The 138,134-nt window shown below is 46.2% G+C and overlaps 1 protein-coding gene across 2 annotated transcripts; it reads left to right on the plus strand.

Annotated features, from left to right (window-relative positions):
• The first annotated feature begins 17,100 nt into the window (after positions 1 to 17,100).
• LOC142584841 (hepatocyte growth factor receptor-like) lies at positions 17,101 to 121,198 on the plus strand. 2 transcript variants are annotated; one of them, XM_075695138.1, is made up of 20 exons: positions 17,101 to 17,235; positions 21,819 to 23,060; positions 39,583 to 39,759; positions 43,024 to 43,152; positions 49,088 to 49,258; positions 66,027 to 66,175; positions 69,647 to 69,785; positions 71,506 to 71,642; positions 84,163 to 84,354; positions 84,942 to 85,056; positions 87,505 to 87,774; positions 90,268 to 90,423; positions 93,865 to 94,117; positions 101,771 to 101,920; positions 102,835 to 102,921; positions 107,592 to 107,776; positions 117,176 to 117,285; positions 117,365 to 117,527; positions 119,945 to 120,081; positions 120,201 to 121,198. In XM_075695138.1, exons 2-20 carry the CDS (start codon positions 21,984 to 21,986, stop codon positions 120,388 to 120,390), a joined length of 3,987 nt encoding a protein of 1,328 aa, XP_075551253.1. In that variant the 5' UTR covers positions 17,101 to 17,235; positions 21,819 to 21,983; the 3' UTR covers positions 120,391 to 121,198. The 2 variants fall into 2 exon arrangements, with proteins under 2 accessions (XP_075551253.1, XP_075551254.1); XM_075695139.1 differs by lacking the exon at positions 43,024 to 43,152.
• The last annotated feature ends 16,936 nt before the right edge of the window (positions 121,199 to 138,134 follow it).

Here is a 138,134-nt window from a genome sequence, read left to right on the forward strand (position 1 = left end):
CAACACCAGACTCCTACTCGAAAAAGGGATCTGCGTGGCAAGAGGGCTTATTCAGCTGCGTGGTGGATGTGCCAACGTTTTCCTCACTAATTTTGGAAATGAGGTGCAACATGTCGCGAAGGGAACCGTTATTGCCAGCCTTAATAACTTCGTCCAAGTTACAGACCTGAGCATCCCAGAGATTTCAACATCGAAATTCCAAGATACGGATTCTGTCCTTGCAGCCATCGACATCGAACCAGGTCTATCGCCCAGACAGAAGGAGCAAATAGAAGCACTCGTAAGAGAGTTCGCCGAATGTTTTTCAATGTCATCCAAAGTCCGGCGGACATCTATTGCCAAACATCGGATAATTGTCGACGAATCAGTGAGGCCTATTTGCCAGCATCCCTACCGAGTGTCACCAAAAGAGAGAGAAGCTATAGGAAGTCAAGTTAAAGAAATGCTGGAAGACGATGTAATTCAGCCGTCGGCAAGTCCGTGGGCGTCGCCTGTGGTACTTGTATAGAAAAAGGACCAGACCTTGCGCTTCTGCATTGATTATCGGAAGCTGAACGCCGTCACAAAGCGGGATGTGTACCCACTTCCAAGAATCGACGACACTCTAGATAGACTACGAGATGCCAAATTCTTTTCCTCCCTGGACCTCAAAAGCGGCTACTGGCAGATAGAAGTGGACGAACGAGATCGTGAAAAGACGGCATTTGTGACGCCAGACGGACTATATGAGTTCAAAGTTCTTCCATTCGGCCTTTGTTCCGCACCTGCCACGTTTCAGCGGATGATGGACACTGTGCTCACCGGTCTGAAATGGCAAACCTGTCTCGTTTATCTTGATGATGTCGTGGTTTTTTCTACCACCTTCGAGCAGCATGTAGAACGACTGCGGGCTGTGATGAAAGCTATTAGATCAGCAGGTCTGACGATAAAACCGCAGAAATGTCATTTCGGCTTTCGCGAGCTTCTTTTCCTCGGCCATGTCGTCAGTTCAGAAGGCATTCGCCCGGACCCTGAGAAGACTGCGGCCGTGGAGAAATTTCCCAAACCAACTGATAAAAAGGCTGTTAGGCGATTCTTAGGACTTTGCGCCTACTACAGACGCTTCGTCAAAAATTTTTCAAGGATCGCCGAACCACTAACGCGGCTAACAAAGGAAGACGCGCCTTTCGTCTGGTTGAATGAGCAAGAGAATGCTTTCAATGAGCTCCGAAAGCGTCTTCAGAACCACCCAGTTCTTGCTCATTTCGACGAGAAAGCCGAAACTGATATTCACACAGACGCAAGCAATTTAGGACTCGGTGCCGTCCTCATTCAGTGGCAAAATGGAGAGGAACGAGTCATTGCGTATGCTAGTCGAACACTTTCGAAGGCTGAAGTGAACTACTCAGCGACAGAAAAAGAATGCCTCGCGGTGATATGGGCCATCAGCAAGTTTAGACCATACTTATATGGCCGACCCTTCCGAGCTATCAGCGACCACCATTCATTGTGCTGGCTGGCGAATCTCAAAGACCCATCTGGACGGCTAGCAAGATGGAGTCTACGGCTGCAGGAATACGATATAACTGTCGTATACAAGTCCGGTCGCAAGCACAGTGATGCTGATTGCTTGTCACGTGCACCGATTGAATACACGGAATCTACGCTTAGGGAAAATGAACAGGATTGCCCGTTCCTAGGAGCTGTGACAACATCGCAAATGGCTCAGCATCAGCGATCCGACGGGGATTTACGCCTGCTCATTGATTATCTAGAAGGACACCCTGTTGACATACCACGAGCTTTTGTCCGCAGCTTGTCGTCGTTCGTCCTGAGAAACAATGTCCTATACAAAAGAAATTTTGAACATAGTGCAGAGACTTTTCTGCTCGTCGTACCTTCAAAGTTAAGACTCGAGATATTGGAAGCATGCCACGACGACCCATCAGCAGGGCATTTAGGAGTGAGCAGAACATTCGCACGCATCCGCATGAAGTATTACTGGCCAAAGTTATTGAACTCTGTGCAAAACTACGTGAGAACCTGCCGGGACTGCCAAAGACGTAAAATACCACCATTCAAGCCAGCAGGCCTCCTACAACCGATACAGCCACCGGAAACTCCATTCGCACAAGTGGGAATGGACTTACTTGGCCCCTTTCCCACATCGTCATCGGGAAATCGTTGGATCGTAGTTGCAACTGACTACCTAACTCGATATGCCGAGACAGGGTCTCTTGCCAAAGGAACGGCCAGTGAAGTAGCAGAATTTTTCGTCACTAACATAGTACTACGGCATGGCGCTCCTAAAGTTCTCATCACGGACCGAGGAACCATTTTTACTGCCCATTTGACTCAGTCCATCATGAAATTGACGCACACCAGTCACCGAAAAACCACCCCATATCATCCGCAGACAAATGGACTGACTGAACGACTGAACAGAACGCTGACTGATATGTTGTCAATATACGTGGACATGGAGCACCGGACATGGGACAGGATACTACCGTACGTCACGTTTGCGTACAATACCGCTGTGCAAGAGACGACTCAAATGACACCTTTCCAACTCGTGTTTGGCCGGACCGTCACCACAACCCTAGATGCAATGCTACCAGTAGATGAGACCTTCGAAAATGACAATGACGTCAGCGACTTCACACAAAGAGCTGAAGAAGCACGGCAGCTGGCGCGACACCGCATTCAGCCGCAGCAACAAACCGACGCGGACCGATACAACTTGCGACGAAGAGACGTCCAGTATGCACCTGGAGACAAAGTATGGGTGTGGACTCCCGTACGGATGCGCGGCCTATCAGAGAAGCTTCTTCGTCGTTATTTTGGCCCGTATAGGATAATTCGCCGAATCAGTCTATTGAACTACGAAGTTGCTCCAGAAGGTCAAGTAACCTCATCACGACGGCGGCATCGAACAGAAATCGTTCATGTCGTCCGAATGAAACCGTACTACGACAGGCAATAACTGCTTCCGCCTACAAACATTGAGAATTCCTGACAGTCTACAAAACACCGCCTTCTGTATGCGCATCGGGACGATGCACTCTTGGAAGGGGGACAATGACGCAAGACGATTTCAAATTACGCGCCAGCCGCCTCCTGTGTCCGTCCAGCTTCTTACTGCTACCTGCGAAAGATAGCGGCAGTGAAGCGGGCAACACGGGCCCGCAAGGCACGCGCAATCGGAGCAACGTGCCATCAGCGCGGGACACAAAAAAAAAGAAGAGGAGCGGGTCCCTTGCGGAAAACGGCTGTGGACGTTCTAGTGAGGCTCTCGTTTAGCTGCTTGTCGGGCACAAGTTCGCCCAGGGTGAAGTGATTAAAGCACCGTCACGCAAACTGTGCGTTACAATATAGCCTCTAGTACAACTGCGGTTTTGAAATTGAACATGCCATATGTAAAAGATACTACTTATCTATGGTTTATGTAACCTTAGCCGCGCACCCAAATGTGGCGTCACGCACTCTGCCTTCCGTTCACGGGCCAATAGCGAGGACGAAAACCAAAGTACAGACTTTGTTCACGACAGTGGACGAAGTTTGTACCCAATGGTATACAGCCGAATAGTATACAAACGCAAACGTATAACATATATAGCACGCACAGCCACCTAGTTTTAACCACGCGGAGTCGCGCAGAGAACGGGACACTCGCATGTTGTTCACCGGTGCAACGTAGTTTCAGCGTGCCCAAACTTACGCATTCCTGTCAAAACATGCACAACAGTGCGCAATGCCCCGCTCAAAATTCCAACGTATACCTTTCAAGCTATAGAGCGTACTCGGAATAGTGAAAATTATTTACACTTGTCAGGAACAGCTGGTCCTCACGAAATATATGTGCAGCGCTTAAAATTCATAGCCTCAAACACTTGTTGATGCAGATGCTGGTTGACGGTAGCTCAACCAGGAGAAAAAATATCTGAACGAGAACCGAGAAAGGAACCCTTGCACAAGTCTACCCATGCCTAAGCTTAACTATGCCTGAGTGTCGTAGTCTGTGAAAAAAGAAAGAAAGCTCAGTTTGTACACTCTTGCACCTTCAGCACACTTAAAAGCAGTCCCTAGCATTTAAAAAAAGCATAGTTCTTCATACGCGGGTATCCAGGAAACTTACCCAAAACACATCAAATCCCTTTGCGAATGCTTCGCAGCAGCAGCTCGACGGCCAACTGTCATGGCGGCGACTGCATGATACGCGAAAAAAAAAAAGAAAATGGCGCAAAAAGATACCACGTGACGGTGCTCAACCAGTTGGGAGGCGCAGACGTTCTCTCCTGCCTCGTCTCATGCTCCTCGCCGCAGCTATGGCTCAAGATGTCGCTACCTTGTTTTATTCAAGGGGTTTAGGACGCTCACGTTTACGCTAAGACCTTTCATCACAACCTTAGTAGTATGGAGGGGCTTTGGCTTTCGCCTCCGCCCATCCGTCAAAAAGCCCAGCTCGCCTGCGGTTACCGGAATACCGGGCACGCTGGGCGCTGCGACAGAACGCTTGCAATGCACGCTGCTTGCGCAGCTCTCGCTGGGGATCGACGACCGGGCGGCTAGCGGAGAGGTTTGAAAGGCTTCTAGAGGGTGTGGGCTGGCTCCAAGACAACTGGAAGTAGATGACACGACGTTACATCATGACGAAGAGCCACTGAAGGCTGAGCTTAGCCCCGATTATTCGGCGAACGAGTTGAGGAGAAGAAGCATGGCCAGGGGGCGGGTAACTTGTAATTGTCCGTAGCTCTCTTTACATGAGGGGTTTCACTTAAATTGCAGCGCGAATGCTTTACTTTAGCTGTACCTCACGCGTCTACGAACTTTGTCCAAAGCATTTCAGAAGTCCTTTAACATCCCGTTGCTAGCTGTTCGCCAAAAGCAAGCTTGCATTTTTCTTTTCCTTAAGGCTGCTATCATATGCAGCTGCCCGTTTCCTCATGATCCATCCCTTCTCGCCATTTATGCCTGCTCTAAGGGAAATGGTATGGATAATTTTTAGGCGAAGTTGAAAGCGTGTGGAATAATTGATATGCAAGCACAGGCGTGAGCTCCAACACAAGCACACATTCACCATTACGCCGTCGCCCTGAATAATTTTTTCGTAGTGCGTAAATGTGAATAGACCCTCTCTCGGACATCCCGTGGGCGTCGCCATGTTTGATGACGTAATGGCGCGTCTATTGCTTGCCTCAGCTGCGTGTTCACAATGGATGTGCATGACGATGGTGCGGTTCAGCAAACATCTGTTCCGGCGGATATCTCAGATGGTGATTGGGTGGACGACTCGAAGCTTTGACTACAGCTTCAGAGGAGATGCAAGTGCTTTCGGAGCACAATACGCCTTGTCCAAACGGTGTGACCTGTGTACTGTGCTCCTACTAGAAAGGGGGATAGAAATATATTCCAAGCTGTCTAAACTTTCTGCTTTTGAGGGAAATCAGAATCAGTGTATTTTGCTCTTAGTTCTTGATTTGCCAACCACTTTGAAGCAGTGGCTTGTCACGTTTCTGGCTCAGTAACCTTACTCGGTGCGGTCAGTATCTGATTCTTTATTTTCTGCATAATCGCTCGCGGGTGTACTCAGTTGCGGTAAATTTGCTTTTCCCGCGCACAAGGCTTGAAGCGCACATGTTGTGTAATTTATAATAGCTTCTAGCAAGGACGTATTATCGATAGTCACTCACTTAGTTTGCGGACTTTCGCGAAACGTTGAATTTCGGACATTTGGGCGCTGTCTGTGCAGTCCGTCGCTCATGCTTCCGTGCATTGACTCAAGAGTGCACCTGTTGACGTATTTTTGTAGCGTGGGTGACAAAGCGGACATAAGATTGGATGCGAGTTGGAGTGGATATGTGTAGATAACGTACCAAATATTTACTACGGCGGAAAGTGGCGCCACTCTCTTCGCCACTGCGTAACGAGTGGTACTCACTCTTGCCGACGTTCCGGAGCTGAAGTCCTTTCCTTGGAGGTTAGCGATAAAACACTAGCGGAATGGCGGAATTGTTATTCTCGAGGAAGGTCATGCATCGCAAAGGGCCGGCAACACAGACAGTCCTTGCGTAGCAGCGGTCCGCGAGCTTGCATTCATGCATTCCACATGCATTCATTACATTCCTTAATTTGCCGGTCACTATTTTTTGTAGACAACTGCTGTACGTGTCTTCTGTTTACCGTTACACATTTGGCACCTTGAATGGAGCCCAAGGCCTTAGGTATCCGCTAGTTGAATTTCCGACAGCTGATCGCACGGCATCAGGTCAGAAGCGGTAATGGTTTCGCATTCGTGCGCTTTCGGCAGAGGCGACGCGTGGCGTGCGCCGAAATCGCCATGTCGTTCGCCTAGAGCGAAATACTCCATCGAAAGAGTATAGAGTACAGACCAGCATGGGATATAGTGCATCGCAACGTGGCCCCGTGAGCGAGCCAATAGACGCAAGCGTAGACGTGAGCTTCAACACAAAGGTACTTTTCTCGTAACGTGGTCGCAGTCATTACTTCGTCGTCAATTCGTCGCTTTTATTCCCACCATCTTCATTCCGTTGTCATCGTGCTGTTGACGTCATGCAGTTGACGTCATGCAGTTGACGTCATGCTGTTGAAGTCATGCCGTCGTTGTCATACAGTTATCACTAGTATAATGTCGTCATCGCATCGTCGTCATAACGTCGCCAACCCATTGTCGTCATGCTAGCGTCATCACACGGTCGTCGTCGTTACTTCAACGTCATGCATGCGTGGGATACCAGCGTCGTCATCCCGCTATCGCCACACCATTGTCGTCACTCCGGCGTCGCCATAAGGACACGGTCATTTCAACGCCGTCATTTCTTCGTCATTGATCTGCGATCGTCAATGACAACGTCATGCCATTTTCGTCGTGCTGTCGTCGCCAGTTGTCATCATTTCTTCGTATATCATAGAGGCATCGTTATGCCATCCTGCTTGTTCCACCATCGTAATTTTCTATTCGTGATTCCAATGCCAGCATGCCAGTGTCGCACTGCCGTCGTCGTTAACCCATCGTCGTCGTTCATGCGTGTCATGCCCACGATCGAGCGCCGCAAGTTAATTTTATCGACTGTGCATAATTTTTGGGCATCAAATTGGATTCCGTCTTAAAGTTTTCTTAACAACGCATTCATTAAGCAAAAGTGTACTTTCGGTGTTAGAGCATTAATTAAATCCAGAGCATAATTTACAGAAACGCGTTATTAACATTATACTTTGCTTTCGCAGTTCTATCAATTGCGGCATCGTTTCCTGGGGAAGTACAGATTACCGTCATATCTCGTCTATTCAGCACTTACAAAACTATAGCAATACGCATCATCACTAACAGCAGGTTTTTCGCGAATGCTACTCTGTTACTTCGTGAAAACAACATCCGTCTTGTTACGACCTTGTTCAGCTATCATCTTACAATTCTGTTTTATAAATTACTTACCGAACAGCGTTCACACCAGTTCATTGATTCCAGGTACCTCATTGGTCAGAATAATAGCAGTAGTTGCACGTAATTGCAATTTTCCACCCCCTATGGTTCATTCTATGAAAATAAAAATGACTTCGTCATTCCCGGCTATAAAACTATGGAATGGTTGTTCCCAACACAATTAAGTGCTCATCATCCTTTCAGGCATTTACCCATGCCCTTAAAAGCTTGTTCACATGTGTAACTAAGTTTGCATCGTTCGTTATGGTGCCTTTGCCATTTAGGATTGATAGTATTTTTATATATTATAGGACTGTACATTGGCTTATCTGAAGAATGAAATGAAATGAAATCTTTCATACATCTCTACATCGTTGTTATTAACGGAGGGTCCCGTTAAAGTATTTCACTTTGGGATCCTCGTCTATACACTATCTCTAACCCAGTCACTGTATTTAAAGAATTATAAACTCAATCTGAAACTGAAACTGAAGCGCGGGAGGTGGGGGCGGGGCGAGTAGAGTGTTTTCTTTGAAAATGTGGTCAATCTGTTCGTGTGCTGTATTTCAAAATTGTCTCTAACGAAGAACAGCGTTCGTCGCTACCACCAACGAACACATCGAATAAACCCACTGATTCCCGCAGCGCGTGAGATCCACAATTTTTATTAGTACTACTCTGTAGCGGTATTATTAAAGAACGGTCTCGCGATCAAGCGCCAAGGAGAAACTACCTGCGTGCGACAAAACGAGGGGTACAACAAAGATCCCTCGTGCCTGTTCTCGAAGGATAACTGAACAGTGGTCAGAAGAAGAGCATAACTGTTCGGCGAAGGGTTAGTTGCGTTTCGCTGCTTCGGGATAACGTTTCTTTTCATGTTTGGATCGCACTTCCGACTTCGACGTTGTAATCGTGACATATGCGAACAGCAGCATCATCACGCACGCATCTCCACCAATCACTCGAGCGGATTGGTAGCGGAGCACATATTTATCATAGCGGAGCACATATTATTGTACTATCATAGTATCGCATCGAGTGGAATGCGTTTTACAACGAAACTATAACTGCGACTCTGCGAATCAGAAAGCATTTTCCCCTATTTTTATTAGCCAAAATAAGGTACATACAGGTAATTACAAATATACGTACTATTCTAAGTACCTTACACTATTTCTTTTGGCGTAGTCCCCACATCGGTTCAGACATTTGTCCCATCGCAGCAATAAATTTGAGATACCCCTGTGCCATGTTGTTGTCAGTCAGCGACACAAGCGGCCTCTCCGATCGCTCATTGTCATCATTCACGGCCCGTTTGCGAACTCACAACACCACTACCTCACACTTCTCAAAGCGAGACACCTTTCCCCATACGCGTGTTGCTTTTCCCCGTGGATTTCGATGGGCGTTCGTCCCTTGCTCCAGAAAACGAATCACACTTCGCTGCTTATACGCCGTGAGCGTGTGAAACACAACCGCCACCTTCAACAACTGACAGCAACACCGCGCCGCGGAGCTATCGGGAGATAAGGCCGGGCTGGTCCAAGAAGCGTTGACCGCTGGGAATGGATATGTTGATTTCGCATTTACAGCCGTCATTTGGCAAAAAAAAGAAAGAAAAGTTAGAGGGGGGGGGGGGGGGGGCAAAAGCTTTCTGATTCGCCCTCGTGCCGGTTTTCATGCTTTGATGAAACTGGTACGAAAACGAAATCACTCACAAAGATTGTATTATAAGAAAATGTGGGAATTGTTCAGTACAATTAGAAAATAATCTTTTTAAATGTCTGTGTCAATTAGGAGTTAAATTACAGTTAAACTGTCGCTTATAGAAGCGTTATACGAAACGCTTAAATATTTTCTCTCGTCTGTGCGAGGACGATAAGCGGCAAAGGTTTCATATTTTGCTGAAATGAAGATCATTCTACGGGTGACGCGTGCCGGAAATTTTGAAGTTTCTAGAGTAATTGTGTGCTTTAAAACAATTGCTCAGTACCAGTCTTCGCCCATTTCCTATACCTTATACTTGGCATGTAGTTGCTGTTCCTAGCACTCATTGGTTAACCGTGCGATACCCACGGCTTATACTTTTTCTGCAGTAGGCAGTCTGTTGCGCGTGACAAATGATAAATGTTTCATCTTTGTAGCATGATTACAGCTTTTGTAGAAATTTGCTTATTGAAACGTTCCACAGTGCCACACTGCTGTTGTTTGCTACGTTTCCTGAAGTCTTAAAGCAACTGCGCAAGACAACATCTTCAAATTTCGCGAAAAGAGTGTTAATGCTATACCTAATGTTTGGCGAAACTTTCATGTTCGTGGTAAAAATAGGAGTCTTTCAAGCAATTACTGAACCCTTGTTTCCTTCTGTCATGTTATGGCTAGTGTGTGCGCAAAACTTGAAATATGGGGGTTAATTGCGAAATTTCCTAATAAATTGTGTATGTAGCTACTCCAGAGATTTATTAGTGTGTTTTAGGAGCAGCGCTAAATTTAGCCCACTGCCATGACATAGCTATACGTGTTCCAGCAAGATCAAACTAAGCACAAAAAGCGAGTGCGCTACATGAAACGCTTCAACAAGTTTGGTTTACCCTTACCGGGGCGCAGTTAGAAGGCAGGCGAGAGCTTGTGCGTACAAGGAACGCGCGGCTAACACAGCCTTCTGAGAGGGAAAGTGAGGGTGACGTGGCGTCGCGGCGACGCCCTCTCCCCTAATGCAACACCTGAGGCGCTATCGCGCCAGCAGGTGTTCCCTTCCGGCCGCTCAGCTCCGTCGAGGCGCGCTCTTGGCATGGCGCCGTAGCCAATAGAAAATTAGGTGCCGTTTCGCTCCTATAGAGGACAGACGCCGGCTTTTTCGCTCAATGATCCATTTGAAGCTTTCGCATCAATAGGTAGGTGTCGAAAGCAAATGTGTGCGCTAAGCTAAATGCGCGTGGATTGAACACAACTTTTGCGAAAAATTTCTTAAGCAAGCGCTCGCAAGTGTCGAGCTGCCGTTATCAGCTACCGTTCCCAATGCCCAGAAAGAACACTGTGTTACAGAATCTTCATATTTAACAGTAATCAGGGGCTCTTTGTATGTAATTCGTCTTAAACTTTAAGGTCACTGGTTTAATTGAGAAATTTACGAAAACCTAAGGAATCATCGTTTTTACTATATGTCCATGCGGAATACGATGTTCGCTCGCAGTCCCCAGAGAACTAAAGCAGATGCCTTGTTTCTATTTGGGTGATGTAGAGAATAGGTAATGGGCTATATGTAAGCATATATAGTTCAGAGTGGGTGGGTTTATCGCAACTTTAGAAATAAATCACTCGCGCAGGCACTCTGGAGCGCTGTGAGTGCATTTTACGAACTCGAAGAATTTAACCTATTTTCCTTGGAGAGCAACAAGTGCCAACAAGATCAACGTTAGCGAAAATGTGAGAAAGACAATGGCAAATCCTTATGCTAAGTTCAATGCACGTGAAAGAAATACGTCTTTTGCAAAAAATTTGAGCAAGTATTGGACAACATCACACTGCAGTTATCAGCTATGATTCCCAATAACCAGAGATAACTCTATATGACACCAAGTTTATGTTCGCTGGAAGCGGGTATTAGTGTTCAGTGCAACGTATGGCGAAACATTAACTTTCCTGGCCAGATTAGGATCGTTGTAAATAATTGCTGAATTATGCTTTCTTTCGTTTACTTTTCCATTAAACTATGTTTTAGTAAGTTTCTACAGTGTCCTCGAAAAACTACAAAAATCACATTGCTTATATTGGTTTAAACGTAGCGGCATATTGTAAATGGTGCGTAAACAAAGCTAAAAGTTCGAGGACTAATTAGAGGCCTTAGCAGTATATTGCGCATGCAGGCTGTCCGGAGTGTTGTAACTGTGGTTTAGAAAGTACACACAATTTAACATGCTGACATGAGGGAACTGTAAACAGCAGCAAGGTGACAGGTGGGGAACATGGGTGAATATTATGGCCAATATTCTCTCAAAGCGAAATGCTTGTGAATGATTTACTTCGTTTGTAAAATTTTATTACCAAGCGCCCGAATGAGAATTATGTGCTGGAAAGTTTCAAACGAACCTGTCATACAGGGGCCACGTTTTAAAGCGTGTTATTTAATTACAGACAAATGAAAACGTTATTGGAATTGCTCGATCAGAACGGCTTCGCTGGAAATTGGGTTTGGATTCTGCAGGGTTGCACCTGTCTGCAGTGTTTTTCTTTCTGTGAAAGCGCGCATCAACGCCATGGAAGCAGATGGGGCAGTTCTTGCAGCATTGACGAATGCGCCAATCGTGGCTCACTGAGGCGCGCTTTACCGCAACGCACAGAGCAAGAACGTTGAACCGAGAGAAGCGCGTATTCAGTTGTCCCACGTGCTTACGCCGGTCGTATCTGAACGTGAAACATCAAGAAAACAACGCGACACGTGGGAAGTACTTCAATAGAAGAACTGTAGGATCCGTTAGATGTATACCTGCCAAAACGTTGAAGCGATGCGTTCGACGTACCTTTAGCCTCATTCTTTTCTGGGGAGAATATCTTAGTTCACTTGTGGAGTTATAAGTTCTTGTTGATCCTCTGTTTGCTATTCTTTTTCATTAGATAGCACTAGTGGGTTCTTCTCTGCATATGACATGACCGAGCTCATCACAAGCGTTAGCATGGCAGACGACAACCATAAAACGATGTTGGCAAACTAGCACTGAAATTTATGAAATAATGCCTACACTTTCTCCTGTATTTTCTCTTCGTGATCATTGGCACAGTTTTCAAGCCCCATCAAACTATTTGGAGCCACATCCAACATGCTGTTTTAACGAACGTTACAAGATGGCGAGATATGGTGAAAACTGAACGTGGCGTTATTCAAATTGCGGGTGCTGTTAAGTGAAACTGACTGATCAGTGCTCTTCGGGGAAATATCCGGCCTTAAATGATTTCCTCAGTCTAGTTAATGCGTGCTTAAATACATGTTTGCCACTTAGAAGATGCAGAAAGGTAGATGTTGTTATCGTTCAACTTTACTGTGCGTGTCCTTTTAGCGCGGTAAATTTATTTTTGAGCCATTACTTTGGGTGTTCCTGAACTTACGAGGTTGGGAGAACTGATGAGGTACATTTCAGTGCCGACAAATTGCGCATTCTAAGCTATAGAGGCCATCCAGGTAAGAAATAATGACTGTATTTCTGCGGCTTAAGGACATAGCGACAAGGATCGATAAATTCTACTAGACCAACCGCAGGGTAAAAGCCGCCGTAATAAAGCTAAACAAGAGATATAAATAAATATAAGGTCAATGCATTATTGTTCAGATATGATGATGAAACGAATAAAGCATTTATTGAGGGTTGAATTCGAAGTGAAAGAGATCAAAGCTCAGTGAAGGGCAGTCAGATGACTTATTCTCGATCTACCCCATTCAGCTGACGCGTGACAAAAGCTACATATTCGTGGATAGATTGTAACCCTTTTATAGCAGCCACAGTGGGGTGTGTTTTCAACGAAAATGGCTAGTGACCCGTATGTGACTCCTCAACACAATGAAGTAGATCGCACTTCTGAAAGAAAGGCTGCTGAAGAATGCATCGCTAAACGGAATGATCACAGGAAGGCCGTCAATTGTAGGTATCATGGATGCGGCGTTCTCTGCTGTGAGATAGTGAAAAGTAATACTGCCATACAGAAGCGCACCAGAAGTAGTTTATAGTCTAGACAAAAATCCAGAAGCACCACGCTGTATGCTGCGAACACATTTCCTACGAACAACTAGTGGGAGACACTGATGCTGCAATTTAAGCGAAAGCATGTGGACAGTACGTTTCGTAAGGTCGATATCCTGCTCTTATTTCCGTTCTTGAGTTTTGCAAACGTATCCTCAGATGTAGCGAAGAACACGGGGCTAAACTCCGGGTTAACCTGACACATAAATGCTAATCCGTTGCCACCATACCCTCGAAGCTCAAGTAGCAGGCCCACCCTGAGCTCGAAAATTAGTTACATAGCGGCAGATCAGTACTATTCTATGACTATATAGCCGAAAGAATATTTTGAAATAGTGGAGTAATAGCAAAGTTATAAGCGTTTATTGAACGGTGACGTGGCCGCCCCTGCTTCTCCCTCTCCTTCGCTGCCCACCCCGCTCGCGCTCTCTCCACCTTGGCACATACGCTCGACATGCTTACGCAATGCAGCGAAAGCTACGGGTCATGTCTGCACGCCAGAAGAAAGGCTTCTCCATTGTCCGACCCAAGTGACCCTCGGTGTGAAGCTGACTCAGTAGAAGCTTCGTGATTTCATTGTGAACGTGGCCAGTGTCCTTGATATTACGTGAAACTAAAGTTTGTGCGATTAGAAGACAGCAGCGCATCTGTGCTCGCATTTCAATGTAAAAACGCACATAAGTGTTTTCTCCTTGATCAAAGATTCAGTTGGAAGTCAGCGCTGTCTGTGTCCTGGTCTCCTTTTTTTGTCCACGTGGAGCCTTGCGCTGTAAGCATAGCTAAGGATGATCCACCAACTAGCCCAAGCTTTTACATTGCTTCGTGAAATGTTCAGTCGCGCACAATGGACAAGCCCTTCTTCATTCTCCGAACACATGGACGGCTCTCGACATGTCGGCGCTGTCGTTCCTCGACAGCCGAACAATCGAGAGCTTTTACTACAGGTGACGTCACTCGGAGGACTCTGTTGACATCGCGATGCGCGAGCGAGGCGCGAAGGAGGCCAGGAGAGGAGCACGTGATTGTTTTTTTTTTTTTGAATTTGTGGCGTTCCTGATGTACGTGCGCTGCTGCATTTGCCAAAGATTACGGCCACGGGTCTCAAGGCATTCAATGTGTAATAGAAAGTGCCAGAGGTGGTCAAAGGCCCCATAACGAAGCTAACTCTAAAGAAAGTGTGGTTTTAGGTGCCAAAACTACGATATGATTATGAGGCACACCATAGTGGGGGACTCCGGATATGTTTTGACCATTTGGGGTTCTTGAGCGTGGACCCAAAGCAGGGTACAAGGGCGTCCTTGCATTTGGCCCCCAGCGGCTGCTTTAGCAGCGCAACGCCAAAGCCACTTCGCCAGCATGGTGGGTACGAATATAATCTCGTAGGCAGCCACCGGTATCGTCGGTAAGGCAGCAAGACAGAAAATAGACATACCGAGCCGCGCAAAGAAAAGTTACTAAAGAAAATTCACAGCATCAAGGTGTCCCACCAAAGAGACGATATCAAAGTGGTTTAACTGCCACTGTGCTATCGATACTGACAAAAAAAAACCAACGACAAAATACGTTAGAAATTATAACATGGAAAGATTGAGGAAGAAGTAAAGAATACGAAAACGATGTATTCAGCAAGAAGAAATTTGGCATTGGAAGAACAAGATGTATTTAAGAAGCTGGGCAATTTCATCATAACTTCTGACCATATGTTAAAGGCAGCGCAGGAATCATATACGTATTTATTCAATGCCCGACATAACTATGGAACGATGATCGAACGCAGCTATAGAGGAGGAGCTTCGAAACAAGATATTTTCAGGTGAAAAGTGGAGGCGGGAGAGAGAGAGGAAGGCAAAGGAAAGAGATGAAGGTTAACCAGATATTTTCTCCGGTTGGCTACCCTGTACTAGCGGAGGGGCAAGGGGAGGCGAGAAAGCGGGGTAACGGTCGACCTAATAAAATATCAAGGGTACATTGCACTCGAAAAATATTATGCAGATATAACGCACATCCTAGAGCCTGTGAGACGAAGCTTTAACTAAGCGCTTAAGTAAAAGCTATACGACTAACTGCAATGCATGTAAATGCGTTCTTTCATTATGAGTAACACAAAATCACGTTGAACGGTGACATTTCAACCTCAAAGGTCATAGCTTCTATGTTACTTGTGTCACATTGGTACACACATGAAAATACATTTAACACTTCTATGCTCCTTGTGTCACCGTGGGGCAGACATATTTTGGAGGATTGGAATGTGGTGAAAGGAGAGAGAGAGGAGGGCAACTTTAGTAGCAGAGAGGTGGAGAGGTCGGCTTGAGTGAAGTGTCTCTGGCCTGCTGCTTCCCGCTGGGAAAACGGTTTGGGAAAGCGACAAAGATACAATATAAAGATGAAAACATGTGGAGAAAGAGATGTTCAACAATCGATTACATGCACGTCATAAAACAGGTAATTGCGAGGTCTGTGAAATATACCCAATCTTTCCTTAAGGCATTCGTAGATTACCTAAAAGGTGTTCGATTCTTTAGAAATACCAACATATGTGGAGGTCACGGAGTAGATAATGCAGACGCGATTGACTTAAGCACCTTCACAGATACGTTACCTGCCAAATGTGTTCACAAGCCAAGCAGTATAATATCGGGCTTAAAAAGTATTCAACCTCTCACACTGGGAGAGATTATATCTAAGGATCAAAGGAGAGCATCTCAACAACCTGCGGTTTGCAGGTGGCATTGTCCTATATATCAACGCCGGCGATGGCTCACAATAAATGATTGACGGCCACAAAGGGTCACCCCAAGATTAGATCTGAGGCTGTATATGCAAAGCACGGATACAATATTCCGTAGGGCTTCAAGAGGGGAGTTCCTGATTGGTGATCAAGTAAGCGCTCCTATGTCGTGACTGCAGGGAGTTAGTGATTGCTATCCTCGAAATCAAGATCACGCAACCAATGCATTCCACCAGCCCTAACCTATCGTTTTGCCCCTTCGAGGACAACAAATGAGCTTTATAAGTATCATGGCTGCGCAATAATAGTACTTTGACAATATTTTCGACAGACGGTGGGAAATGTGGAAGTGTACACGTTTTAGCTATCCATATAGACGAGTCGAATATGACTGTGGCATTGTAGGGCATCTTCGTAACAAAGGTACTTCGCATAATTTAATTATATTTGTATCCACATTGTACCCTTGGCATCACGCTTAAGATGATATGCGTGAAGATATCCGCTATAAACGCGAAGCGGTTTTGCGTAGTATATCGTTGGTTTGCACTGCGCCCGTCCTCCGTATGCGTGACCTGTCTTAATTCGTGTCTTACGCGCCGCTTAGTTTAGTAGCCCTGTCTATAGTAACTCCAATATAATAAAGCGTAGCGTTTTCACTGTGTAACATGCTGCAGGGAACTGCGCCTGTACGCGTTCAGTTTCCTTTAGATCGCGCTGTTATGCGGTGCAACGCCAGGCGACGTGTACATAAATAGGTATACATTCGCGAACTATCACAAAACATGGAACGCAATGTTTAACGCCGGGGCGTTTCTGCAGGCCGTGCCAACTGTTGTTTGCCTTGCTGTGCAGAGGCAGTGGGACTTGAAACTAAACAATGTGCAACCAATTGGGTTACGTTTCACTAGTGGTGCCCACGTCAGACAAGTTACGTGCTGAGCGGTTGCAGTTGTGACGGTGGCTACAGGAAGTTACATTTTTCAGTTTTTGTAGGGGTATTTTTTTTCTTGTGAACTTCTTCCAGACTCGCGTCACGGCGTCCTTCCGGTGTGGCCCTCCTGGCGGCCGAGTTGGGCACAAAGTGTGTAGGAGGCAGCGACAGCCCTGAAAGGACCTTGCATTGCTTTTTCTGTTATGCGAGTGCTGTTAATTGTTTTGTTCCGCCATAGACCACGTTTCGTTCTTTTGTTCAAGCTTCCTGGCGCGCTTGTGTCGCTTTCTGCCTTCGCCCAAACGCCGGTTTCCTGTCGCGCATTAGTGCACCGTGTTGTGTCGCGGCGGCCTCTGGCTACGATGTCTACAGCGATCTCTACAGAATGAGTGTTGACTCGTAGAATGCCTGGAATGTGAGTAAACCATGCAGAATCTGAACATATTACATCAAATATTTTCATAAAAACGTGGGTAAATTTTCAAATAATGTTGCGTATAGCACTTTTTACCTCTTGTATACTCGATGGGACAATACTCATTATCAGGCATTCAGCGGGCGTTATATTTTTCATTTACCTGAAATACTATGATATCTTGTCTTGATTAAAGAGCTTTGCCCCCGAGTACAACTGTAAGGGTAATTACTCATGAGGCATATATTATAATGAAGGGAATGATAACTTCGAAACAATATTCGAAGGCACACAGAAGCGTGCTTTTGTGCGCCTCAGTTAAGCTACGAAGTTAAGCTACATCAGTTAAGCTACGAACACTATCAACTCTTGTTGCAGTGCGGGATTGTTGGTGTGTAATCGCGGAATTCTGGTGTAGCACGAACCAGAGGAATACACGAGATGTGCACATGAACACAGAGACACGGCGTTGTCTACGTGTTCAAGTGCATTTCGCGTGTACTCGTCTTGTTCGCGCAACAGTAGTGTTCCGAACTAACAAATCTGTGGTCTAGAGAAATACTGTTCAACATGATTCGTACTGGTACCAATCTGAAGGATGAGTACAGCACAGTTCGTATATGAAAATTTAAGTTTTACCTATGGTTGTGCGAATGTACAAATATTTGGAATTGCACGAAATATGCTGCGGCAATAGGGCACCGGTTTTCTGCTTTGAGCATTGAGAAACCTACCAAAACGCCAAATGATTCCTCTAAATGTTGCCTACAATATCAGGCACCCGCCTTTGCTTTTAATCCCTACTCTGACTTTTCTGTTATTTAGTCACGCCGTTCATTATCGGTTCCATCGCCTATTGCTTATTCATTACCTTTCTGTCATATTTGTTATGTTTCATGCTACCACCCAGCCGGCTAATGCTGGCAGTATGCGCAGGTTATATACACTTCTTTTCATGCATTTCATGCGGCTACCATTACTGACGGTCATTATTTGGTTGGGTTCGTGAATCATCATGCACTTGGAAAAAGCAGCTCTAATGGTGGGCACCGCAGGCAAGTAATGTAAAATACAGACAAAGCACTGACTCTCTGCTCAAACCAATGAAGAAACGCAAACGCATAAAAAACTCGCGGACATTACAGTAGCGTCACACAAAAGAAAAAAAACAGTGAAATCATTCCACCTGACTAAATGCACACACGCACGCTCACACGCGCACACACATGCATGTGGAAGCGTAAGAAGAGGATGCTAACATCACGAAAAAGAACGACTTGGGCGAAGTCCTGAAAAACTGGACAGGGCAATACGCGTTCAACAATACATCGAACACAACGAATATGCGAATGTGAAAAGTCAGGCACTCCTCTCCCATCGTAGGGATGTAAGAGTGGCATTTTGTATCTAATGCAGTTATCTTGAATGTACGTGAACCTAGGGCAGTCGGAAAGATATAATAATACTAAGGTAATGAAACTGAAGAGTTCAAGAACGCGCAATTCACACTGTCCATTATTCGACGCTGCAAGTCGTGTAGTGTGACGTGTGCACAGAGGTCGATCGATGGGGCAGATAACTAAGTCTTGCCACATTAGGAGGAAATGGCGCAATGGGGTTCAGTGACCCGATATTTACACTTTTACACTTAATTGGTTTCTGTATCACTATGGTAAATGATGCTATGTTTAGGTCACCATGCTCTGTTGTTAGATACTTTAGCACTTTGGACGCTATCATATGTGTCTGTATAAGTGGGCGAAAGGGTTTTACTGTACCTTGGTTTTGTCTGACGCTACTATCATGCAATGCGTATGAGCTAGCATATGTGTCTGTGTTTGTGTGTGTGTGTTTGAGGGGGGGGGGGTAGGTGGGTGTTTCTTCAATCAGAGCTCCAGTTGCGAGTCAGTACCGCATCTGTCTTTTGGCCTGCCTTTCTTGTGGTGCCGTCCAAGAGCGCTTATTTTTCTAATATGTCGTTAATGACCATGGAGTGCCTGCGGAACGGGTGGCATCCTAATTTTATTTGTTACGTTATTTCCTGCCACCTATGACACATTCTAGATCGCTCGTCAATTTGCGGAACACTTTTGAAAAGCCGTTCTTGAAACCTACCTTAAGAGTGTGCGCATCGAAATTGTCAGATATCTGTTGTATCGCTTCCAACGTTACTGAGACGTAAAATCGCGGCGCCAATGCAATGAATATCGGCGCCAATGCAATAGTACACAACTGGCAGGGATTCATGGTGGCCCCTTGAACTGCGCGGCTTCGTGCACTGTAATCCTCGTGCTGCGCTCTTACAACTCTTTCTTACAGTTATAATTATCATAAAAGCAAGAAAAGCACACCTTTAAAGATTCAAGACCGAACTTGTAGGAAATAAAATACTATTGTTCGTGCTGTGTTATGAGCCTACGACCGCTAAGAAAATGGTTTTCATCTTAGTTCCATTCAGTAATCTCAATGTTATAGAACAGGGACTTAGTGAGAACACTAATAGCTGGGTGTCAGAGGAAGCCCACAAACAAAGACACCAAGACCAACACAGAGGAAATTACTTGTACTTACTAATTGAATTAAAGAAATGATAAATTATTGGAAATGAAAGTGGATGAAAAAATTGGAGGCTTATCAAGGTTAAGCCCAGTTGATGCGAAGCATCCACTGGGCTTAACCTTAGCGTATCCTTAGCGTTTGGAGGCATCTTGACCGCATACACGCCCGGCGCAAAGACGCTGGCGCGGTTGCGGGCACAGAGACTGACGCGACGGCGGGCGCGCGTCGCTTCATCCCTGGCGTGACGTCACATATCACGTGATGCAGCGATGGTGGCGCCGCCGCCGCGTCGCGCGCGACGGCGCGAACCGAAGCGTGGAGGCCTCCGCCGGGCGACGTCCGACGGCGCGATATGAGGCCCCATCTGCAGCCGGTGTGACGTCATCACGTGACGTCACATAATGTGATCTCACTTCAGGGTCAATGGTGGCCACCGCCGGGAGGCGACGGACGGCGCGATATGAGGCCCCATCTGCAGCCGGTGTGACGTCATCACGTGACGTCATGTCACGTGACCTACTTGAAGGTCACTTGAAGGTCAATGGTGGCCACCGCCGGGAGGCGACCGACGGCGCAATATGAGGCCCCATCTGCAGCCTGTGTGACGTCATCACGTGACGTCATGTCACGTGACCCCACTTCAGGGTCAATGGTGGCCACCGCCGGGCGTCGCGCGAAGGCCCGAAACCTACGTTAATATGCTTCGCATAAAAACAACTTGCCGCAGATGGGGAACGATCCAACATCTTCACATTACGCGTGCGATGCTCTACCAATTGAGCGGCCGCGGCGCCGTTTTCCCATTCACTCCCTGGTGTATTTATGTGTTTGTACTAGAACTAACCCTGGGATTGTTAGCCATCGCCACCACTCACAAGCCTTGGCGGCGGATGTGGAACATCCTTTCTGCCGCAGGCGTCATGAGTATTTATTTATTTAATTAATTAATTTATTTATTTACAGATACTGCTGTCTCAATACATGAGACATAGCAGGAGTGGATACACCAGAGATTAGATCAAAGCAACATACAATGAATTTGAAACGTAATTACAAAATGTGGTTAGACAATTCTTTCAAAAACTTTTCATTATGTTTTTCTCGCAAGGAACCAGCTAGGTTTTTCCAAATTTCAACAGTGCTTGGAAAAAACGAATACTTAAAACAATTTACAGAAGACTGGAAAGGAACAATATTAAGTGGGTGTGAACGGCGCGTGGCACTCCCAGTGGGATGACTGAAGGAAATCGGGGCGTCAATGCAACTTTGGCCGTGTACAATCTTGTATAGCAAAGTGATACGTTCAAGTGTGCGTCGATGAGCCAAGGGTTCTATTGATAATGCGCATGCGTGAGATGAGGGAGAAAAGTTGCGGTCATATCGGCGAAAAATGAATTGTATTGCTTTCTTTTGTATGGCTTCAAGCTTACTAATGTCAAGTGCACTGTATGGTGCCCATACCACTGAGGCGTACTCTAGTAATGGTCTGACGAGGGATTTATAAGCTGTTAATTTGCAGTCCTTAGTTGACCATTTGAGGGTTCGCTTTAAATATCCCAGTTTCCTAAGTGCCCTAGCGCAAATTGTTTCAATATGAAGATGCCATTTTAAGTTTCGAGTGAAGGTAACTCCAAGATATTTGAAGGTATTCACAGAATTTAGGTAGTGCCCATTGCAGCTATACCTGAAATTGAACGGCTGCTTTTTATTAGTGAAAGTCATTTGTACGTGATTTTTTTCGGTGAAGTCAACTGGCCAATAAACCAACACGTACTACCTGAAGGCATAAATGGTGCCTCATTCGAGCTGCTCATGATGTAATGAACGAGAAGAAAGGGAGTTAACTTAGGGGCTCGATTTTTAGTGCCATATAGTGCCATATTTCGATATTTGGCGGGAGGAGACGTTTCCGTTTGTCGGTTCATAGGAAACTAGGATTCTAGTCATGGGCGAGAATTCACCTTGGGCAATTCGAAATGCGGCAGTGCGGCGCGCTGAGTGTACTTTTCTTGCTTTGTTTTCAGAAGTGGCCATGTCCTTGCGACCTTCTTCAGCTGCTGGCGTTCTGTGGACTAGGAAGGCGTTTTGTGATCAGAGACCGACCCTCCCAACTGAGCGTCAAGACACCGAGTGCTCTGCTGCCTTACTTATATTTGCGCTGGTCTGTGTTGCCGTGTCCATCGTGTGAAATGCAAGCCTTATTAGTATTAGCGTGTTTATCGATATCTTCCGCTCGTGTGCCAATGCGAGAGTTTTCCTCTTCCAAAAGTCCTCTGCAGAATGTCATATGCCTTAGATTGCCGGGAGCCGAGGACATTGTGGTAGTGGCTGGACGCAACGCACTCTACAAACTATCAGCGGAAAACTTATCCCTCCTGGCTGCTTACGCCACTGGTCCCCAAGATGACAATCGGCAGTGCCGCCCTTATCCTTACTACTGCAATTACACACGAATAAGAGCTGACAACGACAATCAAGTTCTCCTTCAGTTACCCTCTCCGCACGTGCTTGCATGCGGAACAATTTCTCAAGGCATGTGTGCCATTCATCGTCCTCTGGAGGGCCTTACCGTCGCCGAGCCCATGTACGTAGGCAGTACAATCAACTACGTCGCTTCAAGGGTCAGCACTGTCGCTTTCTTTGGCACCGGCAACAACAAGAACGTCTTGTTTGCGGCATCGACTTACGACGGTAGGCCTCCGGAGTACCACCCGTACGCCGTGTCCGCCAGAGTGCTCGACGAGCGTAATGTCTTCAGGCTGCGTTCTTCGGCGACACGAGGCTCCTCATTCGTGAACGTGATTGGCAGGTATAAGCAGAGACACAAGATTCGTTACTTGCACGGTTTCACCCACAAGGGCTTTGCATACTTTGTGACTGTGCAGAAAGCTCTGCAGACTCCCATGCACCCCGAAACACGAATAGCACGTGTCTGCGAGGACGACACGTCGTTCCGCACGTACACTGAGATTTTGATAACATGTGGAAACGGAAATAACCGGTACACTAACGCTTCCAGCGCGGTCTATGGACCGTACGAGACGGACCATGGTAGCAGCGGCAACGTTCTCCTCGTGGCTTTTTCACCGCACGGTGAGAATCTGACAAAAAACTCCCGCCCCAAGTTCGCACTGTGCCTTTTCCACATGAATCGCGTCGAAGAAGAGTTCCGCGAGACGATTAACAACTGCAACGACGGCAAGCAGGAGGCAGCCCGGTGGTCGCGTCTCTTCAACAACGGGGACGAGCTTACGTGCCAAGTTTACGTAAGTAGGTTTAACGGGATGCGCACAGGAAGTTATTTCGTGTCATACTTTTTTGCCATTGCGGTCAGAGAAGGCTAGTGACTGTTTTCTGGCGCTTTGACAATGGATAAAGGCTGCAGGGGCTTCATAATATGCCCTCCCTGCACCAGATGTACTAACCTAAACAAATAATATAATTTACCCAAACACTGCATCAAGCCTAGTTATGCATGCGAAAACGTGATTAAAATGTAGGCTGCTTCAATTGGTTTCGAAAGGCTAGAAGATCAAAGGTCTGATCTGGAACAGCGAAATGGACCACACTTAAGCCGAGAGGTTGTGAGTGTGACAGCGGCGCTAACATATTGTTCTCGCCGTCGACCAATTGTTGCGCGGTAGCTAACTGGGCGAGTCGGTACGCTTAATAATAATGAAGACCAGTTGTTGTTTCTTGCAGGAGTGCAAACCTTGCATTTAAAATATCTACCGAGTGCCTGAAAAGCGAAAGAATGCTCTAGAGGTTTTCTCACGCAATGCTCTTTTATCATTCATTGAGATTCTTAAAACATTCAATGTTTCATTTATTTATCAAATGAGTGCACCGTCTCCCGCGCCAGCGAAGTCGATTCTTGCAAGTTTTTTACTCAATTGACTTCATATAATCCTTTTGTGACGTCGACTGTTCTCGATATTTTCTGTGGCACCAGTCACGTGTCTGCAATAGAGCATCATTTATAGGCTGTATGGATTACATTAACTTACAAATTCAGTTTTTTCTTAAGAGGAAGCTTTAGCTTGGAGGCTGCTATCTGAATACATCAGAACGGAGAAATAGCGTTTATAGGGAACCACGGCACCGAGCGTGATGTATATTGTTGCATTTAAAGAATAAATTAGGATATCGACACATTATTTAGTAATTTTTTTTTACTTCTGTGTAAAGATTGTGCAAAAGTGAAAAATATCAACATACAAAACTATCGAGTTTACTACTAGATAACTCAGAAATAAAAGAAAATGTCACAATGCTGTAAACTTCACATGCTAATAAATCTAAAGCACTCGAACTTGAATTATCTCCGTAAAAGATATTGCTTATTGGAGACTGGGACTTGTGTAAAATCTTTTGTATTGCAAAAATTTTGCGTAAGCTACAAATTATACTTCACACTTGCGGCAGTTAGATGGTCTAACGTATATCCTTTACACAACTGTGGTATCTATGTTTCGAGCAGAGTTACGGATTTGTAAACTTCAGACTTCTATTTTTTTCACCGTTTTGTATGTACTTGAATAGGTGGAATCAGAGTTAGCGGTCGAGCTAAATATGTCTCGTACTCTCAACTAGAGTATTGTCGGTGTCGTCTAGCACCATGTACTTGTGTCTTAGCTCATCCGAAATGCCGTGTCTATTCACTGAACTCATATCATCTTCCGTTACATCACTCGCCGCGCAGTCCGTCGCTCCAAGTGAAATAGGAGGGTAGCTTCTTTTTATATTACTATGTGATAGCAAAGCGAGTGAGATACTGTTTAATGGGTACATTTCCAAAACTGAGCTCAGCAAGAGCGGGACATTATAGAGGCCAGTACTCAGGAGAAAGGCGCGTCATGTCTTTACATCCGTGGTTCCTATCTTTATCGAATGCCATGTAGCGTGGGACCTGATGGTGGCAGAAACGCCGCACCGGGGAATCTAAAGAGCAGCGACAGAAGGGTGGTAATGCTTGAATCTCGAAATATGGACGACGTGGCGAGTGAATGGGGTAGAATACGCAGTGGGACTGGCGACGAGGTCAGTCACGTGTCAAAGCACACGATATGGATGCGTGTTACGAAAAGTCTTTTCGGACAGTCCCGCGTGATGGGACAGTGACCGAGGTAGCACAAAGCAACTCCGAACCAAGCGCATGTTTCGGTGCCCACGGTTGTGAATGTCCTTCTGGGATGTATTGGAAAGCCACAAACCTACTAAGCGCAAGCAGACCAGCCTGGCCAGCCCGGGAAACGGCGTGGCGTGCATAGTCGCTGGTCGAGGTTGCACGGAATGTACGCAACAGTTTTTTTGGCTGGTATCCGAAAGAAAAGTAAAGTGGGTGTATCCTGCAGTATTAATGCGATAAGCATACTCAGTATATTTCACGCATTTTCCGGTGTATACCAATCTTCCTGCTAGTTTGTCTGTGCTAGGTTGTCTGGGCTAGTTTGTCTAAATCCCGCGTCTCTAACCATATTCTCGCCAAATTGTCTTGCTGGGTAGTCTATGATCTAATGGGCAGAGCACTGAGATGTCGTGCTGATGGGACACAATTTGAAACAAACCGTCAGACCAACTTGCGGTACTGCGCTGATGGGACACAATTTTAAACCAACCGTCAGACCAACTTGGGTCGCTGGGTAGTTCATGATCTTATGGCCAGAGCACTGCGATATTGTGCTGATGGCACCCAATTTGAAACCAACCGTCAGACAAAGTTGGGTCACTGGGTAGTCCATGATCTACTGGGCAGAGCCCTGTGCTATTGTGCTGATGGGACACAATTTGAAACCAACCGTCAGACCAATTTGGGTCACTGGGTAGTCCATGATCTCATGTGCAGAGCACTGCGCTATTGTACTGACGGGACACAATTTGAAACCAACCGTCAGGCCAACTTGGGTCACTGGGTAGTCCATGATATTGTCGCGTATACCCTGCTGGAGTATACAAGCTGAATCAAGATACAGGCGGTTGCACTTTACGAAAACGCAAGCGGCGACGCGCGATGTCGAGTCAAACCTCGTTCCCCATCTCTTCAGTCTCTTGCTGCGCCACGGCATGTGGCATTACCCCCTCTTCAAAAAAAAAAGAAAAGAAGAAGGAAAGCATACATAGGCTTGACCTGAGAGCGCCGAGATGGTCTAGGACGAGCACATAGGCTATAGTCAAAATCACTGTGGTGTGCGATATAGTCTCAAGGCACTGATGGACGAACAACCACAAAATTAACCGTAGCGGCTGAAAACGTCGATTATTAGGGGCTATAGTACGGTTTCAACCGCACAACGTGCATAATCTCAGATTGCGGTTCTCGACGTCGGGGAGGCTGACTTCCGTCAGGAAGGACTTCGTAGTGCACGTCACTAATTCGCTGCAACACTCTGTAAGGTCCGAAGAAGCGACTTAAAAGTTTCTCGGATAGTCCTTTTCGGCGCACGGAAGTCCAGAACAAAACTTGATCACCAGGTTGGAACTCGATATGTCGATGGCGGAGATTGTAACCGTGTGCATCGATGCTCTGTTGTTGCTTTATGTGCACTCGGGCAAGCTGATGGGCTTCTTCCGCGCGTTGCACGAGAAGTTCGGTATCTTGGGCGAGGTCGAGATGATCGACGTTGTCGCATAGCAGCATTGCTTCTAACATAGTCTGCAATACACGGGCGTAAACGAGGTAAAACGGCGTGAAGCGTGTTGTTTCTTGCGTAGCAGTATTATAGACAAACGTTACATAAGGGAGTATCTCGTCCCACGTCTTGTGCTGCACGTCTACGTACATAGACAGCATGTCAGTCATCGTTTTGTGCAGTCGTTCGGTCAAGCCGTTTGTCTGCGGATGATAGGCAGTTGTCCTTCGAAGGGTCGTGCAGCTGAGTTTAAAAACGTCTTCAATGAGCTGTCATCAACGCACGTAATCCACGTATGCCGTAGGACGATGCTCTGTATGAAAAACTGGGCAACTTCGGAAGCTGTGCCTCGAGGCAGCGCCCTTGTCTCAGCATATCGCGTTAAATATTCCGTGGCGACGATTATTCACCTGTTGCCAGAAGATGACAGCGGAAACGGGCCCAGAAGATCCATGCCGACCTGGTCGAAAGGTTTTCCAGGGGGTCAATCGGATTCAGCAATACCACAGGCTTCACAGCTGGCGACTTTTGGCGCTGGCATTCACGGCAGGCTTGGACGTACCGCTTGACACACTCGGCAAGTCTCGGCCAGTAGTAGGATTTGCGCACTCTATCAAGCGTTCGCGTAAAACCCAAATGGCCAGATGGAGGCTCGTCATGACAGGCCAACAAAACTTCGGCACGGAGGTCTGCTGGAACAACCAAAAGGTAGGTCTCGTTGGTGGCAGCGGAGTTCTTCTTGTATAAGACGCCATGTCGTAAACAAAAAGACGACAATCCTCGAGCGATATACCGGTGTATTGATGGGTTTTGGCCTTCCAGATGTTCGAATATAGGCCGTAGATCGTCGTCTGCGCGCTGCCGTGTGGACAAATCAGTAACGTTTGCGGCCCCAAGGAAAGCGCCTTCGTCCTCAATGTCGTGGTCGGTAGTGTCGATAGGGGCGCGCGAGAGTGCGTCAGCGTCTTTGTGTATACGGCCCCATTTGTACACGATGGTCACGTCGTACTCCTGCAAACGTAGACTCCACCGTGCCAATCGTCCAGAAGGGTCCCGGAGATTTGCAAGCCAGCATAACGAGTGATGATCAGTTACAACTTTGAATGGGTGGCCGTGAAGGTAAGGTCGAAATTTGGCCAGCGCACGTACGACGGCAAGGCACTCTTTCTCCGTGGTGGTGTAGTTGGTCTCTGCACGCGATAGTGTGCGACTTGCGTAGGCGATCACTCTTTCAATACCTTCCTGCCGTTGGACAAGCACCGCACCAAGACCAACGTTACTGGCGTCCGTATGAACTTCCGTGTCCGCCTCCACGTCAAAGTGCGCCAAAACTGGTGCTGACGCCAGACGCTGTCAATGCTCGGTGAAAGCAGTCTCTTGCTCTGAGGACCAGATGAACCATACATCGTCCCTCGTGAGGCAAGTCAGTGGCTCCGCCATCATCGAAAAATTTTCCATGAAACGCCGCTACTATGCGCAAAGGCCCAGGAAGCGTCGGACGCCTTTCTTGTCGGTCGGTGTTGGAAACGAGGTTACAGCGGCAGTTTTCGCGGGATCGGGGCTAACGCCTTCCGCGCTGACCACGTGTCTGAGAAACATCAGCTCCTTGTAGCCGAAATGACACTTCTGAGGCTTAAGGGTGAGGTTAGCCGAACGGATGGCTTCGATAACTACCCGCAGTCGTTTCAGGTGGTCGTAAAATGTCGCCGAAACAACCACGTCGTCAAGGTAGATGAGGCAGCTTTGCCACTTCAGACAAGCGAGAACGGTGTCCATCCTTCGCTGGAAAGTTGCTGGTGTCGAGCAGAGACCGAAAGGAAGTACTCTGAATTCGTAAAGACCATCTGGAGTGAAGAAAGCAGTTTTTTCGCGGTCTCGTTCATGGACCTCAATTTGCCAGTGACCGCTCTTTAGATCGAGAGACGAAAAATACTTAGCTCGCAGCAACCTGTCTAAAGAGTCATCGATGTGTGGTAGCGGGTCACGTCCTTCTTCGTAACATCGTTGAAGCGTCGATAATCAAAACAGAAACGAAGCGTTCTGTCTTTTTTTCTTGACTAGAACGACCGGGGAGGACCACGGACTGCGCGAAGGCTGAATGACACCATCATCTAGCATTTCCTTGACTTGGGCTTGAATTGCCTCACGTTCTTTCGGCGAGACACGATAAGGCTGTTGTTTGATGGGACGGGCGTCGTCGGATGTCGTTATTCGGTGCTTCGTGATTGGCGTTTGGCCCCCCTTAGTAGACCGAGCGAAGCACGCGCGGAATTCATTCAAGAGTTCCTGCAGTGTACTCTTTTGGTCGTCCGTAAGCTCGGAGTTTACATCAATGTCTTTGAGCGAAGCGTCATCTGTGTCCACCTCAGAAGCAAAGCACTCGACGATGTCCGTTGATGGTTCGGCGTAGTCGATGGCAGTGCCACGAAAAATGTACCGATGCTCAAAGGTTGAGTTGGTAACGAGGACCATTGTCTGGCTTTCACGAAGTTCCACAAGGCTTCGCGCTACACACATACCTTGTGCCAGCAACATAGAAATGTGGCCTTCCACAATGACTTCACCGTATTCGTCGGACTTGACCGGAACCATAACACTCGCACGCGGCGGTATCGTGATGCTCTCGTCCGAAACGCGAAGTGTGGATCTGTGTCCGATGGCGTCGGTCTGTGTTGCCCTTTGTGTCTAGCAAGTGATGCAGCGCTCGCGGAGGTCAATGATGGCGCCATATTCGCGGAGAAAGTCCATCCCAAAGATTAAATCGCGGGAACACTCGCGTAGAACCAGACAAGTGGCGAGAATAGCAGCACCGCGAATTTCTTCTCTGGCCGTGCATAGGCCAAGCGGTGGGACGACGTGGCCATCTGCCGAATTCGGCAGGTGGCCACGTCGAGTACCGCCGCCATCGTCGACGATGTGGCCACCTGCCGTGGCCACCTGCTGGTCTTGAGCGCGTCGAGTATCAGCGGCCTCGCCTCGGAAGGTCGCTGACGTCAGTTTTCCCGGCGTGGACTTGGTGATCGCCCTTGCGTCGTCCTCGAGGTGGTATCGCGAGCAGGGAAATATCGCCGCGGTGAGGGTGAGCGTGACTGCCGCTGCGATGTTCCCGGTCTGCGCTGCTGTTGGCCTTTGGCCGAGCCTAGGCAGAGGTGAATCGATAGAAAAACCCCGCAGTCCGAGTCGTCGGTAGGGGCACTCCCGATACACATGACGAGCTTCGCCGCAGTGGTAGCGCAGCGTTCGTCGATCGGGTGCTCGCCAAACCTGTGATTTCCTCGCGGGTGTTCGGCGGTCGTCGAAATACGGTAGCGGATTTGTCGGAGCGGCTTGTGCCGATTGTAACGCGACTGGCGGCGCCACAAAAGTAGGTGCGAAAGCTTGGACGGGGTTCAGTAATGTTTCTGCATACGTCTTGCGCCGGGATTCGTTTGGCAGAGGTGGTGCTTCACTGCTGGAAAGAGATGCCTGCAGTGCCTGCTGTACTTCGTTGTGTACGACGCTGGCGAGGGAGCTGACTGGAGGTGGCGACGTACCGTGGTGCTTCTACAGCTCGTCGCGAACCACTGAGCGAATCAGCTCGCAAAGCAAGACGACGTCGCACCTTAAGCCTACCGGTGTATCCGGAGTGCAGGCGGCATTTACTTGTCGGTTGTACAGGTTCGACCGTTGCTGATGGGCCTTCTCCATCGCGGTGGCTTCGGTGAGGAACTCCGCAACAGTCTTGGGCGTATTCCGAACCAGACCGCCAAAGAGATGCTCGTTTACGCCTCTCATCAGATGAAGCACCTTCTTCTCTTCCGACATGCTCGGATCAGCACGCTGAAAAAGACGCGTCATGTCCTTCCACGTACATCGTGACGCTCTCGTTGGGCTTTTGAACGCGTGAATGAAGGGCCCGCTCCGCTTTTTCTCGACCATCGGGGCTGCAGTAGGTCTCCAGCAGCTTGCGCTGGAAGTCAGACCAGGATGACAAGGCACTATCGCGGTTCATGAACCACGTGCGAGCAACATCCTGGAGGCTGAAGTAGACATTCCTGAGTTTGGCGGTGTTGTCCCACTCGTTAAACGCAGCCGCGTGCTCGAACTCCACCAGCCAGTCTTCCACGTCTTCAAATGTGTCGCCATGAAAAGCCGTCGGCACTTGGGGGTTCAGCAGCGTTAGATAAGTTGGTGTCACCCGTTCCGTAGAAGTCGCAGTGGTCTCAGTCATCACTTTTTCCTGGAGGTTTCCAAATTCTAGGGCTAGGCCTCGGATTCGCCGGCTTGTGCGGTGAACTGGAGTCAACTACAACTGTGGGGCGAGGTTCTTGCTGCCCAGTGGGGTCTCCTGCATGAGTTGAGCGTACCCAGCAAGCTCCACCAAATTGTCGCGTATACGCTGCTGGAGTATACAAGCTGAATAAAGTACAGGCGGTTGCACTTTACGAAAACGCAAGCGGCGACGCGTGATGCCGAGACGAACCTCGTTCTCCTCTTCTTCAGTCTCTTGCTGCGCCACGCCATGTGGCAATATCATGGACATAGCACTGCCATATTGTGCTGATGGGACACAATTTGAAACCAACCATCATCCCAACTTGGGTGACTGGGTAGTCCATGATCTAATGAGCAGAGCACTGCGCTATTGTACTGACGGGACACAATTTGAAACCAACCGTCATACCAACATGCGTCACTGGGTAGTCCATGATCTAATGGGCAGAGGACTGCGCTATTTTGCTGACGCGACACAATTATAAACCAACCGTCATGCCAACATGGGTCACTGGGTAGTCCATGATCTAATGGGCAGAGCACTGTGCTATTGTGCCGACTGGACACAATTATAAACCAACCGTCAGACCAACTTGGGTCACTGGGTAGTCCATGATCTAATGGGCAGAGCACTGTGGTATTGTGCTGATGGGACACAATTTGAAACCAACCGTCATACCACCATGGGTCGCTGGGTAGTCCATGATCTAATGGGTAGAGGACTGCGCTATTTTGCTGACGCGACACAATTATAAACCAACCGTCATACCAACATGGGTCACTGGGTAGTCCTAGATCTAATGGGCAGAGCACTGTGCAATTGTGCTGACTGGACACAATTATAAACCAACCGTCAGACCAACTTGGGTCACTGGGTAGTCCATGATCTAATGGGTAGAGCACTGTGGTATTGTGTTGATGGGACACAATTTGAAACCAACCGTCATACCAACCTGGGTCACTGGGTAGTCCATGATCTAATGGGCAGAGGACTGCGCTATTTTGCTGACGCGACACAATTATAAACCAACCGTCATACCAACATGGGTCACTGGGTAGTCCATGAACTAATGGGCAGAGCACTGTGCTATTGTGCTGACTGGACACAATTATAAACCAACCATCAGACCAACTTGGGTCACTGGGTAGTCCATGATCTAATGGGCAGAGCACTGTGGTATTGTGCTGACGGGACACAATTTGAAACCAACCGTCATACCAACATGGGTCACTGGGTAGTCCATGATCTAATGGGCAGATCACTGTAGTATTGTGCTGACGCGGCCTGTATTGGAGCGCAGGTCTATATGTATTTTCAGTTCGCGTGTCAGTATTTTGTACTCTGATTATATAGGTGCACGATTTATATAAGGAAGAGAACGCTGTGCGGTAGCATAGCTGGTGAGCACAATCTGTCTCGTGCCGCATATTGAAAAAGGAGCGAAGTGTGGCGTGACTGCCTCGCTAATCGGGAAATCGCGAGAGGCAGCGCGTAGGTGACGAGTGGGCGCGATTCACAGCAACCGTCGTAGACAGACCTCCCTTCGCTCATGCAGCGCTTCGTTTTCATACGGACGGCGCGCGCTACTCTGGCGCCATATCGCCGGCATCGTCGCGGCAAAGCCCGTCTTACGTAACACTATACTTTTCTTCTTACGCTTTCGTTCCACCAAGCGCGAGAGCGGCCTTTCCTCATTGGGAATCATGCCACCAGTGTCACCGGCGACAACACCCAGGAAGTGCGTCACATTGAGGCTTACTCGTAGCCGCTCGCCATCGCCCCTTGCAGGAGCAGTGATCCCCGTCACACACGCTGGTACCGCGGACTGACCTCAGCAGCTGACGCCGCGAACGAGCGTAGCCCTCCCCACCTCACGCAATCCCGCATCCCCCTCCCCTCTCGGAAGTGCAGATGAGATCGGCCACGCGGCTGCGGATGCCATGAATTCGGCACATGCGCAGGCCATCTCCCCTGCTCTCCTCCTTCGCTTTCTGCCTCAAGTCTTCACTGTAGCCTTATCCTCAACTTCCCTCCTCGCGCTTTCTTCTTTTATCTCCCGCTGCGCTCCGTGATGGCTTTCAACCATCGCTGTGCTCGTTCGCTCGGTTACGTGGTGCGACGCCGAACCACGCCGAGGCACGCCGAAGCTCAACGCAGGACCGGTTGCCAAAGAGCTGCGCTCTAAAGAAGGCGTTCTTTTAACGTGTTTCAAAGCAACTTTTCCTGGACCTGCTCAGCATAATTCATGGTACAGTGACACAGCAAATAACACATAAACGAGCTCTTTGTACAGTTTTTCACGTGACACCTCGCTCAAATATTGCAACAAAAACGCACCGATACGAAACGGAAAGATGAAACGACTTCTTTTAGATATCGCCGTACTCGTCATTGCACACGCACACCGAAGACCCCATAAATTCCGGTATAGCACTTTACCCAGCCTCAGTTGAATCATAGTTATGAGAAACATGTCGTCTTCATCTTGGAGAAAAACAAACCGACTGACGAGTTGTCTTACATGCAGACGCAATAAACTATGTCCACATCACCCACTCTTTTAAAAAGACTTGTTCGGCTCATTTTCCCCCATATAGATCTCCAAATGAAGACCGCCAACACTCACGTTTTTTTCATTTTTCGTGCACTTAAGCTGCTGCAATGTAAGATTTGTTTTTTATACCAAAGCTTGCTTACGAGAATTAAGTTGCAAGTCCTTCGTGGCCCATGCCAAAATCGACTTATCGCAGCCTTTCCAATTTTGTGCTTTCTAGCGTAACTGTTTTCCAATAATACACCTTGTCGCAGCAGTACTGCAGGGGCACTCCTAAGTATCTTGTTGGTGTTTCTTGCCATTTAATGTTCCTAAACACCCTGGGTGTAACGTCCCATTCCCCATGCCAAAGTCCAAGGAAATTGTCCCCGTTTAATTCAATACCGCGTGCTTGACGAAAGCTTTTTACAACACTCACAGCACAAACAAAACTGCAGTGTTGTCAGCGTAAGCAAAAAGGCTGACCTCGTCTTTTTATAAATTAAAACCTCTTATCAGATTGTTCCCGATTAGGCTTAGAAAAAAGCTTCAATATATAAAAAACAAATGGCGATAACGTGTCTGACTGAGAACTGCACTGGTATGCACTCACCTACTGATTTGTTTATTATCAGCTTCATCATACATCCGGCGTAAGCCATCCGCCCACCTTCGCTGATCACATTGCTCACATTCACATAATCATGGCATTTCCACTGTGCACAAGCTCTCAGCTCTGGCTCGAACCAATGCTCCCTTGTATCACCCTTTAACAACTCAAGTTTTTCCTTTATGCTTTTTATGTATTCTAAGAAGTAAGCTGGTTCTGTACTTTCCGCTTCCAATAATTGCTGCAGGCTCCATCGAAGACGGGACTCAAATTATTTTCCCCTGTGCATGAAAACGCCGGCCCTTTCAAGTTCATTTAATTGAACTGTTTGCTTACAAATTTTTCATTTGTGTCCCTAGGTATCTAAGTTTTGAGCTGTTTATCTATAGCCTTGAGAAACTGCTAACATAATTCATCTTTCGGGAAATTTGCATTACATTTCCTGAGATACGAAGAAAATTCTTTGTTATTCCTTCTTTATTTTTCAACGCTGAAACGAATCAAGCACTGATCACTATAGCGAACAGGTGTGACTCGGTAGTCATGATACACAGGAACTAGTTCAGCCGACACGCAGGCTATGTCAAGTCTAGCGTGGCTCGTACCCTGAAATTGGGTAAAAATGACTGCTTTTCCGCCGCACGTCTTCTAGATCCACGTCTTCTAGATCAGGTTCTGTGAGCTTATCTTTCAAAACAGCAGCACCTGCATCATTGTGTTGTTTACCACCGGTTTTGTCACGACCCACACGGACACAATTGAAATCACCCGCTCAAATTTTTCTATGCTCACATTTCAAAGTACGTCTCAATTAAAAAAAAATTCCGATCACTCATGAGTCATAGTTGGTGCGTACAGAAAAATTACACGCCAATTTTCCACTAAAAGCGAACATTAACATGCACTCAACCGGCCTGGCTCACAGTTGGTCACCGACTGCACTACAGCCCCAAGGATCTGCCGAATTAACAAAATGCACCCCGAAGACACACCCACTGCATGAGAAACACCCACATCATTGTGTCTCGCGAAAGGACGCACCATCCGCACTCTCTGGTCCTCGCTCTCCACTTTGGTCTCCTGAATGGCTACAATGTTGAGATAATGCAAGATCGTAAAGTTAGTTTTGCCGACTCTTGGCATTAAGCCCGCGGACATTAAGAGATGCAGCGTTTATCAATTTCTCTAAATGCTAAGTATTAGTGAGTGATACCAGACCGAGCCTACGGCATTCCCTCCATATACCTTGCCAAATAGCATCCCACTGCCCTGTCGACGGTCAGGACGTCGACTTGCCGTCGCCGCGCGTAAGCGACGCCGACCGCTGTTGGTTGGCCACACGAGGCTTCTTGGATCCAGGCACGTTTCCGTACCTCTCTCTTGCTCGTATCCGCACGTCTTGAGACGCCGTGCATGCATCGTTGAGTCGACGCTTCGCAGGTGCTTGCCTCAGCGTCCATTGCAGGCCCCTTCGCCGAATCACTGTCTTCCAGATGCCCGACCGTTTCGCTGACTGAGGTGTTGAGCGCATCTGTTTTGTGAGCAGTCCCGGACGCACTTGTTGACGGCAGATGCTCTGAAAAGCGTGTTTCAGAAGTGCGTTTTGCCGAAGCTTCTTTTGTTCTGTACTCTCGAAGCGTCTGCAAGAATAGCGTCTCCTACCCAAGCATCTGTTGCCTCCTTCTCTTGCGAGGCAACATTGCTGATTGACGCCACCATAGCAGCCACGTTCTCCGCTTCCTCCTCGTCCATGAGCAGCTCGCCCCGGTCCACATCTCTGCCTGCGCTTTCAACTCTCGCGAACGAGCGAGTACAATTGGCCTGCTCGTGCCCGAACACTTGGCAAGCTGCGCACCTGGGCACTCGGCATTCACGTCCGGTGTGTCCAGTATTGTGGCAACGAAAGCATAACCGGGACACATCCAGGCACAATCACGAGTGCAGTATCGCAACCATGATGTATCTGATGCGGGATGCGCAGATCAAGACGTACGAGACGAGTCACCGCGGTGCCTTCAAAGCCGTCCGCCTTCCACCAATCGCTGATGAGTTCGTTTACCTCGCCGTGCTCTCGGAAGGCTCGTCGTACGGTTTCAAAAGTGACGTCCGACGCGGCCCTGTGCAGTTTAATTCTGAGCTGCTGCCGCACCGGATCAGTAATGAGGGACGACCGGTCCTTCGCCAATAGCGGTCCGGCGTCCAGTAGCGTTTTCTTTGCCTAATATGTCTTCATGTTCTGCAGCCACGCGTTGGACATTTGGTATGCACGAAACCGGACCTTCACGAATATTATTAGCAAGTGCCGGGACCCAAGCCAAACCTGAGTCGAAGAAAATATTAATGGTTCTCGGTTCGGCACGATATGGTTCAAACATATAGGAGGCAAACTATAGTGCTAAGTAAGTGACTCTTCGAAGTAATTACTTTTCAGCTGGCGCACGAGAACATCGCTATGATTGACGAGCTGAATTGAATCCTAGCGTTTCACGTGACGGAAGTACGATTTGATTACGAGGCACGCCCTAGTGGGGGACCACAGATTCATTTTGACCACCAGGAGATATTTAACGTGCCCCTAAGGCACGGGACACAGGTGTTTTTGCATTTCGTCCGCATCTTAATGCGGCTGCCGCGGGGTTTGATCCCGCGACCTCGTGCCTAACATCGTGGCTGCTAAGACACCGCGGCGCGCTAGGGTTCACGAACTGCGTTATGAGCGAGAATGGGGAAAGACAATAGGTATGTGCTGATAGCTATACGGTAATCTCAGTAGAGCCGCTTAGGCTTCTGAACTCGGCCATGCCAGTTTTGTTGTGCGGCAGAAACGTTGTTTCACGCACCGCGTTTCTGCTAAAGCTCCCACTTCAACTGTTGTGCCAGCTCTCTACTAGTGGTCGATAAAAAGTGGAACGCACACGCATGGCCACACGAGAGCAAAGAAAGCTGGTGACGACGAGAGTTCAAAATAACAAAACCGTATGGTTAATAAGATCGACTTCTTGTAAGAACAACACTGCGGTCGCTAAGGATGCCGCCATCTTGTCAGTGCGCAGTGACAACATACGTAATCGATACAGGAAATTTGCTTTCGTGGCGTGCCATGCTTCACCTCACATTTGGCATCGGCGAGCGGAGTACAATGCGCTCTCCGATTTCTAAAAAATTCATCCCAGGACACAATGTACTTGAGTGGGACAATTTTGTCTGTGTTTAGTCAGCGCAGCGGTCTGGTCCACGTGCTGCGCTAAGATTGTCGCGCTGTTTAGCGCAAACTGTCCTCGTTCATCGTTCCGAAGCATCAGTGTCCTCACATTCTTTTATTAAATCGAAGCTCTTAGGTTCCCGTTTTTGCGCCGAACGTCGGCGTCGGCGGCTGCGTAGCCGAACGAGCGACCACAGCGAAATATGAAAGCGAAACGCGGAGCGCAGCGGTGGTTGAAAGACGCGAGGAGGAAAGCGGAGAGGACAACGCAGCGGAACCATGAGGCGCAAAGCGAAGGAGGGTATGGCAAAATCGTGAGAAGAAAAGCGTAGTGCGGCGACGATGGCTACGAGATGGCGCCAGAGAAGCGCGCGTGTCGTCTGGGAGGTCTGTCGGCGGCGGGTGCTGTGAACCATGCTCACGCGACACCCACGCGCTGGCTCTCGCGATCTCCAGATTAGCAAAGCAATCGCCCCGCCCTTCGCTTCATTTGCAACATGCCGCACACATGACGGATGCACCAGCCAATATATGGCGAAATGGTAACACGTATAGAGCTGCGCCCCAATTTCGCAGTAGGGAGTACCGTAATTGTCGCTGAATTTAAGAAAAGTACTATTAACGGACGAAAACATCACTTGCTGGCTTCTTTCCTTGCTACAGACAAGCAGTGCTGAGTTGTAACTTATATAATACAATGTAAATCCGCCCTGTGTCACATGCCACAGTCTACTCAACCCGAGTCCAGTAGCAATTACTTGAAAGAAAAAAAAACTTAACTACTATCCTACTGTCAAGGCGTCGTATAGAATCCCATCTTATGCAGGCACAGGTGTTCTCACAAATTAAGGGGACTGACAACAATTTTCATGGTACCTATTTTTTTATTCAGTGGAAGGCTTACCAGTGAGAGTGCTTAATCATGAACTGGTAACGCGGAAAACGCCTCGGAACATTTTTTCTCAGCACTTTACCATCTGCAGCGAGGGTGTAGCGGTTGACTGCAAGCATGCTGAAAACGGTGATAGGTGAGCGCTATAGCGATCATATGCCGGCATTAGTGGGAGGCAAACAAGTGCGACTGTAACTGTGAGAAAGTACTATGTTGTTTATCAAGTCGATGTTCCAGCGAGTCATGTTTTCCGAAGTGTTAAAGTATTTCTGCGGTAACAGCTACCTGTGCTTTCATGGTTTACTGTACAACTGCTTTGGTATTTACCCAGTCAAAACGAAACCAATTGGATCGAAAATGAAACGGCGCCTTTAACGTGATACGGAGTTCAGTGTGTTGCCGTAGCCACGCGTGCGTTTTGGTTTCCGAAGCATCGATTAATGCGCAAGTGTGTAATAGTATACCAGCTGCAATTTTAAGCAATACTTATGCTGTACTTAACAACAGCCGACTTACGTACAGTAATCTCATAGAATACATCCGAAGTACCAAGATTTCACCGCCAGACCTCGACACTTACTGGTTTTTAAGAGTTTCTTAACCAATTTAAAGTTACAATTCCTACTTAAACTGCGAAAAGCCTGCTGGGTTCCATCACTACAAATCATGGTCATTGCATTGGCATCAACATCTGACAACACATTCTAGCCGGTTGTCAGTCCCTTCAAGTCGGTCTTATATATGTACACAAATATTTCTCCGTATCTGTACACTCTGTTCGTAGACTGCACGTTGTAGAGAAGATCGTTACTGATACTTATCAAGCGGCTTCGACTCCTTTCCTACAGCTCATTAAAAATAAGCCATTGGTAATATCGCGGCGATGGGCGCAACGCGATAAGTTTACCCAAGTGGCACGCATCCAGCTTCTAACGAGTGTGCAAAGGAAAAAAAAAGGACAGCGCACAACCGCGTGGCCACTGCCGGCGTTGTCCGAATCTCAACGCCTGGATCTATGCTGCATGCATGTATTTGAACCGATTAGAAATTTTGCTTTTAGAAAACTCCTATAAGCTTCTACCGTCTTCACCGTACTCAGTATGAATTATAATAAAAGGAAACGCGGAAAAGAGCGGTGACACGTCAAGGCACCGCAGCGCATACCGCACACTCTTGTCACGACACCGTCTTTCCGAACTGGTACAGTTTGCGAACCGGCACAGTATTGCGAACCGGTACGCCGAGCCGTACGGGAGCCGGAACAAAATCGAAGCGCACTGAATCTGAACCATAACTGAACCTGTACATTTATTCGCTTCAACATCCTTGTTAAAAATTAATTAAATTAGGGGGTTTTACGTGCCAAAACCAGGATTCAATTATGAGACATGCCGTAGTGGGGTACTGCAGAATTTTAGACCACCTGGGGTTGTTTAACGTGCATGTAAATCTGAGTACACGAGTGTTTTCGCATTTCGACCCCATGGAAATGCGGTCGCTGTGACCGGGATGCGATTCGACACCCTTGTAGTGACACCTAGAAGGTGAAAATAAGAAAGGACGCAAGAAATAAAATGCAGGCGTTTTCTTGTAAAGATGTGAACCAATTCGCAAGGTCAATGTTGCATGGTCTAGAACCGCTTTGTTGATTTCATTTTTTTTTTCAGAAACCACGTAGCGAGAATATGTGCTCACCGAGCATCAACAACTACATAGAAGGCGTTGTTCCACTGCTGGCCACATCGATGGTCACCCTCCTAAGCGCAGTAACGTCGCTGACGGTGACACAGCAGAATCGAACTATTGTTGCGTGGGTCGGTGATTTAAAAGGAAATCTGCACAAGGTAAGTTCGGGAATTGAAAGGGAGTTGCTTGAGTGACTGTTATGAGCTTGTTCTTTATTGCAGCCTATGCTGTTCTGTGTGTTACATGGGGGATTTCAATGAATATATGCACTGTTCGCTTCACTTTGTTGAGCACCTGAGGCTCTGCCTAGGGAGGTATGAGCCATTGCATTTTTGCTTCCTGACAGGTATCAGTCATTGCTGCTGATAATAGACGCTTGTCTTGAGCGTGTTATTTTACTGAAACGTACGCTGTTCTGTGGGTTGTATGCGTGATCCGAATGAAAGTATGCACTGTTCGCTTCACTTTGCTGACTTCTTGTAGCCTTTGTATTACGAGGGGGATGGATCGACGGATGGAAAAACTTTACTGTTGTCCATGAGGTCGCGCTAGTTTCTTAGCCCGAAGCGGGCCGATTCCACGATGGGACCGGAAGGCCAAGCCTTTCGGCGCTTGGCGGGCCCGTCGGACTGCCCATAGCTGTTCTTCGAATGTGAGACTGCATAGAGCTGCGTGTCACCATCCTTCAGTGTTGTCCTTGTCGCTGCGTAACGCGGAGCAACGTCAGAGCATGTGACTAATATCTATGGTGTCGTTACATTTATCGCATGTTGTAGGGGTAGAGAATTCAGGATAGACCTTGTTGATTAGAAGTAAGTTCTTGTTTGCAAGAGCCTTAATGTAATGACCTGGGCTCTATTTAGTTTGCTGTGCGGAGGGGGAAGACGCAGGGGGGTATGAGCAATTGCAGCCGATGATAATGCCAGTTCATGGATGGACACGGAAAATGCCGGCCACCGAGAGAGAGAAAAGAGAGAGAAAAAGAAAGAGAAAATCTTTATTCCCGCATAGTGTAGTACAATATGATTGACAGTGTCATCTGGATCCTTAGCCTATGTGGCTAGTTTTGGGTCTATATATACCGTAAAAGTCAGCATAAATGGCAACCCAAAGTAAAAAGCAGAAGAATCTTATCTTATATACACGATTTAAAGTGTCTTTTTAATGATGGAATATCATTTGTAAATTTTCTTATGAAGCTGGGTGTTGCATTCCAGATTTTTGAGCCGATAAATGATAGGGAACGTTGACCTTATTGATTACGTGTTTTTGGCAAGTTGAATTTATTATTCTAAGCTTGTTTAGTGTCCCTTTTAGGCGTGAGAAATATTGCTGAGAGATCCGGATTGTTCGTGGTTAGTATTCTGTGAATTAGTATAGCTGTGTTATAGTCCCGAGCTTGGATAAGTGGCATTATATTTAACTGTGCAAGAAGCTGTGCAGAGGGCGCGTCCTTTGTGGCTGATGCAATTTTTCTCACAGCGCACGTTTCTGAATTTTGATTAAAGGATCAATTTACGAGGCGCAGATGGAACTCTAAGATTTTATGCGACATGATATATGGCGATGAAAAATGCTGAAATAAATGAGATGTAAGGTTTGAGGATGGAAATGTTTGCGTGCCACTAATAAGGTGTAACAACCAACAACTATTGTTTAATTACTTGTTCAGTATGTGGAGTCCACTGTAATCACAAGTCAAGACTTATTCCTAGATATTTATGAATGCTAATTTATTGGATTTGTGCGTCTCCAAGGTACAAGTTGCCCTTAGTAGGAGTAGTTTTTCGGTTAAAAGCAAATACTACGTACTGGGTCTTTTTGGAGTTTAAATAAGCTTGTTAGTTTCAAACCGTGTTAAAGTATCCTGTACCTCACTTTGAGCGATTTCTGCTTCCTGTAGGGACTGTCGTGGATTTATCAGAGCTGTACCATCCGCGTGTGGGATAGAATGAGAAAATCTGAGTGATCTAAGATAATCGTTATTGAAAAGAGAGAAGAGTATTGGACCCAGTACCGATCCTAGTACAATGCCCGTTCTCGCTCTCTTTAGTGAAGATTATTTGCCTGTAACTGTATTGCTTGTGATTTGTTAAATACCTGCGGAAAAAAGACCAAGTGCGTGTTGTCTACAACCATAATGTTCTAATTTTCCTAATAGCATACTTTTATCTACCGAGTGAAACGCTTTTCAAATATCCAAGAACACGCCGAGTTAGAAGTAGTGCTTGTTAGGTGCTTGGTTTATAACTTCTATTAAGGAGGTTACTGCCGTTGTAGCAGAGTAACCAGTTTGGAAACCGTGTTGTGCGTTTGAAAGTATGCAGTATTTTTCAAGATATCTTGTGAAACCCTTTTTCGAACTTTTTTTTTCGAAGAGCGTACTAGTACACGATCAAATAGTTATTGGTCGATAGTTAGCTGAGCCATTAGGGCTATCTGCTTTGTGTATTGCAACCACTATTCTAATTTTGAGCTGGTCAGGGTATGTACTCGATAGATCGGATTCATCGAACCAGTTTGCAAGCACTGGACCAAGATGTCGATGTTCTTTTTGAGTAAGCTTACAGATAGACCATCGTGACCATTGTGACCAGGCGAATAGCTTCGCTGTAAAACACTCAGTTCCCACCCTACGATAACATAATATGTGCCACATTTACGTAATGGTTGCTCTTTACTTTTTCATGCAAGACATAAGAGTACGTTTCGTTCGCGCTCCTTAGTTCGTTTACTTGCCGCAATTTGTACAGAGTTATTATTAAGCTATGTATGTAACCTATTTTAAACATCAGCAAAATGAGAACAAAGTGAAAGCCGGAGGAAACGTTTCGACAAGTAGTCGTCCCTATTTCAAAGCAAGTCCACTTGACGAAACATTGGTTCCAGCTTTCACCTTGTTCTTGTATTGTTCGTCGTCTTGAATTTCGATCTCCCGTCTTCCCCGTGGTTTCCCTATTTTAACCACGTATTATCCACTCTGCTAAAATTCACACAGACAACTGCAGCGTAAATAAATAAATAAATAAATAAATAAATAAATAAATAAATAAATAAATAAAATTGTGCGCGCTATGACAACCGCGAACATATTATTATAATCCGCGAATAGTTGAACAATACAAACTAATCTGCTGGTACCGACATCAGACCATACTAGGTGTTCATATTTGCTGGGTTTGTGCTGCCACTTTTATGCGCAGAGTACATTATTATGTTCACAACTTCGTCGTCAGAGCTGGAGAGTGTTTGCACAGTATTTGTGCCGCAAAAAGACTTTGTCATTGATTGGAGGGCATTTGAATCATGAAGGCTGGTAAAATAAGTTTTGTTTCACATAGCAAGATTGTTCGTTGATGCAGTTGTTCATTTTTGGCCCTAAATGAAAAGAGTGTGCTAAATTATCTACCCATCTCTTCTAGTACGTGATTTCAGGAGAATTGATGAGGTTGGAGCTCCTTTGGACTTACCAAATTGCATCTGTTCCCATTGAGAGGGCCGCAGCCGTGGATCACGATGGTTCTCACGGATATTTTCTTGCGGGAAACAGTGTAAGACATGGTCTGCTGAATTGTTCTTATGTTTCAGTGCATCAACCTGAAAACTAATTATAGGTATTAGGTATGATAAAAAAATTAATACACTTGCATTTACCCTAAATCGACATAAAACGGTGTCGCTAAATAAAGTGAGTGTCATATGACCTATAGCTGGCCAAAATATTGTTTTTGTTGTCAAAGATCTTGAAGATTTACCTAATATTGCGTAGGTTGATAAAAAATGGCAATAATTTCCATCACTGCTGCACTGCGAGCATATGCAACAATATTTCTACGAGAGGTTGTATATCTAAGAGCCATTGGTTATGACGATGCGAACGAGAATCGTATGTGAAAATTGCACGTGAAATTAAGAATTACGTATTATAGCCACTGTTTTTCCTTACATGGGGCTGTTCTTGCAGTATGTGGAAATATTTAAACACATTATTTTTGTATATCTTATATTTTTTGTGCATACCTATTATAAGGAGTACCGTACTCAATATTGCGCAACTAAAGTAGAATAGGCCGTCTACAACGGAAGTGGTGGCTTCGGGTGAAATTCTTTAAAAAAGAATGGGCAAAAATAACAGGAACATTAAAAGTACTACAGGTACTTCAAACATATGAACTCGCCAAACAACGCATGTTGTAAAAACATGGTAATCATACAAAAAGACAAACAGTGAAAGAAAAGCTTTTGTCGGGTGTATGATTGGTGTCGCCATTTAAAGGGGCACTAAAGCGAAACAATAAATCAGTTTAGACTAATGACGCATTGTTCGAGAACCCTGCGGGTAGTCATTTAAAAAAAATAGTTTGATTATTAGATGAGAAAATGAAGGTCCAAGTATCAGTATTTGAATTTCGCGCCGAAACCCCAGAGCCGGTACGTCAGCGTGACGCCAGTGATTCCAAAGTATGTTTCCGTATTTGGGCCGCGTTGGCTGAATAAAGGTTCCCGAAACTTGCCATGTTTAATATTTGGTTCCGTTAGAACACAATGTAGTCAATCTGCACCGCTATATATAATTAGTTGGCCCTAGAAGTGCCATCAAAATCCAAGACGTCACAGCCCCCAGGTGCGGGAACTTAAGTAGGCGTCGCCACCCGTATTTCGTTCTTGCGCTTTTTCTGGCTTACCAAACGTCTTATCATTGTAAGAATGGTTTTTTTTTGATGTTGTAGAACGGTAATTTACTGATACAGAAGAAATCATTTTTCACTTTAGTGTCCCTTTAAAGAGGAAGGTGTAGGCCGGGGTCAACTCCGATTGTATTACTTAGAACACATGTGAATCTAAGAAGTTTTCTCATCAAAAAATAGCTGATATAGTTTGATTGAAATTTGTTTCATTTAACAAGAAAAGCTGTAGGAAAGCTCAGGTGACTGAGCGAATCTTAGTGTTAATTTAGGGTATTCAAATTTCTGCAAGAATTTCCAGAACATGCCAAGTTTTAAAAAACAAAAGCACACAGTTTAGTTTCTGACCATTTGGAGTTCTTGAACGTGCACCCTATATCATTGTACGCGAGCGCTTTTGCATTCCACCCCCATTCCACCCCACCTGTATCGAACCCACGACCTGGCTCTAAGCAGCGGAATGCCGTAGCCACTGCGCTTTCGGGGCAGCTAACTGCACTGAAAACAGATGTCGCCGTTCCCTTAGCTGTCACTGTTAATGCTGCTGAACTGTTTAAACTGTTGCGTGAAAAACTGTTTAAGATGGTTTTGCAAACATGATACTCAGAAACGAGCCATTTATTTCGGAGCTGTCTATACCAGATCATTTTTTTTTTGTTTTTATATTTCAATTCATGGAGCGTACAATCTCTTAAACTGAATGCCTGAGTTTCACGTAATTCGCAAAACTTCGCCATCTTATGTAAAAGTATTGATGGCCAAAACCAGATTGTTTATTGTGGTAAGTAGATACTAACTTTTAATCTTAACTGCAACAAACGGTATCAAAATTGGTATAGTGCTTGCCGAAAAAAGAAGGTTCTTCTTTTTTTTATTTAGAGAACTCCCTCTTACGATCGATAGTCTTTATGTATTTCATATTAACGTTGTTTTCCAGTAAACGAATGATAGAGCTTGCCGAAAAATATTTTTACCTCAACCTGAAATATTTCGGGGACTCTTGGTCTGCATACATACATACATACATACATACATACATACATACATACATACATACATACATACATACATACATACATACATACATACATACATACATACATACATACATACATACATACATACATACATACATACATACATACATACATACATACATACATACATACATACATACATACATACATACATACATACATAGAAAACAATGACTCCCAAGCACGGTGATAGGATTTCGAAGAAACCTGTCTGCACAAGACGCCATGCTGCCACTGAAGCACCAGAACCAGGGAGATCGACTCGAGCCATCATCGGGCTAGATCTCAAGAAGTCATTCGACAATGAGGCACACCAAACCATACTGCACCAAATCAGCAACCTTGGCTTGGGTGAGCTGACGTACTATATACGAAACTTCTTAGCAGATAAAGAAGCTAAAGTCACGGTAGGAGACCTGACGTCCGAGAAAGTGCCTATTGGCAGAGCAGGCACACCGCAGGGATCGGTTATATCGCCTATGCTCTTTAACCTGGCTCTGATTGGACTTCCTAGCAACTTACAAAAAATCGAAGGACTTAAGTGGAAGCTTTAGCTCAGGTGCTCCTGTCTAAATACATGTAAAAGGAGAATTCGTTTTTCTCGGTAAGCACTGCACCAAACTTGACGACGTTTGTTGCATTTAAAAGAAAAACTTAAAATCTAGTGACTGTTGGTTTCGAATTTTTGAGTTAGGTCGTCAATTTTTTATTAAAAATTGGCACAAACCGAAAATCTTCAGAAAGGAAACTATCAAATTTACAACTCTGTAACTCAACAACGAAAAATTATACAATTCTTTGAACTTCATCTAATAGTACGTCTAAAGCGGACAAAATTGATATGTTACACATGCATATAAAAAGAATTAGTAATATGGAAATGCCTCTTTTGCAGAACCCTTGTAACCAACGTAATAAATTCACGTAAGATGCAAAATGACATATCGGATTTGTCCGCTTTAAATGATCTAATGGACGCCGTTTACAGAACCGCGATATCTGTTCTTGATGCAGAGCTATGAATTTGCAAACTACGTGCTTCTATTTTTTGAACCTGCCGAAAATTTTTAAAATCTTTTTAACAAAATTTAAGCCCTAAATCGAAATTCCGCTTCCAACAGTCACTAGAAGTTAACTTTCTCTCTCAAATACAACACATTTCATTAAGATCAGTCCAGGGATTATCTCAGAAAAACGTTTTGCGTTTTACATGTATTTGAATAGGTCGCGTCGAAGTTGGGCCCGAGCTAAACCTTCCTCTTAACCACACAATCTATGCAGACGACATCACGCTATGGATAAACGATGGCAATGATGGATCGACTGAACAGAGGTACAAGAATCTGTTGAAACATTCGAGAAATACCTAGAAGGCACCGGCCTAACATGCTCGGCCCAAAAATCTGAGCTGTTGCTGTACTGTTTAACGATAAAGGGGAGACTTCCCAAGAACCACAACAAACAAACCTACAAAGACATACAACTCATGACCCACGGTGGACAACCCATACCCAAAGTCGAGAAGATAAGGGTGTTGGGAATGATCATAAAGGCGAAGGGCACCAACGGAGAAACCATTCGCAAAATCAAAGCCAATGTTTCTCAAACGATGGGATTGATCAAGAGAATTACCAACAGGCACGAGGGAATGAAAGAAGCAAGCGTCATGAGAATTATTCAAGCGTTCGTCATAAGTCAGATCACGTATTTGGCGGCATACCACAGATGGTGCGCTTCAGAAAAGAAGAAGCTAGACAGCCTGATTAGGAAGGTATATAAACAAGCGAGTGGACTCATGCTAAGCACGAGCATGGCGAAACTCCTAGAGCTGGGACTGCACATCACGTTAGAGGAGCTAATAAAAGCGCAACGTAGAGCGCAATATGAACGCCTCTCCAAGATGACGGCGGAAGACACATCCTTGATAAATTAGGTATCCGCTACCACACACAACACGGCGACAAACGGGACATACCCAACAAAATAAGTGCCAAACTCGTGGTACCCCCATTACCCAAGAATATGCATCCTGTGCAACACGATGGCAGGATAAAAAGCAGGGCAAAGAACATCGCGAAGAACTACGGAAGAAACAAGGACGCGTTCTTTGTAGACGCTGCACGTTACAAACACAACCATAGCTTTGTCGCAGCAGTACTTAACCACAACAGACAATGCTACACAAGCTTGACTACAAACACGACACGCATCGAAGCGGCGGAGGAAGCGGCTATAGCCTTAGCCATAGCACAAACCAACGCGTAATATATAATCAGCGATTCCCAGACGGCAGTACGCAACTTCGCGAACAGCCGCATGTCAGCTGAGGTGCTACGCGTACTCAGAAATGGCAAAACAACAAGGGAATACACATGCGTCCAAATCCAATGGTTACCAGCGCACACCACCAACCCAACGGGAGAGGACAACCCTCACGCGGCGGCCCACAACGTAGCTCGAGGACTGACTTTCCAGGCTGCGACGAACGTAGACCCCTCGACAGGGCCCTCTGAAGTACGGGAATGGGAAGACAGAATGACCAGGTTCAACGACATCACCAACCATTACAAGATGCAAAGATGCTGTCATCTGCCACCCCATCCACAACTCAGTAGATCGCAAGCTGTCCAGTGGCGACAACTACGAATCAAATTATGCCAGTGTCCGACGCTAATGCTTGCTATTTATCCAGATACATACACAACAGATAGATGCAAAGTGTGTGGCACTTGAGCCCCGCTAGAACACGTGCTATGGGAATGCCAGGGACACGACAATGAGAGCGAGACCTCCATCGACAGCCTCCGCGCGCGATGGCAGGCCACACTGCTCAGCTCGACGCTGGGTGACCAGTCCAGCGAGCCCACGAAGCCGCCGGGAGGCAAGAAAACTTGGCCGCAACCTCGGCGGTTGCCCCAGCCCACTAACTCACCGGACGCGAATCGTTCTGATTTGAAATACAGTTTTCTTACTCACGCACTCCTTGTCACTGACTGTAATTGCTAAAAGTAAATTATTTCAGATATTCAGCGGGCAATAATAATCTGCTCTTTTATAAAAGCAGATGAAGTAGGGCTTACAAATAAATTAGCCAGTTAGCAAACAGTTAAACGTGTAACCGTGCAAGCCGAAACGCATGTTAGCAAAACTGATACACAGCGTTGCCCTGGAATTCCATTCAAATATGGTAATATATTTGTTAAAATAAAACGGCTTCCCGCTACTCTCCAAATTACAGTGCCATGCAGCGTTGGTTATCGTTTGAAAAGTACGGCTCCTGAAGTCGGCGCTACATTAGCAATTTCTCCTGGTTATAATTACGCAGAGCTAGAGCCCGAGATAAGCTTCTATACATGGTCGTCATGACTGATGGTACTTATGTAGTCCGTTGCATGACGAAAAGATTTATGCAACGGAAGCGAGTGCTCAACAGATGAGCGGGCCTTGCGTCACGTTGTCAACGAGAGACGTTTGTCTTCTACATGCTGCAATATTTATTTTCACTTTGTTTTTCGCTGCATTCTCCCGGTCCGTGTTTTTGAGCACTAATTAGGGTCAGCTTTGTGCGCGTGTAATATTCTGTAGAGTAAATAGGCATTTTTTATTCTTCTCACTGCAGTGTCTGCTTCCAATAGCTTTCTATATCTTTCCTTCCCCCATGAACAGGCCCAGAAAACATAATACAGGATGTGGATTGTTATTGAGCAGAGAGGTTTCTAAGCATTAAAAATAAGTAAGCTTTGTTCTATGCCTCCTTTGTGCAGGTTATACAGTTTCCAGTAGGTTCGTGCATCGTCTACAAGGCCTGCTCGGACTGCTTGCAGAAAACCGCAGACCCGCTGCAGTGTGGCTGGTGTCACGACAGGTGCGCGCATTCCCACGAGTGTCCTGCAGAACAACGGGTCTCGGATCGCTGTCCCATAGTAGTTAACAAAGTAAGTGGCAATCTTTATCCTGTAGTGTGTTGCATCAGTAATCATGGACGCAATCATTTTACTGCTTTACGCTCTGATGGTAAAAACTGAGGTGAGAAAATTCGTTTCTACCGGAGGCAACAGTTCCACTACAGAGCATGGGCCTAAAAGCATGCACTCTCATAGAGCCACAGAGGAAACGTAACTGCTGGCGCTATTGCGGTTTTCGTGTAAATATACATGGCGAATCATGAAGCTCTGATTGCGATGATCTCTTCTTGATTAAGCTGCTAAAATGATCTAGTATTGAGCACAATGGCAAGGTGGTGCCTGCAAGGCAGCATTCAGATAGCGGTTTCATTGCATGCAATGTACTAATATGTACTATGTACTAATATCCTGTAGAGCACTACTGCGTGCCACAATGCTTCATCATACGTACATGACATGACAATGTTCTGGCCACAAAAGACGACGGCGGCACACCAGCACTCTGACGGTGCGCGAGCAGTGGAATCGGCGGAATCAGGCTTCCGCCTGGTTGAGCGGGCTCGGCTAAAGATATAATTTGCGAGCACCAGCCTCTGTGTGGTTTTTCTTCACTCACAAATTATATAGGCGACGTCCCACAGCGCAGCCGCCAACTATGCAAGTCTCCTCGAAGCTAACGAGGAGCTTACACGGTAAGTGGCGAGACGGACAGCTTAGGTCACTGCCATCCGAACACGCCGGCCGCGTCCTTCGTTACGACCTCGCTGCCCCAGCTCAGGCCACTCTGGACGCCATTCTCCTCCTCCCGTTATGTATTGCTGGTAGCACTATCGCTACGACTCTCGCACAAACCAGTGCCACCAGCCTTGCTCCTACGCGGGAAATGGTTGGGTCGAACACTGGCGGCGACCGCTGTTCCGGGCCCCAGATCTAGTCGCCTTTTCCACGTCACCGACCCTGGAACCAAAGTCGGCTATGTCGTCGACACTTGCGCCGAGATTTGAGTTCTTCCTCCTAAGTTGGCTGAGCACCGCCACCGTCCCGACTCACCTCCTCTCACCGCGGTCAACGGATCGATCATCCGGACCTTCTGCCAAAAGTCGGGGACTCTTGACATTGGCCTCATACGTACGTTTCGCTGGATCTTTGTCATCGCGGCCATGCACCAGCCCATCATCGGAGCCGACTTTATTCAGCACTACGAGCTCGCCCTCAACGTGCTGCACAGCCGCATCTTGGACTCCCAGACAAGCTTAACCGTCGAAGGCGTTTCCTGTCATGCTCCACTGCTCCGGATTCTCTAGGCGCACATGACCTTTCCCGACCCTTGGTCAGCTATCCTTGCCGAGTTTCCGGACGTCTTTCGACCTCCTTCCTTTCAATCCTAGGTCGCTCACAGCGTGACACATCATATCGTCACGACTGCCCCCCCCCCCCCCCGCGTTCGCTCGGGCTTCTCACCTCGCGCAGGATCGTCAGGCTGTGGCCAAAGAGGAGTTTGAACACGCGCTTGACCTTGGCTTCATTCGTCTCTCCTCGAGTCCTTTGGCCTCGCCACTCCATATGGTGCCGAAGAAGACTGGTGTCTGGTGCCCCTGCAGCGATTACCGTGCTCTCAACGAGGCCAGTGTCCCGGACCGGTACCCAATACCTCACATTCAAGATTTTACGTCGGCAATGCACGGCTGCACCTATTTAGCAAGGTCGACCTCATGAAAGCCTACCACCCGATTCCTCTGGAACCCTCAGATATTCCCAAGACCGTCATTAATACAGCTTTCTGCCTGTTCGAATAGCTGCTCACGCCTTTCCGTCTTCTTAATGCGGCCCAGACCTTTCAGCGTTTTGTTGACCAGGTATTACGTGGCTTGACATGCTGCTTTGCCTATCTTGACGACATCCTCGTCTATAGCCCCACCGCGGAAGCTCATGAGCTCCATCTGCGTCAAGTGCTCGTAAGACTGACCAAGTTTGGTCTTGCTAGCTTTCCGAAGAGCGAGTTCGGCGTTACGGAGTTGGATTTCCTCGGCCCTCGCGTCAACGCACACGGCATTCGTCCACTCCCGACCCGCGTCACAGCCACCTGTGAGGTTTTTTAGTCATCCCCCCCTAGGCAACTGGGCAAATTTCGTAGCCTCGCCAACTATTACCACCGCTTCATTCCTTGCTGCGCCAATATACTGCAGCCTCTACGCGACCTTCTCTCGGGGCTCAAGACACCGAATACTCCCGTGGCCTGGTACGACACCGATGACCGCGCATTTAGAGGCATCAAAGAAGGCATTGCCGCATTGCCGCGACGCTTCTCGTCCACCCGAAATGTGATGCCCCAACATCTGTCGTGGCTTACGCAACGGACACCGCTGTCGGCGCAGTCTTGAAGCAGTTCGTTGCGGTGCTTGGCAGCCCATCGCCTTCCTTTCTAAGAAGCTTGCGTTCACTGACCGCCGCTACAGCACGTCCACTCGAGAGCTGCCCACCACCTATTTGGCCGTGGAGCACTTTTGACATTTTCTCGAGCGACGCTCCTTCTATGACGTTACCGACCATAGACCACTGACTTCCGCCCTAGCGTCCAGCAGCACTTCCTACGCTCCCCGCGATATGAGACATCTCGCCTGCATTTCTGAGTTCACCAGCGATATTCGCCACGTCAGCGGAAAATCTAACGCCGTTGCCGACGAACTTTCCCGCGCCGCCATCTATGCAACGGACCAGAACCGACCGGCCATGGACTTCACGGCCATGGGCACCACCCAGAGTGTCAACGCTGAGCTCTAGCTGCTTCGCACGAGTGGTACCTCTGTGGTCGCGCGACGTGATATGCGTGTCGCGTAGTGTCGATACATGATGTGGGAATTTGGGAAATTCGACGCGCCATTGCGCGGACGCATTTCACTTGTTTCTGCAATCCCTACGCCTCACTGCCTCCTCGCTCCGAACCAGTTGTCAGCGGTGGCGCTCCACTCGCGATGGTTCGCGGTGAGGGCAGACTAACGACGTCACGAAGCGGCCCCTGGTGGCTACTGTCATGACGGTAGCGTGGCTCTTCTCGCTTGGGACTGCGCCGGGTACGTACATGCTTCGTCTCGTCCGCTGTCACCTTTGTGACTAGAACTGATACCTGTGTCACACGGGCACATTTCGAAGGCCTTCCAGTCGACAGCATTCGAAATGCCACAACTCTATCGACTCAAAGGAGTTGTCGCGCTACTACACGGTACTTTCGAAAAGCCGTTGAGTGGTTCAGGCGTTTCTCGTAAAATTGTGGGGCGCTGCGGATCTTTACTTTCGTTTTCATGTCACGAAAAGTTAAGCATCATTAAAACCACTTAAAAGCACTATAATTTCTTTTATGTTTGTTTATACATTTAAAGAAATGTTTATACATTGCCATACATATACGTTTAGTTTTTAAGTTGTTGAGTAGCGAAACTGCGGCAACGTTTGCGCCGCTGCATGTCGGTGTTGTCGAGAGTATGTGCAGTTTGTACATATCAAGTGGCAAAAATACTTTATTGAATAAATAATAACACTCATATATAGTATTTTTAGAGCATTTTGGTTTGATTTGTTCTTTCTAACCGATAGTACGAGCACACTGTGAACGAGAGGGCATGTTCGCACTGTTTCCGTTTCCGTTGCTCAAAGGCCATCGAGATTTCGATAGAGTTGTAAGGTGCTCCGTTGACTCGATAGGCTATTGACTCGGCGGCTTTCGAAACCGCCCGTGTAGCAGCTCGAACTTGACCTTTGAGTCAACTGACTATCGGTTGGAAGGCCTTCCAAACGCCCGTGTGACACGGGTATGAGATCACGCACGGTGCCTTTGCCCGTGCGGCGAGAACGTACTTCGTGTTGATCGTGTCCGGACGCTAAGCCGAAGAACGGGTGCCTAGTGCTCGCGCGAGGTCGTACCACGCCGAGTCGCACTCATCGGAGGCCCGAGCCGAAGGAGGTTGCCCGAGCTCTCGCGAGTTGGCCCGTTGGTTATCGAGAGAGCAAGTAGCATAGCCGCCGGGACTTTTCTAACGGCATGTCGCAGCTTCCGTCAACACAGGGCAATACTGTGTTCTTGAGTGCGTCGCTCTGTAGCCTCTTGCGGCCTGAGCTCGCGCGCGGCGGCGCTAGAGGCTGACGGCTGACGCGGCCCTGTGGCTCGCTAAGCTCTAACTCACGGTGGTCGGTACTCTTGTGAGACCCGAAGACCGCACAATGTAAACTTTGTAGTTCAATTGCTTTATATTCCACCAGGTCACCCGACATGTATATGTGGCATCTAGCAGTTGCATGCTGCATGTAGCTTGACCTGGTTAACTCTCCAGGCTAGGTGACTAATTTTCACCATCTCGTTTCGAAGGGCATGACAATGAACCGTCATCATCATCAACAACATCAGCATCGCGTCTCGCCACGGGTCCAGTGATGTAACACGTGCGTACGTGGTCTGCTTACCTGCGTTTTCTCTTCGGCGAACGTTATGGCGCCACCTCGCCAGGTACGAACCACTGCCGAAGAAAGGGGTCGTAGAGCTATGCGCGCGGCTGTAACCAGGCAACATAGGGTTACGCAGACCGCTGTGCGGAACCCTATGCCCTGTGCTTTCATTTTAAGATGCAATTTCATCTTTCAACAGCACTTACTCTATAGCAGTCCTGAAGTATGTTTGCGGATTTAACTTGCAATAATTCACCCAGTTCGTGACCAATCCCTCATAGCGAGAATGAGCCACGAGTTGTGTGGGAAACAGCAACAATAACGATTCGGCGAACGGTGTTCAAAGCATAGGCGGAAGTGACATATTGGCGTGACGTAGCACGAAAGGCAACTCCGGCTGGGTAGAAGGAACAGAACACCCTGGCAGCTATGAAACGTCTCTTACAGGCGGGAAACTCTTAAGGGTGATCTATTCAGCCTTCTGAGGAAAGTGTTTGTAACATTATGGTTTGAGTATAGAGGAAAATGTCCTTTGTTCGAATCCGACCATTGGAAAATTTAATTTATGCATATTTATGTAAGTATATATACATATATAAGACCATAACATCAAGACGACGGCGAATATTCGCCTGGAGTTTCTATATAATTGCTATTGCAAAATAAATCCAGGACACATGCCTTACCTTGCTTCCTAAAATAGAAGATGAAGCGAATGTCACTTGGCTACTCATAGCATGCGTAGCCGGCGTCGATTTCTTCATTGTGGTGTGCATGAATTTATGAGTGACCATATAACAGTTATTTCTTCTTGAACTACAACACTTTTAACACGACAGCGTTCTCTGCCTTGCTCCAGCGGAAATTTGTGCCATATCTGTACGCAAGTGTGTCATGTATCATCATGCAAATTTTCTTGCATTCGAGAAAAAGCTTATGCACATAGGGGTTATAATTGTGTGTAAACAAAAATTGGCTAACCTATTTTCAAATCTTCGAAAAATAGTCCGGTGCTTTTTCAGAAATGTTCTCTACTGCTTTTAAAATCCTGAGTATATTTGCAAATTAGCCGGTTAGCAGAAAGAAAACTGATGAAAGAACCTCGTGCCACTGCTGTTGCTGAAACGATTGAGTCGTACATTGCAGTGCATGTAAGATCGGCTGCAACCACTGCTCTATTGCATTTGAAGGGGCCTTGAGGGCCTCAAACAGCTTTACCGGCGTTAGCGTTAGGGCACGCAAGAGTGAAGACATTTAGAATAGGGTTTTGCGTTTGCGAATAGCATATTGCGCTTGCATGCAGCACCACTACGGCGTGAAAGAAAATTTATTATAAATAATAAAATAAACTATACCAACTTATAATAAGAAAAGTAATTTTCACTTTGCTGTTCTCGCGTTTAATTACAATTTAGACATTATTCTATTATGAGTAACCAATTTGTTGCGCTTACTTTTCAGTAACCAACTTTACGCGTATTCACCAGCCAAGTTAATCCGCAAGTTCATACTCGCGCGCGTGCTCAGAGTGCCAGTCGTGCTTCTTGCCGTGTTTGCGACGTAAAGTTCAGAGTTTGCCGTCACCATTCATGCGAAAGTGAGTCGAACGCGTGCAGATGCTCTTTGTGAGCTGGAGTGATCTGGAAGACATTTTCCTTGGACATCGACAGCGCACACCTCGGCAGTATAAGTCGGTAACAGGCCTATTTAACATCGAAGAACTGCAGGAAGATACTTTTAGGCGAATGTTTAGGTTTCATAAGGAACGTCTTAAGACCTAAGCGCGTCTCTGCTTATCTCAGACACTTTAATAAGCGCCCAGTGTGACTGCATAAGTGGCGAGGAAGCTCTTCTCATAAGCCTGCACAGGCTGGCGTATCCCAACAGGTGGTGGGATTTGGAGCCACTGCTTGGCCGCGACTACTCCACTTTGTCAAGCATTGTGGCAAAGGTGCTCGCACACTTTGAAGACAACTTTTTACACCTGCTAGACTTAACTAATAACAAGTGGCTGAACCTTGCAGAACAAGGTCGCTTTTCTCAGGCAAGTATAGTGCACTCAAATACCGAACTACGCGAACATGAGCGCACAGATATGCGTGGCTAAAACTGGCACGAAACCTAACCAGATAAATCGCAAATTATTTAAGCATTTTTGCGAGTGGCAAGGTAATTGTTTACGTTATCTACTCTTATTAAAGGCAGTGCATCGCAGAGCTGCACCACTTAAAAGTAGCTGGGGTTCGTGGATTGGGCAGCGAGACCAATTTGCCGGCCATCGGTGAACCAGAGGATATATTTCTATGGTCATAAGCGCGTCCATGCTGTGAAATATCAATATGTGATGTGCGCCAACGCCATCATGTGTGATCTTGACGGCCCCTATCCAGGTCACAGACACGACGCTGGTAAGTACGCCAGACAGACGTACTATGTTGGAAACAGTTTTTTTATCAATAATGGTATTCTCGTAGAAACAGTGCATGTCTAGGTCATTACAAAAATATTTTGCAATGAAGCATAATGCTGCACACCTTACGTGAAGACTAAAAGGTACACAGGACGTTTACTTATAGTGTCCTTTGTGCATGTTTGATCAGCTTAAGCAAAAGTAATAATTGGTTTTCTTACATGCTGGGTGCATCTGCAGCCCGGAAATATTAAGCGTATAACTGCATGCATAGTAGCAAACAAGGCCTTCTGTTATTCACTGGCCAAGGTAACATCATCAGACACAAAGACTGAAAAAGAACCATTCTATGTACCATTTTGTTTTATAAGCAATAATATTGTTGAGGCACTTCAGCCATAAAATGTCTCTCTTAGTGCTCTTTCTTGAGTGCCTGCCGAGGGCTGAAAAGAGCTGTTTCTGTTGTAAGTATCCTGGGAGACAGCAGCCTTTACAGCAGGCTTGAGTACTTTGTGCAGGGTTCCTCGTACGCCATCTACGACGACCCTGGATACCAACTACATCCACTGCTGATACACCCATATACTGGCTCTTCTCGCATAGAGACACAGAAAAGGTTTGATTACGGCATTAGTACAGTCCGTCAGGCCGTAGAATGGGGGTTCGGCAAGACTGTTGGAATGTTTGCATTTCTGGACTTAAAAAAATCAAAAGATTCTTCTACAAAATGCACCGCAGATGTACAAAGTAGGTACAGTCCTCACAAACTGCCATACATGTTTGTATGGCAGTCAAATTTCGATGTTTTTTTTCGCTGAAGACCGCCACCTCTGCAAGAATATCTTGTTTCTGTCGCTGCTTGAGATCCTCAATCCTCGGATCGGGGATCTCACGTATGTGTGTCTTTGGAACTTGCATATGTGTAGCCCATAGGAGCATTTTGGAAAGCACTTTGAAATTGTCAAGCAATTATTGGCTCAATTTGAGCCACTGAACAATCTTATGTTTGCAGATGCTACGTTTTGTGTTACCTGTTAAAGCAAGCTTTATTCGTTTTGTATGCAGTACTAGAGCAGTGGTAGAGCACCAGCATCGGAGCCGTAGTTTTAACGCACTTTAATTTGCGAAATAATTTTATTTCCAAGCACTCAGCCGGGATTGTACGAGGATAATGACGTCCTAACTTTATTTTTGAGGAAGTAAATGCATCGTACTGAGCTTCAAGGATGTTTATTTTTTATTCTGCGAAAGCTTGTGTATGGCTTCAAGCCCTCTGCTGACGTGTAAGGAATGCCCCCCGGCGTGATGTTACAAAGATAATGACCTCGTAACTTCCTTTTTGAAGGAATAAATACTTCGTAGTGAGCTTCAAGAATTGATGAATGGATGGATGGATGGAAAAACTTTACTGTAGTCCATTAGGTCGTGCTAGTTTCCTAGCCCTAAGCGTGCCGCTGTCACGTTGGAACCGAAAGGCCAAGCCTTTCGGCTGTTTCGTGGGTCCGTCGGACTGCCCATAGCTGTTCTTCGAATGTGAGACTGCGTAGAGCTGCGTCCCACCGCTCTTCAATGTTCTTGTCACTGCGTAACGCGGTCTACAGTCTCTCTGTATATGTATCCCTCTGTAGCAGAGCTGCACTTCCCTTTCTAAAACCTCTTTATTCTGGAAAGTAGTGACACTCAGACAACTGCCACCGAACCCTCACCCGCGCACTGGACTCCTCTCTTTCCTCCTCGCTGTCACCAGGTCTGTGCTTCCCACGCGCTGATCGGCTGCGGCTCGCGAAACCGCCCTATCAGCTGACCCTCAGGTCAAGCAGACGCTGTGAAGCTTGTTTTAGCTATTTTTTACTTTTTTCCCGCCGCCATTCGCGGGCCACGTGTTGATCGCACTGCCACTGCTCACGTGCATTTTGCATGTTAGGTGAGCTTCGTTTTCCGGAAGAATGCCTGGCTGCTGAGCTTTTCAATGCAGCTTCAGGCGGAAAAAAGGACTAGCGCGTTGTTTGCAATCCCCGGAGGAAAAAGGGGATGTCATGCGGCGAAAACGATGATTGCACAACATTGGAAGAAAGGACTTCGCGCCAACGAAACACGCCGTTATCAACGAGGCGAGTACTGTACTTCTCTTAATACATGCAGGTAAAGTTGCAAGATGTTTTATAATTATAGCAAGAGCATTGGCATGTACTCTGCTGAGGCAGAGATACGGTAAATATTTTAGATATTTGCAGCAATGAATGTTAATGCAAATATGTTTATTTTGTTACTGTGTATTTGGTTTGAGAATGAAGATACTTGTGATATTTGTACTTTTCATTACCGATACGTCTTCTGTGCTGTTTACTGTATGAAAACCATGTTTGGTTGTCTTGTATAGAGGATATTAGAGCTGGCTAGTTATAAATAAAAGCTATATTTCGTGTGTGTGTCTAGAAATGTTTCAAGCGAGCACTTTCAGTAATTGCTTAAATTTTTGAAAAGCAAATAAAGATATCCACACAAATTAGTCGGTCGGCTTTGTTTACCAGGGCAGTGAGCTTTCATGCATGGTGCTAGTTCACAGGGCACAGTACATACTTAGTGCAAGTTAAATTTCGTGTCCATTACAACCTTAATGGTGTGCCCTCTGGAGCTACATTTATCTAATGGGATTACGTACGCCAATAAAAAAAACTTCCAAGTCACAATAACTGCTCTGAGGCTAATCTCCGAGAGTGTTTTTTTTTCCTTTGTACATCGCCTACCAGTTGCGAACGTTTAATCACTCGCATGCCTAGAAGTTCGACACTTCCGAAGAGCTAATTGTCGGAAATTCTGGAACACCGGCGCGAATGGTTTCCTGTCAAACCAAATAATGTTAAGTTCTTATGTATGAATTGTACAATGTGGTGGGATTTCTCAAACGCATGCTGAAGGCGCCCACCCTTCAGTTTGTGTTCCGAGTGAAAAAAGAAAATTATCGCTTAACCGCTGCTAAAAGTTATGTCGGCATCCACTGTGCACTAAGCTGACAGCAACACGAAATAAAATGGCGTAACTCACGGGCTTTATTCACGGCTTGTCACAAAATACGAGGTTCGCGCATTGCATTTCTCCCCTTAATTCTGGTAAAATGTACATGTTGCATGCTGTTGTTTTATTATGAAGCGAAGTTCAAGCGTGTGCATTGTATCCTTTATGGAGTCTTCACGCAAGGCCAGAATGCCTGTCGCGTAGTGGCGTTGGCTCAAGTGCTTTCGGTGCCCTCGATAAAGGCGAACTTACTGCAAAGGGCCATCCTGTGTATTCTTGCCTATTTCTTAAATGACAGACGTATGAAATGAACGCATGAATTGTCTGCACTGTTTAAATTTTGCACATACCGTAATCTTTCGCTCCATGAATGGTCAAAATGGCGCGGCCATGGATAGCGAGCCGCTGAACGATAGCCATATCTAGACCCCTTCCGCTACGTTATCTCCGAACCTATTTGCGAAAATATTTGTTAGCAAGACTTATGAGAAGTTTACCATATTCGTATCAGTGTTATTAGACGACGAATGCCACAATAATGCTTCAGACGATTGAAACAAACAGCGTGCGCATTGATTCTTCCGCAGCCGCCTGGTGGCTGCTGGCCCGACAAGCGTGGCGTGCGCAATGTGCCGGCCTGTGGGAGAGTGAAATGTGAGGAGAATTGAGGAGGAAAGCTTGCGCGAGGAAGAAAGTGTCGCTACTTGCCAGAATAGGTTGTTTTTATTCCTTTCACCTTCGCCTCTCGCGTCGCTACTCGCAGAACGCGATCACCTGGTCTAAAATGACGTCAAATGTATCCCCGCGCAATGGATAAACTAACTTCACGGACCGACGCCGTCTATTTTGTTTTCTTCAGTGTCGTCAGCACCGCACCCCGTCGCTTCCTTAACATGCATGACATGACGCGAATGACATGTAATGACATCGCATGACACGCATGCATGCATGACACGAATGGCATGCGATTACAAGCATGAAATAACGTGAATCATTTCATTGTGATGTGTCGAGTGAGCGAATGCCGTGACCGGAATGGGTCAGCCCCGCTAAGACGACGACGACGACACGCTGCAGTGGTCCTGCGGTAACCGTTTTCTATTTGACCGCCGGCTTCTTGGCCAATTCTCCGTAGTGGGTACGCGCCATGGTATAGAAAGCAAGCAAGCAAGCATCGAAGAAGAAGAAGAAGAAGAAACTTTATTATAGAATAGTCTGGCAGTTCTTGCCGTGGTGGCCTCAGGTGGCGGCTCGAAGTCCTTGGACTCGGGTGGCATCTTCGGCTTGCCGGAGGGCCCAGAGCTGGTCCGCCAGCTCTGAACTTCTGAGAGCCGCCTCCCAGCGGCGGCGACGCCTACGGAGAAGGTCCCCGGCGGCTCCCGCATCCAGGGCGGCGTCGGGAAGAAGCGAGCTCGAGCAAGCATCGAAGAAATATTTCAAAACGACGACAACGATGGGGGCACGAGACGTCAAACCGAAACATGAAGCGCTCAGTCAATAATGATTTACACGGCTGTGCCGAAAGAGAAAACAATAAGAAAAGGAACCCGGGGAGACGGAGAAGAGCAAGCCAGCGGGGAGGAAGGTTTTCGTCAGTGATCCGGGCGCAGGAGGGAAGCCGTCGGGCGTCACACCCGTGCTTCGTGCCCCCTACTGGACTAGGACGACCTTCCAGATGCGTGGTCATTACGATCTCCATGGTTACAGGAAAGGAAGGCACTGTACCACGTCAGAAAAGTGAAGCTCGTGCACCGGCAGCAGAGGCGAAGCGACTGGGCTTCGTACCCGGCTGCAAGGTCTCGTGCCGTGGCATGTCTACCCCTCATGTTCCCGAGGTCGTAATCATGCCTTCTCCTGCATCGTTGGGTTCCTGTTGTTGACCTGGAGGCGACCAGGACTGTTTGACGGTCTTTGCCACGGCTACTTCACGCCGGACGACACTTATGTCCAGCCCGTCCCGCTGACAGTGCAGGCCATCATACTGTAGGCCATCTTGGCTTTGACCTTTCCTTTAAGACTTCTACTTTCTGTGTTTCACCAGCCGTGTATGTTTGTATAATTTGTGTCATTGTTCAGCTTGGTTAATGAATGCTTTAGTTTAGCAACGAACGACTTCGTCTATTTATTTATATATGTATTTGTTTATTTATTTATTTACAATATCTTGCGGGCACCTTGAAGGACATTGAGTAAGGGGGGCAACAGTAATTACATGACAGGAAAATAGCAAAGTGGAATACAATATTAACACGCAATGAATTCAGGTTATCACGGTATGTTTCACGATTGGAGATGGATGCAATGTGATCCGGGTGACCATTCTAATGTGCAATTGCTCTAGGTAGTGGTGATGAGTTAAATACCTGTTTTTGACCACGAATGCTCATGAAACTAAGTGCGTTGTGAATGCGCCGAGGTGTGCGCACAGGAGCACGAAGCGGCAAACAGTGAAAGTTGTTACCATAAGTGTACCTGTCAAACAGGTATTCAAGAGCATTGACGCGGCGATCTTCCAATGACTGAATGGGCTGATGTTTTGCTTGAGGAGAGATCATTGTATTCAAAGAACGTCATCACAGTCGATATATGAATGGCATGATATGCATGACATGATGTCATGAATCATATGACATGTATTGAAATTACATGACATGCATGCATTGCACTAATGAAGTTATGTCATGACCCTGAATAACGTGACATAAAAGACATGACATGAATGTCATGGCATGAAAAACGTCAAGAAAGGAATTGCATGAAATGCCATGACATGACAATACATCAAATGACAAGCGTGACATTTATGCTGGCATGAATGACACGACAAGAAGGCATGCACGCATGACACGATATCATGATGACATGCGTCACATGTGCTATGCTTGACATAAATAACATGGTATGCCATGAGAAATTACATGCAATAGGAAACCAGCATAAATAAATTACCTTACATAATATCTCATGACGTGTCACGAGCACATACCGAGTTGCGCCAGCTAATGCATGATATGACTTGACTAACATAAGAAATGAAACAGCGTGCACATTTGCACCGCAGTGGCCTCTAAGCACGAGGTCGCGGGATCGAACCCCGGCCCCAGAGGATGGGGGCGAAATGCGAAAACAGCCGTGTACTTAGATTTAGGTGCACGTTCAATAACCCCATGTGGTCCACATTTCCAGAGTCCCCTACTACGGCGTGCCTCATAATTAGATCGTGGTTTTGGCACGTAAAACCCCATAATTTATTTTTTTTGTACTGCTTCGTCTACTCATAGTAGAGAATGCTATATAAGGGGGATTCTGCGCAAATGTGATCGAGAATACACGCGCAGTAGCTGAACTCGCTGGTAATAAGTGCAGACTTGGCAAGGACTCGCTTTTCCGGGCAGACGTGTAGGCAGACGTGTCTTTGTGTTCAATACGTTATAGAATAAATAAGTAGAATCTACACCGATGAAGTGTTTTTTTAATTAATAAAAAAAAGCTCTGCAAAGCTCTGCAAAGCTCTGCAAAGCTCTGGACAAACTCGCATTTATTGCATTCAGAAACCCTTTATGGTAAAGCGTGTTTGGGGGATAGGGGGTGTTGCCATGATCACCATGTTGTTGCCATGGTGACCATCACCATGCCATGGTTGCCATGTTGCGTACGTCCTGAATCTGAAATTATCGATCATTCTTTTACAGATTGCAAAGACGCGGTGTTCCTTTAATACATGCTACAAGGGACACTAAAAAAAACATATAAACATTACACCATACTCAATAGCTTTCCAACCATCAAAAAACCCTTACGCCCCTCCTTATGGCATGTTTATTCTGTCGCGACTAAATGGTCTTCAGCTCAGTTTTGATGTGTGACGGGCACGCTGAAATTCGTAGGTCTAGGAGGTCAATTTCTTCCGTGAGACTGCATCGTACACCCGTGAGTAGTATACGGACCAGGGATTGCGCGATAAAACTGATCTTATCCTCTGCCTGTGAGCGTAACTTGAAATTAAAGACTGCAATCCAAACTTGGCCTTGCGAATTTTCTAGTGTACTCGTTAGTTTCCGTTTATGCCTGTTAATTAAGAAGAAATTAAGTTTTTTCGGCGACCCTGTGGTCTGTATAATTTTGCTCACGGGTGTACGTGAGTAGCGTGTATGCGATACAAGAGCAGCCCCCATGGTGGGTGTTTTTATGCAATGAATGTGTTTGTTTGCCTGAATATTAAACGCCACCACTGAAGCTTGCCAGTTCGCTTTTTCAGTGGTTATATTAACCACTGACTCAGAACAGTTAAGACTTTTCCCGCATTATCTTTATTGATGTCAGCATTTCGAAGGCCAATTAGTGCACTTCGGATGCATTCTTTTCTACCCTCTCGTCCCATAGCGCACATAACGCCTAGAGCCGCTTCTGGGGGCGAATTTCGTTAGACTATAGCTAGCCCTCTGCCGCGCTAGCACTGATTGCCGCCGAAATGCGTTGCGACACATACTCCTCCCCTTTGTTCTTGCAGGTTCCTTAATCTGACATCTGGTGACGGGAAGGTGCATGTGCACGTATGTTGAGCATCGTTGTACGTATTTAACCACCGTGCTTCGAAGGTACTGCGAAGCTCCGCGGAATGAGGTTGCGAAAGGGCGTTCTCCTTATGGATACTTCTGAGTTGAGGCCACATATAGGATTTCTCGTGCGTACATCCGACGTGTCTTTAGACCCTTTGCTAAAGGAAACACATAAGGACCGCATCTTGAATCTATAGAGCGGGCGAACAGACCCATGGCACATCTCACTAGTATGTAACATCAAAAAGCATGCATTCTTTTTTCTATTGGTGTACGCCTCGTCCTCGCATGCTCTTTGTCGTACAAAGCAGCTATGGAAAGGTAGAGGTTCATAACGGCCCAGATAGAGTAACTTGCGAGCTACTTAACTTTCTCGTTTCCATGAAATGATAAGGACTCGAGTTCAGTACTTGGACACCACACTAGACTCATCAGCGATCATCGTTCGCAGGTGGTGGTTTCGCCAAGTCGTGACGAAGCGAGTCTGTGTTGTTGCATAGCTAGCATCCCCAACCTCAAGCATAGCCTCTACGCCGACGATATTATCCTGCGGGTCACCGGGGGCAGCGACAGGGACATCCAAGACACGCTGCAGCAAGCCATCAACGAGGTCGTTGCATACGTAGAACCGCGCGGCCTGGCGTGCTCCCCACAGAAATCGGAGCTCCTTCTGTGCAAGCTTAATTGTGGATGTCGATGTCCAGACCCTCACCCGCCCGAGATACAACTCTACGTGTACCAGCAGCACATACCTACTGTACCTAGCATTCGTATCCTTGGCTTACGCATCCAACAAAACGGCAGAAACACGGAGATACTCAAGCAATTAGATGATTATGTAGACCAAACCACTCGCCTTATTGCACGCATTGGAAATCTACATCACGGCATGAAAGAAAACAACCTTATACGCCTGGTAACGACCTACGCACTGAGCAGGATCCCCTATGTTGCCCCGTATCTTAGCCTCCATGCAACTGACAAGCTCAAACTCAACACGATGATCAAGAGGGCCTATAAACAAGCCCTACATCTTCCCATCACCACCTCTAAAGAGAAACTGGACGCCCTCGGCATTCATAACACCATAGACGTGCTTATTGAAGCGCAGCGTATTAGCCAATACGAACGACTCGCCACGTTCACCACGGGCAGGCACATTCAAGGCACCCTAGGCATAACCTACACCACCCAATTCGGACCAAAAGTACCCATCCCTCCAAACATTCGTGCTCAGGTAGTTATCCCGCCGAAACCTCGCAATATGCACCCTGAACACAATCTGGAGCGACGTGCAGAAAGAGCTAAACAACTACAAAAGCACTACGACCAAGCCACTGACGTAACCTACGTGGACGCGGCGGAATACCGCAACCAAAACGCCATGGCGGTCGTCGCAGTCGCGGTTTCGCAGTACCGCATCGCCGTGGCCACATCAATATTCACCACGCAACCCGAAGTAGGAGAAGAAACGGCCATCGCTTTGGCCTATACGCGGCTACCAATGCATACTGCATCATCAGCGATTCAAAAAAGGCCATTCGTAACTACACAAGAGGACTGAGAGCGCCCCAAGCGCAGAAGATACTCTCTGGCACTCCTCCCTCAAGGCAACGCCGTGTCCAGATCATCTGGGCCTCTGGTCACTCGGGTCTGGCTGGAAGTGAAGTCGCCCACGATGCCGCCCGAGCTCTCGCACACCGGGCGCATCATTCTTCTCCTGCGTCTTCCAATCCCGACCAGCCCTCTGTTCTGCATCGCGGTCACGCGCGGGAACGAATGATCACGTTCAGAGAAATTCTCCTGCACTACCGCGGAGAGTGGTTACGCTACCTCCCAGCACACAAAGCAGTGAATAAATCTCAATCCACCACTTGGCGACTCCTTGAGACACGAACTTTTCCGAACCCCGTGCTTTACAACTGCATTTACCCCGATGCATGCTCCCCACTCTGCAAAGCGTACGAGGCCCGCGCTGACCTCGATCATATTATATGGCAACGCCCCAAAGCCTCACCCACCAACACTTCCCACACTAACACACGCATCATAACTACGACCGAGCAGTGGGAGACATTGCTCCTCAGCTTGGACACAGAGGAGCAGCTCTGGGCCGTCCGGATGGCCGAAGACACCGCCAGAAATCAAGGACTGGCCGCCGTCAGAGGAAGGGGGGGATTGGGGGTTAGTCTCCCGACCCCCGCCACCCCTGAACCCCATCAAGGACATAATAAAGTTTTATCTCTCTCTGTGTGTGACTAGAGAGCGTGCTGCGTGAAATAGCCTACGTCAACATCGCCTTTCTAAACAGCGTGAAACCAGACAAAACACACAAGAAACAATGTGTTATCACGTGACCTTCTATCTCCCAATGCAGGTGAGTCCGAAGAAAGGTCCGACTGCAGGAGGCACCTTGCTCAACATTGAAGGCGACAATTTCGCTTCCGTTATCTATAACTCCGAGAAGAGCGTCAACGTTACCGTTGGTGGTCAGTTGTGCGAAGTCACCACGTGGTCTACGCGGCGGTGAGTACACGCTATCGACGTGTGTTTGAATAATTTACGCAATCTGATGAAAGCACAGTTTCTTTTTCAAGTGGGCGCTTTTGCCATTACGTGTAGCTCGATAACCGTTTTGCCATTAGTGAAAACATCGCCATTTTATGGAACTCTAACACTGGTCTCTGTGTTTACACATTTAGTAGTTAGAACTTTTTTTCTAATGTGTCTACTCTTTGCGTCAGAACTGAGAGAATGAGAGGCCGCGAAGTATGGTGGTTACTTTGGGTTTCTACATGGGTAGCTAGGGATCTTCACTCAAGATTGTGTGACCCGTCGTGGTTGCTTAATGGTTTTGGCGGGGTGCTGCTAAGAACGAGGTTGCGGGAGCGAATCCGCACCGCGGCGGCCGCATTTCAATGGGAGCGACATGCAAGAAGGCCGTGCGCTGGGTGCAGGTTAAACGATGTCAGGTGCTCTAAAAATCCGGCAAGCTTCATAATCAGATCGTGGTTTTGGCACGTATAACCGCAGAATGTATTTTTGTATTTTTTATTTAATTCTAATAAGTCTATCTTAGGATTAACTACTCAACAGCCGCGACATTCTTTAATCGTTCTTGTTTTCATACGTTTTCACTTTCTCAAATCACGTCGCGTATTTGTCGATTTAGGTTTATATGTCCGGCAGTCATAAAGAGCACACAAAAAAATACCATCTGAACTACTTTGCACGAATAAATTCTGTCAGTAGATACATTCATGGGAAATATAATTTCATCCGCTCGCTAATACATTTTTCACCAAATGTGCTCTTTAAATTGCCTTCGCCTCAGAAACAAATATTCTCGGATTTCTCAGGGCACGTAACCCTCTTTATTATAGTTCAAAACTGATAAGAAGGACAGTCCTGGTAATAACTAGTCACATTCACCGAGCTTCTAAAGCCCAGCCAGGAGCCCTGTTATCTCCTTCTATGGTCGGCAATTTCAGCACGCAGAAGATATTTGGCCTTAAGATTCCTGAAGTGCAAAAATTCATGCGGGCGGAGCAAATCGCAGTGTTCATACCACGGTTCTTCAACACCTAAGCGCTTCTTTCACGTAGCATGAAGTGCGCTATTCTATAGTTTTGTTTTAGCTTTTGCCGTAGAGGAACAACAAGGAGTTCAATAAAAAGAAAAATCTATCTATTAGCGCTTCATCGCCAAGTTCCTTGCATGCATTAAATGCTAAGCACTTCTTGACGAACGTTTGATACTTTGACAGTATTTATCTAGCCGCCCACATCTTGGTGCTCTCATGGTCCTTTCGCTGGCTTGGTATGTACAAAAATTGGTATAGTATGACAAGAGCGTATGACAAATATAAATGATAGGTGGTGACATGAATGTCATGAGATGTGTGTCTTGCAGGTCATGAAACAGCCGGCTACGTCTTAATGCTCTCATGGTGGTTTCGTTAACTTGGTAGGCTCCCCGCACACGGCTTCGCATTACATCGATTCCCACAGGGCGTGGGATCTGCCGGCTTTTTTGTTTATTCCGATTTCACTCTTTAAGTGAGTAGCTTTCTTTGGCTGTCACCCATTTATGGGCTGGACGGTGGTCGGACTCAGGAAAACGCTCGTTCGTTCGTTCTGTTAGGTTTCAATGACAATCATCGTTGATGGTTTCTTCACACTTTTCCTTATTGTTTCTACATTTACTTTTTATTTCTACGTGTCCTTAGTATTTCTACATTTCTACTTTAAATGAGAACCAGCGGATAACTTCTTCTCTTTGCTTGTTGACTTCTTACACTTGTTACTAATAAAAGTTGAGCCCCAGTTCCCACAATTCATTTTGAGCAAGAATGATCCACCACGTTGCCTACAAACTATTTACTAAGGTAATCGCAAATAGAATCAGGAACACCTTAGACTTCTGTCAAGCAAAGGACCAGGCAGGATTCCGTAAAGGCTACTCAACAATAGATCATATTCACACTATCAATCAGGTGATAGAGAAATGTGCGGAATATAACCAACCCTTATATATAGCTTTCATTGATTACGAGAAAGCGTTTGATTCTGTCGAAACCTCAGCAGTCATAGAGGCATTACGGAATCAGGGTGTAGACGAGCCGTATGTAAAAATACTGAGATATATATAGCGGCTCCACAGCCACCGTAGTCCTCCATAAAGCAAGCAACAAAATCCCAATAAAGAAAGGTGTTAGGCAGGGAGATACGATATCTCCAATGCTATTCACAGCGTGTTTACAGGAGGTATTCAGAGACCTGGATTGGGAAGAAATGGGGATAAAAGGTAATGGAGAATACCTTAGTAACTTGCGATTCGCTGATGATATTGCCTTGCTTAGTAACTCAGGGGACCAATTGCAATGCATGCTCACTGACCTGGAGAGACAAAGCAGAAGAGTGGGTCTAAAAATTAATCTGCAGAAAACTAAAGTAATGCTTAACAGTCTCGGAAGAGAACAGCAATTTACAATAGGTAGCGAGGCACTGGAAGTCGTAAGGGAATACGTCTACTTAGGGCAGGTAGTGACGGCGGATCCGGATCATGAGACGGAAATAATCAGAAGAATAAGAATGGGCTGGGGTGCGTTTGGCAGGCATTCTCAGATCATGAACAGCAGGTTGCCATTATCCCTCAAGAGAAAAGTATATAATAGCTGTGTCTTACCAGTACTCACCTACGGGGCAGAAACCTGGAGGCTTACGAAAAGGGTTCTACTCAAATTGAGGACGACGCAGCGAGCTATGGAAAGAAGAATGATAGGTGTAACGTTAAGGGATAAGAAAAGAGCGGATTGGGTGAGGAAACAAACGCGAGTTAATGACATCTTAGTTGAAATCAAGAAAAAGAAATGGGCATGGGCAGGACATGTAATGAGGAGGGAAGATAACCGATGGTCATTAAGGGTTACGGACTGGATCCCAAGGGAAGGGAAGCGTAGCAGGGGGCGGCAGAAAGTTAGGTGGGCGGATGAGATTAAGAAGTTTGCAGGCATGGCATGGCCACAATTAGTAGATGACCGGGGTTGTTGGAGAAGTATGGGAGAGGCCTTTGCCCTGCAGTGGGCGTAACCAGGCTGATGATGATGATGATGATGATGATGATGATGATGATGATGATGATGATCCACCACTGGTTTTCAAGCGTGTGGTGCATGTGATGTCATGTCAGACTTATGTGGTAACATTACAATTTCCATAGCAGTCATTGGACTAGGAGAGGGGCGCGAAATGGGACATTGCAGCCGCATTCCCAGCATTACACGGAGTGTGAATTTTCCTTTACACATCTTATGCTGTAAGTAGGCTATTTCATACCTGATGAAGTTGTTAAACGTTTTCTACTCGACAGGTACGTGGGCGTACCCCAGTCTATGCGAGCTAAACTGATTCTGATGACAAAATTGGCGCCATGGCTACGTATAGTCTTGCATCGTTTCATTAACAGAAACGTTGACAAATATTCAATTTCTTGCAGTATCCAATGCAAAACACCACCTGCACGCAATGGTTCTATAGCAGACATTATTATATACGTAAACGACGTGGCCAGCAGTGACCTGAGGAAATACGATATCTTGGATCGTCATGTCATTCCTTCCGGCTTCGAATATAAGGTACGTGATAGTTTCTGTTATATACATATACGCGTACGCGCATTTTTCCTGCGGCGCTCGTATGCGTCATTGTTTCTTGGGTGTACACAAGGAGAAACAACAAATTGTTTACAAAATTAGACAAGTGCGCTGTAGCGTCAATTGAACACATTCGTTACAAAGTAGAGGAGAACTATTTGTGGGAGGGTGTTCGATGGGCAATGGTAACGGACAAAACTTTGAAATCTAGCGCGAGGCAATAGCATATAGCTGATTCAGGCGAGGTGGGCACATTATTCACCTTGTCACCGGCTTGACGGAAGAAGGAACTCTGACACATGTTCCTGGGAGAGAAACCGTGTAAACGATTTTTCAGACTCAATATTTGGTGGCTCCTGTTTGTCACAAAGTCACGATGGATCAATCGCATGCCCGCTAGTTCGAGCTGCCTTGGCAGCTGGCTTAAACTAAAAACAAGAACATCTGGTTCTCTATGAAGGCGCCGCTAATTCAGCGTAATTAAGCCACCAGCGCAAGTTTTATTAACAAGGATTGCCTGTGAAATAACAGCAACTCGAAAGGAATCGACCCTGCTCGTTACTGAATGTGTTCAAAGACATCGGAACACCTCAAATCACGAGTTTTACATTCAGACCGCACTGATCCACACTTTAGAATAAATTATTATTTTCAATAGAGCTCCTGAAGTGTTTTTAAAGCTTTGAATCAGCAATTCGCCACATTAGTGCACCAACGTTCAATGGATGAAAATCGCTGAATTATAGGCGCTCTTTATTTATGAGTGCTAATCACATTATCTAAAAGGCAATCCGCAAATGCTCTGTTACGCTTTTGTATGAAGGCAGATCCCTTATGCATCGATTAACACCATTCCAATTTACATTGCAATCTGCAATACGCTCGCAGTCGTGTTGCTAATGATATGGAGCGCAGGGACAAGATAGAGCTCATAGACAGCATTCTACCTTAAGTCTGCAACTGCCCCATGCCCATAGTGTTCTATAAAAACCATTGCTCAAAACAAAAGAAATTCAAAAGAAAGAAAAATAATATTTAAAACTATTGTTGTGAGCGTTACAGAAGTCGTAGATATTATGTCCGGCGAGAGCCAACATATGGTAGCCCTACTGGTCGCTGCTGACTGACTATTCAGGTTGCCAGAGACTGATCAGATCACGAATTCGTTTTCTGTCTATGGTGCAAATGATGTCATTTGAAAAATAAAAAGGAAGCCATATACTATTTTTGACCAACCTTGTGTGGTGAATATATGTGTGTACGTTTGTATACGTAGCGGCTGTAACGTCAGCTAGGCCAGTCGCATTTTCCATTTCTTTGCCCTCGATAGTTCCTATATTTGAGAAATAACATTTACCTTCGGGCAATATCTTATGGTAATTTATATTCTGCAGAGTGCAGCGAGCTTTGAAATTATCAACCAAGAATGATTAATAACCCACCATATCTGTGCTAAAATTAAGCGACATAATTTTTTCCAAAAGTAAGGAAGCGCAGATTTTACACAATTTACTTGGGTTTACCTGATTTTACCGGGTTCTACTCGAAAATAAAGTTAGAAAAGTTAGAGCCCTACTTATGAAAGTGCAGAGCCAGGGGAGGTTGTGTGACGTAAAATACTATTTCGCTCCCATAGTGAGTAAAAATATATCTTTTTCTTGTAAAGTGAGTAAAAGTATCATCTTGTTGCTGCTGTTGCTAGGACGCAAGATTGACAGACATATTTCCGAATCACGGGCCGTTGGCCGGTGGAACGTCTGTCGTCCTTCGTGGCACGCACCTCGACTCTGGGTCCAAAATAAAGGTGACAATCGGTACGAAAGAATGCAAACTAAAAGGGTGAGCTGAAATTATAACAGACGTTTCTTTCCGTACAAATTTTTATACAAAAATGATGCAACGAAATTTTACTGCTTTCTAACTAATATATGAGTGTGCGAATATTCGGAACTTTTGAATAGCGAATCGAATATCGTTCTATTTGATTCGATTATTTTGTTTTTTATTTGAGGCAGATTTCAAGCCCGAAGTATTTGCATGTGTAGATCTCCCTGTCTACTTTGTCCGTCTCGATAAGGCTTTTGATCGTTTACTATTTCCAGGATCTCCCTATTTGTCTCTAAAAGCATGCAGATTCCTTTAAGCTTACCAACGCTTTGCTGCGTATCCAAAAGAAGCTGATTGCTTTTATTCCTGATCTCCTGAATACCCAAGCGTGTGGCATTCTGCCTAACCTGTCGCTCGATATCATGCATGGTCTTCTTCAATCTTTTCCACCTTCGGAATGTGGGCAATGCACGTGGTTTCTGTCATCGCCAATACTGTTGGCGCGGCACCGGCTGTTTGAAGAGCAAGGACGCCACGATGACTCATGCTGCGACGACAGCTCAGTATACCGGGCTACCGAACATTAGAGTCACCGTCATGACAAAAGCGCAGCTGATGGGCGGACACGCAGATGGGCTTCGAGGGCTAGGCCTGCAGAATCGCTCTTTGGAATAAGACTCGCCATCCCGGCACTGCCAACCTCGAAGCCGTCGTCGTTAGAGCGGTTTGACATGTCAGCATTTGATATTCTATTCACTTGGAGAGCTAGGCCTACATCACGGATGTCGCCGAAGACACTCGCCGTCCTTGCCCTGTGAGCATCGACCTGGTCGCCAAATCAAAATCTGGTGGAGGGGCAGACATACCGTTGGCTATCCTGCCGGCTGGGTTCACAGGCACGAATGATGCGAACGGAAAGTGCTCCCGCCTCGCGAACCTCCAGACGATGCCTACAGCCGCGTCTGTAAATGGGCCAGCAGCCTCGCTCTCACTCCCAGCCACAGTCGCAGCCCCGAGTTTCGTTACACCTAATATAGGAAACCGAAGCGTACACCATGGCTGGTATGGTATGGTATGGTATTCCTTATGCGATGGCGCACACCCACTGTGGGGGATTGGCCAAGATTTGGATGAAATTAGGCTATCTTTATTAAAAAACTGAAAATGGTAAAGCTAACTGGAGGAAATGAACAAAAATAAAATGTTTAAGAATTCAAGACAATCTCTTTGTAGCAATTATAAAATCCTTGCTTGGTTGCTTGCTTCGTTGTTTACCATATTATGGCGCGTACCCACTACTGAGGATAGCCAAGAAGCCGGCAGTTAATCCGGTAGGGGAGAGAAAACTAAAGAAAAGTATATGTCAGGGTAAAGTTGAAGTTATACAAGGCGATAAAGCAGACAAACTAACGTTAAAGACATATTAAGTCGGAAGCCTTAAGTGGCTCATACCCCCGATGGTCTTGAAGAATCATGTCGACCGGTCCAGTGGTACAACATCTATCATCATCAGCAATGGCTCTTACCCCTCCGAGCAAGCAAAAAATGCCATGACCCATCCCTCTCCTAAAACAGAGGCTTCAACAAAAGGATTCAGAAAAGTGAAGCATAGAGTGTATACATTCATTAGAATCACGCATACAATGTACATAAACGCGGCGTCTGGTCGAGTGCTACGAAAAAAAAAAAGAGAACGTGAACTCAATGGTTCATACCCCTGTAAGGCTGAGGCTATAAGCGCCCAGCAAAGTGAAGCGAACAGTGCATGCATTCTTCGAAATCACCCACACACACAGAAGAGCATACGTGTCAATGCTCTGCTGAGAGAATGCAACGTAAAGTCGAAGAGAAACGTCGTTGGCGCTAATCTGACCCCGCTATACGAGCACGTGAAGGCGCAGCTAAGCGTCAAAAACGAGCCGAAGAAGCCGAACTGCGAAGCAGAAACGTGACGATGCGATGTGGTGCATTACCACTGTGCAACAGGCTTTCGCGTTGACGTGTTACAGGAGTGTAACCCGCTGTCGAACTTTTTTTTTTTTGCTGTTATAGGGAAACGGGTGCTTTATAAAAGGGTAGCAAACTTGAAAATGAGCAATTTCAATCAATTCAAATTTGAATTTTGTGAAATATTTTGTGTGCAATATGACATAATCAATCAGTAATTTAACCAAGTATTCTCCTTGTGCCGCAAAGGAACTCACAGACTGTCATGCATACGTTCCTGTGGCTCAAACCCGACATCGATGACCCAAATGAGAGATTATTTTCAGTGTTTGCTGCAATGCCTAATTTTTGCAATGTAATTTAGATGCAGTTCGTCGACGGTAGACTAATAAAGAAATCACAGTTTCGCAATATGGGTGAAGCAATGAATGCGAGAGCAACATGTTCCACGAAGTGCAACGCTCGTAACTGTAGTTTGCAGTGCGAATTGAACTAAACGTAAGCTAAGCAAAAACGAGCTGTTGTGCTAAAGGCTCTCCGTTTAAATCATGCCATCGTGAAAGTTCATCTATGTCGATTAATAAAAGCCAACGTCTTTTTAGTGAATTTACCGCCACTTTTCCGTATCGGGTGTGTTTGAAACCTCTTTCGTAGGCCGATCCCGCAGGCATTGCACTGTCGTGCAAATGAAATGACTTAATTTACTCAGTTACTGCTGCGCACTTTGAATCATAAAGTCGGAGAAGATTTAAGATGAAAGGCACGTATGTGCTGCCGGTGTTTTGTTTCACGACATTTCTTTGTGGGCTGCCATTCTCAAAAGTCTGAGGAATGATGTTGTCAAGAATGTAAAACATGGTATGAGCATCTTTAGTGAGAGATTGGTGTGGCAATACATACCCGCATATACCATATGCAATATAGCAGAGTATGGCATATAGCATGCACATACCTAAATATATGCGGAACCTCACGGCGACGGCGACGCCGACAAGAAACATTCGCTCGGAGTGTCCGTGCCATTGCTCTTGCAATAATAAAATGATAATTCGTTTCAGGTGTTTCGAAGACATGGCGTAGAAGGGACAGCATCAGACCAGACCTTTGTGAATAAAAATTTAATGGTGAAACATGGTATTCTGAGGGAGATTTCTAACTTACGCGTGGGACACCATTGATTGTCTCAAAGGAAAAGAAATTATTTTGGTATGTTACTTGGAATCTCTGTTTTCCAGAGCGTTTTAAAAGAGAAAATTTGGTAAATCTAGCAGCGGTGGTATAAGTGAGCAGAACAGACATGACTAGTCCATCTAGGGACGTACGCTCCAGTATGTCGGCCTTTTCATTTAGAAAAAAAAACACGGTAACCTGGTACCAATATGAAGCGCATGAGAAGTCGAAAGGACTGATGTTTCTAGTACACTCAAAACTGTACTGTCTGAGCATGAGGTGTGTGCTGTGCACACTGCAAGGAATCGGTCACTATTAGAGCGGTCTAAAAAGTTGCAGAAAGTTTTCGAAGTGATAAAATAATTACTAATAACTCTTTCTGAAATATGGGTGTAATTTCAGGAAGTCAAAACGAATGACCAGGACAGCGCCTCAGAAAAAATGTCTACACCTGCTTTTTCTTCACACATTGATGCATCTGTTGTTATTACATTGTTCGTTTTCAGTTGCAATAAGTGATATTGTAATAGGCCGCTTAAATGTCTAGTGAGCAAGAATTAAGCATTGGAAGCAAATATATCATCATATTAAATCTTCATAGCATTATCGGGCTTTTTGGAGGGGAATGATCTCTCGTATTAGAACTTTATTGCTTCTATAAAGGCTGAAATTCGGGCGAGATTGCGAGAATGCATACTTGAATCGGAAAGAAACACGGGGACAGATGAAGACCAGACAGGACGAGCGCTATCATCTGGTCCTGCTTTTTTTTTTGCGTTTCAAGTATTAGTTGTAGTTGCGCTTGCACAAAAAACCCTGCGGATTGTGCAGAGAAGACCACATTTCGTCAGGCAACGCTTATTTTTCCTTGTTAAGTATAAACTGATCGTCTCAATGAAGATTCGTAAGTGTTTTAGTAGTTCTTCACTGTGACAATGGGGAATCTGCAAACAAGTATGAACAATCTGGCTTCTTAATTTATTACATTATTAGCAAAAAATTTTGGCAAGCCAAGACAAAACCGCCGAGCATCTCGTTCTAGAACAACGAGGGGGTTAATTTTGTGTGCTACCCCACTAGAGAATAGGAATCACTTAAATCCCAATATGGGTTGAACACACGTACGATAAATACTAATGAATGTGTCCTTACATAGCCTAGATCGGCGTTGAACGAGTTTGCAAATCATGGAAACAGCTCCCGCTTCCTTATACGTAGCACGTTCGATGTGGTTGCACCAGATAAGCTTTGAATCGTATATAATGCCTAGGTATTTAATAAAGTCACGCGGAGGCATTATTTCTTTATGGCATTGGAGAGAGAGATTAATACGTGTATTTAAAGGAAATACAATCGAGGCACTCTTCCTAGGACAGAGACAGAAAGTTAGCAAAGACAGGAAAGGCAGGGAGGTCAACCAGACGAGCCTCCGGTTTGTTACCCCACACTGGGGGAAGGGAAAGGGGGAACAGAAAGAGGAAAGCGGGATAGAGGGAATACTAAGTGTGCACGCAACAAAGCGCCTTGAAACCAGTCCAGTTCAAGCAAGTGCCCCGCCGATACATTAAGCGGCCGTCATTCTGCTGTCTGAAGCTAATCTTGGTGCTTCCCCATAGCTGGTGATGCACATTGAAGTCACCTGTAAAGACCAATGAGCCGGTGGGCGTCACCAGTACGTTGTAGTGCGTGGCAGTATATCGTTAAGCTAAACCCCAACCTTTTTGACTTCAGTGCGAATAGAATGATGTGGGTGAGTCATGAAGCTCACTCAAGACTTGCAAGTACTGAATTGAAAGCATCCCCCCCCCCAGCACTTGCATTGCACTTTGCGCTGATGAAGTGTGCAGGAATTGAAGAGCATTCGAAAGGTATTCAGAGACCGAAGCATTACAACCACTTGCCGGTCTTCTTCGGGCGGTTTGTCAGGAACCCGCGCTATGCACTCTACAGCGGTGCGCAGCTGTACCACTTGACGTGGCTCCGGCTCCGGCTGTGACATCGGCTGGGGCATCGGCTGTGGCTTCGGTTAGGACTTCCGCTGTTACTCTGACTTTAGCTGTGGCTTTAGTAGTGCGGACCAAGTTCTATTGGTCTGCGCCATGACCTTGTCAGATTTAGATTCGATTCCGCCAGGCCTAGGGGGCAAAGGAGGAGGTGTCGTCGGATGGGGCGTACTCTTCACAGAGGCATCAGCGTACTTTGAAGTCCGACGGCGCCGGGAGCGTCGCTTTCTAACGGCCGCAACAGCTTCCCGACGAGAAGAACTGTCTCTCGCCATCTCCTTCATGACTGCCTTTTCTTTCATTGTGGGGCAGTCCTTCGAGGAAGCATAATGGGACCCAAGGCAATTTGTGTATTTGAGAACCGTGGCTGCACAGGAGTTTGCAGCGTGAGCAAACTCTCGTGTTATCGCACACGGCGCCCACGTGTCCCAGCCTCATACTATTGCGTTATAGGAGTGGCCTTGGGATAAATGGTCGCACAGGGTGCCTAAAGTGGCCCACCTTGACGTGCTAAGGGAGAGCCTCGCCCTTGAAAATTATTTTCACACAGCGGGATGTGCCGAGGTGATAGCCATGGGTTATGGCGACGCCTTCAATGGCAGGCTTCACTAGAATCGGCAAGTCAGCGCTGGAAATGGTAGCGTCCACGTCGTAGATGGCACCAGTAGTGGAACCACAGTTCAGGGAGATTTACTGACATACGAAGATCCTCAAACCAGTGTTTAAGTGCTGACGAATACGATTGTAGCTTTTTATGTAATGAGGGAATAGTACTCACTGACGCAAAGAATGCAACTTCATCTACAGAAATAAACACTTCTACGTTATCGCACAAAACTGAACCCTGTGGAACTCCTCTGGACTGATTATATTTGGACGTCTAAACGCGCGACTTGGGAGCAATAGAATTTTCTATCTTTGCACTTTGTAATATATGGAGGAAAATTCATGCTCTTTACGATATTCAAGGGAATGACATGTTCTACGCGGTTGTATGCCTTAGCTATATCAATAGAAGCCGACAAACTAAGAGAGAGAGAGAGAGTAATATAGGAAGGTAGGGATGTTAACCAGTCAATAGTCTGGTTGCCTATCCTACGCTGGGGGAAGGGAGAAGGGGAAGCGAGAGAAGGGAGAGAGAAGGTGTAGATACGTGTACGGACAGCACTTGAGTTAAAGCCGCTCGCGTAAACCAGAAGTTCTGAGAAAGAATAAAAGTGCCTTCACTGCCTTCTGAGCCAATGATCGGTCGGGACGGCCCTCTAGTAACGTCTGTTCACTCACAGGACGATCATCTAATTTCCTCAGTGTGTTGGACAAAGATTCTCTTTGTGCTTGAAATTGAGGACAATGGCACTATAAGTGTTCAATGTTCTCCTCGCATCCGCAAACATCCCATGCAAGACTATCAGCCATTCCAATTAGTGCTCAGTAGGTATTCGTGAAGGCAACTCCAAGCCATAACCGACAGAGAAGAGACGCTTCACGTCGGTGTAGACCGGGTGGAGGTCTGAGTTGAAGTGATGGGTTTAGTCTGTGTAGTCTTGTGCGCCTTGTATGTACGGTATTCCACCCTGCTAAGGAGATCGTGCGTGCTAAAATGACAAGTTGTCTCGCGGCGTCGGTCCTTGAGAGAGGAATGGGGACGCAGCGGTCTTCTTGGTTTGATGTCCGAGCTGCCTTATCGGCGTCATCCTTTCTTATGATACCGCAATGACCTGATATCCACTGGAAAGAGATATGGCCTTTTTCTCTTAAGTGATGGACAAGTTCCCCGATTTCGCACGTGAGCTGATCGTGAGCTGCATGTCGGAGACTGCACACATTGGAAGGCCGGCCTTGAATCGCAAAAGCCTGCCCATTTTCTAGGACTTTCAGCATTTATCACATGAAGCGCCTCGCGGAGAGCCGCGAGCTCTGCATTTGTAGACGTAGTGACTGGGAAGTCTTGAACCGCAGGGTTATTCTCATTGTTGATATAGCTACAGCGTCACCGGAACTGGTTGATGTAGTTGATCCATCAATGTAGAAATGTGTGCAGTCGCTGTATTTCTCGTACAAGCGAAGTAAAGTTAGTTGCTTGAGCGCTGATGATGGCAAGTCCGACTTTTTCTGAAGTCCTGGGATTGTAAGGTTCACTTGAGTACGGCGCATACACCATGGAGGAATGGAGGGCCTTGCCGCAGGTGTGTAACCTGACCTGAAAGAGGCACGGTGCGCGAAGACAGTCGCATTGAATGTCGTGTGGGGCCTATCTACTGGGAGACTTGTTAGGTGGTGGGTAGGGGTCCGGGCGGAGTGTCTTATGTGCACACGCATTGTTTCAATGCTAATGTGCGTTCTAATAGTGAATTCTTGAGCAACTGCAATAACTTCAGTCCTTGACGCACTCCGCGGTAGACCGAGACATATCTTGAGGGCGTGGGCTTGGATGCTTTGGAATATATTCAGGTTAGTTCTGCAGGTGTTGGACATGACCGGTAGCCTGTACCGCAGGAATCCAATAAAGAGGGCCCTGTACAGTTGCAGCATAGAGTGTATTGGCACTTCCCAGGTCTTTCCTGCAAGGAACTTAAACATATGGCAAATTCCTGTCAGGCGTTTTCTCACATAATTCACATGAGGGGTCCAGGAGAGATTTTCGTCAAGGACCACCCCCAAAAGTCTGTGACTCGTGCTGTACGAGATCATGTGTCTGTCGACGGATATCACGTATGGAGACATTGATTTCCGGGTAAATGCCACCGCTGCGCACTTTTTGTATGATATACGAAGTCCTTGTTCTCGAAGGTAGGATGATGTTAAAGTGGCTGACTTTTGAAGTCGTGCGCGAAGCTGCAGTCGCGTCACAGCCGACGTCCAAATGCAAATGTCGTCGGCATAGATGGAGAGCCTAACGGTGCGTGGCAGGATGTCGGCGAGTCCAATGAGTGTTAGACTGAAGAGCGTTGGGCTGAGTACTCCGCCCTGAGGCACCCCACGGTTACTGTAATGCTGGGAGGTCGGGCCATCCTCGGTAAGTACGAAAAATGATCTCTTTTGTAGATAGCTACTTATCCAGAAATAGACTTTGCCGCCAAGTCCTACTGCCTCTAACGCGTTGAAAATCGCTTCGTGCATTACGTTATCGTACGCTCCTTTAACATCCAGAAACAGGGCAGCAGATAATCTTTTGCAGGACTTCTGGTGCTCGGCATACGTCACCAAGTCGATAACGTTGTCTATGGAAGAACGGCCACGCCTGAAACCAGCCACTGCATCTGGATATACCTGGTAATGCTCGAGGTACCATTCTAGCCGTGCTAGAACCATCCTCTCCATTAGCTTTCCGATGCAACTGGCAAGCGCAATTGGTCGGTATGATGCAATGTCTACAGGCGACTTGCCAGGCTTGAGCGATAGAATTAGGCGACTGGTCTTCCATTCATGGGGAACCGTACCTGTCTGCCAGGAGCTGTTGAACAAGAGCAGGAGCACTTTTCGAGCCTCTTCGCCAAGATTCACGGTAGGTTATACCGTCCGGTCCTGGTGAAGATAAACGCTTGCACAAGGCCAGTGCAGCTTCGAGCTCGTCCATGGAGAAAGGACTATCCATGCGGCGGTCGCGTGAAATCGGTGAGTGGCGGAGCGTCGATGTTCCAGCGGAACTAGTTTCGCCAGCAATCCTCCTGCAGAAAGCTTACGCGGCGTCATTCTCGTTGCATTGTTGGTGAAGGGCCAAAGATTTAAAGGGTGGCGCTGCCGAGGGGTTCCACGGAGACCACGAACTGTTCTCCATATGTGAGACAAAGGTTTTCGTGGATCCAAAGACTCGCAGAATGACTTACATCTTTCACGATGCGAGTTTGTCCATGAGACGCTGAATTTTCTTTTGAGTTCTTCTGGCCAACCTCAAGTCATGTACAGACTTCACGCGCCTGTATGTCCGCTCTTCACGGCAACGAATTGCACGATGCTTCTCTTGCTCAATGTCGCAATCGGTGCGTGTATATGTTCTCGGAAGCGAATGATTGGCAGCCTCTAGGGCACCCTTTATGATGTCCTCTAGGCTGGAGGAGAAGTCATAACGACAGCCGTCTTCGACAATTGATTTGAACATCAGCCAGTCGATACATTGTGTGGCGCCGGCTAACTTGTAGTCCGTCAACCCTTCAATCCTAATATAAGTGGGTAGGTGGTCACTTCCTCGCGTTTCAATATCCGGAAACCACGTGACCTTTCTAGTGAAGGAGCGTGAAACAAAGGTGAGGTTCAGGCAGCTACAGCAGGCAGGCTTCCATCATTTAACAAGCACAGTCCTTGTTCGGTGGCAAATGGCACTAATCTTCTGCCTCTCGAGTTTATCTTAGAACTTCTCCAGAGATGGTGGTGGGCATTAAAATCTCCAGTAATCACCAAAGGCTGCGGTGTCGCTATCGTGATTCGCCGTAACCGCTCGTAGTCCAGCCGACTTGAGGGCGATATGTAAGCCCCAACTAAGGTGAAAGTGAGCTTGCCTTCTTTCACTGTCCGACATACGTACTGGTTTGCTTGGTCAGGTGACACTGGATGATGGACATACGCAAGATCACTTCGTATGAATACGATGATCTTGCTGCATTCTCCGTGGGTGGCGGACTGGAAACATTCATACCCGGACAGTTTGATGTTATCTGATAGGGGCTCGCAGATGACCATGACTGGGAACTTATTTGTGAACACAAACTGTCGAAAGTCCGTCGTATGTGACTTAAGTCCTCTGGCGTTCCACTGAAATATCGACGCGTCCCGGACTACGTCACGAAACAACGGCTTCTGGAGATCCATGATTTTAACCAAGAGCTGCAAGTACTGGACTCAAAGTGTCCAGCACCTGTAGCGCGCTTTGCGCAGACAAAGATTTCATGTTGGTAAGTATAACGCGAATGGCATTCATGAGCGACCGCAGGATGTTGATGACCTGGAGGTCATCAGCCAGCGTAGCTTCAAAAGTTGCCGAAGCCGTCGAAGTCGGTGCGGTTTGAGGTAACTTAGCAGGGAGTTGTGCCCTCGGTAGCTCAGGCCATTCTTCAGGACGGGCGAGCCTCTCCGCTTTGTTTGCTTTCCTTGTATCTGTCTTGGTGGCGCTGTGCGGTGATGCGGCAGTCCTGACGGTAGTTGGCGTGTTCCCATCTGCAGTTGCGGAATTTCGTGAACGTTTTCGGTGTCGATACCGACGTCGCCGCACAGCGGCAGCAGCCTCTCGGTGCGTTGAATTGTCCCGCTACATTCGTTTGAGGATCGCGAATTCCTTCTGAACCTGCGGAAAATACTTTGATGAGGCCTTGTGAGGACCACTGCAGTTAAGGCACTTTAGAACATGTGTGCTGCAGGCGTCTTCTGAATGGGACTCAGAGCACCGCGGGCACACGACGTTGTTCACGCAGACACCCTTTACGTGACCAATTTTGCAACACTTGAAGTACTGGAGGGGCTTCGGTACGAATGGTCATACAGGATAGCGGACATGTTCTACTTTGACGTGGGATGGAAGGCTTTCTCCTTCATACAAAATCTTCACATGACGTGTGTTTCCTATTCTGGAAATCCTTGTAATGAAAGCTCCTTCTGTCTTGGTTTATCAGTATTGGCAAGTCTTCATTAGGAATGGCAACGTCGACGTCATGAATCCCTCCCCGCAGTACCATCGCCGCCTGTAGGGATCATTGATCGCACCTTTACATTGTCGATCTCAGTTATATTACGTAGGTCTTGTAGGGCGCTGCGATGTAAGACATCAACTGCCAGGACAGTTTCCGCGAGTTTATTCGCACGCCCTGAATCTCATTTGGTGCGATTCTCTCGAGTAATGAAGAGAGGACCTGCCTGTTGAGGAGCCGCAAATTGGTCACCGGGTCGACGGGAAGAAGAGCACAGTGTGCGGCAGCGCAGCGTTGCACTCTTCACAGTAGAAGCACTTGGCGACGAATATGCCTGCAGTAGTCTTCTTTTCGCTGGTCTACTCATCACGACCTGGAAGTCATCGTCCGACGAGCCGTAGCTGTCCGAACATATCTCAGTGGCCTCGCTGTCTTGATCGCTTGACGCACTTCCACGTTTCCTGGGTGCTAGCCGACTTGACGGCTGCACATCAGGAAAGTCCTCAGAGATCTCTTCATCCATTGCTGCAAGCAGGGAGCGGCAGCTCCATTAAATGCAGGGAAACAAAGCGAAAAAGCGGAGACAAAGGTACAAGCATTCTATCAAAGAATCACTTCGGATCACACCAAGAACAGCATAGGGGAAATTGCGTGTACTTATTAATTGAATTAAATAAATGATAAATTATTAGAAATGAAAGTTGATGAAAAAACAACTGGCCGCAGGTGGGACACGAATCCATGTCTTCGCATTACGCTTGCGATGCTCTTACCAATAGAGCAACTGCGGCGCCGTTTTCCCATAGACTTTCTAGGGTATTTTTGTTTTATTAGCAGAACTAATACTGGGAGTATTACCCAGCGCCACACCTCACGGCCTTGACGGATGTGGAACATCCTTTTTTTTGTCACAGGCCTCACATGTACATGATCGTTATGGGTTAATAAGCCCACACATGCCTCCTGAAGGCATCGATGCTGTCGGATTCGAGGCCTCACTATTTACTGAAGAAGAAAAAAAGTTAAAATCGGGCCCTCGGTTTCCTTTCTTCTCGTTCATTAGCTATATCAAGAATCATGAACACTGGATACTATTGCCTGTGTCGAGTAAGTTTGACGCCTGTCAACCAGATCAACGTGCGCGCACAAAGTCAAGCGTTCAGATCTAAATCCAATTTGACACGGGTTCAGTAAAGTGTTGAGTTAAAAACTTCATTACACAGATGCATACTACCCTTTTCTTAGTTTCGTAACATTAAACGTTAGTGAAATGGACCCTATCTTGCCCGCTTGCGATCCCCACTCCATGTTCCTTAAGCAGGGGGATATACCAAGCCTCCAATCTGGGGAAATTCATCGTTTCTTAGCGGAATAGTTGACGATATTAAGGAGGTCCTGTGGAAGAAGGCTTAAAATTTTTAACATGCTGGTTTTTAATACCGTCTGGACCTGGAGCCGAAGCAGTTGGCAGTCGCCCAGCGTGCACAATCATGTCTGTCCCGACATTCCTCCTCTATTGCCACTTAATTCTGATTGACGATGATATCTGTGTGCGGGACGCATTGGTCGTCGTTTTCTGTTTTCAACACACGCTATGTACGAACCGGTTCAAGCAGTTTGAATGCCTTCTAGATATAACGCCACCGTGAGACGGAGATCTGTAGACCAGACAAAATTATCGCTGCGGACCTGCTTACGAAAATTTTCGCCACCTATACCTCTCCGTGCAAACGATTCTGCTTACTGTATTCTACTTGCTCTATGAAACATATTACTTGGGCCGCGATTTTCCAGGATCAATGAGACGTCTCTGGAGTGCCTTTCAAGTCCCGTGAATAGCAGCTTTGTGGGCCAGAGTCTGCAAGTCAAAGTCACCACAGATAATGCCGAAGTGTTTTTTATCTCGAAAAACAATCTGGGCTCCACATTCACCTACAAGCCGAACCCGGTGATCGACGGCATCGTACCAGTCGAAGCGTCTGTCAGGTAGGCCGATCATCGGCAGCAACAAACGCTCAATAGCTAAACGTGTGCATTTACAGTTCCAGTGCTAAGAAGGTGACAAACGTTGGAAGCCAAAGCTGGATACTGGCAGAGATTCATTTTCGCGACATAATAGCACTTCACATATGTAAATTGTAATTTATTCCGTATTTCCGAAGGACATTTCAAGAGAGAAAACTTCCCCATTTACTGAACCTGTCCCTAAATTTTTATCAGTCGCAGGTCTTTGTTGGGTGTATTTTAGCACTTTGATACGCCTATATAGATGGCCGTTTTTGCCATGATTAATATCGATAATCAGGACAGAACGTGCATTTTACTGCATACGGGGTAGCAATATTGGTAATAAACTCAGTGGAAGGCTGAAAAATTGCAAACTTGATTGAATGATGGAAATATTGACAGAATTCGTCAATCGTGCTCCGGATAATAAGCATGCTTTCGTAGATACAAATACTTGCATAAGGGTTTTCAGACAATGAAGCAATAATATCGTCAGATTTGAAATTGTAGTTTCGCTGTAAATACATACGCAGTTTTATATTGCATAATATTCTCAATACTTTCAGCGAAGACCCAAGAATTAATGTGACGGGCACCAACTTGGACAGTGTCGCTAAGCCCACGATGGTCACTCAGGTGTCATCTGCGGGAAATTCCTACGTACCGCAAGGGATAGAAAAGGTAAGAAATTATCGTGGCAGTAAGCGCGGTGCCTGATAGAAGCTACAGCAGCTATCATGGGGTCTTGTATCTGCCCACTCATTATATGCGCACTTCTCGCCGTGAAATGGAATAAAATTCGTCTGTATTCGAAACAGACATTACCCTCGGAAAGCATTGAAATCCCAGCAGAGCACACGTCGTATTCTTCGACAAAAGAAGCTTTTTCGTGACCACTAACCCCCATCGCGTCGATTATGTAGTGGGAAATTCATAACTGCTAATATTTTCTCTCAAAATACACAGGCCTTGGCCCTTAAATACTGTAGAAGGAAAAACAAGGATAGCTCTCACGAATTTCGAAAGCATTAATAAGCACGGACACAGCATTGGTAATTTTTGGTGTCTCAGAAAAAATGTGTGTGTATGAAAGACGTGTTTATATATTATTATTTTCTCGTCGCAATTGATGAGAGAATTTCACATTGAAGGACAATATGCGTTTAGAGCACGAAAAATCAGCAAGTTACGTAGAGTTCAACATCGTGGTCATTAGCAGTCGTACTCCGTTGGGTAGTAGTAAGTAAGAAAGCCAGTGAACATGAGGATATTAGTCCACTATCTGTTTCCACGCACAGTGCAAACGAGCTTTATAAACATGTTCCAACTAGGTTAAAGCTATTTCTCCAGCACGACGTTAGACAATCCGGCGGTGTGCAATAGTTTGCTAATATTCAAATGAAAGAAAGCGAAATTTATATGATATAACTTATTATCCTCGTGACATATCTCGCTTCCAGTGCAAGTGGGACACTAGACATAACATAGACGCATACAGAAAAAGCCTTAACTAGGCGAACTGTGCTCGCATACTTAATGTCAGGCTTTTTAATGCAAATCGATCTCGCATTCTCCCGCAGCGCAGTAGCCCTTGCTGCTAAATCGTCATCGGCACACTCGAGTCAAACGCGCTGTTTCTCGAATGACACAAATGGGTAGGTCCATCTGGTCGCGCTTTGATGAACGCAAAACAGTGGTGAACAGTCAGCGCACCTGCAAAATGTTTCACGTCACATTGACACCCACAGTGCGTGGGACCTGGATTTTTTTTTTCGAAACCGCAAGGGTTTTTTTCAAACCGTGGCATTTATTCCGCGGCGATGGTGAAAACCATCCGCGAAGACCTGCGTACAGTGGTGTTTTTAAGTGTCAATCAAGGAATTATCAGCGATGCAGCTTGCGCCGGAGGTTTGCTTTGAAGAGTGATTATCAATAATTAAAATTTTAAAGTTCGCTCGAATAGACAACTACTTGGCGCGGCTTATCTTAGCAGCTAACCAAGCAATTTTTGTTTCTCAGGCCACGTTTCAGTGGCTCGACGTTGTAGGGCAGCTATGAGCAGAAATCGACAAACATTCTGAGGGTTTTGTGTGTTGCCGTTTAGACTAAAACGAATTTTGTGTCTTTTCCGATGAGTGCATTCGCGCTGTACCATTACTTTTTATTACTTGAAAGGCAGAAACGTGCGTTTCTGTGCAAAGCTCGAATATAGTGAAGCGTTTGCTAAGACTTTGCGAAGCGTTCGCACAGCCCCTATGACCTTCCCAAGGGTGCCATATAACTCCCTAACACAGCTTCGATGTCTGTGATGTGTGAGCTTATATCTGCGAAGGATTTTTACAGGTACATAGAAATTGCTCGTTCAAGTCCGGACAGGAAGTGTGTCGACTCATCTTCCTCTATTGCCTGTTGTCAACAATAAGATTTTGTATCCTTGAAAGTGTCATGCGTGTTCACCCATCCTCCTTACACTCGTTCGCGGCTCTCCACAATATGCGAAAATCACTCACGGCCTAATTTAACGGCTACGCCGATATCCATGAAAGCAACATTCACATTCACACAAAGTCCCGCAAACGCTGCAACTACGCAGCTTTAGGCAGTGTCCGAACGAGTTATAACCACTTAATGAGCTAAACGAAATCGAATGTTATTAAAGCAACTTCTCGAAGCAAAATCTCATGAAATATAATACATATGTGTCCATTTTATTCCTTTACGTGGAATTTATTGGTTTAAAGTTAAGAAACTCATACATTACGCTAGCCGGTAATGCACTCCAGTTTTCGCAGCCCTTTTAAGATAAATCGGAAGAAAACTACTGACATTTAAAATAAAGCATCAGGTGTTTCTTCAAAATTTGCCAGCCAGGATGGATTTATATGACTAACCAATCGTTATTTTCCTAGAAGTCTTGAACTAGTTTTTCGTTTGTGTCGTCTTTTCAAAGATTTCTGAGTAGGCAAGCCAGAGAAAGCTAGCTCAGGGCGACCTCTCTTCTTTTCAGTCAATATTTTTTTTCCTCTACGCTGCTTTCCTGGCTGGCTTCGTGGAAACACCTTGTAAATTTTCACACTGCCTGCTGATACTTCTATATCTAACACAAAGAGTGTCCATCTTGACTTGCAGGCCTGTGTGGTCGCTGATGGTGGCCAGGAGATGACGTGCAGCGGTCCGTTGTTGACTGAGTTCTCAGGGCTCAGCTCAGCAGATTTGCAAGCGCACGACAAGCCCATCATAGCTCACATCACATTCAAGATGGATGGACTGCTGCTTCCACGGCCAGTAAATGGCAAGCCCGCACATTTCACATTTACCTATCGTCTGGAACTGTGCGTCGCCCGCTTCCCCGATGAAGGAATCGTAGTTGACTTTTGGCACCCTGTGGTGGAAATAAAGGTTAGTGAACAAGTCACACCATTTCAAATACTTTGCATTTTCTCTGCGACAGTGCCTTATTCCTACAGAATGACTTAGTGAACAACATAAGTTCCAAAAGCGACATTCTTACACTTTCGCCTTCTACATAACATTGAGAAAAAATATTCTTTGTTATTTGAAATCAATGATAACTTTTCATACTTACAGAAATGAGTAGTTAAGCTAAAATTTGTTATCTTAAATTCGGTAAGGTTTGTCAGTAATTCCTCCCTGAATAGTATACCTAAAGTACCCAAGTTAAAGGGCCTAGTACGCTGATATTAAGAAACGCTAAGCTTCAAACAGAAATACCTCACTAAGAATTTGTCGGAAACCATGAAATTAATAACTTTCATTCATGTCAACTGTAGTGAGTGAAGAGACAAATACTTCGCTATGTCTCACTGAACAAATTACATTTGCGTAAAGCTTGTTTACTTTGAAAGCAGATGTTTGTATTTTCCCAGGATTATAGCGATTAATGTTTATAAGGCATGAAGCTATGCCTATGTTAAAGCCATGCATAAGTGCATAAGATCATACGGCTGACATATGAAGATGTAGGCTAAGAAATTTGCATGGATATGATAGAATTTTCTGCGGCAAATCACGGTAATTGAAGACGTCAAAGAGGAAACGGAATGAGAAATATATTTCTTGGGATCCCAACAGGAAATGGCATGCAAATAATTATACAGAATTAGTTCCGAGAGCACTAAATATTAGAGGACCTCCTGTCAAAGCTAGGTAATAGGCAGTATAATAGGTAAAACAGCATTAAAATGGCTGTGAAGTTAGTCATTCTATAAAGAAATCAAGAAATACGGCAGAAATAAGGTAAAACTATACGCACTGAATAATATTTAAAAATTATATAAGAAACCTAATATTTCATTAAATAGAAAAACAATTATTTTTATATGTAACAAGTTATGAGCAGTGCGACAAAATTGTAGAGAGGTCCAAATTAATGAAACGGAAAACTATGGTTTATGTCGACCATAATTCGTCTGTACTACATGTGCTGAAGCTTTCCCATTTGACGCAAGCCTAGTAGTGTTATTGTTACGAAGAACAGTGTAAAATGCATTTTATAGTGCTAGAAGATGCACTGACGTGAATAGGAAAGTTCAGCCGGCGAGATATAAACAGCGAGAAAAATGAAAAATATATTACATTGGTGAAGCAACGAAGAGGCAATGAACTGAACGTTAGTATTTTAATAGGTGGGCCTTGTGGATACCGTATAGGAAATAGGTTAGATAGGTAAGCGTTTCCCCACGTGGTGATAGAAGAGTTAGTGTGGCTGTGGATAAAGGTGTAGTAGAGTGTAAATAAAGTCCCAGTATTAAAATAGCGACATGCGTGAGTGATGAGTAATTGAAATGTCGAATTGAAATAAGTATTTAGTTCAGCATTTTTGATACACTCTGCTATTATTGAACTAAGAGTGGTTCATCACCAATTCCATAAAAAACGATTAGTGTACTCATTGCAATTAGCTCGGGTTTGATCAAGCATATACCATTTAGATCAGCCTTAAATACTACGTTCTTGCGTTCTAATAAATTGTTGAAAAATACGTTAGAACTTGCGCACAATTTAGAAATTGACTAAGGTGAACGAGTAGATACGACCTATAATAGATTTTTTAGCATTCAGAGCTAAGTTGCTTTGTCCATAGATGTATCCAAAAAGATTTGCAATTATCAACGGCAATATGAAGCTTCGATCTACGTTTGTAAAATAGGGCAGGGGAAATTACGATGGCTGCGCCACCATGATTGCTTGATGAGCGAGAAGAGTACACTCTGACACATACACTGGAAGGTAGAGCAAATTTTTATAGTCTGGTGAAAGCCATGTTGAGGACATGCATGCTAAAGAGAAGGATTTATATTAGGAATGTAGTGAGAGTGGGCGTATCATATTTCTTTTGAATGTTCTGTGGGGCATTAACATGTATTGCTGATGTGCAGGAATTGCTTTATAAACGTTTTGTTTGTCAAGAGAAAAACAAAAAAAGATGATGTAGCGAGCTTGATTTATGTGTCTACTATTGAAGATACCTCAGTCTACAGAAAGGATATAACGTTGGTCGCGGAACGAATGACGAATGCGATGAACTCACTGATGATTAGATTAGTTTGCACTGATCTGCCTGCCTAGAAATAGAACCACTGCCTTTCCTGTTTCAATGAAATGCCTCAGCGAACAACGTTTTGTTGTGAGGCGTTAGATGCAATTAGTTTTCAAAGAGTGCATTCTGACAAGGGCCAGGAAGACCGTGGTCACTTGTGTTGGGCTCGGCCTTACGCGCCTTGTTCAGAAATTGCGTTCTTGCGCGGAACCAGAAGTGCGCGCAGGATTTGTCATGTGTGAAACTTAATTAGGCTGGCAATGAAGAAGATTTTGATTGACCTATTTTACACCACTCATCTCCCTCGCATTTTTTCTGTGTATCTTTTTCAGGGAAAGCTGTTCGACGTTCTTATTAACAGCACACTGCTTTCCATTCGTGTTGACAGCGTGGATGATGCGTGCAATGTTACGAATATAATTTCCGAACTAATTGTTTGTACGCTGAACAGCACTGCTTGGGATGATGATTCACCTCATCATCTTGACGTGAGTATATAGTCACAGACGGAATACATCGGTGTTTTCATTATATAAACAAAGGCGATAATCTAAGAGTGACTATAAGTTTACAAAAAAAAATTTCAGGCACCACAATGTGAAAGTCTTGATACATTTCTCGTTCGCATTCCGAACAATTACGAGCAAGAGCAATAGTCCCGGGGAAAACAAGGGTACAGCCAAACATTCTACAATGTTTCCACAATCGAAGCACGACGAACTTAACCAATACTTGTGTTCTCTTCATCTCAAGCCTTGAATACACGTACACTTGCGGGAGTGCGCAGAAGCCGGTCAGCTCGGCCGCGCTTCGCGATGAATGGCCGCTCATCATGCACCAAGAGCGAGAGCCAAGACACGCTAGGCTCCTCGCCAGGCGTCACTTTGTATTGAACTTAATCTACGGAAGCCCTAAAGATGGGCGGGCTGAGGTGTTGAGGTGCTGTTGAGCCCTCTGACCACTGGCCAGCGATACAAAGTTGGGCGAAAACCTCAGACCTCCTTTTGCTTGGTCTCCGTCGGTGATGCGGCCCCGGGCGCGTGGTAACTCCAGCCAGTGCGGACACCCATCTTTGACTGGTGAATATGGCCACGCCCGCCCGTGCCCTATGCATGGGATCCTTCGCACGCCGCCCGCGGACGCGCGGAGGCGTGTAGGAGCGAGCTTCCGCACCATTGGCAAGCGTAGGTGCAGGTCTAAATTTTACGTTAGCTCTCGCACTGCTCCGACCTTCACACACTTTGACATGCAATAACGACTGCGTGTAGACAGCAAGTACTTTGGATGTAACAAATAAGTGCGCGTGCTTAATGTCACAACCCCCTATACGGCACCCTAGAGGACTTGCAGCTTCATTATCCTAATATTGTGCACTCTGGCCACAGCTTGACAGAAGGAGAAATAATGCATCATCGTCCTCTCTCCATGTGCGCTGACGCTTTGTAGCGTAAGCATTTAAGCCATTATTATTACTCTTGAAGCCATTGCAAGGCTTTCAAATTTGACGTTGAACTTTTTTTGCTGGCGTTCCTTTCTTTTTAATTATGCGACCACGGCATCAAAATTAAATTTCAGGAGCAATTTTGCAGGCTTTCTATTACGGGTAATCTGAGCCAATGTGTGACTACCGCAAGTTATAGGTTGGTCATATGGGTGAAACGCCAGTCAGAAAAAGAGTAAAATGGGGTAACGCAAGGAAGTCTTGTGTGCACGTGCAAATTGTCAAACTTGAAGAATGCGACAAACAGATTGACATTATTACAGTATTTCATTTGCCGCTGTAGCTTTACAAAGTATGTTATCTTCTAAATATGAAGCGGGAAATGCTCCAGAATGATCTAGGCAGTTGTGCCGTTAAGAAAATGCAAATATTGGTCCTATGCGAAATGACAGTTGCCTACAAGTTATGCCGATATTTTTAAGCAAACAATAAGGAGGTCAGAATAGCAAATGCCTTAATGTAATATTAAGGTAGTCCAAGTGGCCGTTGTTTAGTTCGCCGTACTAAAGTTGAGTGGGTCTTTGGCGAAAGCATGCAGGCATCCCCCTTTTCCGAACACGCATTATCGCCGGCCAGTGTAGTGAACTCAACTGAGTGGTCACGTTTTCTATTTTTGGCTGTCAAGATAATTGTATAATCTATCTCTCGTATCTTGTATTAAGACGTCGAAAAATGAGTTACCTTGGCGATCTGCGCAATTACCGATATTAAAGACACGTCAGAACGGATACGTACTGTCCTTTACTTTTTGGTTTGAATATTCGGTGTTGCTTGCGTTTTTGGCCGGAAAATGGCATGAGTGAAATATGTTAGCTTTAGCTGAGTCAGCGCTGCGTCTTGCGGTTTGCACATTCTCTCTTGCTCGATCGCGCTGTTTCAATCACGTCGCAAAACTAACTCAAGCAGCTGCGAATATTACTAAGGATTTTTATAAAGTTCTAATATATTAATAACAGAAAATCAGATATCCCCACGTTCGTAGCAATTGCTACAACGGTTGCTTTTCCGTTATTAATTACTTCTCTCCACCTTGCGGGTTTCGGCAGAACTATTACGTCAAGTTCTAAGACAGTTCTTCAGGGCAGTGATCGAAATTTTTAAAACGTTATTTCAATTTGTTGTAAAAGTGGCTCCTAAAACGTCCAAGAAGTTTCGCAATTGCCGTTTTGAAGGTCCCATCGCAAAAACAAGCAGGAACATATAGACATATTAAAGTTGCTTTTGAGCCCAGGCACGCATTCAAGACATGCCAGGAAAGCTTCTGCGATGACATTCCATAAGACCTAATGAGGTATTCACTGGTTATGCCGCGGTACGTACACTTGTCTGTATGTTGTCAGGACCCTGCTTATTTCACCGATTGGTCTCGCGCGGTGATATACGTCACTGCACGTGCCATCGGCCGAATTCTTAATGCAAGACGCATGGTGGTGGAGTGAGCAAAGTATGATGTAATTTCCAGGATTCTGTAGTGAAATCAACAGTGGCAGCCACGAAAAGCAAAAATCAAGTCCCATTACACCCAAAACGCAAGGTGCTGTTAGCGATAGCGATTGTATTAAATTATAACTTGAAGTAAACCTCATCCTTCTATGGGCAGTTTAACTTACAATAAGCATTAGTCGAGCCTCCGGACCTTATTTCAATAAAAGTTTTCGCCTACACCAACGATACAAACATGGAGTTACATGCCCGAAGACAGAGATAGAGATGGAAAGTGACCACTGGCCAGCACAATGCTGGTGTGGCGAGGAGCGTCGGCAGCGGGTAGCGCTCGTGCTTGTCCCAAACGGAACGTTTCATGTTGCCGCTGCCCGCCATTTCAGCTGTGCCGCGTCTTTAAAACTCCCAACACCAAGTGACCCGCAATGCTAGGCGCGCGGCAGGATACCGCGCATCAAGTCAGCAGCCTCCAAAGCTTGCCCTTGCACGTTGAGCCTTTGCCTTGGCTCCCATTGGCACCCGTGGTCGTTCACGCGACCTCTAAACGCAGCGCGCGGCCCTCGTGTGCTCAGCCGCTCAAGCAAAGCAGGCTCAATTACTTGACCTCCAGCACTAGGTGCACGGCAAAGCAGCGCGCATAAAAGCGCTACGATTCTAAGATTGCTCTTCTCTTTTGCACTTCCAGCGGAACTAACAAACAAGTGGCGCGCGGGACTTCGCCGCGCATTATGTTTTCGCGGGTCACCCTCGCGTGCTTGCCGTTGCACCCGCAGCAGATCATGTGACATCCAACACATGGCGCGCAGGCCGAGCGCTCTCGCCAGGCTGTACCGCGCGTCAGTCTCGTGCTTGAGCCTTGTGCTTGAGGCGTGAGCCTCGGCAACAGCAATAATGGTGAAAACGCGCCCCGAGTCTCCGTGTGATTGCTTGAGCAAAAAAAAAAAAGGAAGTCCTACTGGTTGCTAATTTTCATTCACAATTACAGGTTGTGTACTCGCATCGCGTCTACCCGGTGGGTATCATCAGGCTGGTGAAGGTGGTGAAGGAGAAGCCGCTGCCCTGGTCGTCCCTCGGTACCATTGCCGGCATTACTGTAGCGCTCCTACTTGCTTTCGCCGTCGGTGTTGGAGTTCTCCTCTACTGTCGGTTCCGTGTGTGTAAGGCCCAGCCTCCCGTTTACTTCGTCGACTTTGACAACCGCCTGATTGAGAACCGTGCATCGGCCGGCGGAGACTGTGGTAAGTGCACGCGTTTGTACCGAACACAGACACTTCGAAGCTCTGGTGCCCTGGCGCCTCTTACGTTTAGGCTACCCCACCTTAGGAACCTCCGCGTTTTCCAATGCTTTACTAGAGTTCAATTCACCGTACTCGCAATGTGCATGTTCATTACGCTGTTCTATTTGGGAAAACCAGTCTTACTTTATGATTTTATTTTAGGTGGGGAAGTCAAGAAAGTAGACTTTGTCAATGGCGCAGCGGCCGCATTTTGAAGCGCAGTTTAAGTGAACAACAGATTCAGACATATTTAGAAAGTTCCTGCTGCGAAAGGATATGAAATTGAGCAATACGTTTATAACTTTTAAGGAAGTTTTGCTGGGCAAAGAAAACAGATTGATCAGAAACACCGCATAGCGTTCACATGTTGTGGCTTGATAATGTGGCGGCAAACTTTGTACCAAAGAGAAAGCATAGCACTCACGTAGAGGTTGCTGAGTATTGCCGAGTAAAGCGTCAGGGTGTTCTTAATCATGCTGTAGGCTTTCATGTTGTAGGTTTCATCACAGTAGTTCAATCCTCACGGATTCTTTGCGAAGTTAGTTGAATAGACAGGAACTATTAGCAGCATAAATTGCTCGAGTTGTCGCAATGAGTACATGTTATCGTATGTTTTATTACGAATAAAACATAAATCGCACTTAGGGATAGGTAGGTCTGTTTTATTTGTGACTCGCTTCGGACTTCGTCAATAACATTTTTTTTAAATTTTACGCGGTGTCAGAAATAATGTCATGAGCAGCATATTTAGGTAGCTCGCTACATACCATTTTTTTAGGTTTCGGCAAAAATAAAATCTTAGCAGACGTCGTATATCAATAAATAATTAAATAAAATTCATTCGTCGGAAGAAGAGAAAGGAGGCAGTGGGAAAAATTTGCATAAACTAGCTCCCTAAGGTACAGCAGTGAGCAGCACTGGCACACGTACATGGTGCTCAACAATATACGCATATATATATATATATATATATATATATATATATATATATATATATATATATTTATATACAGAATCTCCACGCGCGTGCTGCAGCTTCGGCTCGCACGGGAAGCAAGGTGCTCTTTTGTCCCTTTTCATTTACCTTTCCCTCATAATTTCTAATCCTCCCTGTGCTTTCCTTTGCTGACTTCACATTATAGAGACTAATTCGCCGTGGTGGTGTAGTGTGTTTGGCGTTGCGCTGCTAAACTCAAGAGTGCGGGATCAAATCACGGCTGCGGCGGCCGCATTTCGATGGCGGCGAAATGGAAGAACCCGCCCGTGTGCTGTGCACTGGGTGCAGGTTAACAAACCCCAGGAGGTTAAAGTTGATCTGGAGTCCATCGTTACACCGTGCCTCATAATCATATTGGGGTTTTTGCACGTAAAACGTCGAAGTTTAAAAACATCTGTATTCTTGTGACTACATATGTGTGAAAAAACAAGAGTGATGCTACAAGCCAAACAGAACATGCGTTTAATTCATTTATTTCAGAATACTACATACTCTGCTTATGTCGCAGCGTCGCTCATTACGTAATGACAGTTTATATGTCAGCTAATATAATTAGTACTTACAGTTAATATTTTTCCGGCACACAATGAAGCTCATATGTCGTTGATTTTTTTCTGTCTAAGATGTTGGTCGCCGTGTAAAGAGGCCTTCAACCTCCTTCAAGGGAATTACATGTCACTTTTTGATCAGGGCCCCATGTCGTTCATGATGAAAAATTGATTAAATAGAAAACACAAACAAATAATGTTAACAGAGACCATTTGACAGCGCAAGGTCCGTCCGCAAGTCGCCGTTTCGCCCGAAAGGTGAGGCACCGACTGCAATATCAAATTAGTAGACAGCCATACGAAGTAGGGATAGTAGTTTTGTCGGCCATTTAAACTCGCTTACTAACTAAATTAACGAGCACGCTATCACGCGGGCACAGGTAAACACGAACACATCTCACTCGATGACCGCGGAAACTAGCTGTCGAAACGGTGGAGCAGCAGCAGCCAGCGAATTGACCTTTGTGCTGCTTCACGCTTCGTCGCGAGCTGACCGTTGAAAGCACAACACAATGAAGATACCACCACTCGGCGCACTCTCTCCACATCGCAGATCGCTTCCAAGATAGGGCGCGCGTGCGGCCGCGCCGTACGCAGCAGCCGCCGGAGTAGAACCCCCGTCCCTCCCCTCCTCCTGGTGCCTCACGCGCGGCGGAAGACGGCGCGCTTCTTCCCCGCTTTCCTCACTTGCGCGTGCGAGATGGAGCCGCGAGCGTCGGTGGACCCTCGCAATTTTCACTTGCGCATACAGCATACGGCGCGCGTAGACGATGCTACCGCGCTTGGACATTATACGGAACACCATGGCGACGACGACGGCAGAAATGTGCCTGGAGTGTCCATATAATTGCTATCGCGATAAAAGTAATAAATAAAAAGACCTTACACTTCCAATATTCGTACTAACAAGTACCTTCCAAGCGTGGTGTTAGTCATATTAATAGCGAAGGCAGTACGCCAAAGGCAAGAAAGAAAAAAAGAACGCCTGTGTGCCGTGTATTGACTGTACGTTAAAGGTCCCCAGGTGGCCAAATTTAATCTTGAGTCCTTCACTAAGGCGTGCCTCAAAATGAGATCGTGGCCTTGGCACACCAAACGCCTTTATTCGTCTTATAGCATAGCTCTAAAATGAATAAATAATAATAATTATAAGAACAATAATAATAATATTAGAGCGTCGGAGTCCTCGCCGCAACAGAGTGAACGGACCCAGCGAAGGATGAAAGAGCGAACGCGGAGCGCAACTGGGGATGAAAGACAGCGACAGAGAGCGCGAGGAGGAAAGCGGAGGAGAGTGTGGCGAAGGCGTGAGAAGAAAAGCCTAGTGCCACGCAAGACTGGCTCTGCGGCGACGACCGCTACGAGATGGCGTTTACCTCTGAGGTGACTGGTTTATCTGGTTAATCGTTGAGGTCACTTTCGCATTGACATGGTTATGCTTTTAAACAAAACTAGTGACTAACATTGTAAGTACAGTTGTAAATGACGATGTAGTATCAATTTACAAAAAAAAAGAACGCGGTACATTAGGTTTACGAGCTGCTCATCAGAACAACCGTAAGCAATAAGATACGAGAGCGAGGTATGTTTTCCTCCATCAACCACATAATGCATTTCATGCTTTTCTCAACGATGAGCACACACTAACTTCGCCCTACTATGGGATCTTGATACACTCGTAAGTAATATTCATGTATACATAGTGCGATGAAATAGTGGCAGTTAATTATCTTTGTCTTTAGTTTTCGTGAAAAATCTACATGCCTATCGATTTCAGATCAGTGAAAACTTCAGTAAGGATGACCATGCACAAGTGCTGTGAACATGAAGTGAATACGAAAAAAAATATGTAAAAGTTATTCTTTTTATGAATGGTGCGGTATTGAGGGCACGAAGGAATAATTATTAATAAAAGTAGCTTAGTAGAGAAGTGCACTCGCGCGGTATAGTTCAGAGCAACTACATTGAAAAGGAGTTTTTTTTTTGCACACGTTATTGCTCACGCAGTCACTCACAGCGAAATACTCTGTTTCTACATAATCACCTCTAATCATGAGCTATTCTGCGGTAGAACATAATAAATCCTCTGTAATCATATGTGCTGGCAGCTGAAAGCACAATGACGCAGCATGCTGCAACATGAAAGCAGCCTCGCTACCTTGTCGCCTGCACTTGTGAGAACAGCCTGAAGAGCTAAAAAAGCATACCATTAGGCTGAAATAACGCGCGTGTAATCCACTACGTTTTCCACCAGTATACAACCCGCAAGAAGTGGTCGAACAGGAAGTGGTCGTCGAGTAAGAAAGGCGGGAGATCTAGTGAGCATTCGTGGCGGATGGTGTTCCGAGTGGCCTGTCTTGTATTCGAACATTCGCCCAGTGCAGAAGTCGGATGACTTGGAAGTTTGGCAACGCCGGCCCGCACGTGCATTTTTGAAACTGCGTAATTTAGCACCCTACCTTCACTGTGATCGAAACTGGTATCATAGATGATCCGGGAGCGTGTTAGGACAACACAGTGATGGCTTTTATCCAGCAGACTTACCCGCAGCTGCATTGCACTGCTAAGCTCGAGGTCGTGGGTTTGACTCCGGCCGTGGTGTCCGCATTTGTGAAGGCGGCAAAATGGAAAGCCACCGGTTTATTTAGCTGTAATGCAGTGATTTGGGCTTGTTGGTATGACATCGTGAGGCTTATAGCGCGTGAAAAGACAAGGACGAAACAAAGACGTGACACACACTGGCGTTAACTTGCAACAATCTTTATTACGCGCAACGGGCTGCAGGGAAAGCTGTCGGCGCGCAAGACCTGGTGCCTAGTCAGACACTTGATTGAACCGTTGAGCAGCAAGAGCGCAACCAACCGCAACCTCACCAAAGTTTTGAACGCTTACGATGGCAACGGCCAAAGGCTCATTGAAGACCTCAAGGCGATCTACCTCAAGACAGAGAGGGGGCGATTTCCGATATCGGAGGAGTACGGGGGACCAGAAAATCCGGCATTGGATGAACCATTCACAATCACGGAGCTATTAACAGCCATAGACGAAAGTAATAAGACCAGCGCACCCGGAACGGACGCCATTACATACAAGCTGCTCAACAACATGAGTGATGCGGCGGCACGCGGGCTCCTGGGTCCCATCAACAGAACCTGGGAAAGCTCGAAGTTGCCCGCAGAATGGAAATAGGCCGACGTACGGTTCATACCGAAACCCGGCAAACATCTGACGGTCGAGCGCATGCGCCCGATCTCGCTCACGTCCTGTGTGGGCAAGGTCATGGAACGCATGGTTCTCAGAAGGCTTCAAGCACACCTGTACGAGACGAGTCAGATGCCGGCGACCATGTATGGACGTCTTGGGTGCTCAGGAAAGCCAGTATACCTCGGGACGCGTGCCTCGCTGCTCTTGGGTGCTCAGGTGCCAGCACCTGAGCACCCAAGACGTCCTCATCCAATCACACGAACTAGTGATTAAAAGAGCAGCGAGGCACGCGTCCCGAGGTATACTGGCTTTGGACCTCAAGGGGGCCTTCGACAACGTGTCCCACGCCAGCGTGCTCGAGAACCCGCGCAAGATGGAGTGTGGCCGCAAGACCTACGGCTATATCCGCAAGACCCACGGCTATATTAAAGATTTCCTAACCAATAGAACGGCAACTATCCGGATAAGAAAGGAACGGTCAGAGCATGTGGAGCTCGGAGACAGTGGTACCCCACAGGGGTCGGTCCTGTCGCCTCTGCTTTTCAACCTGGCCCTCCTGCCCCTGCCCGAACTACTCAATCAGATCGAAGGCGTGGACCACGCGTTCTATTCCGACGATATAACGGTGTGGACGGACCACGCGGGGTCCGATGCCTGGGCGGAGGAAGCCCTGCAGAGAGGGGCAACGACCTTCCACGAGTATGCCATGACCTGCGGCCTGAGCTGCGCTCCACAGAAATCGGAGCTGCTCATGGTACAGCCCGGAAGACCAAAGAAAGAGCCGCCGCCGAACATAATTGTCACCATCGACGGCACAGAGATCAAGCCAACGCAGCAGATCCGGATACTGGGCCTGCTGTTGCGCAGCGACGGCAAGGCGCACGCAGCCGTCAAGAAAATCAAGACTACATCAGAGCAGGTCCTGAGCATCATCCGGAAAGTCACCAACCGGAACAGAGGAATCAAAGAACAAGACGCACTGCACCTGGTGCCGGCATTCGTCGTGTCACGCGTAACGTACTCCGCCCCGTATCTCCAACTTGCGAAGGTGAACCGCGAGACGCTGAACACGACGATAAGGAAAGCAGTCAAACTCGCCATGGGAATCCCAGTCTACTCGTCAACGCAGAAGCTGCTGGAAATGGGTGCCCACAATACGGTGGAAGATCTGGTGGAAGCACACCTATCCCACCAGAGAGTAAGGCTGAGCCGGACAGAGCACGGTCGGGCCGTCCTACGGAAGATAGGATGGCAAATTGAACAGCAACCGACAACGGAACCGCTCCCCACAACGCGGAGAGACATTATTAAGACCAAGCCCCTCCCCCGGAACATGCAGCCGGGGAGGAACGACGAGAGGCACTCTGCGCGGGCCAAGGCAGTGGCTCGACAGCTGGAAGAGGACCCCGAGGTTCTCTACGCGGACACCTCGCTTCCCAAGCACGGCACCAGAGCAACGGCGGTCGTCACTACCATCGATAAACTGGTCACAGGCGCGTCGATACGGACGACGGATACAGCTGAAGCAGAAGAAGTGGCCGTGGCCCTCGCACTCGCACAACCGGGAGTGAGGACCGTGATCGCAGACTGTAAGATCGTATACGCAAGCTACCGCAAGGGGAACATCTCTCCCGCGTCACTAACGATCCTCACCAAATGCAAATCACCGGGACGGGCCGTTGAGCTCGTGTGAATCGCGGCTCACTCGCAAGTGGAAGGCAACGCACTCGCCGACCGCTATACCCGAGAACTGTGAATCCGGGCCGAGGACGAGCCAGAGCTACCGCACCCCGTGACAAGTTACAAAGAAATCACTCAAATGTACAGAAGCGGCAGATGTAGGCTTCCCCGTCCGCAACCGCAACTCAGCGGAATGCAGTAAACGATCGTGCGACGCACGCAAGCGGGGTCGCTAGCGCATCCCGTGCTCTTGCACAAGATGTTCCCAACAGAGCATGACACTTCATGCCCGTTTGGCAGACGATCAAAAGGCACTCTAGCACACATCCTTGCAGAGTGCGCTAAGCTCAACAACCCCCCACCATCCCTACACCCACCCTCTCCAGTCCCAACCCCCTCCCCCCCCCCCCCGAGCGATGGGAGACCTTGTTGTCCAGCCCCGACCTACCGACCCAGCTCGCGCTGGCGGCTAGGGGCCAGGAACTGCTGGACGCATATGGGACCTGAGAAGAAGATTCCACCCCGTCTGGTGCCAGTGTGCACCAACGTTTACTAAGAGATCAGTAAAAGTTGATTCTCTCTCTCTCTCTCTCTCTTTATTTCGAGCAAAGGACCCACACATAGATACAAGTTTTTTGCATATAACTTTTTCGTCCGTGTCTTTTCACGCGCTATAAGCCTCACCAGGTTTACTTAGATTTAGGGGCACGTTATACGAACCCAGTTGTCGAAAGTAATCCCGTATACCACACTACGGCTCGCCCTGGTAATCTGGCTGTATTTTTGGCAAGTACCAACCTTAGAAATAATTTATTTAAGAAGCATTGTGCTCAATGCTGGCGTCTGGCAACGTAGCTCGTTTGCCTTCGTAATGCGCTGAATCGATGAACTCCGTTTGAGTAACGGGCGGTCGGTCTCAGTAGATGGGTGTCCGCCGTCGTACGCCTCAGCAATGGTCAGTGGCTTGCCCCGTCTATACGCCTTCAGCGCAGCGGTTCCGAGTAATATAGAGAATGAGCCAGAGCTTCCCTTAGATGTTTCGCTGGATCCGTAATAAAAATCACATGCAGAAAACTGCCGAGTGGCCACACATAGACGACGTGCCCCGTTTTTGTTTCTGCGTAATGACTTATTGCTCGCCAAAGTGTTAAATAACGAGTGATTGCTTGTATTGTTTTTGTTCAGAAAGATACCAGGATCCAAAAGGAGGCGTCACAAAGCAGACCACGGAACCAGCCGCCTTTCAACTCGACGAAGAAACAAAAGCCATTCTAGAGGCTGACAAGCTACTTTTCAAGAGAGAGCTCGTCGTTCTGGGTCCGGTAGTAGGACAAGGTATGAGATGTAGCCAATTTTACACGTCTCATTTTCTTGAATGATACGGGTGCCTTCCGCGACTCTATTAGTTGGGACGAACATTCTTTTATCGCCGAGGAGCATTACACTGTGAACGAAGGACCTGACAAAAGTAGCAGGTGCGAAAAGCTACTAAAAAACAATTTCGACTTGTGCTCGAACATAACGTCGCAAAAGAATAAAATGCTAAAACGCGAGCTCCTGTCTATCAGTACATATTAAATACAGCTAGACACGCGTGAATTGAGAGATGGTGCATGACACCTTGTAGTACGCGCACTATTCTCAATTCACCTTCAGCGCTCTATGACTTCGGCAGCGACCGCACCTGGATCCTCCACAATGGTGCACTAAAATGTTCAATTCACATTCAGTGCGCACTTTTTAATATTAGAAAGTAGTTTAAATTTAGAACTCGCTGAACTACTCTAACCTTCACTTCTCTCGTCTGCATATCCACTTCTGTGAGACTTGGATGACACAAACTCTTATAACTTTCCCCCGTTTTTCACTTCAGCTCATGGCAACAAGGATGTTGCGTAAGGCAGCGGTTGCATTGGTCCAAATTGTTTTAGAAGATTCAAGTGTCAATCGAAAAATACTGAAACTTCTTTGTGCGGTGAATATGTCGCGTGTTTAAGATGTTATGCTTTCTAACATCACCCGGGAAATTAATTTGCCAAGCAAATATGCTGCATGCCAAAATAGGTGTTTCTAAAGTAACTCCAAGTTGTACTTTGTTTTATCTCGGCGTGATCACTGTAGGGCTGTTATTTACCGTTTCTATCAGTCACTTCTGAATATGTCATGCAAAATTTAGTCTCTGTCACTCTGTGGCTGCTTAACCTTGTTTTAACGTAGATTTTTGCATTTGTCGTTTCAATTACTGCAAGGACACTTCGGTTGCGTGTACCGCGGCACACTGCAACTGCAAGGCAAGGACGAAGTGATCAGAGTTGCAGTGAAGACGTTACACAACAGTGAGTATAGTATCAGTTTCATTAGTATCCACAACACGCGTACATTTTGATATCTTCATCACCGAATAAGGTTGCACGAAATAAGATGCACAATTGTGCCCTCTGGGCGCAATGTTGGCGTGCTTGAACAACTGAGTATACGAGGCTGCATGGACGCTCGACGTTATTAAATAAATGAGAAAAACGCCAACGGATGCACACGATCAGCCTTGGAAAAGAAAAGTATTTCCTGTTCAACCACGTTCCATGAGGTACAACAATGTTTGGCCTCGTATTTGCATTGAACCGTTTTAGTTCGTACTTTCTTATGGTCGTACGATATACCTATTGTTGGCTTATTCGCCTTTTTTCTTATGCTGAAAGTTTTCTCGTGCGGTATAAATGGGTATTTTCACTTAGGAGGCCTGTTACCGTAACACTATGCATCACGAGGACATGAGGTTGGAGAAGCCGAAGCCTGGAGTAAAAAGCCTGATGACTTCGTGGGATCGAAGTTTATAATGCTTGCACAGTGGCAGCTCCGGATACATTCTTTTTTTCTTTTTTGCATAAGCAATACAACAGGATTTCAGTGCTGGGACGCGATACAGAAGCCGAGAAATTTGTGCTCGTAAAAGGTTCGTGATCATCGTACATTTCATATAGAACACGTTGACTAGGACATGTAGTAATAAACATGGGCAAAGTATTTTGCATGGGATGCGCGTGAATAAAAAAAAACAGAGGGTTGCTGCAGTGTAATGATCATGACGAACACATAAAACGGGGTGGGTGCTTTAACACTGCTGAAGTAATTTCATACGGGGCACTTCATTCTTCCTACCTCTCTGTCTCTTCAAACTATATATGTCCAAGTACTTTCTGCATCACTATTTACGTGCTGCTGGAAAAAATTATTGCACAGTTGTAATTACGCATATGCTGTAAAGTACAAATCATTCTTTGTTATCCAGCTCAACTACACGTATCGTTATAATATCACTGGCATATGTGCCGTCATAAAAATTCGTAGTGTCAGGTTGCGCTGCACTAGAGCCCTGAAAATTAACATACTTGATGACAATGGACGTGTTCACAATTCCACAACGCCCTTTCCGCCTTAAGAAGTAGTCTGCTGAGTCTAAATTCTGGTAGTGAATTTCACGAATTGGTGGTCGGACGCTAATGCCAGAGCCTAAGAGTACTGTTAATAATCGTGGCCCCTACTCACAATCCTTTCTTACGCAAATGTCATTCGCGTTAGGCAGTCGTCTCGACGATTGCACTTTTATCACACGGAGGACTGTACTAAAGTCTGCTTCACATGCTGTGACTGGAGCTAAAAAAAAATTGGTGCAGTCGCACGCGTCACAATACGATTTTCAGAGTGCTCATTTCACGCGAGTGCGATGGGAACGATGCGGCTGGTGCGACGCCCAGGGTTTCTTGATGCCAGGTTTTGGGGACACAAGTCGCATAATTCTTCACACGTAATGAAAGAAACCGGTGCTTTGCGATAATATTGATCTCTCTTTAATAGGCCCAAATAACACCCGTGTTTTGTAATCGGCAAAGATCTTGAAGTTGAAATTTGTTTTGGAGTACTCGCCAGCTGTTCATGAAGTTCAGTGCGCGGATACATGGCGGAAGTTGGCAGCTGGTCGTTCAGCGCTGTGTGTTGTCTCACGTGCCTTCCATGTGCGTGTCGTTCTGCTCGTGGCGCAACAAATTACAAGACGACTTATCAACAAGACGACATAGCTACCACCGTCGTATATGCATTATTCGCAATTTGGTCGCTGCGAAGTCTTCATGTCTGTGCAGAGAAAACCTCGCGCTACCCGTGCTTAGCGTCAACTGCTGAAGAAATAATACATGTTCGTAATTGAGCGTAAGCGGTTCCTGCTCCTAGCCATATTCTTGCACCAAACTTGGTGGCAAGCACGAAGCCTAAAGCTCAAGTCTGACACTGAAGCCGCAAATGATCAGTGTGTGATCACTGAACGTGCAATGGAATTTGTGTTGTCAACTTTAACCTTAGTGCTAGCCTGGTTCGTCCATCTTCGCGCGTGTACTCTCAGTATGTATAGAAGTCCTCCCTGAATATTTCGAAAGACGTAGAAGTTGACACTACATTTTTTTTAGGAACTGCAGTAACATGTATACATAGCATCATGGCACTGTAACAGCCATAGGCGTCACCAACTTTCTCGTCCTATGTCTCGTGCTCTTAGTATACGGAGAATCTGCATCAAGAAGGTTAAATTAATATGATGCAGTGCGTAGCGTGGAAGCGCAGCCCCACGGCAAACATTGAATACATTGTTTGGAGTACATTTTTTTGTTTGATTACACAACAGAGCACTAGAAGTTTGTAATCGTAGCGGCAAAGGCAAAGTAGGAATCGACATGAGGCGAAGCTTTGTTGCAACAATCAGTTAACTTCTATAAAACTAACAGCAATGTAAACAATTGTCTTTATTTTCATCACACGCTACATGGACTGCTATGTAATGTTTGCTTATGCACGGTACAGGTCACAACTTTAATGTTGTGTAATACATACATAGGCCGGTGAACACACTCAAGAGTAAACTGACTAAGACTTTGACTGACCTGTGAGGCTGAGTTTGTGTGAGCCTCGCTGACTATAATTTCGGTGAATATGAGTCGGAGCGTGCTGGGCTGAGTAGGATTTCGTCTGAGCTTTAGTGCATGTGAGCTCGGATGGGCAGAATTTCGGGGATTGTGCACATACATGCTGCTAAATCACATCATGAAACAAATCATTAAACAGCTGCATTTTACAATCTAAAAAAGAGAAGATTGAGATCCACAAATTTTATGCTGTCTTTGTATATCTTGGACGTTGCATGATACCTTAATTATAAAGGTATTATAGACCTTATATGATTATATCAGTTTTAGCAGTAATACATCTAATCGCAAACTCAAGCGACTTTGCTTCAGCGTTGTTGCACGCGGTTTATGTCTCGTGATACGTCTGTACACTTGATTAGCTGTGGATGTGCCAGAACCGTACGCACTTGAAAGGACAGTATCGTTCCCAGAAAGGGATGCCACTTACGGACTTGAGTAAAACTTAATTTGGGCCTAGATGGTACATAATTCTGAACTTTAACTTACAGCGTCTTAGGTGTTTGTGCTGTAAGTTTGAGTTACGGACTTGACTGCGCCATTTTGGATTACTTTTGTTTAAAGTGTTATAAAAACAAAGTCTTTGCCTGCTTTCCATATTGTTGCATGTGTTTTACAGGAGGCATAGAGAAGAAAGGAAACGCAGGGATATTTACGGTGAAGTAATTTCTTAGAATGCTCTGAGATGTTACGACTATCATAAAAACACAAAGAATTCAGTGCACTAATGTAAGAGCAGTATGCAAAAACGTTTAAAGTGGGCGTTATTCGAGGTGTAGTAAGGACACTAAGTCTATTACATATTGAAGTTTTATTGCTTTTTGTGCAGGAAAAAGAAATTATACATCAGAAAAACGAGTTAGTACTGTTAAGGGATGGTTATCGCGCAGTAGCGCTCCGAAAACTGATTGACGGTGCTTTTTATTCCTAGTCAAAGCGTTTAATACCTTATTGTAGAAAATTCGGTACAATATATAGCTTGCAGGTTCACTTTGCGAGCTTGATTGGAAATATCGCGTCTTGCTGCTGAAATAACAGAACCTTGTAACGAGACGCTCAGTTCACCGGGAAACATTCGCGTGAAAGCCGACACGAACAGACTGCAAACTAAATGGTCGCGCGTACACAGTGACGATTGCGATGTCGAGACGTCAAATGCTACGCTGTCATGTCAAATATCACAGACACAGCATTTGACCGCAGTCTCTTACCCTTTCAATTGATCCGTACGTAAAAGCGTACTGCGCCAGAACTGACGTTTTCGTTTATCGCAAGTAGCATCTACGCAAGAAAACAGAAAATTGGGATGGCATCCGAAGGCCATATGTCTTCTGGTTAGGAACATTTCGTAGCATTTATAACTCGCATCGTATGTAAATAACCCGAAAGGCATGCAATAGTACGTACGATCTACAACCGAAGCCAAAGTGAAAAAATAACGTCGCTTGATTACCGACATAGCGTGTCGAAAATGCCTACAAATCAATCAGGGAACCGAATCTGAACTACGGGTTTTAGCTCCCTTATTCTCGTGTCGGTGCTGATGGTGCGTCCAAGTTGCGCAATCCACGGCTCCATTCAATTAGTTCCAGTTTTCCGTATATGTTTAAGGACAGAGATTTCCAGACTGCCTCCATAACCAAATCAAACCGCGAGACAGCTCTCAGCGCAATTTCAACGGATCTTCTCCCTTCCTCTCTTTCATTCTTTTTTTTTTTTGTGGTGTCCCAAAATCACACTGGTCACTGCGATCCGCGCGACATGCGACAAAATAGTTGGTTGCAACTCTAGATGGGGAGAGGGGAAGGGGAGAGGGGAGGGGTAGACGTCTGCGGCGGCAATTGCCGTCGTGTATTACGGAAATTGCACTTCTGGAACGACGAAAATCGCTCCATTTGAAACGAGATTAAGTGGCAAGAACTCTAACTCCAACCAATCAGAAAATGATACTACGCAAAAAGAAACAATAAATAATGTGTTTATACGAGCATAAGTGTTTTGACTTTTAGCCTCGTTTTACTGTCACATTTCAGACTCTCGCGGAGGTGACTCCGACTGCCAGCAGTTCTTAAAGGAGGCGCTAATAATGAAAGATTTCATCCATGTGAACGTGCTCCCGCTTATTGGTCTGTGCTTGGACGAAAGAGACGGACTCATGGTCATCACACCTTACATGAAGCACGGAGACCTGCACTCCTATCTGCGCAACGAGAAGAATGTAAGAGAAGCATATAGGCATACGCAATGATATATATATATATATATATATATATATATATATATATATATATATATATATATATATATAGCTGAAATGGTATAGTCAACTATAGTGCGCTAGAAGTTTAGTATTTGTCAAAAGGCTGCTCCGTAACGTTTAACTGCCCTTACACATGCGTCATGCTACGGCAAAATTGAGGCCTCGTTTTATATAAAAATTATTCTGCAGAAAACTAAAGTAATGCTCATTGTCTGACGATGGAACTGTGTTTGCGAGACTGGTAGTCAGCCTTTTGAAGGAGTGAAGGAATACGTTTACATAGACCAAGTACATTAAGGGCACTCGAATTACAAAATTGAAATATACACGCTGGTTTGAAATGGGTTGAAGACAGTCTTCATAATAAAGTCAGTTTAGAGTTCCTGAAACGGAAAGTGTGCAATTTGTGCAGTTTTACAATGGCAGCCTGTGGGGCGGGAGCTTGTTGAAAGGAAAGAAACATAAAAAGGAACAGGTGATCTATTTTGCAGAGTATATAGCATGTGATTTCTTTGAATAACATAATATGCTATTTCATGTTTGTACGCTTATATCAACTGTACGACCCCCTTTTCCCAAGTACACTTGCCCCCGCCCGCTTCTGCGCACGTCACTGTCCTACTTGTTATCAGGGTTTCGGTCCCCCCCCCCCGCTTTGTTGTCTGTTTTTATTATATATTTTTTTTCAAACACCCTCATCAACACATTCCAAAGTCCCAGACGCTAGGATACGTTTTCGGCGCCTCAGCCACACAGGATATCGCCATTCCTGTATACCGCCGTAACGACACCTACGTTGAGCTACTGGGGCTAACGTCCCTTGAAAGAACATGCCGCTGCCTTCCAGTTACCCCAAGCATTGTACACCAGACTCCTTGTCGCCATCTTAACTCCTTCAAAATTACTCGACGCCCACTGCTACTACGCTACTAAAGTCACTCTTTCAACTGATGTCTTTGTGGGTCTTTTTTGTTACTCGCGCACTGACCGCCGGACCGACTCTTCTTAAGCCACAAAAACATGCCGCCAACGACCCCCCTGAACGCTCCCTAACCTCTCGCTTCCCCAGCACCCTCCCACTCCCCTCTTTTCCTTTTCTTGTTCTTTTTTCCCTCTCTTTTTCCTTTTCTTTCTTTTATTTTCTTCTGGGCTTCCCACTCTCTCGCTCTTTTCCCCTCATCTTGGGAACCACGCTCACAGACGTACGGCGACAGCGCTCATTCTCTTTGAAGTCTCTCCCTTTACGACCAGCCGCTACCGACAAGAATCGCAGGTGACGTCACTGTACTAACGCTTTAAAACTAACATGCCGAGGATGACAAGGCCGCCTTTGACGAAGATAGGTTCTCCTATCGAAAGGTTGGCCAGCCTTTCTGAGGCAACTTATCCCTGTTTATAACCTTTATACCAGAGTGTGCTATTCCATCTGTCGGCCCCTTTCTTGATTTTGGATTACAATAGGAGCAGGGAATAGACAGCTCACTTTGACGTAATGGCCACCGTCATGTTGGAGCTGCGTCAAATTCAGACGCAATTGTTTCGATATTATCGTAAGAGGCGCATTGGAAGGTGTGAATAGGGCCCAAGGATGGCGCCGAGTGACGTCACGTGATAGCTATGGGAAACAATCAGCAGATGACTGAGGTTGTGGCGGATTAGACGGAGTGAGAAAATTAGGAAATTTGCTAACATCTATAGGAAGAAGTCGACTGACACAGCGGTTTCTCGGTCGTCATGTGGTTTAAGAATTCCAAGTTTCTCCCGAAAGACGAAGCTTCGATAGCGATAGCAAATTGGTAGACAGCCATACGAAGCAAAGATAGTAGTTTTATCGGCCGTATATACTTGTAAACATTCCCTTACGTACTAACTAAATTAACAAGCTTGGTGTCAGTGCGCAGGCAAATATTCACACATCACATTCGATGACCGCGGACACTCGCTGTCAAAACGCTGGCGTGAGAAGCGTGGCAGCAGCAGTGAGAAAATTTACCTTCGTGCTGTCTATCGCTTCAACGCAAACTGAGCGGCGAGAACACGGCACATGCAAAGCTACGAGCCGTCGGCCAACCTTGACTCTGTCCGCAAAGCAGATCGCTTCCAAGATAAAGGCCGCGCGTTGCTACCGACGTACAACGTCCTACCCCCTACCTCTTCTCCTGCCGATTCACTGCGCGCGACAGAAGACGGCGCACTACTCGCCACTTTCATTCCTTGCGCATGCGAGATTGAGTCGCGATCATCGGCTCACCGTCACAAGCTTTCGCTCGCATACAGCATACGGCGCGCGGCGACGATGTCATCGCCCTTGGACTTTATACGGAACATCACAGAGACAGAGACGGCAAAAATGCGCCTGGAGTGTCTACGTAATTTCTATCGTAATAAAAGTTAGACAGCGAGTCAACGTCCACCTGACGGTCATCACAGGCGATGGCTTCTTGAGTAAGTTGGGGTTGAGAGTTGAGCGGAGTCGCTGCGCATGGCACTCTATTGCTTCACCCCACGCGTGAGAGACGTAGTAAAAGCGTCGGACTGCTTACATTTTTTACTGTACAATCTTCGGAATCGGCCGACATTTTAAAGCGAAGCTTTCTTTGCCTCTTCCCTCAACGTTTTCACTGCTGCTACTGCTGCTGCCTCTCCTGTCTTGCACGCCGCGTCGGACGGCAGTTGTGAACGTGTAAAATGTACATTCTAAAGGCACAGGAGAGGCGTCTGTGAGCCCTTTCCAGCGAGAACTTCGTGGGCGCCGCCACAATGCATTCTGGAGCTCTATGATCGTTGTCCCAATGCCCTCTGGAACTCCCTAGCCATTGACACAAGGCCCTCTGGGAGACTATAATTACGAGTTAGCCCCCCCCCCCCCCCCCCCCGCAATAGCACTGCAGAAGCTGCAGCGCTTACTTTTGTATTCACTCACATGCAACAGCCCAAAGGGGAGATAGTATCGTAGAGAGAGGAGACATGGAATGCGTAAAGCCAACATCCTGACGAATCGGGTAAATAACGATCACTCTTCGCTCGTCGTAGATTGCACACATGGGATGATCGCGGGAGAAGGGAAGGGCGCTGTCAGAAAGCATGCTTCGTTTAGGATCTCTTCAATAAACGCTGCTATTAGACAAGGCAACAGTTGTGGTCAAACCGTAAAAATTTAATTCAGGGTATGATACAGCACGTTTCTGCTATCTCTCAAAAATGAACACCATGCATGTTCACAGTCCAGCAAATCAACACTTCAGCCACGATGCGATGCACTCGTGTGATAGAATGACACTGCTAACTTTCTCGCAGGCTACGAACAATGGCTCACAGCAAGACCTCACGTAAACACGTCTCGCTCTGAGTTCGGTGTACTGCGTAGACAAACACAAGTAGCGCACGCAAGCTAACATTTATCATCGACTGTTGTAGGAAGCAAACATCACCGCCAAATATTGTCAATGAACGCAGACACCACAGAAAGCTTCGCTTACATCGATTGCCACAGTGCGTGAGATCTGAATATTTTTTTGGACGGCACATGCTCAAAAATAATAGTTTAGACTGCATCATCTTCGGGGTCGACCCACATTCTTGGGCTGCACAATCTCCGAGATTTGCCCTCGAAAGAAGCTAGAAACACAAACTCTATGCGGAAAAGTAGTGGTAACTGGCCAAAGAAGATATTGTATTCAAAATACGCGGTGTGATCAAGAAGATAGCTTTTAAACGAATTCCTCAGCGTGACGACAACGCGGAACCTGAGTTAGGGCTTTGGGCTTGAATAACAGGTTTTCTTCAACTAAATGGAGAGTGGCAGTCAGGAGTCTGTGACGGTGTTCCCAAGCGTCTTCTTTACTTCAGCTTGAAGCCGCAGTAACAAAAGAGTTGATATTTGGCAGGGAAACGACCTGGAGGCGCTTTATGACTCAATTTATATGAGTGGTTTATTCTCAGAGACGAAAGTAATGTAGAGGAATGTAGGACATTTCCCTTTTTTCATTGTGTTCAATTAAATAAAAATGAATTATGGTGTTTTACTTGCCAAAATCACGATCTGATTATGAGGCACGCCGTAGTGGGGGAAGGGGGGGGGGCGTCTCCGGAAATTTGGACAAGCTGGGGTTCTTTAACGTGCACCTAAATTTAAGTACACGGGTGTTTTCGCAATTCGCCCCCATCGAAATGCGGCCGCCGTGCCCGGGATTCGATCCTGCAACCTCCTGCTTAACGGGTGAATACCATATCCACTAAGCAACCACGGCGGGTTTCTGTTAACTTTCACTGCGACACACCATATTAACGGGCAACATTTTCGAAAAATTATATTTCCGAGGATTGGACGAGCATCAGCAAGTTTCGAATAGCAACGTGGATAGGGTACATCCTTCCATCAACACACACGCTTAGTCATAACTTTGCTACTGCTTTATCGCAGTGTTTAGCGTGCTATAATTCAGTACTAAGTAACCACTGTGTATCGTAAATGCGTATGTTATTGGAAGGAAGTGCGCTATCGACGTTCCTAAAGATGGTAATGAAAACTTGTTGAAACTAGTTCGATATTTCCAAATGTAAATTTTGGAAGTGCTGCCCATGGAGTTACGCTGATGTGTTGCTGCGAAGTTGAACAAATTGCCCAAGGGGCAATGTTCAAAATTCCTGGGTGTGTTGGTGCACGATTCTTATTGGTATGTCGAACAAAAACTGAAGCGCGTGTCCCAACTACGCAGAGGCAGCCAAGAATGAAACTGAGAAGCACACTCATTTGGCCATCAGGATTTGTGGAGATGTACCGCTAGCTAATTACTGGCGGTATCAGTTGCATAGGCCCAAAATACGAGGACACAAACGCAGGAACGATTCGATGCTTCTACAGCAGGACTAGGCACCCGCGCTGATAGTGCGCAGGAAACTAGCGTTCATTTTTTTTTTTTAAGTGAAGCTTTGTTTCCGAACCCTCCCGGACTTTCCTGACCGTGGTTGGTGAGTGTTGCAGCTGTAATCTTGAGTAGCTAACAGCTAAAATAAATTCAATTACATGCACGATGATGGTAGATAACCTTGGTCCCCCTATAACACTGCAGCCCCATGCTCCAGCCATGATGCCACCACAATCGCACGTATGCTGCTATTAAGCCAAGTCAACTAGCTCCGCAGGACTGATTTGCCGTATTCGGCTTTCTGAGATGATCACCCCGTGTGTCACATCGCGTAATAGCACAGGTGCGCAAGAGCACGTGCCCAGGCACCAGTTTCCTTTAGGCGAAAAATGCAGGAATGAAATGGACAAATTTATAGCATTTGATTAATTGCTTCAAGAAAGCTTCGCTTCCCACATGTTTTAATTAAAATGTGCGTTGTATGTGCTTATTATTTTTCGCGTGCTCGCGCGAACCACGTCGCCGTGTTGTTAATCAACAATATTTCCGGAATTGATTTGCTGCATCTTCATTCTCTCCATGACGCCACAACACCGGCTGAGCGGCTGCTGATTTGAAGCCATCGCCAAGGCATAGGGTCTGTTGCAGAAGTTGATGAGCACGTTTCGAGTGGAGCCCATTCAGAGATCGTTTCAAATCAAGTAAACACGCTGGGGAAATTTTTTTGATGAAGAAACACGGGGAGTACCTCAAGAAAATTTAACTGGCCAAAGCACAGTAATGCTGATGGTTTTCTACGCGAAAAAACAGTCCCAGAGCCTTTGGGCACACGTCGTAAGCTAATGTTTGTTGTTTCTCCTCTCATGTGATTTCTTTCTACGACTTCCAACAGCAGTGCCAATTCAGCCTGAAGGCACACCTCTGGCATTTTGTAACACATCACCATTTGTGAACGCGCGCGGAGCTGCTGTGGTAAAACAAAACCTGGCAGTCCATGGTACGCCTGTACCATTAAAAAAATTTAAAAAATTAAATTGTGGGGCTTTGCTTGCCAGAAGACAATCTGATTATGAGGCACGCCATAGTCGGGGACTACGGAATAAGTTGGGCAACCTGGGGTACATTAACGTGCGCCTAAATCTAAGCACCGAGGTTGTTTTCGCATTTCACCTCCATCAAAACGCAGCCGCCGTGGCCGACATTCAATCCCGCGACCTCTAGCTTAGCAGCACAGGACCACAGCCGCTAAGCAAGCACGGCGAGTACCAATGGGGTTGCTGCGTCGATCGCTGGAATGCATATGTCGACGTCAGAATTATCAGGAATGGCCAGCCTCACTTCATTAATAGAGCAATTGAAGCAGACGCTAGCAGAAGTACTCGGTGTCTGTTCCATGGTTAGAAAAACTTGTAGAAGTGCAGCAAAAATTTATCAAACGATTTCATACGTGACACAGCACCGACAGTCCTGCCTCAAAGGACACAGATTGATTGCGATGGTAGTTATACGGACCCTCGAGGTGCACAACGCGCAGTAAGTTTGCCAACAAAAACGATAAAGGCGAGCGGGCGAACGTCCCGCTCCGCTCGATACCAGCAGTGCCGTAGCCAGGGCAGCGTTCTGGCTTCCACTGCTTAGACGAGCGTTGTACTCACACACATAAGCGTTCGTTGTAAGCAGCTGCATGCGTACCACCCTGTGGTGCATTCCTTACTCTGAGCGGGAGTGAGGAGGAATCGTCAGCCTAAATCTATCGTAATCATTTCTTTGGGCGCTGACAAACTACATCTTGCTTTCGGTCTCACACCGTTGCACTATCACGTTGCGACGCCTGAAACAACCCTGCTGCCGGCACTCTATATGACGTCGGTGCTCGGGGATGCCTTCAGAACGACGCTAAACCTTGCTGTCGCCTTTAATTAGGGGTGTGCGAGCGTTGGAAATTTTCATTTCGAATCCAATGCTCCCTGCTCTTTGATTCGTATTCGATTCAAGAATTGACTACCTGAAGCTGTCGGATATTCGCTTCTTTCCATCATATAAGAGTTAACGACACTTATTCGAGCCTTCAGGGAAAGAGACGCGTGGAAGTGAAGACTGTTCCGAATGATTCGGCTGCTGGGGAGCTGTCGTTGTTGCGCAGAGGCACCCGTTCCTCAATGCACGCGCGGGACGGATATTGTCCCTCTGGTGATTTTCAGTAATTCAATAAGAATGGATGGTAATGGGGCAGCCCATATGCCAATTTTGTTCTATTTATTACTTGACCAGTCTCACCATGTAGGCACCCTGTAAAACAATTTGCGGTGCTGTAGTGTCACACTGGTCTCCTTTAACCATTTCCCTACCGCGAAAAAAGACGAAAGTTCTACCAAATTTACCGGAAATTTTTTTTCAAATCAAATCAAGTTTATTTATTACAAACAAAGAAACGGTTACATTTTCGTTTGTACTCAGCTTGTAGCGCTTTTTTTCTGAATAATATGGAAGCTATATTTAAATTCAGCGGGAATCCAATATTTCAGAAATTGCGTAAGAAGGTAAGTTGAAGAAGGCTTCGCCGCATTGCCTTGTTGTCTTGCAAAAGAGCGTTTTGCAGGGCTAGATACACTATGAAAAAAGAGAATGCCAGAAAAAAAAAACTAAACGTTGCAAAAACATGCACGTGAATAGTGGCAACTTTTACGGAGCTCCTAAAGCAGTTAGTAGGTCGTCTTCGTATGGTATACTCACGGGCAGCTGCAAGGTCCTCCGTGCCATCCATAGAATAGTCGCCATCAGACTCCTCAGATGAGAACACATGTCTTTTCATTTGCGAGCAAAACTCTACGCAGCTGTGGTCCAATGCGGAGTCGTCAAAATACTTTATTTACACGCGCTTTCAATGCCGCGCTTCGAAGAGCCCGCCATGCTTTGTGCGGGGGTGTCAAAGGTGGCAATACAGCGAAAGGCGAGACACAAATGGCACCACATGGACAGTTGTGGCGATCTAATGTCAGGAATCGTAACTAGATGCAACAGGACGAGTATATCCGTCACAGGTTCACTATGGGATAACTTTTTTGTTATGACCACTATAGTTGTGATTGGTTATATGGTACAAAATTTCATAACGACTATACTCGTCAACGGGAGGTAAAGGGTTAACTAACACAACACTCTAACGTGAATCTGGTCACGTAATGTTTCCATGCTTCAGTATTGCCATTTCTAGGGTGCCTCTAATAATTGAAAGTTGTCTCTCGTTTGCAAACCACTCCCTTGTCGTGTCGTCTAGTTACGAATAGCATAACGTATATATATCATATGCAATTAAGCCTAACTTTTTTTACTAAACCGACGGAACATGAACGTCATCTTTTGTTCTAGAAATGAGAAAATATCAGATATGCAATTCGAAAATTCCACTAGTCGAACACCTCTACTTAACGCTTCCCTTTCGGACAAAACTGCCATTTTTTTACCCTTGTAAGGTCGTTACTTTCAAGAAATGTCTGGGGAATTCTTGCGATCAGCCGTTGAGTACGCTGAAATATTGCATGCGTGATACGGTGCGTAGCCATATTTCTTCGAAAAAATATTCTGCAGCAGCAGAGCTGTTTTTCATATGTATAGTGGGAATGGGTTTCTGAACCGTCACAACTGCCAGCACTGAGAAAAAGGCAACCCGGGATCCACGTTGGAATCTCCAGAATCTGTGAAATGTCGACCGAATTTGAGTGTATTGTGTGGCATGGCAAACACAAGTTATCGGCTCCTTTCTTCTTGAGGATAAAGAAAAATAATGTCAGTACCTCTGCATGCTTCAGAATATAGTATGTACAAATATCAGATCTGCGATCCAATTTGTGTGCAGTATGGTGCACTTGTCCATTTTGTACAACTTGCTCCGTGAGTGACTTGCCAGCTGCTTTCTTGGACGTTTGTATGGTTGCTCTGCACCATATGATTGGCTTCCACCGACGCCATCGAATCTTTTCGGCATGGAAAAACACAAGGAGTACACACCATCACCAAGCACCGTACTCGGGAACAACACGACACATGAATTCGAGACTTCGTCAACGGCTATCCACAGGTCTCCGCACAAATGCCTAAATGCGTCGTCAGATATTAACCGTACCTATGAGACTAAGATCCTATAGACCTGTAAGCCTATAAATAATTCTGGGACATATAACAAATTCTAGACGAGTGTAGTAATTTGGTGTCTGCTTTGCACATTAAAATTTCTTTTTATATTAGTGCCTTCAAACTTCGTAAAATAATAATTCACTAGACACAGTGACATTGCAGCCATCCTGTATTCGTTGCTTCAAGCAAGGGTCAGTAACAATATCAAAACAATAATTATTCTAATTCGTTGCGTTGCATAGTTGTACTCACGATTTCCTTTGATGCAGTCGAACGAGAACGCTCATGAATGTTTAAATTCGCCATATATTTCTCCTTTCATCAGTAGCTTTTCAGTTCTATTTTGTTATCGCAGAGTCCAACGTTAAGGAACCTCATAACCTTCGGCATACACGTGGCGGAGGGCATGGAGTATCTCGCGCACCTGAAGTTTGTGCACAGAGACCTAGCCGCTAGGAACTGCATGTAAGTCGTGCTACTCACAGGTGGACATTTCTTGAAGACTCAAGACTCGCGTATCTTACTAACGTTTTACTAATTTCAGGCTCAGCGAAGAGCTCATCGTTAGGATTGCTGACTTTGGACTCTCGCGCGATGTCTACGAAAAAGATTATTACAGCGAACAAGACAGAAAGACCAAGCTCCCGGTGAAGTGGATGTCCCCAGAAAGCTTGGAGGCGGGCGTGTACGACCACAAGACAGACGTGGTAAGTGGGAATTGTGACAGTACTGGCATTGTCCACGTGCTAATAAGCTGTTCACTTGTCAGTCAGTCAGTCAAGAACTTTATTGAAGTCCTGAGGAGTTTCAAGCCGTTGGAGATCCCACGCGGGGAACTCCTCCGGCCGAAACCGTATAGGCTACGCCCAAGTCGGTACGCGAACGTGGTGACGCTCCGCCAGTTCCTGGGCCCTCTGGACGGCCTTGAGTTGGAGTTTGAGGTCCGGGCTTTTGAGGGCTTCTTCCCATTCGGGCTCACTGGAGAGAGGGCCCTTTGGTAACGAGGTACGTTGACATATCACGTGCGAGAGTGAGCAGTAAAGTTCTGGGCAGTCTGGGCAATTTGCCAGGATTTCTGAGTTGTAGTGGCTTAGTAGGCCTCGTGACGGATACGAGTCCGTTTGTAGCATTCGAAACGTGGCCGCCTGAGCGCGTTCGAGTTTGGCGTGCGGGAGCGGGAATTTAGTTCTGCCTTTTCGATAGTGTGAGGTGATTTCTCGGTATGTTAGCAGCGGGGCATTAAATTGAATGTCTAGCCCCTCGGAGGCCGTGGGACCGTCGCGGCAGGCAAGTTCTCGCGCACGGTCGTGGGCCGTTTCATTGAGGTTAGCTTTTTGCGGATGAATGTCTTTCCCCATGTGAGCAAGGAACCAGGAGAGGCACCGTTTGCTCTCTTTTGAGCTTGCTAGTAGTATACGCGCTACTTCTTTAGATACGCTGCCGCATTCGTAGGCCCGAATTGCGGCATGCGAGTCCGGGAAGACATGAGTAAATGTAGGGACTGCCATGGCGATGGCTACGGCTATTTGTTCTGCTTTAGCGCTGGTGCTTGTTTTACCCGATGCGGATGATCGTAGCGTTCTGTTGCCGTCCACGGCTGGTATTGCGAAAGTGGATGTGTTGCCGTACTGGGCCGCGTGCACAAATGCGGTGGCTTCACGATCCCCGTCGATGCGGTCGAGAATCACGCGGGCGCGGGCCCGGCGCCTACCCATGTTGTGTTGTGGGTGGACGTTTCTAGGAAACGGTGAGACCTTGTAGTTGTCTAATTGCGCTCGGTAGGGTAACCGCGTGCTCGAGATAGGGAGAAGGGGAGACATTGGCTTCGTTTAGGATTAGCCTACCGGCTTTGGACGAGGATAGCCGGAGAATTCGCGCCATAGCCTGAGCCTCGATCACTTCGTCGATGTTGTTGTGCATGCCTAGCTGATCAACCTTTGCTGTACTTGCTCTTTGTGGAATGCCCAAGACCTGTTTAATGCTCTTGCGTATAAGTGTGTTTAGTTTCATCTTTTCTATTTTCGTCTAGTTTTGGGCAGAGGCGACGTAATTAATGTGACTCATAAGGAACGCGTGGTATACACGCAGAAGGTTATCTTCGCAGAGACCCTTCCTGCACCCCAAGACTCTGTGGATGAGTCTGGTCATGTTTTCAGTTGATCATGTTCAGTTGTCAAACTTTTTTTTATACATCACATCTCATGCGGTTCTTTGAAACGTTAAACTATTTCGCACGACCCTACGCGAGTATGTTGCGTCAGAAATGGGGACGGGATAGCCCGACCTGTCAGTCTCGATATAATCTTGCCTTTATAAAGTTGAAATCTCAGTGGTAGCCGCGTTCGAAAGAGAAAAAGTAGGGCGCAAGCAGAACACGTGGTTCTTCAGCAGTGGCGGCAAAGCGCCGAGCCGGTTCGAGCATGTTTACTTGCATATCAACAAGAGTGGCATGGGCTGTCTCACCAATACTGCCGATGAGGCCTGACGCAGCCTCCACACGATGCTGCCACATTCCGACATGCTAGTTCTGGTACGAGGGACAAAAAAAAAGGATTTTGCCCGACAAGGAGCCTCGATGTTATTTCCAAGGGCAATCTCGGCTCCCTATTTCTCTCCAATGCCATTTTCCAACTTCAAGAATAAGCTCCAGATATAAGGAATAAAGGTCTCCTCCATCACCATTTTCTTCCTTTCCTTTTCACCCTTGCCTCTTCCCGAAGCAATTCACCGCATTCCTTTAAGAAATAAAAAAGTAAGTAAATACGATTAAACAACAGTTTCATCATAAGCAAGCGGGATGCACACAGAGAAGTCCTCTAATCCCCCCCTTCATCGGTTGCAATGCCGGCTAGCAATGCGTGAGCGGGGACAGCTTTCTGCGTTGCTTGCGCCGAACAGTTCGCACACGCGTTTGAAAATGTCCAGTGACATTTATTTTTTTATTCGCCAGGAACAACGCGTCTACTAGCCTCATTAATATTAAACGTTTGAGAGGAATGTGTACGCGAGCCAGGGCACTTGAGAGTCGCCGGGTTTTACCTGTGCCACCGCGCTGTATATTAGAACAAAACACATGGTTGATCGAATGAAGCCGAGACCACCCGGAACTTCTTGTCTCCCCCAGTGGTCATACGGCGTGCTCTTGTGGGAGCTGATGACCCGCGGGGCGGCGCCCTACGCCCATGTCGACAATTGGGACATGCTGAGCTTCCTGAAGAACGGACGCCGGATGCAGCAGCCATATTTTTGTCCCGATCAGCTGTAAGTTGATTCTCAATTCGTAATGGATGTCCTTAAATTTGCAGTGCGATTTTTCTGTCATGAGCTGAACGTTGCGCCCCTCTGATGTTTTTTTATACTTACTTTCTTCGGTTCAACAGGTATGCGATTATGCTTCAGTGTTGGGAGCTGGATCCTGAGAAGCGCCCCACATTCGCAAGGCTTGCTGCAGACGTCGCAAGTGTGATCACTAACCTTGAGAAGAAGGAAGATGACAAGAGCATCATTTTGAACGTCACATACGAGAATGGTCCGCGAGCCAACATCGCAGGTGTTCTGACGCCGGGATGACTGTCAGCTAACAAAGGGGAGCGATGATGTTTGTGCAGGACAAAAAAAAAAGAAAGTTTTTCAGGAAAACTTTTATGTGTCTGGGCAGTGATCCAAAGCAAGTATAGTCAACACCGCGACAGATACCATATGCCATAAGGGACGATGCTAGGCGTAGAAATCTGTTTCAGGTAACAGAACTGGCAGCCAGGTTTGTAAGCTTTACTGCCAATCAGCCGAATGAAAATCACATAGGTGCAGACCTTCGTTTCGTCCGCCAGGCCCTTGTACATCACAAGGCTGTAACTCTTTCTTAGATGGCCAAAGTGCGGTCATGAGGCATAAGGGTGAAAAGGGGGGTAAGACAATGTGGAATAGTTCAAGATAAAAAAACGTTCCTCCTTTTGTTTTGTTAATGCGAAGCATTATTGGATTTTATCAACAACTTTCCTTGTAGGGTGGGCAGGGTGGTATGAGTCGACTAACCCACAAAGCAGTGCCTGGTGGCGTACTTCTGTTGTGCGTAATAAAGAAATAAATCACGTCATAAAGCTTTCACGTATGTTTTCACACGGCTACCTCTAGAGCACACAGACTTCACAATGCTATGGGTAAATAAAATATAATTAAAAATGTAAAGCAATACACAGGAACGGAGCTCGGAGCACCGCGCCTCCGTTGGCGGTTTATGTCGCAACAAAGGCAACAAGCGCTATGCGATCTCGTGAGAAGGGCCGCCATTTTTTAGCGATGCGTTTGCCGATACTATTCTTTTTCGCGCTCCGTCAGTGGCCACGCTCGGGCCACGTTAACCACGAGATCAGCCGTCCTTGAGCGGTCCATGGATGATAAGAGCGACATATAGAAGCGAGCGCAACGCTTATTTACATGCTTGCTTGCTTTTTACTCGCTCGCTTGCTTGCTGCTCCTTCATTCGCCGCCCTTCACTTCGTTTGCCTTTCCATAGGTGCCTCTTGCACTGCGGATGTAAAAAATGCCGGTGTAAAAAATTGGCCTCCTAAAGGTAGCTTAGAGACACTGACGTCAGGAGAATGGCACGCAAAATTTTTATACTGACACATAAGCGTACTCTGACAGCGGAACTGATTGAATCGCGAGCATTCTTTCGCTGATACCAAACGCATCGCAATGTGATACTGTCATACTAAGACAATACTAATACATGTCGATGATGGTTACCAGTGGCTCGACATTTCGAACCCATCTAACAAGTGTTTTCTTTTTTTAGCGTCCATGAAAACAACAACGGGGCTCGACCAAGTAAACTTGGAAATAAGAGCACGCAGAGAGGGCGTCATTGAACATGTGGTCGCAAGGAGACTTCACAATTGGAACACACGCGGCCACATTTCCTACTCCAGTCTTCTTAGGCCGCTACTCAACCTTCTCAACGCAGCAACGTGATTGGCACCGTCCACCTGTGTATCTCAGCATAAACGTGACAATATCGTAGCGTAAACATGCCAACACAACATTAAAGGCGTTTCAATGTAGGTAGAGTGTCCTACATGTTAAGAGACGCTCGTTGATTGCATCGGCCTCTGACGTTCTCGCTTGTCTTACGAAGAACTTACATTATTTGGTGCCTACGTAATAAGCATTTATTAAACATCCACACACATGCGTAATACCGGCAAATTCTTTGCATTAACATAGGCTCCCACACTGCGTGGAATCTGCGAACTTTTATTTCTGAACCAAATGTGACCGCAGAACCAGAGAGTGGTGAGTGCCATTTATGGGGACAGCGAAAGTTATGACTAATACCGGTGTCACACGTACACTTAGGATCGCGATCGGGGCCTATCCGCGTCGAATTTCTTGATCACGATCAACAACGGTCGCTGCTGCGTGGTTCAACGATCCGGATCGAGTTTTTATCGTCTGCTTATCGTCGCAAACTGTCAGAACGGCACAACGCCTTGGCTAGAAATTCAGATTTGCAAAATATGGTTAAATTTAAACAACATTTCAACTTTACTGTTTACTATTGCTGATAAAAAGGTTGGTAAACGTTCTTTTTTTTTAAATTGAGCTACCCTCACTTTTCGTTGTTAGCGTTTTCGGAATACTGCGCTGGAGGGCGCCGACGTCAGCCTGCGATCGCGATCAAGCGGCCTGATCGCGATTCACGGATCGCGATTGTGTGGATCTGCATCCCGCAAGATCGCGAACGTAAATGACCGTGTAGAAACGCTCGATCCGGATCATGCTCAGTCCACATTGGCCTCGATCACGATCAGAAGTGCACGCGTGAAACCGGTATAAGAGGTGTACATGTAGTACGTGGTCAGCGATAGTCCCGCTTTAAATGAATATCACGGTCACAACGTTCGCTGTTCCTTTTGATGGGCATAAAAGACTGCCCGCTTGACGTTTCATGTTGTGAACAACTTAAGCTCATCGGAAGTTGGTATGGAAGTATGGATGAGTTGGTATGGAAGCATAGGTTATTCGGGGCGCCAACGACTAGGACAAAAGCAAAGGCACGAGAAGAAAGACACCGCTGTGTTTTGTCTGTTTTCGTGCATTTGCTTTTGTCCTAGTAGTTCGCGCTTCGATTAATGCAAACTTAAGTTCACTGTACGCCTCGCCATCAATGCAGCATTCCTCTACACGGAACCGTTCCGGATTGCTGTGAAACACTGCTAAATTTTCGCCACAATATTTTCACGTGCTTTCATGCAGCGTTTCATTATGGCCGGAGCAATGCCAGCATGGTACACATGCCATCAGGCGCTCGTGTGATTTCTCTAAGCACCTGGTGTACTCGCTTTTATATGTGTAATAACTTAAAGTGCAGTCGTTGTATTCTTTACAACATATACCGATACGTACTTAGAAATGAGAAGCTGAAACTGAAATTGTTTAATGTTTCTTTAGTCCCCACGTTATGAAGACAAGTTACGGAGGGTGTGGCTGAGATTATAGAAATATTTATATACATTTTTTTATGGACACTGCCATATTGCGTATGTAGTTGCGCCATCTATGAGCAGTCGGCTTGCTGGCTTGGGTGTTGTATGCCGGGTACACGCGTAGTTAAACCTGTTATGGCGGGAACTGCCCGTATGCTGCATCCCGCGCATTGTCCGCTAAATCACTTCGCGGTGAGGCACGAAACAGAATCCTAGTTACCCAAGCAGGGAATACGCAAAAAAGAAGAGCAATACTTACATTGGCAATATATTCGGAAAAAACAAATTGACTTCAGCTGTTGTTTTGTTGAATTTCCCAACGTGCAGCTTAGAGTGCTCTCTTCCAATAGTGAGGGGGAGGGGAGATGGCATACTCTGCCCCTTTAATTTTTACAGTGTGTGTGGGGGAGGAGCGAGTGGGCGAGTGCAGCTTGCCGTTGTCGACGAACTCACAACTGCTTGTCTTGTCTGTTCTGTCATTTAATAACACTTAGGCCAAAATGCTGAAACCTTCCTTTCCTGCGACCTTTTTCTATCGTTATGCAAGGAACTCTTTAATGCCGGACATGTTCATTTTGTCTACTGCAGTAGTGCTGATTGACTGGAGTTGCTGCATCCTTCTGATGCACTACCCAGCCCCGTCAATCTTCAGTCAAAACTTCAGCAGCAGATGAACTGCACATGTCCACTGGCCATACCTACTCCCCCCCCCCCCCCCCCCAGTCAGCATAAATGACGTTTGAATAGCACGGTTTTAATGCGAAACAGATTTCTCTCTCTTTTATTTTCTTTCTGCTGCGGATTCCGACGTGTTTGGGAATGCTAATGTGGTTGGACTCTAGCAAGATGGTCTGCGCGGCGTCACTTTAGCCACACGTCACGGAATCGGAACCGCACAAAACGGGTGCTTGAAGACCAAAACGGCACGTTGAGCGAGTTGGTGAGTTGACGTCGAAGAAACAAAACAACGCGATACGAACGCAGGTCAATAGACTCCGACAATAGACAACACCAGCACGCGTGTTGTCCGAACGTTTAATGTGCTTCATTCGTTTCACGCTCTTCAAGTTCGCCGGTGGTTGGCAGCACCACAGAGCGATGAAAGGTAGGAGGGGGGGTGCACAAAGGTTGTTCCCAGTCGCGCTCAGGAAGCAATGTGCCCTAGTAACGCTTCGCTAAGCAGGAAAGGCTTAGGTATGCAGCGGAAGGCGATATGGTCCGTGCACGATGTACGGAAGCGGCGCGTCAAAGTTACAGGCTGCGAAGGGCGACAGCGAACGCGCAGCTGCAGTGTTTAGCTAAAGGACGCGTGCCTGCGCAGCACTGTGGGCGCAGTGCTGCCGTGCAGCATTGAAGCAAGGACATTACACGACGGCGCCTCTACTAAAATAGAGAAACATGTGGTTTAATTATAACAAGTATGCGTAAGCTGTGAGTGAAAGTGTGCTTGAAAATATAGAAAGAAATAAGTTAAAAAGATAACATCAAGAAGGACAAGTACAGTGAGCTTGAAAATGCATATTACTAGTATTATTACTACATGCATTATTACAAGCAAGCTTAAAAGAATGCTTTACATCGAAATTGTTATGACATGGCGTGAAATCTGCTTGGTCTTGTTCTTGAAAAGGTCCTAGGCGAGGCCATTCACAGCAAAAGCGCAAACCGGCAGATAGAGGCCGATATAGCTTCTCATTAAAATGGACACCGCGCGTATTTTTCTCTCAAGTTGGGGCAGAGCAATCCGCAACAGCGCATGTTGCAATGGCGACGCGTGCTCAAGAACCCCATGCCCCGTGTTTAAAAAAAAAATGTAATGGTCCTCCGCCTGCTGGACGCTTGAATTAAGCTTGCTTCGCGCTAGCAGCCACAGCAGCTTCCTGGATTTGACTTGAGTCTTTCGCTGTCTCCGAGGGAATACGAAGTGGTTTTGAGGAGCCGAAAACCATGCAAGTAAATATATTCCTACGTTTCCGACGATAGGAGAGTTGATCGTCTGTTCATTAGGTGTGTGAGAATAGTGATTATTCAGACCGAATCGAATACGAATCGAATAGTGCCCGGAGCGAATCGAATCGAATATCAAATACTTTTCGAATAGTTTTCGAATAATGAATAACCGTTATCACAATTAATATAAAACAAGGTTCACATCCCAGTATTCTAAACGTGAGCAAGTTTCTGGCATTACATAGTACGTTATGAAGCGTTCTTTATTAAAAGCGCAAATGGGGCCTTAGGAGCAAACAAGTAGCTTCTTCGCATGCACAGGGCTCTTCAGAGAGTGTGAATGATCGCTATACAGCCTGTAAAGTATGGCTACCTAAGTGACGTAGCCTGCTCTATTACGCAAGTTCAGATGTTTTATTTCTATATATGCTGACGCGGGATAATACTTACCGTGCTTTTGGTCCAATTTTATCTCTATTTGAGCGCATTTGCCGTTCTGAAATATTCGGAAAGTATTCGAAAAATATTCGCATTTACGAATAGTGGCGATTCGGCGACTGTCGAATCGAATATAGACCCTAGTCGCTTCTTTATTCGAAAGGTTCGAATATTCGCACGCCCCTACTTTTTATTCTACGGTTCTCCGTTGACCTGACTAAACGTATTACGATCAACAAAGGAGTTATAATGGGAGCATGACCATCCATGAATGTAGGGTAATAATGTGGACCGACACGTTTGTTGACGTGAAGTGCCGTAAGGAAGGACTCGAAGGTGATAAACGGACGGGTTGCACAGGTGGACAGATATTTAACAACATTACGCTCTTACACAACCACAAATTCCAGCCGAAGATTCCTTAACACAAATTAGGACTGTCTTCTGATGTGCGGAATTCTACGACGCGGCCCACTGCGCAGTTCCCGCCACTCGCTAATGCGCGAAGTCTGCGCGTCGCGGCATACGGCCCAACTGATTTCGCTCATGTGTGGTTGCAATCTTCGTTGGCACGCCGTACGCGGCGGAGACGGCTTGGGTTGGGCAGGCAGTGGCGGTGACACGGCGACAGGCCTCTGGACTGGTGGCTCGGGATCCTTGACAGTGCCGGAACTCCGAGAGCACAGGAACCCCCCGAGTACCGGAACCATGCCATGTGCAGGACAAGGTCTGGACCTTGGCTCGATGGGCCGTCAGGAGGCTGCACAGCGGTACACCGTGGTAACAGTCTCGGGACTCGTTGCACGAACCTCCTCGGCTCGTTCGATCCGCCTTCGTGCCCACAGCTTCCCGCTAGCTCGCTCACTCGTGTTTGCTTTGCTTTGCTTACAACTTGCTTTGCTTTGCTTGCAACTTGCTTTGCTTTGCTTGCAACTTGCTTTGCTTTCCTTTCCTTCCAACTTGCTTTGCTTTCCTTTCCTTCCAACTTGCTTTGCTTTCAACTTGCTTTGCTTTGCGTACAAATTGCTTTGCTTTGCTTGCAACTTGCTTTGCTTTGCTTGCGACTTGCTTTGCTTTCCTTACAACTTGCTTTGCTTCGGTTGCAACTTGCTTTGTTTTGCTTTGTTTTGTTACACTTGCTTTGTTACAACTTGCTTTGCTTTGCTTACAACTTGCTTTGCTTTGCTTACAACTTGCTTTGGTTTGCTTGCTTGAGTAGCTCATACCCATTATGTATTGGCCAAGATTCGTTTGATTAATGATTATATGAGTCTTAAAAGAATCCCTGTTGAAAAACTTGGAATAGCTGGAAAGAATGAAATCAGATAAAATTTAAGACTTTAGCAAGGAAATCATCCTGATTAAAACATATCTTGCACTTTTTTTTTTCTCTCCCACCAACCATCTTGTGCTGTTATTTCCCCCGTCGTGCCGCATCAGCCGTCATCTTTCACCACAATGATATTTGAACGGTCAGATTCTAAATGCTTATCCAGGTTATTTCTTCTCAGTCGGGCCTCCAAAAAATATACGCAACACAGGTATGACCTGGAAAAGCCATGATACCCTTTCAGAAGAGGAGAAACAAGATAATAGCATGCAAAATGCATCATCAGCTTTCGCGAGCCGAAACATACCGAAATGAAAATAAAGTGGCGAATTTATATATATACAAACATACTAATATTAACGTTGAAGCTCCTTCTCCGAGTCTCTAGTTTTTAGCAAAGTCTGTGCCAGAACTGGAGAGGAGTGTGTCGCCCAAGGTGGAAATGGTGGTGGTGGTGGTGGTGGTGGTGGTGGTGGTGGTGGTGGTGGTGGTGGTGGTGGTGGTGGTGGTGATGATGATGATGGGGAGGAGAAGGAGGAGGATAATGATTATGGTGATGATATATTCCGTTAGCATGTACTTCGAAACCGGGCTGCGACAAATAGTCACCATCCTGCTGGAGCCAATGGGGTCATGGGACAATATCAGTCCAGTATTTTGCCTGATCTTTTTCATCGTGCTTTTTACCGTGTCAGTGGACGCGGCAACACTGCCGTGGCAATGTAACCGACTTTCCCACTCCTTGTGCATGTTCTAGCTGGGTGCTTTTGGATCAGCGCTGCTACAACTTTCACGGTGGATGGACGCTGCCAGCTTGCATCGCCTTTGGCCTTGCTGGATTGCATCTTAGGTGCACCCTTCCGTGATCCCGTCACATCGCGGCTGCCACACGTGGACTATGGCTACAGCGCATCATCAACACGCACCGTGACGTCACCTGACTATCTCGGACCTGCTGCCTTTCTGGCTTTAAAAGGAACGCCCGTTTCAGCAAACACCAGTGGACACGGCAACACTGCCGTGACAATGTCACCGACTTTCCCGCTCCTTGTGCAGGCTCTAGCTGGGTGCTTTTGGATCAGCGCTGCTGCAACTTTCACGGTGGATGGACGCTGCCAGCTTGTATCGCCTTTGGCCTTGCTGGATTGCATCTTAGGTGCACCCTTCGGTGATCCCGTCACATCGCGGCTGCCACACGTGGACTATGGCTACAGCGCATCATCAACACGCACCGTGACGTCACCTGACTATCTCGGACCTGCTGCCTTTCTGGCTTTAAAAGGGACGCCCGTTTCAGCAAACACCAGTGGACACGGCACCACTGCCGTGACAATGTCACCGACTTCCCCGCTCCTTGTGCAGGCTCTAGCTGGGTGCTTTTGGATCAGCGCTGCTGCAACTTTCACGGTGGATGGACGCTGCCAGCTTGTATCGCCTTTGGCCTTGCTGGATTGCATCTTAGGTGCACCCTTCGGTGATCCCGTCACATCGCGGCTGCCACACGTGGACTATGGCTACAGCGCATCATCAACACGCACCGTGACGTCACCTGACTATCTCGGACCTGCTGCCTTTCTGGCTTTAAAAGGAACGCCCGTTTCAGCAAACACCAGTGGACACGGCAACACTGCCGTGACAATGTCACCGACTTTCCCGCTCCTTGTGCAGGCTCTAGCTGGGTGCTTTTGGATCAGCGCTGCTGCAACTTTCACGGTGGATGGACGCTGCCAGCTTGTATCGCCTTTGGCCTTGCTGGATTGCATCTTAGGTGCACCCTTCGGTGATCCCGTCACATCGCGGCTGCCACACGTGGACTATGGCTACAGCGCATCATCAACACGCACCGTGACGTCACCTGACTATCTCGGACCTGCTGCCTTTCTGGCTTTAAAAGGAACGCCCGTTTCAGCAAACACCAGTGGACACGGCAACACTGCCGTGACAATGTCACCGACTTTCCCGCTCCTTGTGCAGGCTCTAGCTGGGTGCTTTTGGATCAGCGCTGCTGCAACTTTCACGGTGGATGGACGCTGCCAGCTTGTATCGCCTTTGGCCTTGCTGGATTGCATCTTAGGTGCACCCTTCGGTGATCCCGTCACATCGCGGCTGCCACACGTGGACTATGGCTACAGCGCATCATCAACACGCACCGTGACGTCACCTGACTATCTCGGACCTGCTGCCTTTCTGGCTTTAAAAGGGACGCCCGTTTCAGCAAACACCAGTGGACACGGCACCACTGCCGTGACAATGTCACCGACTTCCCCGCTCCTTGTGCAGGCTCTAGCTGGGTGCTTTTGGATCAGCGCTGCTGCAACTTTCACGGTGGATGGACGCTGCCAGCTTGCATCGCCTTTGGCCTTGCTGGATTGCATCTTAGGTGCACCCTTCGGTGATCCCGTCACATCGCGGCTGCCACACGTGGACTATGGCTACAGCGCATCATCAACACGCACCGTGACGTCACCTGACTATCTCGGACCTGCTGCCTTTCTGGCTTTAAAAGGAACGCCCGTTTCAGCAAACACCAGTGGACACGGCAACACTGCCGTGACAATGTCACCGACTTTCCCGCTCCTTGTGCAGGTTGGTGATAAAAAATATGGCTTTCGCAGTGATTTTATATGCTTAGTCGTGTTGCTGTGTCCACATACTCTCTTATGTTGTGTATCTGAGTGTTTTGCCCTTGCTCGTTTGCTAATGGCCCGCTCGGGAGATGTTGAAGAAAATCCCGGACCTATCATTGAAGAAATGTTTAACGAGATGATTAAGACACAGAGGGCGGTCTTGGAAAAAGTAACTAATCTTGAAAAAAACCAAGCATCTTTTGATGCTCGAGTAGAGGGCAAGCTTTCGAAAATAGAGGAAAGATTAGAGATCTCGGGCAGGCTTTCGAAAATAGAGGAAAGATTAGAGATCTTGGGCGAAGCCCCAACGAGGCTTGCTAACCTTGAGAAATTTGCCAATGAAACTAAAGCTGCAATGACAACTTTTGGTAAAAGAGTTGACCACTTGGACCGTAAATCAAATCCTGATAGTAATGCTCTCGTTAAACGAATTGACGACCTCGAAAATCACTCTCGGCGAAATAATCTCATTATTCGAGGTATAAAGGAAGATGTGAATGAAACTGAAGAGGCATTACGTAAGAAGGTCAATGTTGATGTTTTTCATACAGTCTTAAAGTTAAACATTGATTCAGTCGAACGGATTCATTCGGGCAATCATTTTGAGACTCTCAGATTTCCGAGATAAAACCAAAATCCTGCGAAACTGCTTTATGCTCCGGGGTAAGGAAATCAGCATTAACGAAGATTTTTCTAAATGAATTGTCGAGATCCGCAAAGGGCTATGGAACTCTAGTTCTGAGGAGAGGAAAGGGGGGATCAAGGTGAAACATTTGTTTGACAAGTTGAAAATAAGTGATGTGGTGTATGGTTGGAATGGGGCTACGAATTTGAACTACATATGTAAGGCACCTTCCGAAAGAGATGACAGGCACGGTAACAACGATTGACGACGTCACAGTGCTTCTGAACAGTTCCAGATAATAAACATAAATGTAAGAAGCATTTTAAACAAAGTAACGGACATTGAGGCTCTAGTACTGGAACATGAACCCGATATTCTGGCACTTACCGAAACATGGCCTAAAAAGACATACTAGATGCCGAAGTTACGCCTGCAGGATACAAAATCGTTAGAAGAGACCGCGAAACGAGAGGAGGAGGAATTGCCTTGCTAAATGAAGAATGTATATTCAGTGTTCTCCCGCATGTCACTGATGTCGAAGCTCTTTGGATTAAAACCAAACTTAATAATCGTACAGTATTCATTGGTGCTATATACAGACCACCAAACTCTCCAGTGAATGTGCTTATTAAACTGAGAAGCTTTATGGACGCACACCTAAAGCACGAAGACATAATTATTTTATTAGGAGACTTCAACCTTCCTGGAATTAATTGGTCGACACTTTATGCACAGGGACATGACGTCTCTAATGTGAACAACCACTTGAGATCGTTTTCTGTTATGATTTGACTCCCGTCATCTTACCTTGTACGCATGTGGGTCCAACTACTTCCTCAATCCTTGATTTAATATTCTTATCTGGTTGGTTGCTCCCATTAGTTAACATGTGTGAAATTGTTGCAGGTCTCTCTGATCATAAAATGGTTATGATGTCCCTAGATATGTGTGTTAATATCATGCGTGAGAACGAGAAACTTCTGATTCCAAACTTTAAAGCCGCCAATGATCTGGCAATACTGGAACATCTGGAGCAGTTATATTATTCTTTTTTGGAGTTGTGCAGATCATCTGGTACTACTGAAGAACTATGGAAATTTTTCCATGATATGACAACATTTTGCATACAACATTTCATTCCTGAGCGTTCTAAACGTGTAGGAAAAAGAAACCCCTAGGTAACTCGGGAAATAATACACACTAAAAGAAAGCTTAAACGTATGCGAAAGGCCCTCCGTCCTAGTATCGAACAGAAACATGATATTCATCTTTTAGGTAAAAAGCTCCGGCATAGCTTGAAGACGTCTAAAGATAACTTTTATAACTCAACACTGAAACGATTTCTCAAAGAAGCCCCAGACAAGTTTTGGAGGTACTTGAATCCAACGGCTAAGTCGTGTAGCGTGCACACAGACAAAAGTAGTCAGGATCAAGCGGAGGCATTTAACTCCTTCTTTTCCTCAGTTTTTACCATCGATGACGGTATTTTGCCTACCATCAATGATTACGCGGACAGGCTTCCTGTTCAGAATATCAAGATTACAGAAGAGGGCGTTTTCACTCTGTTACTTCACGTTAATATAAAGAAAAGTCCCGGTCCTGACAAAATCCCCAATGAATTCCATTATAGATATGCCGAATGGATATCAAAGTTTTTAACACTAATTTTTCAATCATCCATTTCTAGTGGCTCGTTTCCCACTGCCTGGAAGCGCGCAAAAATTGTGCCCATACATAAAGGTGGCCCGACCTCTGGCACTAGCAACTACCGACCGATATCGCTCACGAGCACCTGTTCTAAAATGCTAGAACACATTGTGTCAAAGCATCTGCTCACCTATTTAGATGAACATAAATTAATTTTTCCAGGTCAACATGGCTTTCGGAAAGGTTTGTTCACAGTCACTCAGTTATAGAACTAGTGCATGACCTTTCCAAGCACAATTAATGCCCGCGGCCAAACTGATATAATATTCTTAGACTTTGCAAAGGCCTTTGACAAGGTGTCCCACAAAAAGCTTTTACTTCAAATCTGCGTTACTTTAAAAATGTGTTCCCTTACGCGGTGGTTCGCTTCCTACCTTGAATATAGAGAACAATATGTTCAATTGAGACATCAGCAATCTAGTTTATCTCCCGTGGTATCTGGGGCACCCCAGGGTAGTGTCTGAGGTCCCCTTTTATTCCTAGTTTTTATAAATGATCTGCCAAATGACATCACTACCCAAATAAGAATGTTTGCCGACGACTGCATATTGTACAAGAGAATAGAGTCACCAGGGGATCTGGCCTACCTTAATCTTAACTTACAGAAAATTAAGAACTGGTGTGATCGGCGGCAAATGCAGCTTTACTCAACTAAATCGGTTTTGATGTCAATCTCTAGCAAAAATAATATTTTAAATTTCTCATACAGTATCAACGGTCATGAGCTTGCTCGAGTTAAACAACATAAATACCTAGGTCTTATATATACAGCCGACTTGCGTAGGAATCTTCATGTAAATGAACTTTGGGCAAAAGCTAACAAAGTATTGTGGGGGCTGAGGCGTAACCTGCACTGTGCCTCCCCTGAAATTAAAATTTTAGCTTACAAAACCTTGCTAAGACCCATAATTGAGTACGCAAAAATAGTATGGGATCCCTACACCCAATATAGCTGTCTAAAACTAGAGAAGGTCCAGCGCCTTACTTCTAGGTTTATATTTAATAAATACCGCCGTTTTCACTCTCCGACTGAATTATGTGAACTTGCAAAGCTTACACCTCTGCAAAAACGTACGGAGTACGAAAGGCTTAAATTCTGTTCTTACGGCAAGTACTTCCAAATACGACAAGTACTTCCAAATCAAGACACAGGAAACATCACGGCACAGACGCAGTATGTATATACCTCCCTCCACAGTGCACAATGACTGCTTCAGGTATAGTTTTTTTCCCAGGGCAATTCAGCAGTGGAATTCTTTGCCTGCCTCAATTGTCCAAATAAAATCATTTAATGCATTCTTGGAAGCAAAACATTGCCTTATGTACCCTGATGCACCCTGATGTTCTGTAGTAGTATTGTGATATATTAAGTCAAAATTTGCTCTGTGATTATATTGTTAATGTGTTTCTAATCAGCAGTGCTACTTCATTTTCTTTTTTTCCTTCTCTTTAGTGCATTGTTCGATCCCACTAATGCACTTCTCTGTTTTTGTATGTTACATCCACTCCTGTAATAGACCGTCATAGGCTGACAGTATCAATAAATAAAATAAATCAATTAAAATCATAAAAACCTCCTTCTCCGTATCGCATACTCAACTGTGCCCGGGACGACTGTGGCTCTGTCAACCTCTTTCCTGTTTATATTTTTCGCCAATCCCGGTCTTCGTTACAACAGCGCCACCAACTAAAAGTCTTCGTCCTGCATCAAGAAGAACGTGATATTCGACGTCGCCGAAAACATATCTGCGCTCGAATCGCTAATATTATTTACTTTCCCGTGCCACTTCCATGTGACTTTCCTGCATTCTAAGACTTTCGCATGGATCTTATGCTCTCTGTGGGGTAATGCCGCATCTGAAAGCGTTAGAGAAGCAGACGGTATATGAACAAAGCACACAGTTAAATGTGCGTGTTCCGGAAAAGGTGCGTGATGGGTCGGAAAATGTGTATTCACGAACAATCACAAACAACCTTGTCAGGACGCAGCCCGCATTTTGTGCTTGCGAGTAAGTGCAAAATACTATATGCATTTTTTTCACTCTGTTGTGTTTGTAATTATTTGTATTTGTTAGTGAGCAGCTAAAGTGTCACTGCTGCAAAAACTGCACGCGTCACACGTGATGCCAAGCAGCACAGGAAATGATGTCTGATATTTCAACTGTATAGTGTTATTTTGTGTAGTTGGATTACAACTGTAGCCCAGCTGACCGCGTACAGCATCAAAACAGAACAGGAAGTGTATCAGGACAAACTGATAAACTATGGAACAAGATAAACGCTCTTACGGGACGGAAGCCGAAGGGAGAGTCACCACAAGAAAGTTTATTAAACGGACGCCTAGTGAAAGACCAGGAACTTGCTAATGTATTTAACCAATACTTCGCAGCCAAGAATTTTGACCCGAATTTTCGCCGCACTAATGATATCACAACACCTAGAAACAAAAATTCCGTTTTTCTCGCACCGACTGACTCTGCTGAGGTGTGTTCTGTTTATTTGAACCTTAAGAATTCCTGTAGCTCTGACATAGACGACCTGCAGATACGGCCTATTAAGTATGCCATTTATGAAATCGCCCCTATTTTGGTGTATATTTACAACTTGTTTATTTCTTGTGGGACTTTTCCTGACAGAATTAAAACTGCCAGAGTAACCCCCATTTTTAAAAAAGGCGACAAACCAAATGTAAAAAACCATCACCCAATATCGATCCTCCTAATTTTCTCAAAAGGCTTGGAGAAAATTGTCCAAAATCGGTTGTCATCATTTTATAGCAGATACCACCTTATAACTGAAGCACAGTATGGATTTCGGATGCAGAAATCAACAGAACTGGCACTCTTAGATAGGAAAGAGTACATATTAAGAAACTTTGAAAACATGTTACTAACAATCGGTATATTTGTTGATTACACGCAGGCTTTTGACGACATCAATCACGATATTCTCCTCAGTAAACTAGAATGGTATGGTGTAAGGGGCACCACCACTCGCATTATCATCCTCATATCTCAATTTATCTTTTATTTTTGCTATATAAATTTATTGAGAATTTGTCTCAATAAATGAATTCAAATCACAACCCAAACAAATAATTTCGGGTGTACAACAAGGAACTATTCTCGGGCCGCTACTTCTCAACATTTATGCCAATGACCTAACATCTATTTACCAACAAGCAAAATTTGTAGTGTATGCCGATGACACAAGGATTTTCTTATCACCTCATAACTACACAGACTTACTGAGAATGGCAAATGAACTTCTTGATAGGCTTTCTATTTGGTCAAACAAGAATTGTCTACAGGTTAATTGCAATAAGACCAAAGCAGTAATTTTTCAAACTCCAGGTAAAAAAATCCCACAACATCACAATATAAAGTCTCAGCCTATGAATATTGAGGTTGTGAACACATTTAAAATTCTTGGTGTAACCTTCTCCAACAGCTTACAATGGGACGACCACAGACTCAGTCCTCAAGAAGCTCAGCAGCACAGTTGGCATGCTAAGTCGCAATAGACACACTTTCCCGACTTCTGTCAAAATAATGCTTTATAATGCCTTGTTTGCCTCGCATATCAATTACGGTCATTTAGTGTGGGGTACTACCACACAAACAAATCTTAACGATATACTTGTCATGCAGAAAAGGGCGCTACGTATTATTGCCAATGTATCTTATACTGAACACACTGCACCACTCTTCGATAGGTACCACATAAGACAAATTCATGACTTGTACACTTATAGACTCCTACTGGAGTATTACTTCAGTACAGAGAAACGTAATGTTACGCTTGTGGAAATCGCCAACCTGCATCACAATGTACCTGCTACACCACCCGCTGCACTGAAATATGGAATGTTGTAAGACATAGGAAAAATTATAGCAAACAGATGCTTGAAAATAATTTACCGAGGTTATTAATTTTTTTAAAAAATATAGACATTGATATTGGAAAAGTGAACCCTCTAGAATTTAAGGCCGTTCTACGCTCTTATACTTAGGCGTTACTACGTAAAATGTAACATATTCTTCCCTCAATAAATTTTCAATAAATCTTCGATATCGCTTATCCCTTAAAACTGATTTGGGAACCTTACATTGCCTTGTTTATGAGCTCCTTTTGACCATTTTTGTTCTTTATAACCATTGTTCTGCCAAGTGTATAGGATGCAGGGCCGGTCAAGCCTCAAGAAGGCTTTTTACCTGTCATCCTTAATATTGCATTTGCTTGTAAAGTTGGAATAAATATCATGATTTGATTGGATCCATCCATCCATCCATCCATCCATCCATCCATCCATCCATCCTCTTACGCCGACCCAGAGGCCGAAGTCCCCAACTTGTCTAGCAGCTTGAACTACTAGGTATGTACTCGTGGTCGTGATGCCGTCGTGGTCACCCATCGTCGTCACTCTAGCTTGGAGATCTGACGCTCGTCATTCCGTCGTCGTCACGCTTTCTACCAAGTAGCTCTAGTTGTCTAATAGTTCGGGCGTCTAGGCGTGTGCTCATGGTCGTTGATGCCGTCGTGGTCATTGCATCGTCGTCACTCGAGCTTTAATTGTCATCCAACTCTGCTCTTGCCGTCGTCACGCCATCCTCGTGAGACAGACCTGATTCCTTCGTTGTCCCGCCGCCGTCACGATGCCGTCGTGATCTTTCCATCGTCGTCACCCGAGCTTCATCATTCGATTCTCGCCACGCCGTCGTCGTCACGCCATCGTCATAAAACAGATTTCACGTAGCGCTTCTTATTAACGCGCAGTTTGTTGATATGAAGTGTGAAGTGAGTATGGCTGATCAGCGCTTTTCCCAGATTCAACAGCTTTTACCTGAAGTGTCGTGATTATCTGTTGAAATACTCACCTACCGAAATTCTAGAGCATGGAAACTTGGAGCCTCTGGAGGTATGAAAATCACTTCAGTAGCATCATTCCATTGTCTTCATCTCATCGTCCTGGTTCCATTGACGTCAATCCTTCTTTGTCCATTTATCGTAATCGTGCTGTCATAGTTCAATCGTGATATTATACCACCGTTTGTATTCTGCCGTCGTCATTGTGTCGCCTTCAGACAGTCGCTATCATGCATTCGTTGTCAGGCCGACGTTGTCACTCTAACTTCATCATCCGACGCTAGACATACCTTCATCTTCCCGCCATTGTCGTCGTACAGACTTCGTGATACAGTCTTCGTCACCCCATTGTCAGCATAGACTCGTCGTCATCCCCTTGTCCTCATACCGTTGTCATGCCATCATCATCATCGTATCGTCATCATTCAGCCGTCGTCATGCATACGTTTTACACCATCGTCTTGACGTCGTCGCGATTGTTCCGTCGTTGTCGCTCCAACTTCGTCAACTGACGTTTGTTATTCTATCGTTCTCACGCCATCGTAGTCGCGATCTCGCTTTACCATGGACATCACTTCACTAATGTGGTCAACTCACTTGTGAAGCAACGCAATAAATATGCCGTCTACGTGAGTCCGTCATCGTCACCCACTTTGAAACCTATCACGTTCTCGAGCTGCAAATTTCATCTCAGATTCTTCACTTCAATTTCTTCTCAGAATTTCTTCACAGATTGCCTGCTAAGTAGCATCATGTTGACGGTAGGGAGCACGGGCACAAATATGATGGCTTTGGCGTCAGGCTTCTACCTGTGTTTTACTGTTTGCGTACTTGACGATGAAGACGTCCTGGTGTTCCATATCTTCGCTTTGCGGCTCTGCACATGTTCGAAGTCGTCATCGGAAGGGCGCTCATTGCTGAAAGATTAGAAAGGAGTGTCCTCGCTGTCGCTCTCTTGACCTATCCGCTTCCTGGAAACGGCTGCCGCTGACGCCGCCGTCGCCGGCAGACGTCCGGGGTGGTTCACTTCTATCACCATAGAGCAAGGAACGAGGACCAACGGCTGCCCTTAGATTTTCAGAGAAATAAACCTGAGCTAGAAAGAAGAGCCCTGTGTCACAAGGCACTTCGCAGTCGTGTTCCGAGTGGGTCAGAACGCGTCGAGAAGGTAGCAGCTCGTGTGGGAAATTTGGCACGACAAAAAGGAGGGTATGGGACGTCGCGCAGGTCAAAGCGTTATTTGGTCTTCGTCATGCGGTAGTTTTCAATCAAAGCGTGGTGCA

This window comes from Dermacentor variabilis, chromosome 6, assembly GCF_050947875.1.
Source record: "Dermacentor variabilis isolate Ectoservices chromosome 6, ASM5094787v1, whole genome shotgun sequence".
NCBI lineage: Eukaryota > Metazoa > Arthropoda > Arachnida > Ixodida > Ixodidae > Dermacentor > Dermacentor variabilis.

What these genes read in the sequence shown, in the direction of transcription:
- LOC142584841 (XM_075695138.1), top strand. Translation starts at nt 21,984, where the DNA reads ATGCAAGCCTTATTAGTATTAGCGTGTTTATCGATATCTTCCGCTCGT. An exon ending in GTCCCATAGTAGTTAACAAA is followed by an intron (nt 49,259 to 66,026) that starts GTAAGTGGCAAT and finishes CTCCCAATGCAG; the next exon opens with GTGAGTCCGAAGAAAGGTCC. An exon ending in AAAGAATGCAAACTAAAAGG is followed by an intron (nt 71,643 to 84,162) that starts GTGAGCTGAAAT and finishes GCGATTTTCCAG; the next exon opens with GATCAATGAGACGTCTCTGG.